This window comes from Pogona vitticeps, chromosome 2 (assembly GCF_051106095.1).
Source record: "Pogona vitticeps strain Pit_001003342236 chromosome 2, PviZW2.1, whole genome shotgun sequence".
NCBI lineage: Eukaryota > Metazoa > Chordata > Lepidosauria > Squamata > Agamidae > Pogona > Pogona vitticeps.
Window position 1 is genome coordinate 167,184,721 of NC_135784.1, and position 105,460 is coordinate 167,290,180.

Below are 105,460 nucleotides of genomic sequence, written 5' to 3' on the forward strand. Positions count from 1 at the left end.
GGTGATCCATCTGGATTTTTTCTCTGCTGCATAGTTGGAGGTTTGTTTTTTAAACCAGTAATTTTCCACATACTCTGCCCAATAATATGAATATTGGTTTCCCTCCTGCCTTGCTTTGTAGTGCCATTTTGCGTTTCAGCAGCATATTTGTGTTGGTTGGGGAATGGAGGGGCTCATGTGATGTATGTACAGTCCTGCCTTGGAGCAGAGAGTTGTACTTGATGGCTGCCAGCTGTCATGGTTGTTGTTTTAACCTTGGGCTGGCTAGAGCCTGGGACGAAAGTTGCAAAATTTCTCAGGTCTTAGAGACCAAGGTGAATGCAGCAGCTGCCTCCCAGAATCTACATTAGGATGCAACCCCCGGCTTGTGTTGAATGACTCTCACTCCATCTTAGCTGAAAGGAACAAGAAGGAATCCTGGAACAGATTCCAAGGCTTGCCCTTGACTCCCCAAGGATCTGGAAGCTGATGGAAAAGCTCCAGCCCAATCCTGTCTGTGGGAAATAACATTAAGCTTAGGCCTATCTTTTTGGAGATACACAAATAGCAGCAATATCTGCCAAATGGACATGAATGCCTTTTTAGAAAAGCAGCTAATTTGAAAAGCATAGGGGAAAATCCTACTGACATTTTCTGCATGCTTAAGAGCACACACTGAAACAATTTTTTCCATATCCCAGGCTGGTCAGGATGTGCCCACTTGTCCAAAATAATGCAAAAGAACAAGGGTGTTATGGCTCTGAACAGCTACAGTAGTTCCCTTTCCATGGTTGCTATGGGAACAAATTCTGGTCATAATGTTCGTGACTGCAAAAGATAGGCAGTATGTTAGTTCTATTATGTTGCAAAGTTTCTGGTAAAGTTTTCCTTTTTCTACACAGTAGAAATAAAAAGATCTACAGAAGACAATAGCTGCAAGTTCCCCAGAGTCCTTTCTCATTAATTGGCACTTCAAGTCTCAGTAACTCACTCAGCCATTTATAGGAGAAGGAATAAAAAATGTTTCTGTACTTACAGTTGCTTGAAATTATAGACTTCTGTATACTGCTTTCTTTCTGCACACATACTAGCAACCAACTGAACAGATCAGCAGCAAAAACAGCTGCCACCAACCGATGAAAGAGTGGGATAGAACAAACAGCAAAGAGGGGGGACCTCTTTGAATTCGAAGGCTGGCATGAAGAATTGGTTAGTGCTGAACAGATAATCACCTCAGCCCAGAAAAATCTTTCCCAGTCACTCAAACTACAGACAACATGTGAGATTGTAAATAAAGCTTCAACCTGTTAATCATTTATAAAGTTGTTCATTGTTATATGAGGCATTTAACCTAACTGGTTATCACTTTATTATTTTCTTTCTTTGATATAGACATTATTTTCTTTCTTGTATTTGAAGTGCAAGTACTTACAGAACTTGAAAGAAACAGTACCAATTTAGAGAATGTGCTCTCTCTTCTTTGGCCCATTGGGGGAAATGCTTTTAAAATTGTTTGTAAAAATGTTGGAATTAGGTATGAGCAATCAAATACGCTGTCAGTGACACCACCATTATTCAGGACAAGATGGTCATGATGAAAACAAATAGGGAAAAGCTACGGAAGTCTCTCTCAAAATTGGGTGAATGTACAGTATGTTAACATTCAAAACACAGGTGATGCATCCTGGAGCAAAATGTAATGAGTTCCCACATTTGCTAATGGGACCTGAGACTGTGACGAGATGAGTGACCCCAGTAGGACTTTGTGGTTGTGTGGCTGCTTTTAAAAAGGTGCAATCCAGGTTGGAGTTCCTTAGAAAAATAGTGCCCTATAGAAATCTGTGGTGCAACCTACACTGTACAGCAACCGTAGTATGTACAGTCTTGATCAGTACATCTTAAGAAGTTATGGTAGAGCTGGAAATGATACACAACAAGGCAACCTTTTCTGGATCAAGGGGCTTGAAGCCACTCTTCATGAGGACAGTTATATATTATGTTAGGCATCCTTCAGTCTCAAGGGACTATGGTAATGTGCTCTGTATGGAGGACTTGGAACAGCATCTAGTGTGGCTGAGAAGGCCAATTCGAGAGTGGCAATCCCTTTCCGGTTGTTTCGACACTGTATGTGAAGCTGGCGTGTCCTCTCCAGAGGACGAAGCCTGGGTAAAATAATATGGAGGATAGGCTGTTACCTAAGCAGCAAATTCCCTCCTCTCCACGTCACTGAAATAGTCCAATGGAAAGGCAAGAGCCAATACAACTGGTTCCAGCAACGTCGCAGGAGTTGACAGAACAACACGAACTACTGCTGGGACTCTGGCTCCGGATTTTGCCTCAAGGTTAACTCCTAAAGCCTTTTCCATCAGTGGATATAGCCACAAGGCAGTGGAGGTTTAAAACTGGAGTTTTCCTTCTCCTAGATGGGCTGCCTTCCAAGGCTCACAAGCCCCACCTACCCAGCCTGCTCCCTAAGAGTGTGGAAGTACAGTATGATCCAACCCCTAAAACTTTCCTGATCCCCAGGTGTATGCAATGCTATTTGCCCTTCCTGCTTACCAGATTAAAGTAAAAAATAGAATCAGAGAATTTCATTTAGTGCTTCTGCTCACACTCATTTAAAGCCAAACCTCCGTCCCCCTTTGACCATGTGGTCAGGGAGAGCAAAGGTCTGCCTAGAAAAATATAATTCCCCCCCCCCCAAAAAAATGTGCTCCCAAGAGAGCTCACCTTCTGCCTCAGTTTCCTTCTCAGGGAAAGGTGACAGTTATAATGTTGTGGCTTTTTAGATTAAAGGAGCATAACATGAAGAACCAAATGACAAGATATTAAAATTATGCATGGCATACATGTAGCAAGTGGCACTATGCAGGTTTCTAGAGAACTCGGGTGGATGTGAGCTAATCTGTTGTGCTCGTGCATTGTTGCTGAGCTTCCAAGAGGCACCTGGTCATCTGTTATGGAAGCAAAACACTGGGCTAGATAGATAGGCTTTTGGTTTGATCCAGGAGAGCCCTTCTCACAGTCTTATTGCACACAGATGGAAAGGCTTCTGGGTGAACCTGAGTCTGTTGCTGTGTGATTTTTCTTCTTCTTAAAACATGTTTTTTTGGGACTTGTGCAAATGTTGGCTACTTTAACTTTTTATTATAATCATCTATCTGAGTCCAGGTTGAGGTAAGGTGTGCAACGCCTGTGAGATGACAGGACGTAGACATGCATGCTGTCATTTCCCTATTGGTATTGCTACAACTCCTGCCTTCCCTCCTTCCAGATGTGCTGCTCCGAAGGGGTCCATCCTCAGAACAAAGCACTGTGGGTGGGGTGGCCCACCAGCACCCTGCTTGGGAGAGTCAAGCTAGTTGTTTTCACACCCTAACCTTTGTTACAGCTAGAGAATGGCTGGCGGCATTCTGTAGTGGAGCAACAAGGGGTGACTTGTTACACACAGCTTACAGGAGAGTCAGACATTAAAAGTTGTGTGTGTGTGTATATATACATACATACACAAAACTTATAATGTCTGACTCTCCTGTAAGTTGTGTGTAACAAGTACTGTATATATATCTTTCCACGAGGGAGGGTGAGCTAGATAGCTTCAGGTGGGAAATTCAGTGTGCTGCACTGTTAAAGAGAGGCAAGTGGTCAATTATTTCATTCAATATTCTGACTTTACTACCATCAGGAGCACCATTTGGACTTTGTGCCTCAAGCAAAGAAATATCTTGGACCATCTCCATATTGTATTTCTGTAGCACATGGCAAGAAATAAAGCAGAATTATTTGAGTCAGAGAAGATCTGATATCCCATCTAACATAAACTCTTAGAGAATTTTTTTAAAAAAAGAAAAAAGTGCGGGGGGCATAAACTCCTACAAAGCCAAAGTTATAAGCTAGTCAGAGTTAAACACCTTCAGATCCCATGGAGCTTAATAGGAAAGTTACACTGTATTCAGATGCATGTGGAAATTCTGCTATATCAGTGGTGCTTTCTCCCAGTTAAGTATGCATAGAATTGCAATCTGGCAATGCAATCATAGACAGACAGACAGACAGACAGACAGACAGACAGACAGACAGACAGACAGACAGACAGACAGACAGACAGACAGACAGACAGACAGAAGCAAATCTCATTGAATTGAATGATGCTTACTCCCGAACAGGTGCATACAAGGTAGCAGCCCTAACTTTTCCCATTTCCAACTCCATTCTGTGCGTAATCTATTACTCTTTCTGAACTTCGGCTGATACCATAAACATTCAGTATGGTCCATCTCTTGCTTGAATTCGAGGGTCTAGATATTTTTTTATGGAACTTTGGTTTGACACTGAGCTTGCAGTATTTTCAGGTTTGTGGCCTTGTGAAACATTCCTTTAACAACGTGTTGCTGTTAAGCATGTGTCGCAGGTTGGCAGTAATACAGACGGCTGTACTGAAGCACTCACAAGTTGGCAAATGTCATGTTCAAATCCACTCTAGGTCAGTCACGTGTGGGCCGGCAAAGGCGGGCTTGTTTATGCAACTTGAACTGGAACTGTTGCTTGTTGTTTCCAGAAAGACTGAGCAGACGTTCCAGTTCAATTAACGTCTGAATTTCAGCAAGAACACATTTGATTTTTTTTTAAAGGGCTGGATTCTTTTTGCATTTTGCTTTCCCACAATCTCCTTCTGCACCTCAGTTTATTTGGTGTGTTGTTGGTGATAGCAGCCTTGTAACGTGAATCCTTTCTTGATCTATACATTGAACTCTCTATGACATAGGCATCCCGCAAAGAGGCCAGCTCACAATGATTCAGGAACACAATCACACACAAGACCTTCTAAAATTAATAATAATAATTGTAATCTGTCCAGGGATTTTTTGCTACCACTGCTTATATAAAAACAGACAGAAGAAGCACTCTTTCTTTGGCTAGAAACAGATGTCAGAAAGCTCTTAATTAGAGTTGAAGTCATGGTAACATTACAGAGAGCTGATGGAGGCAGTCTTTTTTATTTTTTGTCAAACCAGACTTCAAAGGAATCCCATGCTTAAATCTTAGAGACCCATCACTAAACAAAGCCCTGCTTATTTGCATAATCTAGGTGGCAAGAGAAGCTCCTGACACTCAGATGCTTACATTAGCTAAGGATGTTATTGATTGATTGATTTAAAATATTTTTACCCCACCTTTCTCCTTAGAAAAGGACCCAAGGTGGCTTACAGCATTTAAAAACAATATTTAAGAACAAAACAATGAGTGTACAAAGGTGGCACACATCACCAGAAGTCAATATTTAAAGCTAATAACACTAAGTGGAGAAATATTAAAAAGAAACAACAAAATGCCACTCTTAGAAATGGGAAACACAAGCAATGCTAAAGATACAGTCAAACCAATGATGCATAACAATCTGACTAAAAAGATCACACTCAGGCAGCCAGTCATTGAGAGAAAGCGTGCCTGAAGAAAAAGGTCTTGACCTGCTTGTGGAAGGACAGCAAAGATGGGGCCAGCCTGGCCTCCTGTGGGAGGGAGTTCCAAAGTCTTGGAGCGACATCAAGGGCGCTTGTGAAGGTGGAGGGATCGAGAAAAAGGCCTCCCCTGATGATCTTAGTGCCCGAGCAGGTTCAGAATGGGAGACAGAGTCTTTGCGGTAGCTTGGGCCCAAGCTGCTTAGGGCTTTATAGGTTAGAACCAGTACTACAAACTGAATTTTCATTCACCAAATCCCGAGTTTGACCTCTAGTCTTTCCTGCCAAAGAGCAAAACAAAGCACCCAACACTTCAAGGAATAAGTGTCCCACTTCAAGGGATGGCACATGCAGTTCTATCACCCAAGTCAGGCAGACAAGTGCCACTGCCCTTCCACCCACCCACCCCACTACTCTTGCAGAGCAGAGTGAGAAGACATAAGTGGCACTGGATGATGGCAAAGGGTGGCTGCTTCTTGCCTGTCTATTTGAAGGATGCCTCATCTGGCTGCATGAATTTTTTTAATGGCCAGTTGTAGTCTACATGGCCATCCCTCTGTTGGTGTGGTTAATGAGCAAAGTTGATGGAGGGCCATAGGTTATCCAACCTTGCATGACTTCTCATTCCTTCTCATAAGGCATGTAGGAGACTGTCCTTTACCAAGTCAGGCTGACGGCACCACTGGGTGGAGGTCCAAACTTTGGTCAGACCTCACCTGGAGTATTGTGTCCGGTTCTGGGCACCTCAATTCAAGAAGGATGTTGACAACCTGGAACGTGTCCAGAGGAGGGCGACCAAAATGGTCAAAGCCATGTCCTATGAGGAGCGGCATTGGGGGCTGGGAATGTTTAGCATTACGAAAAGAAGGTTAAGAGGGGACCTGATAGCCGTGTTTAAATATTTGAAGGGATGTCTTGTTGAGGAAGAGAGAGGTTTGCTTTCCACGGCTCCAGAGACTAGGACAAGGAGCAATGGCTTCAAACTACAGGAAAAGAGATTCCACCTGAATCTCAGGAAGAAGAACATCCTGACAGTCAGAGCCGGTCGGCAGTGGCATAGGCTGCCTCAGAGTGTGGTGGAGTCTCCTTCTTTGGAGGCTTTTAAGCAGAGGCTGGATGGCCATCTGTTGGGAGTGATTTGATAGAGTTCCTCCATGGCAGGGGGTTGGACTCGATGGCCCCTGTGGTCTCTTCCAACCCTGTGATTCTATGAGTCTAATCTGATTTCATTCAGGCCTTCATCTGTTACATCGTATAGTTTCCCTTTAACTTTTCTTTTAGCAGGGGGAAAAATACTGGTCCCCACTGGGACTCAAACCAGCAAGAGTGCAGGGCCAAGTCACTGAACTGGGATGCAGTGCAGTGACGGATTGGGTTAGTCTGGTTCCTCTGTTCTTTTCTCAGATGGGAAATCCAGGGCTGTGTTTGGGGTTACAAAGTGAAGTTCAGCTGCCAGTTACCTCCCATCTGAGTAGGGGACGTCCTTGAGCTGCGGCATGCCTTGAAGCCTGTTGATTATTATTCTGGTAGCAAATCTGGAGAGAGAGAGAATGAGAGAGAGAGAGAGAGAGAGAGAGAGAGGAAACAGGGCCAGGGTTGTACAAGGGAAGGAGCCAACTCAGCTTTCTCTCCTCCAGATTTTTCTTTTCTCTCTCGCCAGCCCCCTCTTTTCCAATTCCCCTTTTCTAAGACTGCACATGAAGATGAAATTACCAGGTTAGAAGGAATGGAAACAGCTTGAGGAGGGGGGGGGGGAGAGAAGCGAATACAACAAAGCAGAAAAGATTTATGGAGGAATCTCTCAGGATGCCAGCGCTAGGGAGGAAAAACATCCCTTCGCCCCTGTAACGTTGGCCCAGGCGACTCGGTGGAGCCAGGGGCCTGAGATGATGGGGTGGAGGGGCAGCTAGCGGTCCAGGAATGTGCCTTTGTCCTCCTTCAATTTATGGGCTGCTTGGATTAGATTGCAGCAGGAGGTGCTGCCCGGGCGGGGAGGGGGAGAGTCTACAGCACAAATGTGCGTGAGAAAATGTGCATAGGTGTAGGTAGGTAGGTAGGTAGGTAGGCAGGCAGGCAGGCAGGCAGGCAGGCAGGCATAAGTTAATACATACCTGTGAATGGATTCCCCTTTCATATATGCTCATGTACTTTCCTTACGTCTGAAAAGAAGGGGATGGGATCTGTATGTAATACCAACAAAATTGAAAAACAGCTCTTATGGTTTGGGATCAAGGTTTTTTAGGGGAATGCACAGAACTGATGGGCAATTTCTAAAGGGATAGCAACGTGTGGGAAAGTTCCTTTTTGGGGTTGCGAATCACAGAAGACCTGGTCATGATGGGAGTTATGGTCTTACAGAGTACAGTGGGGTCTCGACTTACGAACGGCTCGACATACGAACGTTTCGACTTATGAACCGCTCTCATAGGAATATATGGACTCGACTTACGAACTTAGATTTGAGTTACGAACTCTTTTTTTTCCTTTTTTAAAAAGCTAAGTCATTTTAGGTTAAAAGGAAAAAAGAAAAAATATCCCCCTCTAGTGGCAGAAGGCGGAATAGCAGCTTCCCATTCGTTTCTATGGACGAAAAGAGCAGATACGGATTAAATGGATTTCAATGCATTCCTATGGGAAATGCAGATTCGACTTAAGAACTTTTCGACCTGAGAACTGCCTTCCAATACAGATTAAGTTCGTAAGTCAAGACCCCACTGTATCATTTCCAGGCTTCATGAAAGAGGAGCAGCTTGCAGAAATTGTTTGCCATAACAGTAAAGTGGAAACCCCATATCAGGGGCAGTATACCCAAAATGCTGGTGACAAGAAACAAAAACAACAACAACCAAGAGGTAGCTGTTGCCCCATTACCTCCTTGTCGGCATCAGGCAGATGTCTGGTTAACCAGTGTAGGAGACAATGTACAAGACTTAGATACTGTACATCTCTCAGCTGATAAAGAAGAGCTTGTCTTATACACTGGGTTTAAGTCTAGAAATCACAGGCTCTGCCCTGGAATGACAGCTTTCTTCATTCTAGTAAGGAAATGTGCTTCTCTGCAGCTGGGGAAGGTCTTTTTCTCCAAATGTGCTCAAAGACCCTCTATTCTTTGTTCACATGTTTCACAGAGGTCAATCTCCGGCAGGATGCAGCCCTGAATCCTGTGGAGATGTACCTCAAATTGCCTCGATCCTCCCTGTAGCTTTTTAAAAAAAAATTGGCTTTCATCAACCTGATGAGGAGAATGGTGCAGCTGAAAAGTCTGCTATCTTGCCTATTCTGAATGCATTTTCTGAACAAAACCTCTTTGAAAATGATATTTTGCTGTATCAAGCAAAGTTGCATTTGTCTGATTTTCAGATTTGTAGTAAACACAAAAGAGAGCTACAGTATTTAGTGGTGGACCGAGCAGCACTGAAAGAAATCCCTGAGTTGTATCTCCCCTATGCCGTGTAGTCTCGCTCTCACACCTGAACTCCAATCCTGGGACAATACTGGCCTTCTTTGATAGGGTTGCTGTTTAAAGATAATATTTTTGGGGTGCTGTAGTTTAGACATCCTGAAGCACAGCAACCAGTATCCTGTTCCATAGCTCTTCTGGCACAGCAGGAATGACTTCACCAGCAAGGGCAGATGAATGCTAATTAAAGAGTTCCTGCTTTGATTTTGGAGTGTGCATGACTTTGTCTAATGATGCAGGAGTCTGTGGAGGGACTGTTTCGTCCATGGCAATCTGCTGCTGCCAGAGAGATCATTCCGCAAAACCAGCAGAGCTGCAGAATACAACAGTGGCTTAGAAATGCAAAATATTATTAACTGTTCTTTTAAAGCTGTTTAGTGTTGTCATAGATGATCTTGTATCATTTGTTCAACTCAAGACTGATCTGAAATATCCCTTAGTTAGTTAGTTAGTTAGTTAGTTAGTTAGTTAGTTAGTTAGTTAGTTAGTTAGTTAGTTAGTTAGTTAGTTAGTTAGTTAGTTAGTTAGTTAGTTAGTAAGGAAGGTTGGTTGGTTGGTTGGTTGGTTGGTTGGTTGGTTGGTTGGTTGGTTGGTTGGTTGGTTGGTTGGTTGGTTGGTTGGTTGGTTGGTTGGTTGGTTGGTTGGTTGGTTGGTTGGTTGGTTGGTTGGTTGGTTGGTTGGTTGGTTGGTTGGTTGGTGGGTGGGTGGGTGGGTGGGTTGGTGGGTTGGTGGGTTGGTGGGTTGGTGGGTTTAGTTTCTTTCTTTCTTTCTTTCTGAACATTTCCAGCAGCACCTACTACGGTAACATGTTTTTTCTAGTTTGTTGTTGCTTTTGTTTGGATCAAATGTTATAAAAATATGTATTGTTTGGCTTGCCCACACTTGTCCTCCTTAGTTGTCAGCAATAAGACCACAAAATCGAACATAACAGTCTGAGTAGTGCTGCTTGTCCCACTACATCACTCATCCTTCTTTTCAGATTGTGTACAAGAAGTCCTTATTATTCATTATGTGAATCTTGGTGGGAACCTGTGTGACGAATCCATAGCAGCAGTGTGGGCAGAGTAAGGCTGGTATCAGTGTGGCTGGAGCGACACCAGTTTTGCTTAAAGGATCTGCCATAGAAAGCCAAATTCCAGAAAAGGCACATGCGATACAAAGGTTCATATTTCATACCACTGATTTCCATGCTTTTCAAGTAAGGAATGTGGAATTTAGAGATCGTTGTGGGAATGGATGAGAGAAGGTTATGTCAGTTAAAATGAAGTAGGCTGTTAGGACAAGAGACAAGGAATAGTAGGTTTGGAGATGGGGGACAAACCCTTCATGTGGTGCTAAAACCCCACCCACACTGCCTTCTCTTCGAATTGTCTCTGTAGCTTTGGGAGTTTTACCAGGTACAGACCAACAACATCCTTAAATGTTTATCCAAGGCCTTAAGAATCAGACATGTGCTCTTAAATGCAATGAAACACAACAACTGCATGAGAGGACTCTTCCCAGATAATCAGGTTGCAGTGCAAAAATAAACAGAAGTAAAACACTGTTCACTCGTTTGATGGAATTTAAATGGCTGTATCCATTTCCAAGTGCTTTTCAACGGCTGCCTGGCCTTGCTGACTGTAGTATCCTTGGAAATGTAGTCTGGAAGAGCAGCAACAAGAACAACAACATCTCCCCATGTCTGATTCTTAGGAAGCTACATTTTTCCCAGTGCAAAAATTGCTTGGTAAATTGTGTTGTTCAAGTTAAAAATGCAGCTATTCCTCCAGACAGCAAGGAGACCATGATTACTTATTGTCATGCCCGGGGCTTCAGTGTCGACAAATGCTTTTTTATCAAATAATCTTTCTCCCTGTCCTCTCTCCCTTTAAGATCCACACTGATGAGGAGTTGTGATGAATTCAAAACATTGGTTGCTCTTTTGTGACATTTGGTGTGGTCCTAATAAAGGTATTGCCCAATCATGAATTTTGGATGGTCCAATGTAGCTGCTTTCATTCTCTCTCTCTCTCTCTCTCCACTCTCTATATAAAATACACTTCTCCCTTAGTGCCCTGGCACCCAGACCACAATGTATACACTTGCTTGTTTCTTAGGATATTCATTAGCCACTGTTCAGATAAAAACAACCTTAGAGTGCTGTACCAGTATAAATATTTAAAAAGAAAGTCACACACTTAAAAAAAAAAATCTAAAAATCATACATAATGTTCAGGATAAAGACATTGGTTTGTGTTCCATATACCTGTACATAGCATTCCATGCAAAGTGTGTGTGTGAACTAAAATTAGTGAGTCTAATTACAACAGTCCAGCAAAGCACATTTGTTCATTTTTGTATCCCTTGGTTGGATAGCTCAGTGAGTTGGGTACCTGGTTGTGGAGCCAAATATTGGGAGTTCAGTTCCTCACAGTGTTTCTTGTGAGTACAGCCAGCCTGTGTAGCTTTGTGCAAGCTGCACAGTCCCATGGTTTGTGATGTCATAGGAGCTGGCCAATCGGTAGTGTCCACAGTGCACACATAACCAGCTTGAGTAGCAGCAAAAGGTTGGGAACAGTTCAGATGCAGTGACCTTGTGCCAAGCAAGGGGCAAATGAGAGGAAGATGCTGAGATGCATCAGGTGATAACAGAGTTTTGGTGCTATTCACAATGTGGGGAGGTGACTGATCCCTTTCTCACTTCTCAGGGGATAAGCCACTGGGTAAAGCCAAATATATTTGCCTTTCAGCCTTCTAAATACATCCCCTAGTAGGGGTTACACTGCAAGCCTATGCAAGCCTGTTCAGATGTAAGCCCTATTGAGTTCAGTGTTAATGACTCTCGTGGCAGAGTATATGCCACCATCCTCTTGAAACTAGACCTTCCGGATGTTTTGGACTAAAAGTCTCATCATCCCCAGTCAAGTGGCCAAGGATAGGAAACTTGTCTTCAGAACATTTGGAGAACCCCAGCTGAAGGAATGCTGTTATGTAAAATTAAAATTTCAGTGCCTAAGTGGGGCTTCAGATGGACCTCTTCTTTGGGTGAAACTGACAAATGAATTTTCCAAGGTCATTTAAAGTCTATCCTTTGCATAGCTGCTTCGGATGGGATGGGACATTGTTCAATTCCCACTAGCCCTGAGGATGGGAATTGTGATCAAGCTCCATCCTCAGAGGCCACACATTGCCCATCTCTGTCTACAGGACTAACGGACCTGCAGAGTTATCCTTGAAAGGGTAAAGCATGATATCTTGAACAGATCACCTGGATGTGTTCCAAGATTCTGAATTCTACCCAGGTGCACTAAATTCTCAGGTGTTCAGAATATGCTGGATTCTTTCATCTGTCACTCCTGTGATATGGGCACCATATGACTCCCAGAAAAACTGAACACAAATCTTTAGGCTAAGTGTTACCTTAAAAGCAAAGGAGCTTCCAGCCAAAAAGAAGTTCTTCATTTAAGTATGGAAACTGATCCCTTCCTAATCCTTATATAAATTGCATTAAATGACCTAGTGAACAGATTCAAATAACCTATCAATTTTTTTCCTGTTTTTCCAACTGGACACAAATCAGTTTCTAACTGCACCTTTTGTGTCCAGCCACAGCCCCTCTCCAAAAATAAAACACACCCCACACTGGGAGAGTGGCATCAGGCACGTTGCCTAACCATGTTTCCAAGTGAGTGCACTCACAGAGCCATGTCGAAATGGGGCATAGTTATCCACCATGAACATCCATGCTTGCACAGATGCTGGCATGAGAGCCAGTTCCCTGTGTGCTTGGCTCCAGATGCTGTCTATGTGAACTACAGTTGTGTAGACAGAGTGTTGGAGAGTAAAGGCAACAGCAGTACAGGAGTGGCTTTAATGTATGGATTCAGCCCTCTTGAGATTCAAAATGATTAGCTGAGCGCACTTCTCCCCTTGGTAAAGGGATCTCATCCATGCTTCTTTCTAGGAAAATAAGAAAAATTATATTTATTGTGGTGCAATGGTTAAACTGCAGTGAAGATTCTGCTCAAAATCTGAGTTTGATCCGGATGGCTCAAGGAGGACTCAGCCTTCCATCCTTCTGAGGTTGGTGAATTGAGTACCCAGCTTGCTGGGAGCCTGTGTGCAATATGTAGCCTGCATAATTATAAACTGCCCAGAGAGAGCTTTCAGCACTATGGGCTGTTTAGCAACATGTTTTGCTTTTTTGTTTTGTTTTTTATATTTATTAGAGAAATACACTTATGATAGAAAAGATGGTAGAAGGCCTCATTCTAGCAAACTAAGGGGTTGGCTAGATCGCTGGTTCTTAACCTTGGGTTACTCAGGAGTTTTGGACTGCAGCTCCCAGAAGCCTTCACCACCAACTGTGCTGGCTGGGGTTTCTGGGAGTTGCAGTTCAAAAACATCCGAGTAACAAAGGTTAAGAACCACTGGGCTAGATGGCTAAAGTGGAGCAGTCTTGCATACGTGACTCAGGTGATTCTATTTGGCCCACCTCCATGGAAAGAAAAGAAAGAAAATGACTACAACAATGAACCCCTCATTGCCCCCCCTCCTGGTTCTTCCTTTATCCCAGAGGAAGCTTTCAATTTCCCCCCCTAAAAGATACAATGCATCCTCCCTCTCCCCCCTTCCTGGAGAAGTAGAGAAAGTTTTTAATTTCTCAATATTGTGAATTTGCTAAGCTTTGCTTTGGCTTGATCCCAGCAATGGCATGCACTGGAACCCAAGCAAAGCAGAGTGATCCTACTCACTCCTAAAAATTAGTAGCTCCTGAACAGGCAGCCAAAAAGGTGTCGGTAGAACACTCTGGGGATGGGCTGGTTTGCACTGGCATTTACACTGTGTACATGGAAAAAAGAATGGGCCAGCCCATTCCCAGGAAATGAGTACAGTTTAGTGGCCAGCAAGAGTGTCCAGAGGAGTTTTCCAGAGGAGAGGCTGTATTGTGGTATGTTGGCTTAATCCACCACTACAATATTGTGAGTCCATAGACTTTAAAATAATGAATAAAGTGATCATTCTTGGGACAGGGGTCTCTTAAACCCCGCCATGGTAATCAGAGTAAGATCCCTGCTATTTGGCCTAGAGGGACCATTAGGATGACAAAATAAAGTTTCGGGTAGGTGTGTTGGAGGCACTTCAGGTATTCACTTGGTTCATATTTCTAAGCCAACCAACAAGATCCCCATCTGCTGCACTGATGTGTTAATGGAAACACATTTAGCCTTCAGTTTTCTTATTTTTCTCAATCTGGCCATGCATCCACTGCTTGGCTCAAAAAAGCACCAAAATGTGTATGAAAGTGTGTATTTGTGGATAAACTATCTTGAGAACCGTGTGTAATTTGAGAGAAAGTACACTTTGAAATGTTTATTTCTTTTGAGAGAGACAAAGAACCTTCAAAAATGCATATTTCAATGCAAACTTTAGTGACTTCTATTGAAATAGGATGGAATAAATAGAACACTGACACTGATCAGAAATGGACCAGTTTATTCATATTATCTGTATGTCTGTGTGTGTATATATATATAAGAGAGAGAGAGAGAGAGAGAGAGAGAGGATAAAAAAACCAGAAAAGGCTTTGGATGGTCTGAACCCCATTGATTTTAATGAGTTTAAGAACATCTTGTTTCGATATTTTGTTGTGTTCTGTTTCTCAGTAGGATGGCTATTAATGCCATACTGTAGTGCTACACTGTTTAAATGTCCAGGTTTTGGAAAACTTTGAAGGGATCCTGGGGGATTTTTCAAAGGACTGCAATCAGGATCAGACTGGCTGATGTGTGGAAAGTGTGGGCATAATTCACTTACTGGTAAAATAAGATAAAATAAAATAAAATTAGAGGTGGGCATGAACTTTCTGATCAAAACCATGTACAGAGAGAATTGAACCCTTTTCTCCTGTGCCACAATATAAGCTGACTCTCCCCAAGCTGATAACGATTCTCAGAAGAAAGCAGACACCAGTACCAACGAAAACTGCCCTCCCTGGGTTTGGGGATGACCTTTATCAGGAATACAACACCGTAAGGGTTAACCCCGAAACGTTTGCCCCCTTCTCCAGTAGTTGTTTGAATATACCTGACATATAGCATCGTTCACACATTCTATGTTACCAGGATCTAGGCTGACTTGTGCGGACTCTTGTGATGTCAGAGGGGCAGAGCAGGCAAGGGTTGGAAGGCAGTTTGACTTCCCTTTTGTAGTTTGCTAAACAGGCCAGGCAGTTTCTCATAGGAAGCTAGGGAATGGGGAGAGGTTTAGTCCAACAAAGTAACTGCCTGGAGCTCTGCTATGTAAATCAGCACATGTAAATGTTTTGCAAACACACCAGCCCAGATTGCTGACTGGGGTTGGGCAAAGGGATCCCATAATTCCTCTGTTACAGCAGCATCACCGGCTGCCGATCTGTTTATCGGCACAATTCAAAGTGCTGTTTCTAATTTATAAAGCCCTAAATGGCTTGGGTCCAAACTTTCTCTCCCTTTATGGTGCTGCTTAAGATCATCTGGAGGGTTCTTTCTCTCGATCACCTTCACAGGTGCATCAGATGGGGACCTATGAGAGGGCCTTCTCTGTGGCTGCTCCCAAACTCTGGAACTCCTTCCCATGGGAAGACCAGAGTCTTTGCCCCATCTTTGCTGTCCTTCCACAAGCAGGGAAAGGCTTTTCTCTTCAGACAGGCCTTCCCTTAGTGAATGGGTGTCTGAGCGGTGTTTTTAAATTGAATGTTTTGCCTTACTATTTTGAATATATTTTTGGTATTGCTTTACTTTACCGTTTCTTAGAGTCGTGTTTGTTTGATCGTTTTTTAGTATTTGTACATTTACTGTTTTTAGCTTTAATTATTGTCTTTCAATCATGTAAGCTGCCTCGTGTCCTTTTTAAGGAGAAAGACATGGTAAAATATTTCAAATAAATAATACATTTTGTTGTTGTTCTCTGTTCTCTCTGAAAATGGTGCTGAAAAAGTGGGCACTTTAAGGTTACTTCTCTTTAAATATTAAGTTTTTTTAGCATTGCTCCTTGGCAGAAAAGAAATGCACGATGTTGATCATGGACACTTCATTCTAAGCATGCTACCTTAGGTCATCATTTTCAAAACCATTTTTAAACGGCCTCCTGAAAGAGCCTTTAAACCCCTACTACACATATTTTTATTTACTTCTATGAGGCCAAATAAGTTCATTAGTTTTAAAGCAATAAATGAACGTGTTACTTAGAAACTGAAGTGTTAAGGTGCTAGACATTAAAATACTTACCATAATGACACTGGCCCTTATGGCCAAAATAGCAGCACCACCATCATCAACAAGAGAGTATTCGCTTTACTTTCAAAGCTTGTACCCGAGCACTGGAAACTCTTGAAACTGTGCAAAGAAAACAGGAAGAAGTTTTGTGAAGCAGTCTGAGAATGTCTATAGTTTAATAGGTGTGGTCATGTGCCATCAAATCACCCCCTGACTTATGATGACCCTAGGAAGGAGTGCTCTCCAAAATGACCTGTCCTCAACTGACCTGCTCAGCTCTTGTAAACTCAACTCTGTGGCATCTTTTAGGGAGTCAGTCCATCTCACATTTGGTCTTCCTCTTTTCCAGTTGTCTTCAACCTTTCCCAGTATTTTTGTCTTTTCCAGAGAACCCTGCCTTCTCATGATGGGTCCAAAGCAGAACAGCTACAGTTTCAGCATTTTTGCCTCCAGAGGTAGTTCAGACTTGATTTGATCTTGGCCCCACTTGTTTCTTTCTGTCCAGGATATCAGCAAAACTCTCCAGCATCCCATTTCAAACAAATTATTTTTTTTCCCCTGCCATCTTTCTTTACTGTTCAGTTTTCACGCCCATACATAGTGATCAGAAATACAAGAGTGTGGATGATCTTGGTTTTGGTCTCCACCGGCGATTAAATATGGTGTAATATTAGCATACTAGTCGTACCCATCCTACTGTACTGGTCAATAGTCCCACTTTTAGTATTGTTGCTTCTAGTAGAAGGAGCAGCTGCGCAAGCAAGAGCCATAGATAAATAATATGATAAGTGGATGATAAATAATCTGTCCCCCCAAAAACACAATAGCTGTACAAAAGAAAAAATAAATAAATACAATAAAATAAAATACAATGCAATAATAAAAAAGCAACATGCTTGAGAGCCCAATCAATTCTGCTGGAGCAAATTGACCCCCGAAAGGGCTGGTGAACAGTGCCCACTAGATTTAGTTAGTGTTTAGAGTCTCAGATGAATAGCAGCCACAGCCAGAAAGCCCACCATAAAAGCAGGATTACTTTGATAGAGTATTGATTTTCCTCCATGTGCCCATAAACCAGCTGCACATTGGATGTCGGGGAAAAGGGAAAATATTTCTCTATATAAAACTAATTCGGAGATCAAAGCCTTGGGCATCAGGTTTGGCTCTCTCCACCCTCTGCCCAGCCACAAAGTTCATCTGTGTGACAGGAGGATGATGGAAACCAGATGATCTAAGGAGGGAGGCTAGGAGACAGTGTGGGTTGGAAGCGCAGCTCCTTACCAAACTTCCTCTCCCCTTCCTGGTTAGAAGTGAGTGAGGAAACTCTGAAACTAGCTTGGAGGTATATCATTGGCACAGGAGGCTTTTCATTCAACCCATGTAGGGTTGCCAGGTCAGCAGCATGCCATCCCCCAAGATCTCAGGCCCTTGTGATGTCACAGAGCAGGCCCATGTGATCCCAGGGGTGGGTCACAGGTGTGGACTCTTGTGATGTCAGAAGGATGGAGCAGGCAAGGTTTGGGAGGGAGAACGAAACAGTTTCTGGACAACTGATTAAGGAAAGGACCACCGGTATGGGTGGGATCCTGGGGGAAAGGGTTCAGAACCTGGGAAAAACTCTGCCAGCTAAGCAATTACGGTTGCCAGATACATGGGTACCAAAAAGGAGGACAAAGGAGGACATATTGAATGTTTCATTTGAATCGTTCCAGATTAAACCCACAATCAATACAATTTTATTACAATAGCTGCCAATAAATGTCTCTTGGTGAACCGACGAAGAAACAGTCATGTTAAAAATTAAAAATAAATTCAATGGAGGCTTATTTTCAAAATACCGGGGGTGGGCGGGCAAGTGGGGGCGTGGAAAGCCAGGGGGAAGGGGGTCCTTCCACCTCTTCCCCTCCCATCCAAAATTATAACATAAAATATACAAAAGCCTGACATTTTAAAGGTTTTTATCTTTGCCTGCCTGACGGAGGACATTAGGCTAAAAAGGAGGACATGTCCTCCTTTTGCCTGACATCTGGCAACCCTATAAGCAATAGGCCTTGCCCACAGAGAGGTATTCTTTTCCCCAGGCCTTGCTCTGCTGTTGCCATGTTTTGTGCAAGAACAGATTTCAGCAGTGTTTGTGGCCTTGCTCCAAAGGGCATGATGGACCTAAGTACATGCACTCAATCACCCTTGACGTTTGGAGGCACCAGTGTTGAACAAATACAGCAGACATGCAAGGATCTTCATGCTCAGCCAGAGAGTCCCGGGTGCAAGGTGGGAATAGATAGAGGTGGGCACCCAGGCTTTACAACCACATCACACACAAATAAATCAGTCGTTCTCCTCCTTTAATGCCATTTGCCTAGAGATTTGTCTCTCCTTCTGGAGAACTGAAAAAGTACAACAGCTCCCTGAGAATCCAGCTGGCACCCCTAAGATCTGGCAACCTTAGACACATGGTTCTTAGCTAGAGATAGGCACAACCTGCCAGTTTGGTGGTTCGCACCAGTTCATTTATCAACTGAATAGGTTTTGCCGCTTAACAGCCCTGCCCCCTGCAGTGGGCATCCATTTGGAGGAAGTGGCTGGAAGAAGTGGGGCAGGGAAGCCAGGGTACTGCCTCTGAGTGGGTGCCCATGGGAGGAGGTGGGACTAGGAAGCCCCGGACACCTGTTTGGCCTATAAACAAACTGACACAAACCAGCAGTTTGTGCCCAACTCTAGTCTTAGTTTAGGAGACTGCAAACTAAACAGGACTCCACAGTTGTAAGGCTGTAGCAAAAATGGTGAACTCAGTACTAGGCTGCAGCAATAGGAGTACAGTGTCCAGATCTATGGAAGCGATAGTACCACCCCATTCGACTTTGATATGTCCTCAGCTGCAATAGTGTGTCCAGTTCTGGGCGCCAAGAAGACCAACAAACTGGAAAGTATCTACAGAAGGGTGAGCCTGGATGGGAAAAGGTCTGAAAACCAAACTTTGTGAAGAATGGCTCAGAGAACTGGATATGTCTAGCCTGGAGAAGAGAAGAATGTGAGAGGCAGTATGATAGCCATCTCCTATGCTTCTGTGATTCTAAAATCGGAATACCATTCAGATTTGGTCTTAGACCCTAGTGACATATTATTATCATAAAGATCTTTTCTGGTTCCTTTATAGCTGCCCTTCTACATCTTATTTTTTGTCCATCCTCTCCATTTGGATTGACAATTGAATCAAGGTACAGAAAATCTTCAACAGCTTCTATTTCTTTATTGATTTGCAACATTAAGGTTATATAAAGCTTCAGTAGTCATTATTTTCATCTTTTTCATGCAATCCTACTTTTCCACTTTCTTCTTTAACCTTTTTCATTATCTTTGCTGCTGTTTATGTTGATGTTCTTTGAGTTCACAGAGGGGAGACTTCTGTTGACTAAGATGGAGGACAAAAAAGGGCTGCTTTTTTGGTTCCTAATGAGACTCTGGACTTTATTGGATGATATCTATCACTATTATCATTTAAAGGGGCCAAGCTCTTTGTTTCTAGCAACCCTATGGCATTACTTCCTGTAACAGCTTGCAGAGAACAAGGACTTAATATCTTGCCGTCTCTGCTTCTCCCCTTCTACTCCCCCACCCCACACAGTGCTTGCTTTTTACATCCACCTGAAGGAAGTTCTTTCTAACATGTGCACAGTCTGTGCTTCTCCACAGTTTTCTTTGCACCTTTTTTTGTTGTCTGAGTAAAGGTATCACTTTAGTAAGCATTTTGGAATGTGTTTCAAAAGGATCTTATATAGTGGCCAATCTGTGTGTTAAGTCTAGGTGAGTGGTTTTCTGCTGCAGCAAACGGACATCACACCAGAGCTTGGGCATTAATAGTTGTAAATGACTCATTTTGGTAAATAGTTCCTTTTTTCCAATTGTGAAAGTGTCATTACATTATATTATATTATGAGAGTAATTTAATGAGAGTACAGTAGTGTCTTTTCTGGGAACCCATTGGGAATCCAGTGTGGTATAGTGGATAGAGTGACAGACTAGGACTTTGGAGAATAGGGTTTGAATCCACACTTAGTCATAGAAACTCAATGGGATGGTGGTGGAACTAGTAAAAATATTCCTTAAATATATGTAATTTACCCTGAAAACCCTGTTAGAGTTGTCATAAGTTGGTATTTTCTGGTGTAACTGGTATTATAGTTGTTTTTATATGAGGTACAGCTTCACCAAGACTGTGACTATATAGTGAGGGAAATGCACATTCACTCACTGTGAAGTTGCACCAGGGAGTCTGAGTCTGTTCTACTTAAGTAACCGCATTTAAACTGAACCTCTTCCAGTTTTACTTACAGCCATTTAGGTGGTTGTAGTTAGAGTACACAAGTCACAACTCCCATAATCAGAGCTTGGGATGTTACATTATTGCATTGTCATTATAATTGCTCTGATCACACAGGTAATTCAGTGTGTTGTGGATTATTAGTGCATTGCAGGGTAATGCTCTCTGGTTCCATCTAGTGGCCAATTCTGTTATTGCACATTGCAAATATTTATAAAAGTGCAAGCAATAAAAACAAAGAATACTTCCCTTGAAACTTAGCATTGGTGAAAGAATGGCAAAATTACTTTCCTGTTAAACTGCCTCTAGAAATGCATGTTATGCACTTTAAAATTAATTTTTGAAAGTATGTGCATGCTCCTTGTTGTATCTAAGTAATTTAGGAGTTACTTGTTACAAGTAAAAATTAACTATAGTTCCTATCTGTTACCAAAAAGTGAAAAGTTACATGTAATGGTTACTTGTCATCATTTACTTTCAAGCTGTGCCCCTACCTGTGGCAGAATCTTTTTGTGACTGCTCAAAATTTACTTTTTTTATGTGTGTTTACTTTTTTTTAGAGCCAGTGTGGTCTAGTGCAGGAGTCTCCAACCCCCAGTCCGCAACCTGGCAGTGGTCTGTGGCCTAGGCAGGACCGGGTCGCAGACACTGATCTCCTGCCCCCCTGTGAGCGCCCCCGTGTGAGAGTGCCATGCCCCTGCATGCACAGACACTCCCCCCAACTGGTCCATGGTTGAGGGCCACGGATATAGTGGACAAAGTTTTGGACTAGGACTCAGGAGACCTGGGTTCAAATCCCTGCTCAGCCATGGAAACTCTCTGAGGGTGGTACTGGTAGGACATCCCAGACTGAAGGACACATAATAATGGGCTCAAGCTACAGGATGCCAGATTTAGGCTGAATATCAGGATAAACATCTTAACTGTTACCACTGTACAACTATAGAACCAATTACCTCAGGACGTGGTCGACTAAAACCCAAATCTCTCAAGCAAGTGTAGCAGCTTCTTCTGATTCCAGCCAGAGACGACAGAGACCCTTTTTAGCTTCTTTCCACCTTTCCTCCATTCATCTTAGAAAGATAAAGCTAGTTCTTGAGAGGCAGTGTAGACTCCCTCTGCACTACAGGAAAACTCAACTTCCCATTTTCAGTTTCACCACTAAGGGGAATCTAGGCAGGGCATAAAACTCTTTTTACAACACTGATTGTTACTGGTCTTTGCAGTCAGCTTTCCAGCCATCACAATGACGCACTGCCATGGTCCGATTCTCCCAGGCCTGCTCCTGTGCGTGTCACAGAAGCTTAATAAATAGTAGCACTTAGCAGAAGGGAGTAGGGAGCTTTACAAATCCGGGTGAAAGCCTGAAGATTGGCTAATATTGTCTTATCTAAATGTTGTTCAAGTTATAACTGCAATGATTCCGAAAAGCTGGTCTCCTTTTTCCTTTCAAAATATCAAGAAAACAAATCCACACAACACAGTTCCCCAGTAAGATGACCTGCCCTTTTACTTCTCCAGCTCCTATGTCTTTAAAAGCACCTGAGTGATGAAACACAGCAACTGAAGCTTCCTCCCTTCATTTCATCCTCCCTGCAGGGAAAGCGTCGTATTCTTCATTCTTGTTCTGCCCACGGCTGCTAAAGGCATGGGAGTGGAGCCAGTTAAAAAACAGACAACCGTCACGATCTCTTTCTTTCCTTTCCCTTTCCCTGGCCTATCAAAACTCCCCTGCATATGAAATATGCAGCAATGATATATTACCCCACTAACCCTAGAGTTTGATCCTAAATCTAGTGTTGCTGCTATCACATTTGGAACGCTGGTTGGCAACTTGTGGCCCTCCAGCTCTTGTCCGACCATCAAACCTAGTCAACCTAACAGATGATAAAGGACGACGGGAGTCGCCATCCAGCCACCTGTGGAGGGCTACAAGCTGTCGTGTTCACCATTGGTTGGGAACCAATTTGAAGATTCCTCTCTTATCATCTGGAGAGGCCCCAAGGCTCCCTGGCAGTAGCAAAAGATCTGTGGAAAGGTATGCACACACGTTTGAGACTTAAAACCTCTGACCCCGAGTTCCCCTTTCCTTTGTGGGGCTTAATATGTGGATCTTGGATGGATTTATTGCAGGGTGGTAAGAAAACACAGGAAAATATTATAGCCTTGCTGAAACATTGTTGGCAGCTGTGTCAGGCTTTGGCACCCATACATTCTGTGAAACGGATGTTGGAAAAATCTGAAGTGCACGTAGGGAGGCGTCCGAAGGATGATTTGAGGGCTTGGAAAAGCCATACAGAGATGGGGCCTCAGGATTGCAATCCTTTCAGCTTGTCAAAAGGGATGATATGATTGCAGGGTATAATTTACTTTTATAGGGAGACCAGACGGGGTGCCAAAAACCTTTATAGTAGAGCAAAAAGATCCATACTTCTCAACACGTTGATTTTGAAGCTAGGCAAACTAATCTTTCTAACTACTGGAGAGGGTATGTGTGTTTGGTGAAACACTGTTGCAGATTTCTGTGGATGTGGGGGGTCAGCATTCTTCATTTTCCGCACGCTTTGTTCATGGAGAAAAATGCAAGCCTATTTATATGCTAATACAAAAGAAAACAATATAAAATTGCATTTCTTAATTACCCATTTTGATGTCTCATCTGGTGTAGCAGGACCCAGCTTTGAAACCTGTCTGGCACTTGTGTTGTTTGCAACTTGGACTTTGGACTCGCTCAGTGTTAGCCCTCCCTTGCGTTCCAGACAAGTTTTGTGTTGAGCACCCCATGTTTTATGTCTTTCTGTCTGTTCTTCACTTTTGCAACAACAATAATAGTAATCACAAACTCTTCACAAAACAATTGTAAAATTGCTCTAGGGAATTAAAGAAAAATTTGTTGATGGGGTCATGGACACTGACCAGTCCCCTCCTTCCCCAGGGTTGTGGCTTTTTTTCAACATACTTGTGACTTACATGATTATTATTATTTGTTTTTTTTCCCAGGGACATAAAAATATATGTGTTTTTTAAGGGCAAAAGGACATACAAACCACTTTTGCTCACAGCTTGGAAACATTACAGCCAATTCATTATTATTGATTAAGAATTTCATTCATTAATATTAATCATTTTAGCAAACCTTTTCAAATGTTTGTGGCATTAATAGTTAATAACGCATCATGAACATGTTATTTTGCATGTTGAACAAGCTGTGAGAGTGAACAAAAATGGCCAAAAAAAGAGTAAGGAGCATCCTAATTCAACTACCCAAAATAGCAGTTTGAAATAACATGAAACATTAAATCTCAACTTAAACAGTGGCTTTCAAATCTGTTAAAATTGTCAGCCAATATGAAGTTAATCAGTTAATGTTTAACAAATAATTTCCAAGCTCTGCTTCCCCTGTGCTTAAAACACTGGTGCTGTTTTCTCTTCCTGAGAAATAACCATGTGGCTTGATAGAAGCTAGTACATGTGTCACATAGGCTAGTGATTTTCCAGCTGGAGCTTGGGAAAGTCTAGCAGTTGCATGCCAAAAAATTAACTTTTCTGAACTCTTATGGCTCCAGTGACTGACTAGCCAAGGAGCACACAAGTAATTTAGCCTGTTAGGTGTTTTTTGTTAGTCTGTGTTTTTTTTAAACATTCCTGTCCAATCCATCCACCTGAGGGGAAAGCAAGGCAGCACATATGCTTCCTTTCCTGTCTTCCCAACAACAAAGCAGTGACAGAAGTAACTAGCTTATTGGGCTTCATCACTGATTGAGGATTTGAACCTGGGTCTCCCTAGACCAACACACTAACTGTCCCCCTGTACTGAATCTCTCATGGCATCTGAACAGAAGAACAGAGCAAATATTTGCCCCTTCTAGAAAGGAAGACACTCTTCCCTGTGATCTCACCCACAGGCACCATAGAGAACCACCTCAGCTGCTTCTGAATGTTGACGTCAACTACTGTGTTGGTTACTGGGTTTCAGGAGCAGCAGTGTAGCTCACAGTGGGGGTGTTCAGGGGGTCCTGGGCAACACCCAGTCCTGGGAAGTTGCCCACCCCATTCTAACCACATAAACAGAGGGAGGCAGTGCACTTTTAACCCTGTCCTGCACCTCCCAAACACACATTAGCCTGTTCGAGGATATTGTCCTATTGTCACGGTACAAATAAGAGCTGTTGAAGTAATAGTTGTTCTCCACCACATAGTAGCAGTTTTGTGTCATGGCTGCATCCTATGGCATCCTGGGATTTGCAGTTCAGAGGCGGACTTAAGATTCTCTTCCGGAGGGTTCTTGTGCTCTCCCTTGAACGACAGCCCAGAATTCTAACCATGGCACCAAACTTCAAATCACAGAATTCCATAGGAGGAAGCCCAGTTTGTTAAAGGGAAACCGAACAGGTATAACTACACTCTCCAATTTACTTGTTTGTTTCAGTTTTGCACAAGACAAAGGCAAGTATTTTGTTCTTCACCTCAAGCAAGAGAACTTCTCAGGCCTGTTGGGTTTCAAAGTGGGCTAACTATTTCACCACTTTCAGTGGATAAGGTAATGGTAGCAGGTAGCCATATTAGTCTGTTGCAGCAATTTATCGCAGAAATAGTGAGGTGGCACCTAGAAGACTAATCTTCATAAGCTCCAGATGAATGGAGTGGTTGTGTCGGTTCACATTGTTTCATTCATCTGAAGAAGCATGCTTAGACACATGAAAGCTTATGAAAAAGAGAAACAAAAACTAGTTAGTCATACTGTATATACGTCAGTGAACGCCTCACTGAACTGCTGAAAGGGAGCAGAAAACCAAAATCCCTTACACCACTATGAAACCTGCACCCCTGAATTTTCCATTCTTTTTGGCAATAATGCAGCACTTGTACACCATTTGATTTTTGCACTGTGGCACTTTGAAAACAGTGGGTGAGGGGGAAGGAAAAAATAAAAAATAGGTGGCATCAGTGACAGCAATGGCTGTGCAAAGAGAAATGTCAAGAGCTGGTGGTAGGGCAGGGGATCAGGAAGGCCGGGCAGGAAAGGAGGTGCTAAGACGTTTCAGCGCTGGCCACTCTCAGCAGTGCAGGTAAAGAGGTCAAGTGGTAGAGGCACAGGGATAAAGGGGCAAGGAGGGATATAGCACAACACAAGGCCCAGTAATCACTGGTAAAAAATAAAAATAAAACCAGAAGATAATAGTGATCGGAAGAAATGTCCCTGTTGGAGCAGCCTTCAAACAAACAAACAAAATCTGCCCAAGGTAGCCCCTGGGATTCAGAGTCCTTAGCAAGAAGTAGAGGCCTGTGAGCCAGGAACTGGAAGATGAGAAAGAGAGAGGACAGAGTAACATGCTTGCAATAGAGCTTCTTCCTCCCCTCCCGGTCATGGATGTGAGAGATGGCTCCTCTTTTAGATACAGAAGGTGATTCCTGATCTGGTGGGAGGCCTGTAGCTAAGAGAGTGGCTTGATTTACAAAGTGGCAGCCGAGGCTGTTATCATGACGGATTCACCGTGTCGCTGCCCTCTGGGCCATGCTCAGCGTCAGCCACTTAGTGAGACGTTTCCATTAACATCCATCCCCATCAGGATGACTCTTTAATCTTCTTACATCAGCACTTCCTTATCCTGGGTGGCTTTTAAAGAGACAGAGACCTTTAAGGGGCCTCCCAGTGATGGCTGGTCTGGTCTGAATTGTCCTAGCCCCACCTGAGGCCAGTTTTCCAATCTCAGACTGGATGGCCATACGTGGAAAGCACACAATTGAAACAGAAATGTTGAATGGCTATCACAAGGCATTTACATAACATGTTGTTAAATGTATGAAAAAGAAAGGCATATAAGGGGACGGGGTGAAAAAGTAGGTGATGCTCCCCACCCAGGAGACAGTGTGGATGAGCACAGAGGCTTTGTTGGCCATGATTTATCATCATAGGGACACAATCCAGACCAAGCTTAGCCATTTCAAATATAATTCATTTACACACAACAGGATGATAAGCACAGACTTCGGAATCAAGGCAGTGGTAAGTGGTAGCTCCAGGCCTAGTCAACCTCAGTGGTGTGACTGAAACGTTACAAACACAGACCTTATGAAAAAGATCTTTCATAAAACTGCATTTATTAGGTAGAGGACACCTTGGATTCCTTCAGATTAATGGTGGATGTTTATGTCTCAGAACTATAATGCCTAGAATTCCCTTAGGCAGCTGTGTTGCCTGGAGAACCTTGGGAATTATAGTTCCAAACCAGAATTATGCAAAATGTTATTCCAGATAAATTTGAACTACAACTCCCATCATCCCTATCATTGGCTGTGTGGGATAAGGATAATGGGAGCTGTATTCCCCCCAACTCCATTTGGGTGGGCAACCATTCTCTATGTATTAGAGTCTTCCAAGGCAAATGTACTTTATTTTTATTGCTCAGTTGGTAAATGTGCCATTATTACTCCATAGGAACCTGAAATGTTACTTATTTTCCCATGACTTCCCTCTTGAGCCTCTAGACACACTATTTGGTGAACGGATTGATCCCTCTCTCTCATCAACCCCATTGCATTTCAGTCTCATGTCTAATATGGCTACAAAAGGGACTCAAGCATTTACTGGCTCATTCTTACATTCAGAAAATGGTTAAATCTACAGACTATCACATAGTCTAGGTGTGTGTGCCTCTCTCCAATATTGTTGTGCCAAAATACAACCCCAAGAAAAGGTTGCTTTCGTAAAAATCACGTGTGTCTAATAACATCCCTAAGTTTATTCGGGGCATCACTGAAGATTAAAATGCACTGAGCCTTTTTTTTTTTTTTAAAGCAGAGTCATATCCTGTGGAGGCCAAAGGATCCTGCCCTTGCCCTCCTCTGAGCGCAAGCCAAGATGTGAGGACGAACAAAAACTGCAATCTCTCTCACACACACACCCCGGAGCACTTATGAAATCATGTCACATAACATCAGCATCCAGCATATTTCCTTGTCCACTACTCTGACAGCAGCCAATAATGCGAAACAAAGGGAAGACGCGACATAATCCAGTGTCATCCTGGGCATTTCAAGTAAAGTGCTTTACACGGGGAGGAGGGGGGAACTCTGCACAAAATTGCCTCCTTCCCCCACTTTTATTTGGAGGGGGGCTTTTTATAATTTTATAATAGCTCCATGCTCATCTCCATATCTAGCTGCAACATGAACATTAAGAAGACAGAGAGATATTGGACACTTTATTCAGAAAGCTGAGGAAAGCTAGCACTGGGTTCTAAACCTAACTCTTCTTGCTTGCTGCTGTTAGGCACTTAATAATGAAAACACAATGATGCAGAATAAAAACAAACAGGGTGGTACCCAGTAAGGAAAAAAAAACACTAAAGGAGTTGGCCCAAACGTCCACTTGTTTCCATAACATTCAGGAACCAGTTATATTTTGGGGAAAATATGGCTGACTGAATGGGCCCTGAATCACTCTTTCTAACAGTGAACTGAAAAAGAATGAGGTCTGTGTCTATGCTGGTGAATCCCAAGTCACCTAAAATATGACTTGGAACGGGGAATGGACATCCCCCGCTCATGGCCCAATGAAGAAGGGACATGCTCAAGGGCCACAGAATGTGTTGCAGAGTTCTGATTTTCTGGTAAAAGTCCTTTTCAGAGTGATCCACAGAAGATAAGAGCTACAAGTTTCCCAGAATCCATCCCTTTCTCATTAACTGACACTTAAGATCTCAGTAACTCACTCTGAGATACTTGTAGGAGACAGAATTAAAAAAAAACCCATTCCTTTACTTACAATTGCTTGAAACTGCAGACTTGTATATGCTGCTTTTTAACTTCACATATATGTGCCAATCAAACTACAACTCCTGATATCAACCAACTAAAAACAGACGGGAAAGATACTCGGCAGAGAGGTGGAGCTTTTTTTGAAAACGAAAGCTGGAAGGAATTGCCCATGGGGTCACGAAGAGTCGGACACGACTAAAGGATTAAGCAACAACAAAGACAGACCTTCGCCCTAGCCCAGAAAAATTCATCCCAGTCTCTCAAACCACAGAGAGCATGTGAGGTTGCAAATAAAACTCCAACAGAATGTTCATTGTATGTTGAGGAATGGCAGAAGAATGGGGGCAGGGGAAACCGAGTATCATCCACGGAGAAGGTGCCAATTGGCGGGAATGCTGAGCAGCGGCACTTTGAATGACAACATCTGTAACACACAGTATAGCTTTGTAGATCAATAGGGAGAGCCCCAGACTATGGGGCCAGGGAAGCAATATTTTTTCTCAAAATATGAGAAGCCATGTCATAAAAGCATTACTACCTCCTAAACATGTTTTGAAGTATTTGGTGTATGTAAACAAACAAAGAAACAAACCGAAAACCTGGCAAACCAAAGTAACCATACAATACCGACAACAATCAGAGATGGCCTGGAAAAAACTGTTTGAGCATGGCATGGACAATGTGGCCATAACTACAGTACCTACCAATTTAACATCCATACAAGAGTTACGAGGGACGTGGTGGCACTGCGGGCTAAACCACAGAAGCCTGTGCTGCAGGGTCAGAAGACCAGCAGTCGTAAGATCGAATCCACGCGATGGAGTGAGCGCCCGTCACTTGTCCCGGCTCCCACCAACCTAGCGGTTCGAAAGCATGCAAATGCGAGTAGATAAATAGGGACTACCTCGGTGGGAAGGTAACAGCGTTCCGTGTCTAAGTCGCATTGGCCATGTGACCACGGAAGATTGTCTTCGGACAAAACGCTGACTCTATGGCTTGGAAACGGGAATGAGCACCACCCGCTAGAGTCGAACACGACTGGACAAAAATTGTCAAGGGGAACCTTTACCTTTATTATTATTATTATTATTTATTGTATTTATACCCCGCCTATCTAGTCATTTCGACCACTCTAGGTGGCTTTACCTTACAAGAGTTACCATCTTCTTCTGTGGAAGGACTTGGGTTCAGAGTGTCAATAATGGATGGACATTCCAGTGTTTCAGATACTGTACTGAGTTAATCATCCGTCTTGCCCCACCATTCACAAGGCTTCAGGAGGACCATCTGGTTCCCTCTCCTACAGATAATTGATTAGTTAGTTTGACTGGTTAACATCAGAAAGTAAGTGAAGCTTTGATCTGCTGATGGGTCTCCTCTGCATATACAGAACAGCTACCGTCTGTCTGGAAACCGCTGGGAAGGGCTGGGCTGTTGGAGTTTAAAAATGAATATTGCCAAGACTTTATTGGACAATAAATCAGGATGGCAGAAACTTAGTACCGTGAAGAGGACCCTAACAAGGCAAAACCTCATGCCTTTGGTTTCTCCATCCCTACAAGTTTGAAAACTCTTGTGCATTCACACAAAACTGTCTCTCTGAAATCCTGTTGAGTGGTTTGTGCCATGGGTCATCAGCGTGTGCAATTGCTCGCTGTTCATGTGCAGGGCTAAAAGGGGCAGGGGGCACATATGAACCTGCCTCAAATGCCATTGCTCACACAGCAACATTACACACTTGGACATGTGGAGCACAAAGTTCTGTGGCACTGTTGGGTGTATGCTTATATCGAGTGGCTGTGCCCTTGTGCATGCCCACATCCACATGTGTGCACACCCACATTTCCATTTTAGTGCCAGAGATGAGAAGGTGAACGGAGGCCAACACTGCATGTTTGTGTGCAGTACATATCATGGTACAAAGCTGACAGATATTTAACATACATTCTGGACTGGTGCAGGTTGAAGATTACTTTGGATCCTGGTGGATCTCCAAAGTGATCTGCACTAGATCTGCAAAGATTTCCAACTCCCAGTTGCCTGCTATACCATACAATAATGGAGAAGTCACACCATCACCTACTCCCCAGATAAGGTTGCTGAAGAAGGCACTGTAAGGGGAAAATCAAGACTGGATGTTTGTGTGGAAGGACACATATGATAGGTATTTGTGCAAATTCCAGGGCTGAGCATATCCTCACCCCCATCACTGATTTTGAAGCATCTGCCTGCCTTCCTGAACCCCAGCTTCCTGTCTGCCCCTTGTTGGTGGACCTCAAGCCTTGGGTAAAAACAAATGCAACCCTTACAAGCCTGAAGTCTGCCTGTCCTTGTTGTAAACTACAGTGGGGTCTCTACTTAAGAACAATCCAACTTAAGAACAGCTCCATTTGCTAAATTTTGCTTCTACTTGAGAACAGAAATCCAAGATAAGAACAGGAAAAAAAACCTTTCCTGCTCTTTTTTTAACCTTAGGTCATCTAAGGTTAAAAAAAAATTCTCTCCCTAGTGGTAGAGTACGTATTAACCAGCTTTGCATTAGTTCCTATGGGAACTAATGCTTCAATGTACGAACGCACCTCTACATAACAAAAAAACAGCCAGAACGGATTAATTGGTTTTCAGTCCATTCCTATGGGAAATTTTGCTTCAACTTAAGAATGTTTCAACTTAAGAACACCATTCCAAAACGGATTAAGTTCTTAAGTAGAGGTTCCACTGTAGTTTCTATGGATGGAAAAGAGCAGATACAGATTAAATGGTTTTCAATGCATTCCTATGGGAAATGCAGATTCAACATAAGAACTTTTCAACTTGAGAACCACCTTCCAATACGGATTAAGTTCTTAAGTAGAGACCCCACTGTATAAAGAGATTTGTGAAATCATGTTGACAGGTAGTTGGATGAAAACTCAATCCCTTCCTCCTTGCAAAAGCAATGCTATTGTGTGTGGGGTTGGGTGGGTAGGGATTCATATCCTGACCCTTCTAGCAATTGCATTTTATTGTAAAATTCTCTGATGTGAAAGGTCATTACCTCCAGCAATGAAATGCTTAAGCAGGACTCAGCCCCAGCACATCCCCATTTGGTCATTCATTCATTCCTATGGGGCTTGAGCCAGAGAATATCCTGGTGAAGTTAACTCCAAACACATTGCTTGTCCCACAGCGGAGTCCTCCCTATAGATGCCACTCCCCATAGCATCTACATCTCCAGTCCACCTCCCGTTTCACAGCACGTTCAAGAATCTGTCTGATGTAATGGTTCCGTTTACTTGTAGCCCCCTCACCCCCGACCATATATGAGATCCAGTCGCCTTTGGCTATAGTGAGAAGCGGCTTTGGGAGGAAGAAAGTGAGAGACAGGTTACGGAAATACAGGCACTTAACTGTTTTCCATGTTGGCTGTTTTTTCACCCTAAAACTCATCTTCAGGTTTTCTTTTGTTTTGGTCTCTTGTAGAGTTCCAGAGATCGAAGTACCCCTGCCAACAACTTTGGGGTGAGGGATGCGGCTTGGAAGCACTTGCTCCTTATATATCAGTGGTTCCCAACCTTGGATTCCCCAGACATTCTTGAACTGCAACTCCCAGAAGCCTTGACCATTAGCTGTGCCAGCAAGGGCTTCTGGGAGCTGCAGACCAAGAACATCTGGGGACCCAAGGTTGGGAACCACTGTTTATATATGGGTGGATAGCATCTGGATGCTTTGCACGTGGCTGAAATGGCAAGATGTCCTTGAGTCCTCTCAAACCGGCTTACAAGAGCAGTCACAACTGGAACGTGGTTTGCAAACAGGATTAAGTCCCGGCAGGACCATGAAAACCCATGATTAATCAAGTACTCATCCTGATTCTTTTTTCTTGTTGTGCTTGTAGAGAGAGAGAAAAAAATCTGACTTTCCCTCAGCCAGCACCTTGCAGATGTCTTTGAGTACAATGATCCTCAGCCACAACCAACACAACCAATAACTAGGGATGATGGGAATGGTAGTCTAAAACCTCTTGCTTTGGGACTGTTGCAAAAGCTGCAAGGTCTGCTTGTATTTGCCTTAAAAAAGAATGACTGGTCAGCTTTGTAGATTCACTGTGCTGGCGTTTCTGAACAGTTGCTTTTAATTTGCCCCTCACCGCTGGCTTGCCCACGAGGGATCCACTCCAGATGTCTCTCCGCAAGGCAGAACTTCTGCTGAAATTCGGATTCAAGAATCAATATTCAAGAATCAATGTTGCAACATAAACAGAGGGGTTGGAAAGGAGAAATAGAAAGGCCTGGCAATATTTCTGTAATGCGGTGTGTGTTTTTAACAAGACAATAAAACTGAGCCTATGTACATATAAATAACTCACAGGATATTGAAAAACTGAACAGTGAACTCCCATGTTTTAGGAGTCAAGCTTTGCAGCATGAAAGCAATTTTGAAGTGACTAAGGATAGCAGAGGGGCTATGCAGGAAAGGCAGCCTTTTCCAGTCTGGTGCCAGTTTTGAAGTTATGATCCCACACGCTGGGATCAAGTCAAATGGTCCCAGTTTGAAACAGTGTCTCAGATGCACACCTTTAAGCAATCTCTAGAATCTTTTGGAGTGTGCAGTCAAATATGGTGACAGTTCTGTGACTAGATAAGACGAAAGAAACTAGATAGCCTATGGAGAAGGAAAACTTAATCCAAAGTTGATGAAAGCATGTTCTGCCGAATGATGCTGGACCACAACTCCCATGATTCATCACCATTGACTCTACTGGCTAATGCTGATGGGAGTTACATTTCTACAATATCTGGTGAGTCAAATACTGCCCATCCTGGCATATTTTAATCCCTTGCACCATTTTTATCCAAATGAAGTTTCATCCTTCCCTGAAGCTACTCTTTGCCTCATGAAGGAAGACTGAAAGGTAACTCAGTCTAAGGCACCCACTTCACAGCATTGTAAGATTTAAGGAGACAATGGGCTACATTCAATTGTTAGTCCTAATCAGAGGAGATACACTGAATCAAATTAGATTCCATAACTGCTGGTTTAACAAATCCAGTCGATTCAATGGGACTGTTCAGTTAACAGCTGTATTGAACTGTTGCATGTGTATGTATGTGAAACACAGGAAATGTGCTTTATAAATGGCACCAAGGTGTGTGAGATAGCTAACAAATGTTTTTACTATTTACACACACACACACACACACACACACACACAGAGAGAGAGAGAGAGAGAGAGAGAGAGAGTTTCATGATGGAATAAACATTTGAACCCATGTCTCCGGAGTCCTAGTCCATCATGCAATACCACAGTATACTGGCTCTCAGTAAGCATATCAATACCCTGCAAAATCTAAGAACTGCCATTTAACAGTAATTGTATAAAATAAGCAGGACTGTGAAAATGGTTAAGTAAAGGGGGGGATTATCTGTCTTGTAACAGATTTATTAAATTTAAATACATTTGCCTATTACCCAAGCCTTCTTTTTCATGCTAATTTGCAGATGCTGAAGGAAGTGGGATCACTGGTCATTTGATGCTACTACTCTTTACTGGAGAGAGACTTTCTCCATCATTCTTTGTTGCTATAATATGCACAGTAGAGACAAAACTGCCTCTTAAGAATAACCACTTGCACTTTTAAATTGCAACAGCATCAATGATTAAAAAACTCTCCCCAAGATTAATATTGAGCCCCACCAACCAGTGAGCTAATCACTGAGTTGATTAATCTACCAATTGCATTGACTAAAATGTGCAGGGTTGCAGGCAACGATATAGTCAAGATACCAAGTAACATTAAGAATCTCCCCCCCCCCCTTGGCCGTGTCTTTCTGCATTTAATGCAGCCAGTGCAACTTGGGAACCAAGCCTTTTAGCTGAGCCTTTTAACAGCCAATTCATCTGCAACAATAAGTAGGTGATCCCATTTATCTCCATGCCAGTAAAGTGCTTTAACAGATAATTGTTACTTATCAAAGCTGTCATTAAAAGCTGCAAAAATTGGCTACCCTAAGTGCAAAAGAGGAGGAGGCGGGGGGAGGAGGAGAGATGACTGTTTTGTATTTCCTTTGGTATAGAAAACTTGGTAAGAAATATTCAGTAAAATAAAAACTTGACCATCATTACGAGTGGTAGGTCACTTATAGGCACATATTGGATAGCAAGTATAGCATAACTGGTAACATACAAAGTCCTTCCTCCTCCCTTCCAGTAACATGGTTTTGTCTCTTTAATTCAGGGAGAGAAAAGGTGTAGTCTTCCAGATGTTGTTGGACTGCAACTCCCATAATTTTTCAGCATTGACTATGTTGCTCCAGAAAACTTTGGAACAGAGTTACAGAAATGTAGCCTTCCAATTATTATCAGAATCCAACTTCCAATCAGCACAACCAAACACATCCAGAGTGAAAACAATGGAATCTTGTGGGACACCCTTCAATACTAAGAAGTTTTCTTTGGCATAAACTTTATGTTCCAAAGCGTTTTTCTTCAGACGCACACATCTGGCTGTGGCCATAAGCAAAGACAAACCATGCAGCCAGTCCCCCATCCATGCTTTATAGTCTAGATTAGTGGTTCCCAACCTTGGGTCTCCAGATGTTCTTGGACTAAAACTCCCAGAAGCCTTCACCACTAGCCGTGCTGGCCAGGATTTCTGGGAGTTACAGTCCAAGAACATCTGGGGACCCAGGGTTGGGAACCACTGATCTAGATGATAAGAGTTGCTAAAGCACTCATTTAAAACTGAATTCTTCTGCATGTTTCTTTAGATGTGTTCAACTGATATCCCACGCTCAAAGACGGTGTATTCATTAAGTAAGAGTCCAAATGATTTTTATTTATTTATTTCTATGCAGTTCCTCCTGACCAGAACTTCCTGAGGCCTCAGGGGGCCAGATGAAGATTACCTACTGTTGCTTTTGGGGGGAAAAATAATAATTTTATGCATCTCTACATGGGAAATCTTTCCACTGTAGTGATTTTGATTTAACAGATCCCCAGCCTGCTTCAACTTCTGTAATATTCTCAGCGAAGGAAGAACACTGAAATGGAAGTAGCAGTACGGATTCCACAATGGGAAGACAAGCTATTTGGACGAGTCATGGACCATTTTTTTTCATCTAAACCTTCCCAAAGGAGAATGTAAGCTATTTGGCTAGTTAAACACCAGTCCCTCCGCAGCTTCTTTATTGGGCGGGTGGACTGGTAGTAGATCTGACATTATTAATACATACTTTGTCTGGGCAAGATGGCTCCCATCCTCAATTACAAAGATTGTTCCCCTCTGTCCAGGGCAGCTTCATTTTCCCACTGATCCTCCCCCCCCCCCGCTCCGCTGCCCCCCTTGCCTCAGCCTGGCCCCTGAGCTTTGTCAGGTTTTCCCTCCCCTGCTGGCTGCCCAGCCACTTCCCAGGGGAGTATGAACTCCAGTCCCTGGCAGCCTGGCCAGACAGAGGCCCATAAATGGGACGGATTTATGACGGGGATGAAGGACAGAGGGCTGGAGGGGTCGCGGCGCTGGCTGGGGAAGCAGTTTGTGGAGGCTTTTGGTTAAATGAGTTGGAAGCTCCCCAGCCCTCCTTCGTCCCCCCTCCCACCCTTTCCCCTCTGGCCTTTTGTAAAGTGATTTTTCCTTGGTCTTGGGGAATGGAAGCTGAACCATCTGGAACAGAGATGCTGGCGTAAGAGGTCTAGAGAGTTGAGATGAGTGTCCTTCTTTCCCTAGCCCAAAGGAAAAGCCACCACCCCTATTCCTGCTCTCTCACAGCAGGGTAGGAATTTATGCATGCATACACCTCCAGTTCAGACCTATGTGTCTGAACTTACTGAGGCTGATGCACAAGCCCAGCCAGTGTGACCTGCTCTCAGACCAGTACTCCCAGCATTGCAGGCATTCAGGGTGATGGGGTTGTGCTTGTGATAACACATTGTGGTCCAAGGCTGTGCAGCTGTTTGCAGTGCAGTATTGTCAATAAACATGCAACCTTTAATGGTGTGAAACAAGGCAGCTGTCCCATTTTGACCCACGACAGAATTCTATCCCAGTCTACACGGCCTCCTTGCTACCTGCAGGCTAGGCTCTAAAGAACAGGGTGGTGGGGAAAATGCCTTGTAAATGTGGCCTAATTACTCTGCCTGGGGTTGAGGCAGACGTTTGATGGGAAATCATCCCTCAGCAGGACCAGCCCTAGAAATCATGCTGCCTGAGACAAAAGACTGGCATTCCATGCCTATCCATGTACAGAAGCCAACTGGACGGGAAATTGTATATTATATCAGCACTGGCAATAGGATGGTATCCATCAACATGCACAGGGGCACCAAGTAAGGCACGTTGCATGGCACCCAGTTCCTGGGACTTTGCCACCACTCCCAGCATCTCACACCAGAGGCAGCTTCCTCATTGCCCAAGGCATGGGTGAGGACCGTGTGGCTCAAGAGGTGTTCTTGGACTGCAACTCCTAGCTAGCATACCTAATGATGAGGGGTTATGGGAGTTATAGTCCAACAACATCTGGAGGGCCACATGATCTCCAGTTGTCTAATAGTAGGACTGGCCTTACTCAAGTTCTTCATTGCTGAGCTGCATGAAAGAAAAGGAAAAAAAGGCAGTTCCTGGACAATTCTTTTGACAGTAAGCTTACTAATTTCTTAGGACATCATATGAGCAAAGAAGATCATGGCTGGTAAAGCAGGGTAGTCGGTGGAAGGAAGGCCAAAGTCAACACTGTATACTATTAAAAATGTATCTTCTTAGTATTAATTGTGTTAACGCATATGGAACATGGACTTGGCTGCAAAATTAGCATCAGGGCATTGTTCTCTAAAAGCCAATGAAGGTTTTTCACCATTTTTAGTCCCCACATGGTGTGTGTGTATGTGTATCTGAATTTTCAAATGAAAAGTGAGTGGAGGGAAAGGTTTTTACTCCCCCCCAGTTGTTCCCAGGAATCCTGCTCTAGAGAGTGGGATTTTATGCACATATGTGAATGTAAAAACCACCAACAACAACAGAGAGAGAGAGAGAGAGAGATTTCAAACTGCCTGCGTGGGCCTGCATCCAATGGGTAGTCTAGAGTAGTCAGTGGGGTTGACATAAAAGCTGACTCACCACTCAGCAATTGATGTAACAGGTTTATTTTAGCTGGGACTAGTAACTGAATTTAGGGTGATGTATTTTACAGTGTATAGTTTATCCCTGAGTAGGGAATGGTGGGTGGAACACCCCCCCACTCGAAGTTGAATATTTGGAAAAAGCAGCATCGGAATAAGGCAATTTGGATCTAGAAAGAGCTGAGCGTTACTTTGCTCTTGCTTTTCCACTGAATCTCTCTCCTTGAGCTGGTTCTGGCTGTCTCACCCATCTTGCTAGCCATTGGGACTATACAGGGAGAAAAAGCACATCAGACAGCACGGCAGTGGAAAATGGGCACACGAGCAAGTCCCTTCCAAGGAGCATAAAAGCTGCAGGGCAAACGGCTGTCCCTCAAAGTTGCTTTGTCTTACGAAATAAAATCCTTCTAGGTCTTTCAGGATTTTGGAGTGCTTTTTTTGATGTTGCTTAACTTGAATATTTCATATTGGTTTAGGTATCTGTCTGTTGAGCCAGAGGCTGGAAGTTCGATACTCCTTGACAGGGGCTGGACTCCATGATCCATAGGGTCCCTTCCAGCTCCACAGTAATAAGATAATGATGGTGGTGGTGGTGGTAATTAGTATCCCATCTATTCTATACAGTATGTGTAAACAAACCCCTTTTTGCAAAGTGTGTGGGTGGCTAACCCATCTTCATAAGCCTAACAGGAAAACTCTGTAGAAGTCTGCACTTCTATGTGGAAAGCTGGGAGGTATGAAAGGGAGGAAGGCCTTCTTTTTTGATACCTGCTTCCTCGTGACTGAAAAGGCAATCCAGATTGCTTCGGATCATTTCCTGTCTAGTCCAAAGAACTCAATGTTTTACCTTTTCACTCCTGAGATCCCAGCAATGGCAAATGAGAAACCTATTGGTGTTACTGGGGTGAAAAATAACCTTCCCAGTTCCCCTGGCTGTTCTCCCAGAACAGACTTGCAGCTTCCCTAGGCATGTGCTAATGAGTGTCTTTCAGCAATATTGCCGATGAAAATGGAAATATAAGGAAAGCAGAAGGAGAGTGAGCGAGCGAAGGAGCAAGAGAGTGAGAGCGACGTACACCATCACAAATGTGGTGTGGTTTACAGCATGCTCTGGGGTGTTTCCTTTACTACCTCTTTTATGGGATGGCAAGCCCTGCAGCTTGTATCCTGTATTGTAGAAATTAATGGTACACTGCTAAAATGCCTGGGGGATGCCGACAATGAAGTTAATGGTCTTGCCGGTGGGCAAGTTGGCAGTTTTTGCAATCACCTGGCTACTCCGGTTATAAAAACTTAGGGTCTCCATTTCCTTGCCAGGAGAAGGAAATAAAGGATGATTTGTGTCCTTTCACAGAGGCAAAGCCAGGGTTGTGAATACATGTGTTTATAATGCGTGTGTGCAAGCAAGAAAGCAGACACACATTCAGTGAAGGCAGGGCCAGATTTTATTCCAGAACTCAATTCTGGAGACATGAAGGGCAATAATCAATGAGAATGGGAGGGAGAGAGAGAAAGAGAGTTGTGAGCAACAGCAGAGTGTGGTATCCCTTAGGCTTGAGTGTGAATACAAAATTCCTGAATGCTCTGATAGCAGGAAGCAGGGCTTCCATGCCAGAGACAAGAATGTGATTTTCAGACAAGCCTCTACTTTAAAAAAAAACTTGCATCTGTCAATTCTACACCAAGGAAACTGGAAGTTTGTGCCTGACTAAAGCATGGGGGAAAGAACATGTGTCTGAGAGGTAAAGCTCATTAAAGTGGAGTATTTGTTCTGCTGTCTTTAATGATACCAATATTTTCCCCACTGTTCATATAGTACAGTACATGGCTGAAACTGGTATCAATAGTGCCAAAGCAGGACTGATTATTTTGATATATTCTCTGATGATCAGATGTTGGTATTGCTAATCCTGTGTTGATCAAGTCTGGTCCATTTTGTTTAGCCCTCAGTACTCCTTTGTTGTTACTGTTGTTAATCTTCCATTAACTCAGAACTGTATCGTGTGAACGATTGCCACTCCCCTCCCCCCAGTCTGTCCAGAACGTCTGCTGGATGTTTAATGAGAAAGTGGACACTTTCGCCTCTTTCTTCACCCTGGTTCACACTGCCACTAAGAGAAAAATAACATATCCTTACCTTTAAAAACATAATAATAATCTACCACCATTCGAGTGCACAGTCTGTTGACAACTAAACCATCAACTAATCATTTCAGCATTTACTGTATTTGGGTTGTTAGCTATGTGCAGTGGTGGTGTGAAGTACATGTACTGCTACAGCAGTTAAAAAGTTGGGGAAACCATGTTTTGGAGAACTGTAGGTGTTAAGTAATATGACTGCAACATTCATAACTTTAAAAAGTGTTTTGCATTACATGGATATACTGTAATTTTATGAGAGGCCCCATCTATAGATACTAATGGGTGGCAAGACTACCCTTCCCAGGGAACACTGGGGGCATTTCTGTCCTCTTCAAAGCCAAAACCCCTGAAATGCAGCATATGTAGAGGGAGAGATACCTCTGTTTTCCCACCTTCTTTTTCTCCCCCATGCCAGAATTCAGGCTGGGTGAATTCTGCCTCAGCCTATCTTTCCCAACCCCCTCCCAGACCACACAAGACACAGAAATAAAGCCAAAAGTGGCTGGAAGTGCCATTATAATTTAGAAAAATCATCATTAGAGGGTGCTAAATGGGGCATGGGGGTCCTGTAACCATGGGTAATTATTGGGGAAAAGAGGGAGGGCACTTGCCCCCTCCTTGGTATTTCTTAAATGCAAAGAGGTGAAAACGGCAGTCAGTTCAATCATCTATAGGTGCCATTATACTCTGGAATTCTTTCTGTGGACACCCTTGTCTGTGACCTTTTTTAAAAAAGGGAATCATTGCTTCTCTAGCTTTTCGTGGGTGGCAGTTCCCCTCCTTTCTGCTGAGATTTCAGGGTAAGGCTGAGGGCCTCCAAAATTCGTAGTCTTTTAAAAAAAGCGGGGAGGCTCCTACAGAAACTGATGAAGTTCTTTATCCCCCTTGTCAATTTCACTGGAGACTAGAAAAGAATGAGAGAATGAAGAAAAAGGTCCTGCCCCTGATACCCAAGAGTCAGGGAAAAGTATAAGGTCGGGTGTGAGGGAGATGTACCCTGGCTGTTAATACCAGCCAAGGAGATGATCCCCATACAGAGAGAAAAGCCTAAAATGAAAACCATTCTCCTGTGTGTAATGTTTTGGTGGGGGAGGAATGAATGGTCAGTAGAGGACTAAATAGTTAGGTCCTTTGGACAAAATGAATCTATTGGGATGGGCTATTTTCAAGGACTAGGGGAGGGGGGCTTGCATTGGAGCTTCAGGAACTCTTTAATTATTATTATTTTTCCTCTTTTTTGAGGGCTGGTGGCTGCCGGCAGCAGCACTGTTGATTTTGGCACTGTGGTTTTGGCAGTAGCTGGAAATGGGGCCAGTGGGGAAAAGCACAAGAATGCCCAAGCTCCCCCATCTCTGGCTTATGATGATCCATTCTCCTCTCCGAAAGCATTCAGGATGAAATGTGATTATAAATCAAACTACCCTCATGACCATTTAATGTACGGAGGTGGGGAGACACACACACACATACCAAAAAACCCCAGTACAAAGGCATTTAAAACTGTCTTTCATGCACACTTTAGTATGAGGTTTAAAGAAGCTTTAAGCATCATGTGTGGAAACGTGTAGAGTTCTTTTTGGGGGAGTGTGGACAGGCTTTCTCTTTGTCATTAGTGATTAATGAATGAATGTTTGAAAAATCTGAGCAGCAGTCACAGGTGTGTGGAGGATCTGTGGAGGGAGGGGTAAATGATGCTAAAGAAGCAAATCATTGAATCCTTATTCACATTGTAATGAGCAAGATCTTGAAAAAACTATTTTATAAGTATCTATTTCAACATGCACAAACATGCAGGCAGATGACTTTAGGTAGCCATGCTGGTTGATTGGAAGGGGATGGTGGAATCAAAATAAACCAGTAAGCAGAACATCATAAAATAAAGAGCAAGAGTGTGTAGTAGTTAAAGGGTTGGACTATGACCCATAAGACCTGAGTTCAATCCCAACTCAGCCATGGAATTCACTGGGTGCCCAGTGACAGTCTCCTAAACTGAACTACCACAGGCTTGTTATGAGGATAAAATGGGGGTGAGGAGAGCCCAGTGTACTGCCTTGGCCTCATTAGAGGAAGCATGAGATATAACTGCAATTAGTCAATCAGTCAGTAAATCAGTCAATGATAACAATAAATGATACCAGGAAATCTTCCAAGCAAAATGTTAAACAATAGGGTGCAACTTCTGTGAGATGGGTAAATTCCAGCAAATGTGCTCTAACGCTCTTTTATGGGCTCAATTGACAAAACCCTGAAACTGAAAGTGACCAGAAAGCAAGTTTGTGGCTTTCCTAAAACAAGGTTGTTGTGGTGGGCGGGTGAGATACGTCTTGTTTTAAGGAGAAATAATGCTTCCTGGAAGTTTCCAAGAGTATGATTCCACATTATTCAGTGAAATAGTTTTTTGATCAGGGGTGTGTACTGGGAATTCTGGCACCACAAAAATTGGTGGGACCAATTGCATTTCTCATCAGCCTTCATGTTGCCCACCCAGAACTAGATGGCAAACCAGATGGTAGGGGAAGAGACTGGCTCAGGCTGAAACCCCAGAGTCTGAAGTTAGCTATAGTGACCAGGTCACACCAGGTTGTTCTTTCTACGAATAGCCTTGCATACAACCTGAAACCATCACGACACTTGAACTTGTTGTAAATTTGGGAATGAATGATAGTATAGGAGCAAACATTCTTTTTTGTATACACACACTATTTTGCAGCTCTTTATTTCCTTAAGAAATAAGATGTCCTTAAAAATAGGGAGACCCTTTTATTTCTTGTTTGCAATGGTGTAGCTAGGTAATTTTAAAAAGCTGGGATTAGTGGTCTTTGAGGGGGGTCCTCTGAACAGCCATGGGTATCATTCCAGTACACAGCCTTCATTTCATCCCCTCCTTTTCACTGCCATTCAGCAATTTACTGCTTCTTCCACATTCTTGATATATTAGAGATATCCCTCCTCTCCAACTTTTAAATTCATTTACATTTTACTACCATGATGGCTGCCAACAATAACATGGAGTTTCTTTCTGCTAACAGGGTGCTAAGCATATCAGTCTAAAATCTAATTGTGAGGTCAGACCCTATAAATCAAAGGCAAATAAGTGTTGATTGACCAAGACCTGAGTTCAGTCCCAACTTCATTCGAGGGTTCCATTCTGGTTGGAACTAACTCAGGGGCTTGGCTCTAAGGACTTTTTATTTTAGAAAAGGATGGTATCAAATTTTTTTTAAAAAAAAGCTGATAATATTAAGCCCCATAATGATACACGCACCTGGTCACTTTCCTCTGACAGTGACACTTTCATTTAAAATATGAAAGAGAGGACGCTGCAGCCCAGCTGTTGGATACTACCATATTCATGTTGGCTTCCCTGATCCTGATGCCAGGCCTGTCTGCCTTTGCCCTATTCTCTGTTGTTCAGTAAGTAGTCATTGTTCAGTGAGTACAGGCTCAACATCTAAGGCTTTTCACATCTGCCTCTGAGGTCCAGTTGCAACAATATCATTATCAGTCCACATCAGATTCATGTGTGTTCATTTTGTAACAATCTACTATTAAAAACAAAACAAAACAAAAAACCACCAAGTGAAAATTTGTACAGTACAGTATTTAAATCTGTATCTGTGTATATATTTTTATATAAAATACTGTACAGGTTGAAATCCTTTTCATGTAAGTTACACCATGTCAAGCGGATGATACCATCAGCCAGGACAATTTTTCAAAAATGAAACATTTCCTACTTTGTTCAGAGGGACTCATGGTTTCCATGTAATCAGTTTCATCATTGGGAACCTGTGGGAGCTGCAGGACTAGAGGTGGAAGTCTTTAATTATGAAAAAAAATGCAACTGCTAGGATATTTTACTGGCAGAGGAGATTTTCAGCAAGGGCTTGCTCTTCCCACTTCACAGCTTCCATGGGTTCCAGCCAATGAATGGGATTACATGGGAGTCTCACAAGCTTCAGGACAGAAGTCAGAAATGTTTAATTCTGAAACAGTACCGACTGTGCTGACCTCATCGACCTTATGCAGGATAAGCAACAAAATATCTTGGGCATCCCATGCCTAGGTGTTCAAATATGACTTTAAAATAAGCTACAGTAAAGACAGATTTGCTCAACTAGTGCTATGAGCAACTTAATCTTGGACATCTTGATCTTTTTAAAATCTGTCACATGGATTTCAGTTAAAAGTGGCTAAAAAGATATCAGACCCATTTGATGTTCAAAGTGAGCTAATTAACCTTAACATTAACCCAGCACATTGGAAAGTGTTACTTCAGGTTGCCTCATGGGAGTGCAACTATATTGACAAATAAGGCAGGAAATGCTCTGAGACCAGGACAGCCTGCTTTACATAATTTGCAGTTCGTCAATGTGAATCAGCCTGGAGTTTTCTCCCTCTAATTAGTACTTTTCCCCTCTGCTGCTGGGAATTCTCTTAAAAAAATTAAATGCCTTCACATTAGTTCACACGGTGTGAACACTTGAGCTGATCTAGAAGGGTTTGTAAACTATTCCATTTGAAACTATTCCAGCCAGCTACAGCAGAGAGGTATTAAGACCTTCATTGCTATACTGCATATGACGCAGTAGGATACCATCCATGAAAGCTTATGACAATTGTCAGTCTTGAAGATGCCGCAAGGGTCTTTGTTGATCCTTGTTGAGAAGATATATTGGAGTGTTTCTTTGGATTCTGTCCTGAACTCCGAAATGTTACATGTTTTTGTTTGCAAAAACAACCTGCACTATATATCTCGCAATATGTTTGGATTCCCCTGCTTCTGCCCCCTTTTTATACGACCTGATTAAGAGTTCTGGGAAACTCAAAAGCTTACACATTCTTGCAGTATTTTACAGCCCCACCCTCAATGTTTCACTTTCTTCTGCATTTTTTTTAAAAATGTGGTCCCCTTGAAGATTTGATTTTGTGTTTATTGTGTTTTGCTCTGGAGATTATGACACAACGCCACCACAATCAGCACAGCTCCCTTTCTAAGCTTTGGGACGACTTGGAGGTTCACCCTGCCCAGCCAACCCATCACCATAGATGTTGCAACTGCTGCAGCCAAGAATCCTTTATTTCCTTGTCCTTATTTTTTATAAAGAAGAAATTTAAGGGGAATTTGACAAAGGCTCCCAACAGGGCAGCTGGAGGGCAAGTGGGATGGCATGGATGAAGCTCTTCTCCCGTTGCCCCAACCTTGTGGTGGCGTCCGGGCGAGTGGATTGTACACAAAGGCAGCTGAGGAATTTGCCTCCTGCAAAGCATTTGGGGTGGCGGGGGGGGGGGAGAGGAGATTTGTGCTGAGAGAGGGATGAATGATGGATTTAACTGAGCTTGGGAGCTTTCGCTTGCTTCACCACAGACATTTTCTGGGCCTGGGATGTGTGTTTGGGCCCGGTCTCCTAGTTAATGACAAAGTGAAACGAGAGGGAAGCAAATGAGAGTGACACTGAGTTTGGAGGAGTGGGGGGGGGAGGCTGATGGACAAGGAACCCTCAATAGCCCTCCACCCCTGTTGCCTCCTTCTTCCTCCATTTTCTGGGGAAGAGAGAAAAGGTGTACTCCCCAAAGAATCACACTCTTCATTAAGACCTGTGGGCCCTGCTGGGCTAGAGGAGGAGGAGGAGGAGGAACGGAAAATGGCAGGGATGGGGGGAGAGAGAGAAGGCTTGGCTGCCACGCCAGGATTTATAGGGCAGCCTTTAATTAAGCCATAAAACGGGAGAGGGGCTGGTGGGAGAGGGAAATGGCGCATCGGCGATTCTGTCCTCAGGGTGCACGTTTTCTCCCTGAGCTCCATAAACTACTTTATTTATAAGCCCCTCTTATCCCTCCCACCCCCTCAAAGCCAAGAAGCCCCTCCCTTCTCAGGTGGCTTTTCTTTCTTTCTTTCTTTCTTTTTTGAAAAACCTAACCTGAGGGCAGGCAAGAGGGCCACCTTTCACAGTCACACACCCCTTAGACTGCATAAAAGGGTGGTGGGCTCAAAATGTCTGTCTGGTGGCTGAGAGATCCTACTGGGGCCAGTCATGAACAGAGTTCCTGGCTTCTTATTCTGTGGCTTAGTGTGAGAAGGCAAGGAAAAGGTGTGAAAAAAAGTTAATATTCTGTGCCCTGCACCTCATTCTGCCCGATGTTGTAGGACTCAAATACAACTGCCTGTTTCTCAAGGGGGGAAAAAAAAGGGGGGGGGAAGGATATGCCAGACTCTGGCCTGATATGAAACTATGTCCATTTAGAAACTTGGGAAACTGCTCTTTTTTTTAGCTCTTCTATTCTGGGGCATTAACTGCTGGTTTGGAGAGCCAGAGGTACTCTGCACATGCTGAGAACCTCATGTCGATGAGGTTGACAGTGTGCTTCTCTTCCTTCTCCACTTCCTTCTTTTTTATTTAGAAACATAGAATTGTAGGAAGATTCCTTATATTGAGTCAGACCACTGGTACAATTAGGTCAGGGTCATCACCAGCACTGAGCAGGAGCAGCTTTCCAGATTTTCAAGCAGGGCTCTGTTGTAGACATCTTTGGAGATCCTTGGTGGTTTCCAGCAGTCTTCGATCCAAATAGAAGTCAAGCTTGACCCTGCTTAGCTTCCAAAACCTGTCAAGATTGGTGTGTCCAGGGTGGTAACGTGATGGTTTATTTATATTCTATAGTGTTTATTATTTAGTTACACGGCTGCTGCCAGTATTGGCATTGGTGTTGACTTTGCTTTTGTTACTACTGCCGGCTCTCAGGTTCCAGAGCTGAACCCTAGCAAGCCCTGGTTAAAGTGGAAGACCAGAACAAATGGAGGGTGAGGACTCATCCGATGAGATGCATGAGCTAAGGATCCAGTGTTCTCCAGGGAATGACATCACCGTGGATCTTCCCTTTGCTCTCGTGCTGGGGAGGAAGGTGGAGTGGATGGCTTGTGTGTGTATGGGGGAGCCAGGCTCCTTGTAGTCTCACTGCCAGGGGAAGGTGAGAAAGGAGCGGTGCAAAGGTTGCATGACTGCACCCTCTGCCCAGTTCCTGGGAGAACTAAGACATTTGCCCTCCTCTTCAGCTACCCACCCTGGCCCCTGCCACTTAACCGGACACTTCTTGACCTCCTTGGTCCTATTTTCCCCACCCTCCCTAAGAACAGCAGGTATATATATATTTTTTTTTCCTCATAGGTTTGGAGAGGGAGGAAGAAGAGGTCCACAGCCTACAATGACTTCTACAGGGGCTTGGCTCCTGGAGGAAGGGTGGAGAAGGGGACGACACCCGCCCACTGATCTGTGGGTCCCAGGATCTGTGGATGTTGAAGCACTGGATTCTTGTTGTGCTGAAAAGCTGTTGCCGTTGATTTTAAGGGCAGAGGGAACAGAATTCAAGGGCAGACCTGCAAAACTGAATGTTTGGAGGTAGAAGATAGGTTGTGAAGAGTAGAGCTGTGATCTGAACAAGAGGGGCCATTTCCCACTCACCCCCCTTCTTCTATACTGTACGTGGACAGTGCTGTGATTGGAACCACGCTTGGTATGTTCTTGCCGAGGGAAAGGAGGTGTTCCTCAACACATCATTCTGTATAGAGAAGCCAGACGGACTGGCAGTCAAGTCTATCTTTACTGCAGGCAATGAGGCAGTGTGTTCCACTTTGCCCAAGGGCCATGACCTGTTTGAGGAAGTGTGGTGCAAGAAACATTAGGCATTCACAGCTCTATAAACAGGGCATATACAGCTATAGATTGATTGAATGAACGAGTGAATATTTATACTTTGCATTCCCCCTTATGACCCAATTTCCTCTCTTATCTGGCAAAGGAAGCTTGTCACTAGGGGAGCATCTCACTACAAGAGCTAATCAATATCTTAGTCACGGGCTCTAAGAGTGACCCACTCCACGACCAGTTGGCTACACTTGCCAACCAGTGTACCAGCCAGATGAAGTAATTCATATTAATTCATATGAATACAGTATCAGATGGTGTTACAGGATAACATTTATTTGCTATTTACTGTAACATTATGACCAAAACCTCATTTTAAAGTAATACATATTTTTCTTTTCTACTCATCACCAGTTTAAAATAATATTCATCTTTTTCTACTTTTATAATATTATGCAAAATTTTCTATTGTACTATATATATATTATTTTCATTTGCCTAACACAGTTATCCATGTATATTTTGTGGTATCTCTTCATTAATTATAAGCAAAACACAATATAAGCATCATTTTAAAATGCGCACCATTTCCCCCCTTTTCTCTGTTCACATTACATCATTGTTTACACTTTCTCATGTAAACTGGCACACAATGAATGAATTAATTACTAGTCTGCTATCTTATCAGCAACTCTGTTCCAAAAACAAGCCAGTTGTTTTGGTAAGTGGCAGAACTGCTTTGAAAACAATAAATCAACCCATAGCTATGCCTTACTTTCACTTTAATGCATTTTAAAATAATTTATTTCCTGAAACTTCTTTAATCCTTCCAGCACCCATAAACTCTTTTTTGAAAAAGATTGGCAATATGGCTTTCTGGAATTTATGAACTACTGGAATTGTGGGAAAATGCCAGGATGTGTTGGGAACCTGAGCTTTTATCACAAAAGGCTAGTGGTTTTATTGCAGTCCTTACCCAGAAGCAAGCCCTATTGTACTGTAGTGGGATTTACTCCCAAGTAAATGATGTGTAGGGCTGCAGCCTTAGGCTTGTTTCTAAGGAAGAATGAACCATATTTCAATGGTGGGGAATCTGTGGGCCTCTAGGTGTTGTTTGACTCAAATGCCCATCAGTCTCAGCCACATTGCCCAGTGATCAGCAATAATGGACGTTGTCCAGAAGATTCTGAAGAAGGTCATAGGTTATCCCCTCTGCCTTATCTCATTACTGAAGTATGCATTTTGTTTGAGAATCATGATATATCAATCACAGGTGGCCCATGTTCTTGGGGGGGGGGAGGCACACTCCAAAAAGTCAGGTTGAGGCTACCTACTCAACTTGGAACATAACCTGCCCTTGACACCTACCATGAAAGGCTCCTTCATCACAGGGATGGCAGGGACAATTCATGGCTCTAGAATAGAGCTTTTAAATCAGGATAGACACATCATAATAGATCACTCTTTTGTCTTAGAATAAGGAATCTCCTGTTAGCCAAGATGGAGAGGCTGCTGAATTCTCAGAGATATACTCTGCTGGATTTGTACTTGTCAATACTTCATTGGAGGGTAGAATGCAGGTGTGCTGCTACATCCATGCTCATCCCTCAACCATGGCAACACTGAGAACTGACTTGTATGTGCATCAGTCTCTAATCGCATTACTTTTTCTATGATTACAATTCAACCAAGAATTGTCAGGAGTTATTTGTTGCTGAGCGATGCCTGCGCATGTTACATATGAACCTACTGTGAAGGAGTAACGAGGAGTGCGCCGTCCTCCGAGGAAAGACGTACAGTAGAAGAGGCGGAATGCGCCGTAGGGGTGTTAATTGACATTGAGCAATCAGAAGTGGTAACTGAGAGGCCAACGGAGGTGTGTCTTGTAGAGGAAGGAGGGGAGGAGTTAGATTTGATAGTCTGGGAAGATATAAAAGAGGGGGGAAATACGCGGGCTTTTAGAATTTGTACCGACTTGAATCCAGAAAGAAGTAAGAGCCGAGGGGTTCAGACGGAACCCATGCTTGGGTTCGAGACTCCAGTCAGAGCTGCGGCGGGCTTCCCTAATCTGACTACCGGAGGGGGACTACTACCAGACCCTAACTTCCCCAGAGGACCAGGGAAGTTTTACGAACCCCTAGAATGGACGGTAACGGTGCATCCGCGAAACTACCCTGGTGGGAGGAGGGTAATACGCCCTGGACCCGAGTTTCAGAAGAAACCTCCAGAGGGAGATTGGGCGAGGCACCCTTGTTGCGGAACGGTCTGTGCCGTCCGGAGTGCCCCCCTTCGTCCAATGACCGATCGCGAGAAATTCGGACCGGCCCCTTACTAGGTGACCAAGAAATGCCTCCGGTTATGCGTTCAAAGAGATACCATTTGTTAGACGATTGTAGTTGAATGCTGTAAACAATAAAACCACTAATGTTGGATTTTACGACGAGCCTCCATGCCTTTTTCCCGCCTTCACCACCAGTGCCCCCCCCCGGCTAGAGAAGAACTTCCTTACACCTACCCAGCAATTAAGATCTAGCCAGGGGGCTCTCCTGTAAGAGCCATCCCTCAAGGAGCTAAGACAAAGGGCCTTTTTGGCAGCTGCCCCCCAGACTATGGAACGCCCTCCCGAGTCAGATTCGTCTGGCATCGACACTGATGACGTTTCGGTATCAGGTCAAAACCTTCCTGTTCCAGAAGGTTTTTAATTGAAATAATATCAATTGTGGGTCCTGATGTCAATTTTTAGAACACTGTATTTTAATTTATATAAATATATATATATTTACTGTATTAAAATTGTTGTAAGCCGCACAGAGGCTGCTACCTTTGAGTAGTATGGATGGCATATAAGTTAAATAAATAAATAAATAAATAAATAAATAAATAGATGATGATGATGATGATGATGATGATGATGATGATGATGATGATGATGATGATGATGATGATGATGATGATGATGTTCAAACCAGCCCCATGGAACGAACTAGATGGAGAACACAGATCTGCTGCACCAGTGTAAAGTCTGATGGAAAGGGGAGATTTGAAGTGAAGGAGTGGTAATCAGGAACAGTGTAGCCAATGTGATGTAGTAGACCAGGCTTGTCCAACCTGCGGCCCGAGGGCCACATGCGGCCCAGGTTGGCTCATAATGCGGCCCAGTGCAATTTTTTATTTTTAAAGAAATTCCAAAGTTTCAAGTTACACTGCCGGCGCTTGTGGCCGGAATGCGGGTGGGGCACATCACAACGGGGGGGGGGGGAGAGGGAAGGAAGGAAGGAGTGGGAGGGGAGAGGGGGCTGTGTGACTGCATTGCGCCATCCCCGTCAATAGGTGGACCCCCTCCTGGCCCCATAAAGCCACCGGAGTTGAAGCTGGCAGCCTCTGCTGTCTGAGATCGCAGCTTGGAGCGGGGCTGTAGAGGACGGCTAGGGCTGCCCCCCCCCCAAAGCAGCCCAAACCAAATTTATGTGCGGCCCAAACCAAATTTTCATCTTCTCATGTGGCCCAGGGAAGATGAAAGGTTGGACACCCCTGTAGTAGACAGAGAACTCAGGAGGTCTGGTTTCAGATGTGCCCTTCATCATGGGAACTCACGGGTGAGTAGCAATAGCAAACAGTCCAACCCTTGAACATCTCATGTAGTTTGAGAACTTTACTGAGGTCACCATAAGTAGAAACTATTTGGTTACCCCTAACAGTCAAGCAGTGATCAGGAGTTTGGGTTCAAATTCTTCTCATGGTGCTTGTTTTGCAAGCCCTTTTGTCCTAACCATGGTTTCGTTTTTCCAGATAAATTCAGAGAACGGAAGTAAAGCCTTGGTGGGAAGGATCCGTCCCTTGGGAGGCAAAGGCCCATGGATTACTAATTTGGGTAGGCTTTTGCAAATTAACTGCCTCAGACTATAAGATTTCACCTGACATGCTGGTTCTCTTTGAAAGATAAACCAGTGTTGATATTTTTAAGCAAATATTTTAAACGGTTGCAATTTTAATTGTATATTATAATGAACTGAATCTCCTTTTAATGCTTATGATTCTATAGTATTTTAATTTCATATTTTTAAAACTTCCGTAAGCCACTTTGAGATCATATTCTGGGAGACACACGGCATAGAAGTACAATAAATAAATACAATACATCAATCAATCAATAAAGCTGCTAAAGGGTGGGAGAAGAAAGACGAGATTCACCATCACCCATAATGCAACGTTTTTTGCCCTTAACTCAACTCCAACCCTGTTTGCTTCAGTGCTATTTCGTTCCACCTCTACTTGCTAGGAGCTGATCAGCTGCCTTGCTCCATGTTGTGATGTTGCCTTCTCCCATTCTGGTTTTGAGCCAAAACGACACCACTGCAATTAACCAAGGAAACAGTACCAGCTGCTCTGAATTAGCTTTAAGCAGGCATGGCTTTGCTTACAACACACGGCCAAGTTCTAATGCTTTTTCTTCTCCATTTTAAACTGACATATTGATAGATGTGGTGGGAGAGGCTGTGATATGGGTGGATCACCCTGGGGTGTCAGAGGCTGGGCATGATATTCCATGACAGGGATGCCATGCCATGTAGCCACACCCCCTTTCCATAGACATGAATCTCTCTGGGTGAGCAATTTTAAATACAGGTTTTTTAAAAAAACACAAATGGGTGTTCCACAAGCGCAAATGGAGGTGCAAATGAAGGGAAAAAAAGAAGACAGGATGACAGGGATGGATATATAGGGAGACTGAGGGAGGAGCAAGGGGGGAGTGAATGGGCCGTGGGAAAGGGGGGGTGTCAGACAACAGGCGAGAGGGGAAAGGGATGGTCCAGCGCTTTCAGAAACTGTAGTCTATTCAAAAAGAAATCCAATAAACCAGACCAGTAAAGAGCCAGATTGGGTGCTATTTGATCAGCTGACACTTTGTGTGACAGCAGGAGTCACTGCAGATTTGATCAGGTTTTTTTTAAAGGGAGTGTTGTTTCAGCCTTGATCTTCTACTAACTCTTCCCACTCATCCTTAAATCAAACAATGGAAAGATGGAAGTTGTTCCAGAGTTTTTTGTGTGTGTGTGTGTGTGTGTGTGTGTGTGTGTGTGTGTGTGTGTGTGTGTGTGTGTGTGTGTGTGTGTGTGTGTGTGTGTGTGTGTGATTCAACCAAAACATGCATGGCAGGCAGTTAGTGGGAACAAGGCGGTCCCAAGACATTTTACCATCTGAGGCAAAGGAAAAAGATGATGCCTTCTCCCATACCAGGTACAGAAATAAGAAGGACTTGGAGTTTGATTTTTCCTCCAGCATGGATGATGGGACAATATCCTCCATCACAACTGAAGGCAGCAGGCTTGTTTCAAGAGCAGAAGACAGGCCTCATGACACACACACATCTCTGGCCTTCAAGACCAAGCAGGACATCTCAAGAGGAGCAGTGAGCCTGGGTGATGTTGCTGCAGGCTACAGCATCCGTTGCCTTTATCTACAGAACTGGCAGGAGGGACGGGTGGAGACAAGTTGGCTGGGACAGAAGACAGGAAGTAGGAATGGAGAGGGTGGAAACTGTGAACCGGAAAAGCTTCAGGAAGAGTGATGGGCAGCGAGAGCATACAGGGCTCCTGTACCTTGAGGAAGGTATTTCAACAAGGTGTCGCTTTTCCCATAACTCCCATGATGGCGTGATCATTTGGAGCTCCCAGAATTTCATTAGTAGAATGGACAGGAATGATTTATTCTGGATGCTGCTTGAGGAGCCAAGACAGTCGGTAGGGGAGAATCAGTGCATCATTTACCTTTCTCACAGCAATCCACATTTCAAGCTTTTTGGTAAAGGGGGCACAGAATGCATCCACCCAGAAGCAGCCTGTCAGCCGATTTAAAAAAAATGCTGCACAGATACTTCCAAACAGTTTTCAGACATGGAAATGAGCCCTTTTAGGATGATGGCTTTAACCCTTTCTTTGCTAACATAAAAATAATATGGGGATTTAGGAGAGCACTTGCAACAGGCAGCCTGAGGGGCGAGGTGGGTTTATTTAACCTCTCCTTCACATGCTGAGAATGGCTTTTCAGTGCCGTTCACCCTCAGGTGGACTTGCTTCCTGTTCCAAAGTCGGAGGGGGACAGTGAAGAGGGATTGAAAATGCTCAGCAGGGAGCACTAGCAAGAAGAAAGACCTTCTTTCTTCCTTGCATTGTTAAGCAACATGGATTTAGGAAACCTGCCTATTCCTGGTAATGTTTATGTCAGTTCCAAAGTGACGTCCACCCCTGAAAAGTGGGACACACGGCCACCCTAGTCCAACCTCAGCAGAAGAACAATTGGACCTAGACTATACTGTCTGAAAGTCCTTTTATGATCCTTTATAAACATGGGTGAGCTGATATGGCTTTGTGGGTTGGAGTACCCGACAGCTCGTATATATAGTGTTTCTATGCCAGCACTTTTCGGCATCCACGGGGGTGGGGTGGGGGGATGGGGGCTTGGAAGCATGCCCTGCAGATACCACAGTCTTGCCGTATGACAGCCAGACCTAGACATTTAACAGCAATACACCAATTAATTAAGGTGCAAGGCCTTAAAAGCTGGCATTTGGTGTTAAATTCACCAGTCTTCTGCGCACCATTCAGACTGCAGGCCTTTGTCCTCAAGCCTCGACCAGTCCTGAACCCACCAGCAACTTCTGAAAAGAAAAAAGTCAGCATCCAAATCCTCTCAAGCCCATCCTTCCCTCTCTGGAAACTCTCGTGATGAGGATTGACTTTGATAATAACTCATTAATATGAGGCTGACGCTTTCCACATACATTCTCTGTTCTGCAGCAAGGACAGAGGCATGAAAGGAACCAGTGTCCACAAGTACGGCACGTGGGTGATTCGTGGCACCCAAGGGGGAGCTTCTGAAAAAGCTTCGTCCAGCCCTGATTGAGATTGAGTCTCCCTCTTCTACCAAGGCCCCCTTTCTTGCTTAGCTTGTGCTGCCTGACAAGGTCTGATGGATCTTCTCTGTGGCCCCACCCAGATGTGCTCCACAGCTGTAACGTGCCTGGTAATTGCTCCCCTGGCTGTAAATCAGCTCTCCAATTCAATGTAAATATGACTCATGTGAAAATCCATTTCTGCTCTTAGCAAGTGATTTACAGCGGCACCTGCCTGCCTGCCTGCCTACGTCAGGGGCCAGCCCCCTCCTCCTTGGAGGGACTGACAGCTGGGCTGATGCTGAGCAGCAAAAATGGCAAAGATGTGATGATACCAAAGCAAATCCTGCCACAGTGTGGAAACATGGGGCAAATTCACCAGCTCTAGCAGCAGAAAAAGGATGCTACTGTCAGCTCAGGAGGGCAAGAATCGGCCCAGCTGCCAGTTTATCAAAGGTCAACCCAGCTATCTTTTACCTGTCTGTGTTGCCCTGAATAACCATCCCTGAATTCAGCTTCAGCCACTGATTTGTGGGACGGGCTGAGAGGCTCACCTTCCTGTTCTGCCAGGTTTTCTAATTACATTCCCTTGACCTTGACTAGGAATCACATGAAGATATTTCTACTAGCAGTTTGACATAACTTATTCATTTATTTACTACATTTATACCCTGCCCATCTAGTGGTAAGCCACTACTCTAGGCAGCTGGGCAGCTAACAATAAATAAGCAAATAAACCACCCATGTACCCAGCCATCAACAGAAAAGACCCAGGTCATAACGGTAAGAAAAAAGAAAACTCCCAAAGGCAACAGCAAACTAAATTAAAATGTGATCACATGGGACAGCGAGAACATCATAGGGAGAGGATATTTCTGAATGCCTCCTTAAAAAGCTCAGATTTTATGCATTTTATGAAGGTCAAGAGAGAGGGCACAGATACTTAGATTCTTAGATATTTGTATTCAAATACTCTTTGTTATAACAAAGGCATAACTAAAGACAATAACAGAAAAGATAGGGAGGTTCACGATTAGAAGCAATCTGCCTTGCACTAAAAAGATGTGTGGCTATCCTTTAATACTGTATTTTGACACCTTTTCAAATTGTACAATGGCTCACTTTTATAAGATGATTGGTTATTAGAATAAAGCAACAGGCTTTATTCACATGTGAACATAGCATCTTTAATAACATGTCTCTGGAAGGATCGCATGCTCCTGTCTCTTAACTGTGAAGCTGCCCCTCTTTGGTATGTTTGTTTGTTTTTGGCCCTATGTAGTAGTACATTTGTAACTTAACTATAGGTAAACTCACTCCTCTTGCACTGTAACTGTAATTTTTAAAGTTACTTTTGAAATAAAACATGGGGGAGGAATATTCCGTGGTTCAAGAGTTTGCCCAGGCCCTTTTGTGGGTTTTGAGGTAATTATGATACGAACAGAAGAAGAGTATGCTTTGTACTCAATGTATCTCAAAGTCTTTCCGGGCCACAGCAGGTTTTTCTTGCAGAATTGAGGGGTCTCCATGGGTCCCTTTACCACTTTCTGAAAGGAGGTCTCGCTGCAGTCTGGGCTGAGCGGGGTAGTCCATAACTAGGCAGAATTGTGTAGGTTCACACTCTTATCTTTGAGACCACCCTTCTGTAAGGAGCCCAACCACCTGCTAAGATTAATTTTGAGGGCTTTGCTCTGGATTCTTTTGATAACCACAATAACACTTCCAGCAAAGCAAAGGGCTTTTCCTTTCCTAACAAGACTGCAAACACCAACAAATGCATCATAGATAAACAGGGAGACAAATTCAGGACATATCATATAGAAGCAAGATGTTACAGAAACACATGTGAACAACAATTACTGATCTGATAAACAAGGTGTTCTGGCTTCTGCTACACTTTGCCTAGGAAATGCCCGGGATCAGTATCATTTTAAAAGGCATTCTTCGCGAATTTTGCACAGCTTTCTCCATTCTCACTCCCCAACCCCTGTTTTCTGCCAGCTGCCACCCGAAGGGGCTGCCTCATCCTGGCTAATGGGAGGACCAACCCTGCCTTCCACAGTGGATGCTCTCCTTAAAAACAAAAACAAAGCAAAAGCCAAGTATTTGGACCTTTTCAATTATCTATTTGCATGTCATGTTTAGTTCAGTCTATAAGCCATTATTTTTGTAGCCACTGCTTTCCTTCAAACAGCATGACATGATCTGTGTGACAAAAGTCCTCATCCTTTTACTCTGTGTTTAAAGGCACAGGAAACTCTTGTTGTGCTTAGTCTTCAGCCATCTTCCTTGTACTTCCATCCTGCCTTTAAAAAAATTTTTTTTAAAGCTAGCTCTGTGAAGGGCCCATCTGTTTAGGAGAGCCTTGGGCACAGAGAACTGCTATCAATCCTCCATGGCTTCTTATTGTTGTGATTATGGATGGATGGGAGTTTTTATGTTGCTGCTGCATTAATATATCTATGGAGGACAACCACAGCCACCCCATTTTAAAGACTTCCTGATATAAACTACCCTGAATATTTTTGAAAGCTGGCATATAATATGTTTAAATTTTTTTTTTAAAAAAATATCAGCTTTCCCAATTTTATTGGGAATAAAATAGATGCTTAATTTAACCCTAACCCTGAAACATTATTTTGGAAAATACAGATGTTACATGATTGTCACCCCACTTCCAGGACTGCTAGCCCTTTTCTCCAGGTCAGCAAGAAGCTGACGAAGGAGCATACCTCTGAGCCTGTGCAAAGCGCAGGCTGTAGAGTTTAAAAGAAACCGCGACAAAGGGTCCTGCTTAAATACCACCCCATAATGCTTAGAGCTCTCTCTGGGCAGTTTACCATTTAATTATGCAGGCTACACATTGCATATAAACCATAAATATGGTGAAGAAGTTGAAAGATAAGTAGTAAGAAGCATTGTGAATCCCCCTCTGGCAGATTCATATTTTCTCTATTTTCCCATTTTCCCAATTTAAGCACTGGTTTTAAAAAAAAACCAACAACAACCCAACACTGAAGTGTCTTTTTTTCCAACTGCATCTTCATTTCTGGGTTTCATAGGAGTCAAGAAGTCCCCACAGATGGTAATTCTGCTATACAAAGATGGGGAGAAATGAACAAAGAAACGCCAGCCAAGCGTCTCACTCTGGTCTGTGGCAGACATGTGAATTAAAACCAGGTGGACAGAACCCACCCATCTTCCCACACACACACACACACATCATCTGCCAGAACTGCTGGTTTGGGCTCAACATCTTTGTTCATTCTCGTTTCTAAGGCAACTTTTAAAAAAACTCTCTTTCTTTAAATGAATCTTTCATCGGATCTTTGATCAGCACAATTTCTCTTCATAGTAATTCCACCTCCCTTTTCTCTTTTCCTCTTCTTGTTTTCTGCCCAGTAAAAAAAGGTAAAGGTTCCCCTTGACATTTAGTCCAGTTGTGTCTGACTCTAGGGCGCAGTGCTCATCCCCATTTCCAAGCCGTAGAGCCAGCATTTGTCCGAAGACTGTTTCCATGGTCATGTGCCCAGTGCGACTAGACACAGAATGCCGTTACCTTCCCACCGAGGTGGTACCTGTTTATCTCCTCGCATTTTTTATGTGCTTTTGAACTGCTAGGTTGGCAGGAGCTGGGACAAGCAATGGGAGCTCACTCCGACACATGGATTCAAAGTGCTCATCTTTCGACCTTGCAGCACAGAAGCTTCTGTGGTTTAACTTGCAGTGCCACCACGTCCCTGCTTTCTGTCCAGTACAGCCTCCCTGTTCTATCATCTCCACTTCATCCTCAAAGCCTGCTGACCTGGAGAAAAGCAAGCTTTTTACCCTGGCAACAAGGGCCACAGTGTGCCAGCCTGAATCTCTCCAATTGGCTGAAGCATCTGGTACAACTGGACTTTGTCTATGTATAGGTAGGGGTAAGTGGGTGGGTCCATTTAAAGAAGGGACTGAGGGATGAGGAAACTGGGAGTTTCTCCTTTTTTATTTTTTTAATTGCTCGTTGGCTTTCTCTCACTTCCAATTTATTTTTTTAAACTCAATTTCTTTCTGTCCCAAGTGAGTGATCTGCAGTGCCAAACAAACTGAAATAAAATTCTTCTCCATCTGTACTGATCAAATTTAATAGGTACAGCTGTTTCTCACACTGAAATAACTGTGTTGTAGAACTTCTTATGTATATGTTAAAATGAAGCACTTCTCAAAAGGAAAAGGAGACCAAAAGAAGAAGTCACTATTCTAACTCACTACTAACAAGATTAAATATATAGCAGTTCAGAGAGATAAAGACGACAGGAAGGGGAATCTCATGCAAGTTCCAGAAACGTCAAGAAGGCTTGCCAGGTTAGGATCTGGTTTAAAGGAGAAGGAACATAGGTTGCCAAGGGATCTCTGCTGTTGTTCACCTCTAGACCTTGGAGGCCAGACTTGTCCCCTTGACCTATGCTCTGAGTGCATGCAGACAGGCTTCCCTTTACAAGGCCTTCAGAGGAGTTGTGAGCACATCCTTGGCTGAAAGCATCACATTGATACTTTATGCATCTCTGCTATGCCATCTCTAACTGTATTTCTTTGCAGCACAGACACACCTGGAGCAAAGAAATACTCCCAACAAAAGACAGAAAGTGAGGGTGGGGGGGGGGGAGAGAGGGAATTAAAGAAGGCCAAAGAAACAGTGGTGCTGCTCAGTTATTTTAAGACCTTCCACCCCATGGTCTTGCAGTGTGTCCTTCTCTCAGTGCAGATGTGTGAAATATTTTGATGTATTTTATTTGTCACATTTACTGTATGTTTCAACTTTCTTTCAGTGAGCGCAAGGCAGTGGGTATGGTTTTCCTCCCCACCTTCATTTTCTTCTTAAAAAACCTTGCAAAGTTGGTCAGGCTAAGAGAGTGGAAGTAGCCCAAGGCAACCCATTTAACTTTGTGATTGAACAGAGAGAGCTCTTGATTCCTAATCCAATACTGTACTATAACCACTACACCAAGCATATAGTTTACATTTGTCCCCCACAACAACATATCCCTGCTTTACAACTGATCCTGCACACCTGATGTGTGTGTGTTTTTAGGGTTGTTTGACACCTGTTTGTAAGCCCTAGAAAGAGAGAGAAAATACTCTTGAGTATATTCAGTTTCACATTTTAAATTTAGTTAAATCATGCCATTCTTATGATGACTGCAGGAATAAAATCGAGTTTGCTGCTGTTGCTTTAATGCTAAACATATTGCCTGAAATCTTGTTGCTTTACAATCATAATAAGTCACAGCTACAGTAGGCCCATTGAATCAATGGAACCTATGGAGGAGTTGACTCACCAATATCCACTGATTCAATAGCATGCTCTTGTTGTGATTCACTGTGCTAAGCAATAGGATTTTAGCCACTGACTTGACAAGGGTGCTAGAAAGGACAGATACTGTAACATTTAAAGAAAAAGTCAGGGTTTTTCCAAAATTCTTATCTAGGACTCAAATGCCTCCAGAAGCTATGTAAGTGGAACAGCTAATGTCAGAAGGGTGGACGACTAACAGAGATAGGTGAGGTTGCCTGCAAGAGATATGACAAAGCAGATCATCATGCCAGAAGTTGGGTGGGTGGGAATGATGCTGTCTCAGCTCTACAAGTCTCAAAGGATTGTGCTACATTTTCTAAATAAGTGTTGCATCAGATTGCTCAAATCTTGTTTGCTTCCACACCTGTCATTTTCTGGAATTGACATCATTTATTTATGATGGAGAATCCAGTCCATTTTGCTGCCATACAAAGGGCTGCATTTCAGTGTCCTCTGTTCTCCTTTCATCTTCTTTAAAAATCTGGTTTGTAGTTATTTCCCCCCCTAACCCCCCCCACTGTAAATATAATTCCATAACCAGCCTGACCAGTGTAGCCTGTGCAGCCTGTGTGAGAAGGGTCTGAAGGATGTTGCATGTCATCAAGTCTACAGTCCAATGACATCTAAACTCTAGTTTGGTTAAACTAAATGCTCATTGGTTGAGATTCTGAAGAGGGTTGTCCTCATACTGAGAACAGTAGGAATCCATGTGTGTTTCTTCCTAGATATCTTTCAAATATCCACTACCTGTTTAGATTTTTTTCTCTCTCCTTGGATCTATTTGGAATTTTCAAAGTGGGAATTCTTGTCCTGGGTCCCATTCCCTGCCTCCCCCCACATACCTCCTCCTTACTTTTGGACTGCCAAGGTTTTTGTTCTCCTGCCAATGGCACAAACCCTTCTTCAGTTTGCCAAAAGGAATCAAAGGCCCAGTATTTTTTTTTCTAGTTTTCAACATGTGCTAGGCTTTTTACTGGTGCTGCAGTCTTGATTTGTGGCTCTATAAGGAATTATGGTCTGTGCTGTGCCAGTTTATTCTGCAAGATTCCCTCCCCACCACCTCCAAACGACAACAACAACATATTCAGTGAGAAACTCTTTCGCTTCAATGACAGGCAAGATAAAAACAGAAAAATACAGAGTTGGAAAGAAGCCCAATAGAAATAAAATGTAACCTTGTGCACTGGTGCTGCCCACAGCGGCTCTCAATAAGTCTTGGGCCTGTACCTTTAAGAGCAGCTACCACCTACAAACATGGAAGGAGCAAAGCGTTTCCCAAACCTTCATCTCCTGCTGCTAAATTTCTGGCTGCCTAGGTACAGTCAAGACAAAAAAGGAAGACGAATTCTCAATAGTACTATTGTACTTCAGAGTGTTCAAGGCACAAGGTACACATGATCTTTGTAAATCCATATTAACAATCCTGTGAGGTAGGGTTCTTATTATTTCCCCCTTCTTTGCAAATAAGTGGGTGGGTAAATGAGGCTTCAGCTTTCCCAAGGCTGGGTCTTCAGTTCAGGGCATAGGTCGGGTCTCATCTGAGATTTTGGGGATCCAAACTCAAGACCTGTGAAGCAGTGAAAGTCACCGGATGATCTTGCATCGGTCATTATTACCATTTTCATTCTGAGTCACAGCAGTGAAGCCTGACAACACTGATTTGGTTCTGGGGTTTAATCTGAACTTTACACAAACTCTCTATGGTTCTGAACCCTGTCTTTAAAGTAAACTCAGCACCCTGGATAGCTCCTGTAACATTCAGCCCAAACCTCTGTGTGGATACATGGCCCAGGCAAAATTTGACTCGCCAGTCTACATTGCCTCACAGTAATGTTGTGAAGATAATCTGGCCAGAGCTAACTGGGGGAAAGGTGGAATATAAAAGTTAGAAACAAATGTGGTACACTGCTCCTGTAAAGTATGTATACGCTGATTACCTCTACTGGATTGTATATGCCTGACTCCATTCCATGTTCCAGTCAGGCTGGTGCTGCATCTCTTTGTCTTCAGAAGGCCATCACCAAAGTGATATGTTTTAACATTGCACATGTAGCAATTGCCAACTTGATTTACACATGATGGAGGTCCTACTTTCTACAAACACACAATGCCAGCTAGAACATTTAAATCAGTTGTGATGCCTCTTAGCCGCTGCACTGCAGTGAGTCTCCTTGCAACTCTGGTGAATATTTCATGGAATCAGTTTTCCTCCATGAAAAATTGGCATGCATAGCAATGTTGCGGCTGCTGGGCTTTCGGTCTCATACTCTCTATGTAAGCTAGCAAGAGATATTTCACTTGTAGTCAGTTCCACACACCTTGGGTAGTTTTCTTCATTGATCTCTCTCCACATCTGTTTCTGAAATATTTTTGGCCAGATGTCTGGAATTGGGCCAGGGCACTGCCAGGTTACAAAGGTTACACTTGCTCGCTAACAGAACATAATCTTGTAAGATCTAACATGGCCTTGAGCGGATCTTTGAAATACACAGATTGACAGTGTTGGCAAGAGTAGTCTTCTCAGCCAGCATTTAGTGCCAAAGAGACAAGAAGAGGGAAAAGCAGACACAGGCTGTGTTCTTTTGAATGTTTTGACTCCATTTACATCACAGTATTTGATGCAACTTCTGGTGCCTACAACAGATTGCTTTGGATGCCTGAAGACGCCTGGATCAATCACTGGGACCTCCAGGTATGGCTGAGAAAGATTTGGAAGCTCAGGAAAGTCATTTCCAGGCAATGGTGCAAGCAGTACTAAGTGAATCAATCTAAGAGCATGATTACATGATGGAATCGTTCCCTGCTTATGCCTAAATTAGATCACAGCTTAATTTTGCAGTCACATGACACACAGTCATTAGTGATTCATTTTACTGGCAGTGTAACTGTAATTCAATTCCCACTTACCAGGAGGTTTCTGGTTTTTTGTTCTGATGGCATTTCAATATATTCCTTAGCAGTATGGCTTGTGTATATGATCCCATTGATGGCTTTTTGAAGCAACTTCACCAGGGAAGGCGGCCGCCATCTGTGCTGCATGGGTGCTGTTCTATATATTTTTTCTTTTTTCCAGTGTGTCAATGTGTTGATAAATTTGTGTCAAAACCTTTAAAGGCATTGGTAGGTCTTGCATTACTCCATGTACTGTCTGGCAAGTTACACAGTCCTGGATGGGGTGCTGTGTCCATTGAGTGCAATGCATTGCTTCCCAGAGGCGCCAGCACAACAGAGGAAACTCTACCCATCAGGAAACACTACCCGGCATATTGATGTATTTTTTTTTTAAAAAAATTGTTACAAAAAATTAAAGTTAAGAGGGCTGCAGTGCCCCATAAAACAAGAGAGAAAATAAATTGGTAACACAGTGTAGCTGGCCATAATGAAAATGAATTGGTAATGTTAAAACACATTGGAACGTTCATCCAGGTATATATGCCACGTGACTGTGATGCATTACAACAAAGGTATGGAAAGTATCATTTCCCTGGTGTGTCTGTTGTCTAAGTCAGGGCTGGGAATCATGCAGCTCATGTGTGATACACACCTCAGCAAAACCTCTTTTTTGGACCTCAGAGCCTCTGTTACTAAAAACAAAATGGCAAAAATGTGGAGAATAAATGGCCAGAAGGCCCACATGGGACGCAATTTTATTACTACATAATATCTTCCCAATTTTCACTCCTAAATAGATTTTTTTAATGTCTTTCTTTTTTTTTTTTTTAAGATGGAGGGGAACCACACATGACCTTTCCAGTTTTCCGAAATTCTCCATCTCTGGTCCTCAGATGATATAAGGTAGTTTTTTCTCACAGTCCTGGGAGAGGGGCCAGCCGAGATTACCTGGAGCATGTGGGGCTGATCAGGATATGTGCTCTCCCACCTATGTAGCCTTGGGCAAGCTGCGCAGCCTCTGGGAACTGCTGGAAGGAGGGATAGTTAGAACTACTTCTGAGTACTTTTTACTTAGAAAACCCAGTGAGGATCACTGTAAGTTGGAAACAACTTGACAGTCCATCATCGTCATCATTGTAGCTGTCCTTTCTTCTTTCCTCACTGAAAGCACCGTTCAAGACCAGGAGTGAGTAGATTTCAGAGTTGCAGGATATACTGTGTGTATCTTCCCCCTTAATAAGAAGCTGACGGCATATACCAAGATCCGGGTCTATACAGTCTGTGTCCTGAGCACACTCCTGTGCTGCAGTGAGCACTGGACCCTTTGTGCATAGCAGGAGAGGAAGTTGAACACGTTCCATATGCGTTGTCTCCGACGCATTTTTTGTATCACCTGGCCGGACAAAGTTCCAAATAGAGTAGTCCTAGAACAAGCTGGAATTTTTAGCATGTGTATATTACTGAAGCAGTGACATGTATGTTGGCTCGGACATGTTGTGAGAATGGCTGATGGTTGGATTCCAAAAGATCTCCTGTATGGAGAATTAATGCAGGGAAATCGCCCCAGAGGGAGACCACAGCTGCAATACAAGGATATCTGCAAGCGGGATCTGAAGGCCTTAGGAATGGACCTCAACATATGGGAAACCCTGACATCTGAGCGTTCAGTCTGGAGGCAGGAGGTGCATTATGGCCTCTCCCAATTTGAAGAGACCCTTGTCCAGCAGGCTCAGGCAAAGAGGAAGTCCTGAAACCAGCTGGACAGGGGACGGACTGTATTTGTCTTCAGTGTGGAAGAGATTGTCACTCTCGCATTGGCCTTCTCAGCCACACTAGACGCTGTTCCAAGACCTCCATTCAGAGCACGTTACCACAGTCTCTCAAGACTGAAGGATGCCTGCACAATCTCCCCCCCATTGAACCCCAAAATAATCTGCCATTTACAACATAGTGCAAAAGGGGGGCCTCTTTAAAACAAAGGAAATCTGAGCATTGGCGTCTGAGTACCAGGACTCGCTATCAGGCTTTCAGGACAAAAATCCACTCCTGCTTATTCCAAGCTTTCTTCATCCCAGTCGTATCGTTTAGGGATTGTGGGCGATCATTTAGTTGCCACTGTTGTTAAATAACGGGGAGGTGACTCCTTGTCAAACCATAGAGATACCTAATTTCTGCCAAATCCTGCTGATGTGCACTTTTAAAAATTAAGACCATCCCAGCCCGATAACAACAGCTGTTCAACAGCAATTAAGCCAGTATATCTGAAATGTTTTAACTCCTCCCACCCACTCCTGCTGTTCTGTAAGGCACCAACCAACCTTCCAACTAGCCTTTCCACGAATATTTTCAAGACAGTGGAGGCTAGAGAGGTACAGATTCTGGAGCTGTAGTAAAGAAACACAGATATGCACACCTCAGGGAAAGCTTGGGTGCAACACATTTCTCTGACTGCTTTTGCTTTGTTTATCTTTTGCTTTCGTTTGCTTATTTTTTACACAATCTTAAGCCTTCTTAAAATCTGTGTTGGGCAGCTGTGGAACAGTGAGTCAAAAAGATGTCTCCTCCTTTCAAACCCAGAAGTTTTCCTGTGTCAAACAAGGATAAAATATGTGCATGGTGAACATTTTTGTAATTCTTTCATTTTGGATTCTTTAATGGATGCTCCTTTTGTTTTTTGCACTTTTCGTTTACTGATCCTTTCAGGTTATTCATTTCATGTTTCCTCATTCATGTTTTCTGATACACCAAAAGCTGTAAATAACAATTAAAAACTACTCCAAAAAAGCAAAGCAACAGAGTATCAATCTACTCCAAAAGTTGACTACAGTACATGGGGGGGGGAATAATCATAAGACCTATGCAGGATGAAAAATTTCTTAGGCAGATTAATACACAAATACTGAAAGGTTCCATGAAAGAAGGAGGAAACATAGAACATGTGGATATCCCTGATTTATAAAGATGAATCATTTGTATTTTAGATGTGTGTGTAGAAGGGGTAGACATGTTAGTCTGAGCAAGCATTATAGGTGAAAACAACATAAAAAGTTTTTAAAAGAGACAAAAACATGATGGAATCTTAAAGATTAATATTTATATATTTTAATGTAAGCTTTCATGGACAAGTCCACTTCATCAGACATAAGAGTAGGTCTTATGTCTGATGAAGCAGACTTTTCCATGAAAACTCACATTAAAAAATATAGACGTTAGTCTGGTCTCTTTTTTTTTTTTTACTTTTTTTAAATTTTATTTTTACCTATAATGATTGCATTTAAGAAAATCTCTTATGGCAATCAATCAAAGAACATGAAGTAGCCAAAAAGAGATCTTCTTCTGTGTTTTGGGCCTTTTGTTACCTGATTTATCTGAGATATTATTTATATGTTACAAATAGCTGTCATTAGAAGATGGAATTTCTTAAAAGCTAACAATATCTGATCATCATAGATACATTGGATCTCCCTTGATTTGAAAATTAGCTTGCTTTGTTTTGCGATTTTATTGGGAGATAAGCACAGACTTTATTTGCAAGTATAATTATTCAGTCATGGTGATCTGTTAGAATGACACCTCTGGAACATCCCATAAGCTTGTATTCACCTCTTAGCTAAGTATTGATTTTTCACCACCACCATCCATGAAGTGGGTAATGAGAACCAGACTTGCTGTGCTGATATGGAGCCCTCTGTTTTCCAATTTAAAGTCAAGAGTAGTCAGGGATGATGTGCATGTTTACCCTGGAAAAGGAAATGCAGAGAGTCTATAATCTACAAAAATGTTTGGTTGCTACTCTAGGATGAATTTGTAGATATACTGGCACTCAACACTCCATTTTCCCACAATCCCCACTTCTAAAATGGCCTTGTGAACTGTGACAGTGAGTGGCATTGATCCCCCTTCTATGGAACATTCAAAAATCCCACAAGTCAGCCCTCGGTCTTGAGGTTTTTCATGGCCCCCAAACCTCACTGATAAATGTCAGAGACTCCACTTCTCAAATTGCTTCGATGACCCAGAATCACTGTTTTTGTATGGGTTTTAGCTGTCTTGCACAAAAGCCTTGACTTCCTGCCCAGGAGTCTGGGGGGAGTTACAGAATTTCTCTGCTTTCAAAGCCTTGGATTCAGCCTGTCTGTTCTTCTTTGGCTGTAAATAGCTTAATAGCTTAAAATTTTTGAGAGTGTGGAAAGTTTAGCCCTGACTGCGAGAGATGGGTTTAATAACTTCTGAAAATGAGTATGAGGGAGGGAGACATGAACAGATAGAAAGAGAAGCATGGTACTGTACAGAAATGCTCGTCCTGAGCTGAACAAAGAGTTTAATTGCCCTTTTGTCTTGCATGGATGTGAGGCAGACTTTTTTCATTTTAATTAACACTAACACTAATACTAATAGTAATAGTAATCATCATCATGATACTGCACCCACTTCTTTGCTTTGTAGAAGGAAAAATACATGTAAAAAGTAGTCTTAGAGCAGGGGTCCCTGAACTTTTCAGCATGAGGGCCATATCATATATTTCACATATTTTTGAGGGCCGAAGGAACGCACACACGTATGCATGCATGGCTGAAGGGAACAGACCTGAGTCTGCGGACCTGAGCCTGTGACATTTGCCAGGCTGGATAAAAAGGCAAGGCGGGCTGGATGTGGCCCATGGGCCGTTATTTGGAGACCCTGAGATCATTCTTCCTCCCTAGAAACTTAGGGAAGCATAACGGCTCCCTGAGATTTCAGCCACCACCCTGACACTTAAAGGCCCTAGCTGCCTGCACCGCCTCCCTCACTCTCCCTAATGATAGGACTGGCCTTGCACTTTCAGAGCAGTATCCTTCATTGCATCTGATAGTACCAGGCTAGCAGTGTCCTCCAACATCTTCCCACCTCTTCCCATCCTTCAGCAACTTGCTGCCTGAGGCGGCTGCCTCACTCTGGCTCATAAAAGGGCCAACCATTTTAAGACCCTGCAAAGAAACCACTGGCCAGATGAGACAACTGGATGGCATGTAGCCTGACATGAGACAGGACATCTTCCTCTACTCCTCAATTTCAGTTCCATCTCAAAGAGGGTTCCAGGCAGGTGGTTTGTTTTCCCCTGTCTTGTGGTGACAAACTTGGTGTAGACCTGATCTAAGCGAATGCTGTTCACACTCCAGCAAGCTCCCATGCCAGCTTAACTCTGCTTTCGCCCTTCCATCTTCTGATCCCCTCTTATTTCTTTCCTCTAATAACTGTAAACATCTTTTGTGACTGGAGCAGCTGGGGCATAGCTGAGAAAAATTCCCGGGAAGCAAGTTTCCAATGTCACAATCATGTAAATGCGTGTTTTCAAAGTCGTTACCCCAAGGAAGCAGAAACACAACAACAACATGATTGGCGCATCCAGGAGCGGCGGCGAACGTCTGTCCCAAGTAATGCGCAGCCCATGGGTAGGTGATAAGCAGTCAACCAATTGGCAGAGACTTTACTTATAACTCCAGTTTTACAACCATCTGGAAGACTTTGAAATGATGCGCTCGTATTCATCTCTATTACACATCTGTAACCCTCTCAGGAGCACCCATGAATCATTCCATTCCCCACTGCAAGGGTTTATCGATGCACACCCACCTGGAAATCAAAACAAAAATACCGCTTTGTACCACTGGCATAATGGGCTGTGTTTAGAAAATTGCAGATGCCGAGCAAAAGAAATGGAGGAGGGGTGTTTGGCTTTGCTTGGGTTTGATTCTGCAGCTGACGGGGGCTGGAGAGAAGAGTTCCTGGAAATGCTGTACTCACACAAGCAGTACAGTATAGTGCTGTAACAGCCTTATCCTCCAAGCTTTGAAAAGTTGTTGTTCTGGGCTGTGGTTTCCAGCATTCCCCAGCCACTCGTGGCTTGGGTATTCTAGTCCAAAAAGGCCATTTTTTCCAAGTTCCATGTCAGATTATACAAATCTCGTTATCTTCAGTCAGGCATCAACGTTAGTTTCCTCAGTGGCTATTCTTATCTCCCCAGCTCTCTCTTGGCTGACGTGCTACAGGGCAAGTGCTACAGGTCCGTTCTATTGCTGCCAGCTCTGTTCAGGAAGAAAACCCAGCCAGTTCTCAAAGATGGGAAGAGATCTGTACCATGTGACACTCCCTTGGCAAAGGTGGGAATTCAGCAAAGTGGCCGAGACCAGGGATGACTAAAGCTTCTTGTTTGCTTTATTTCATTAGGTGGCTTATATCACTGTTACCGATGGTAGTGTAATGTTTGGGCTGATTCCAATAATCTTTAAACATTAGGATTCTCTGTATATCCCTTATCCCTAGTTCATCAAATGTCTGATGAGGTAACAGACATGTCTTGAAGAACTGGTTTTATGACTTCCATTGTAAAAGGTTAACCGCTTAGCAGTTTTGACCACTCCAAGACACAGAACTTTAAATTCAGCTGGCCTTCAAGTTCCAGTATGTGTCTGTTTTTGTGAGGCCACTCAAACCTTCAGAAACTATCCAGTGCTGCATTAAAGTATATATACGTGTTATATATATGATGGGGGGGGGGGGTCTGCATTGACTGACAACTGAGCTGGAAGGGACACTGGGTCCAGCCCCAGTCAAGGAAGCACAATCGGGAATCAAACTCCCATCCAAATACCTAAACAATTGAGTTATCCAGCAGTTCTGGACTTTGTTTCCTCTCCATCAAAGGACTCTTTCCCCAGATCCCAATTCTAAATGTGTATATCAAATGACACCCCATCACATCTATATCGTCTGTCTTGGCCAAGACAGTACTGTACTAAGTTGTCAGTCAGTGCAGACCCCCCCCCCCCCAAATCAGGCCTAGAAAGGAAGAAAATCTTCCTTCAGATATTGCTCAGGCTTTGAGAGGCTCCCACCTCAGAACTAGCAAAGAGAGTGGTAGGTCAAACTGAAAGAAAGTGTGACAGGCTCAAGACAGCTGATTGACTTCCATGGCCCAGTGAGAACTTGAACTTGAATTCTCCAATTGTCGGTCCAAGACACTAAACACTACCTCACGTTGGTCTGTTTTTGCTGGACATTTTGGCCATAAATGGAGTTATCTTGGTCTCTTGCTGTTCAAAAAATACTTGCCATTGTTTACATAATAATGATCTCATTGTGGAGGAGGCTGGTTTGCAGGTGCGTCATTCACCATTTCGTTCTCCCCTCTCATCGTGCAAGGTTGATATCTTGCAGTGTCAGTGAATTCCCTGAATTTGTGAGGAGGGGTTTCTTGGGGTGGTTGGGCAATGCTGAAAGGGAAAAAGGGATGTCTACGGCAGTGTCATTCGCTCCCAGCTTGTGATGATGGAGAGCAGCGCATCTGCACGATTCATGGCCTGCAGGGTGCTCGGCACAACCATTCCGACACTGCCAGTGAAATATGCGCTTGCCGTGCATTGCTAATGCGAGCCAAGCAGATGGCACTGCAGCCATTAAAGGAATAAATAATGGCCACGGTGTTCTGCCTGGCATGGGGAGTGGGTGCTCGCTTTCTCGTTTGCTTTCTCTCTTTTCCCGCTTTCTCTCTCTTTTTCTGCCACCACCTGGGCAGATCTTAGCAGGGAAACAGAGACATCTAATGGTCACCCAAGACCACACAGAGATGGAAGCAACAGCCTCCTCTTCTACGTTCATTCCATTATTTCCCCTCCTCTTCTTTCTCTCTTTCCAATTTTTAGTCTAACATCCTGACTCCCTCCCATTTCTTTCTTTCTTTCTTTCTTTCTTTCTTTCTTTCTTTCTTTCTTTCTTTCTTTCTTTCTACTGCAGTTTGGGTACCAATAATCTTGACATAGATGGTTGGGAATGTCATTTGCTGTACCACCTCAGGCAACATAATATTTTTGGGCCAGCTCTGGGAATAATTGAAATCAACCTTCCACCACAATGTGAAAAGATGCAACAGCAGATCATGCATTTAATAATGTCTGTTAACAAAGGTTAACAATATTGTGAACACAATCTGGTGGTTGCTTAGGGCCAGATCCCTCCTTTATGAACTCTTCCAAATGGCTTGGGACAAATGCTTCAGCCTCAGAAAGAATGGCTGCACAGCACATTATGAAGAAGAGTTGTGAATATTTGCACAGTCATGTCATATTTTTAATACCTTTTTCAAAATAAGTTTGTGTTAACACTTCTGGGGAACTTGCAGAATTCAGATTTAATTGCTCTCTTGACAGCGGTGACTTCTGTTTTGTAGTAAGCCAGTTCCTGCCAAAAGCAGGAATAAGTGCAGCTCTAATAATGCTTTTCAGGTCAAAAACATTCATCAGACTTGGTTTCCATAGGATTATGATTTAAATAAGTGAATTACAAATAATTCAAAAAATAATTCAAAAATAATTTGAAGATTCAATTCAGAGAGGAGCAGCAAATGACTCAGTGAATCAATCTAATTTGTGTCTCAAATCTGTTGTCAGTTGGGGTTACGGACAGCAAATGCAGATGAAAAGATTTCTCCTTTCTTTCTTTCTTTCTTTCTTTCTTTCTTTCTTTCTTTCTTTCTTTCTTTCTTTCTTTCTTTCTTTCTTTCTTTCTTTCTTTCTTTCTTTCTTTCTTTCTTTCTCATAATTTTATAAATATTTGCTGTGGTCCTCTTTCAGTTGTCATCTTTCTGGTTGGCAAAGCCAAAACTGGAAAAAAGAAACAATAGTGACTAGTCCTGGGTGGTATCTCTACTTCTTGAAGGATATCATTATCTCATTTTTAATTTCCCAGAGGGAGACCATTTCTGGATTCTGCCCTGCCACCTAGTACAACTTGGAAAGGTAATGGGAATATACGGGTATTTCATAATACAACATTGCTTGCCCCCCACCCCAGAATTCCTTCTACTCAGGCCTTAGGGTTACATGATCGCCATGGCAACAGTGTTACCTCAGCAGCTGCCTTGGTATTTAGGTGAGGCATAAATCCCATCTGCCTGGCGCAGAGGGGAGGACTGGCATTGTCCTACTGGCCTGGAAGCCAAGACATATTCAGGGCTGAACTGTCAGAACCCACTGTGTGGTACCTTCTCAGGGCCCAAAATATGGCTGCCAAAGGTGCCTTCTGCTTCTGGCAAGGAAGGAAACATGCCCCATCTATCTGGTGGGGAATAAAAAAAGCTAAGTCCTCAAACTGATAGATTCCCCCCTTTCTCCCTGACACCTTTCTTGGCAGTCTTAAAGGTTTGCTTCAGTATTTTCTGCTTTGTGTCTTTTAAGAGATCTAAGTCCTCTTGATCATCTGCTATCTTCCAGGCCTGAGAGGGTAGGCAGGTGTCCTCTTTTAGGATGGGCAGGTCTCCGGTTGAAGGCTGTCCAGTCCAAGTCTGATTTAAAGCTATAAAGGAGGGAAATCAAGAAGCTCAGTCACAGGCTGCTGAGAGCAGCAGTCTCAACAGGCACACAGGTCACCTGGTCGCTGTCTTCCAGTCAATTAACGTGCATTGCAATTATGTTTAAATTATACACATCAGTTCTAATTTTGTTCCTCTGCATACAAATTGGTATCAATATTATGCAAATCAGTGTCAATTTCCATTCTCAAACTGGTGGTATATAAGTGGCCGCACTGACCTAGCAATCTTTCTTACCCAAAACAAGGATCTCCTAAGGCCACTTTTTTACTTTCTAAAAGGGTTACATTTAGACTAGAACAGGGAAAGTATGGTCTTCCAGATGAGGATTGATTGTGACTTCATCAACCCTCACCAGCAAAGGTCGTAATATGCCACCAGAGCACCTTCATCCTCCCTCAGCACGTTACATTTTCCCTCATTTTAAGATTTACCCAAGCAGGTGACATCTAAATTTCATTACCAGTGAAGAAAGAAGACTTCATTTTAAGATGAGTCTGATAGTGGTGCCAGATGGGGGGGATGGCCCTGTGCTTCCCCCAACAAGTAGCTCTCCTATCTTGCTTATTTTGCTTCCCCCCCCCCCAATTCCCCAGTTATGGGAAATACTGTACACTTTTCATATACTCAGAGCTCTTCCTTTATTTCAGAGAAATGTATTGTGCATACATAACAAGGCATCCTACCCCTGATGCCTTTTCTAGTTCTCACCCCCACTGTGTTTTTTTCCAATGACATCACTGATTGAGCCAGTCTCAACACATCATCCCTCAAGTCCTTACTCTGATGTTTCCCAAACTTGTGAACTGTTCACTTCTTAGCTAAATTACAGAGGTGCAGTATGGGTAATGCAGAACTTATAGCTGAGTGACATGTTGGAATGTTTAAGTGTGCAACCCAGCATGAATACAATGATGTTTGAGTAGTGTAATTTATGTATTGGAACTAAAGCAACCCATCGGATTCTGTCTGGTTTTAATCAATAGATGTTAAGTGGGTTAACTGCCAGGTAGAAAAGAAGTGACAGTGATTTTTGTTAGAAACAGTCTGTTAGGTGTTGTCTGTTTGGAGTCTGCTTGCACTGCTAGTCTGATAACTTTTCAGTTACTATGTTCAATAAGAATATGTTATGGAACAGTTATTAGTCTGTCAAGCACACATGTCTATATCAAGTACTGTACAATTGTTTTTAAGCATTCTGAGGCCCTGGTCACACAAGGAAAATGTTCTCTAGTTATCCCTCAGTTAGATAGTTGTTTTCCCCTCACAATCACAAGATGCACAGTCAAGATGGAAACATTTTCCCAGCCAGAGGTGTAACTACAGTGTATTTTCCCCTTCCTGGGAAGATTGTGTTATTTTGTACTTCTGTTGTATCGGTGATTCCTTACAGGAACTGCCTGTGTGCATGACCTGCCCTGCTTCTTTTCAGAATCGAAGCCAGGAAGGTGACTGCCAACACTGTGGTCTGCATATTTCAATGTTTTTTGCGGCCAGTACATCAATATGTTGGTAAAAATATGTCACAGAGCAATTTGAGCCATTGCTGCTGTACTGGCATTTCAACATGCTGCTTTTTGACAGTACAACAGAGGACACATTCCCAAACAGAAAACCCTTCTTGATATATTGATGTGGTTTTTATACTATGCTTGAACCTCTGTGTACAAACTCTCAGTACATTCAACATGACAAAGCACATGCTTGGCATGCAGAGGCCCTGGGCCAAAACAGACCCTTGGCTGTGACCTTGTCAATTCCATCACTATCCTCTGTGGGTAATGTTGGCCCAGATGGACCAATGATTCAGTTTTGTATTATGCATCTTCCCATATTCAAAGACAATGAACAGACTGCTCCATAGGGATGGAATTTTGGGCCCACCAGAGCCTTAAATTTATGTGAGGTTTTTTATTGCCCTTTTCATTGCACTCTCTGGAACAAATTTCAGGGAAGAAGGGTCTCTCTCCCTCTCTCTCTCTCTCTCCTCCTAAAAGTATTTTTTTCTAGGCTTCAATCTGCACACACTTTGGAAATTATTCCATTGCTCAGTGGCAAAGCAGAGGCTGTGCATGCAGGGTTAGTCTCAGTTAAAAGGTCTGATGGTAAGTGCTCTCTGGGTTACACCTGGAAAAGACATTGCTACCCTCAGTGGCCTCAGTCCTCTCCTGCTCTGACATCATATAAAACACCTCCCTGTGACTGAAAACCTGCTTTGCTCTCAGATGAGGAGGATGTCTTTCAGCTGAAGTGAAAGGCATTGTGTCTGTTCCCAAATGACCTCCCGCTGACAGGTGAAAGAAAGCTTGGGGACTCTGGCCATGCCCAGAGAACTCTAATCTCCAAACAGGTTCAGAGAAACCGTGTGCACAAGCAAAGTTCAAGCTAACCAAACCTTGCTTATCTCTGATATAGGAAAGAAAAGCACCAGGTGCATTCCAGATCCTGTTGCATATTTCTCCATCTATTCCAGATTGTAGAAGAACCCTTCTTTAGTAGAGGGAAGACCCCTTGCCAAAGTCAGATTTACTGTCTTGTGTTCTTGGCCTGCATCCCAGGCACTGAAAGCTGATCACATAAGTAAATTCTGGTGGGCTGCAGCTGAACCAGGGAGAAATCCAATGCACTTTTAATCCACCACCAGCCAGGAAACACACATAACCCTCCAGCTCCCAGTCTCCTCCTTGGCTATTTCAGAGGCTTTTTCTGTCAGTGCAAAGGTTGCCATCTAGTGGCATTTTTGAGCAAAAGCCCGATGCCTAATCTGAAGCCTCGGAGGACCAAACAAAAACCGACGAACTGGAATCCTGAGTTTTGAAAAACTGAACCTTTTAAAGACCTTAAACAACTAGTAATTTGTTAAACAGGATTAAAAGAGCTCTCTGGGTACATTACATATTGTTCAGTCCTATTGTTTTTCAAGGGGAAATTAGGAATGGCCTTCAGTGAATCCAGTAGAGATGAATGGCATCTCTACTGGATACTTCCGTTTAGTTGGGTGGTGTTCTAAACCTAAACTGACACTTTCCATCTCCTGACAGTACTATGGATAATGGTTTATGTGGTCTAATATGCAATCTGGAAGATGTCAGGTTGTGAAAGCTTGCTCGTGGTCATCGTCTTTATCTTCTTCTTCTTCAATGTCCTTTATCAATAAGCACTGGATAGGGGGAAACCAAGTAAAGAATACATAAACTTCAACACACATTTTGCAAGTCTGGGTGTCTTGATATGTTTGTTTTGCATTCTGCCCAGGAAGAAGAAGGAGAGGGAGAGGCAGCGGCAGAGCAAAGAACAAGACGTTCCTCTCCCCCCCCCCCCTTTGCTCCCAGGTCATCCTTCCTCACTGAGAAGGAGAGCCAAGTGGGAAAGCACTTGCCAGGTCAGAAAGCATGTGTAGGCTTCCATTGGACCTGCATTACTGTAGGCACTGCTTTGGCATGCTCTGTTGTTGCCAATAAATTCCAGTGGGGAGGTATATTTGCATAGGGGTGGCTCATTCCCAAAATTGGACTGCCCCACTGCAGTCCAAAGCTGCCTATGTATTTGGATGGACATCTGAGAACCTGAATTCTACAGAATGCAGTGCAGAATGCACATCTGTATTTACCCCATATCATCCTTTAGCCATTTCTCTACTTTAAACTATCCTATGGGCAACTTTAACTGGCTGAATAGGCTCAGTGGTTTAGGTATCTGACTATGGAACCAGAGGTTGGGAGTTCAATTCCCCCACTGTGCCTCCTAGGAGAAGAGGCAGCCTACATAGCCATGGCCAAGTTGCACAGTCCCGGGATGCCCTCAAGAAACCACTTCTGAGTCCTCTCTACCTACTCTCTGAAAAGTGTCACCTTAAGTTGGAATTGACTTGACAGCATGCATGCACAGGCACACCCATGTGGGAGAAGTCAGGCCAAAAGGACAGGCACATGGGGTTGCACCATCACCCCACTGTGATCCCTTAACCTTTGAAGGATCAATTATTCTCAGAAGCAGTAATGGACAGCCCTACAGTGGTAAGTGCAGATGCTCAAGGCAACAGTCCCCATAGACACATCTCCAAGAGGAATTAAAGAATGCTGGCAGCTGTCACCATCTGTATCACCACCTTGCTGCTAGCAGGAGCTGTCATAGATGCACCCAAGTTAGTGAGATAGGCTGCAATCCAGTACTTAGGGAGCAAATATTCTGAAGCTCAGTGGGGCTTGTTGTACAAGAGGGAGCAGTTCATTTTCAAGGCAGTCCTCGGTACTTAACAAAAGAAAGAGATGTTTGATGTTCTCACCCCAGAGGCCTCTTCGAAGAGTTTCTGTTTGGAGAGCCATTTCTGGAGAGCTTGAAGAAGAACACAAAGATTTATGGCCCTTAAGTGTGGGCTGGTGGTGATATATCCAATCTGCTGCTGGGGATGATCGTTCAAGAGCTAATGTCTGAACAGGAAATCCCAAGGTCTGCACTGGGGAGATAAGAACTTCAAATACAGCTAGAACTGGCTACTGCTTTGGCTTTTACAAAATGCAGATTTGCCTAAAACAGAGTTGGGGGAGGGGAGCTAAGAACAGCATTCAAGGCAATTTGCCCCCGAAGCTTTCATGCTGAGGGACTAAAAGTTTCTATATTGTATTCTCAAAGTCTCTATATTGCCAGAGTCAAGGCTCTAAATCCCAACAAAATGGGAAGAGGTGTGTTGCGTATCAAAACTGGCCATGAGCCCATTGGCTATACTCCTGTAATGATTTGTTAACTTGCTGTGATGTCACAAAATGCCTACCAATGGTCTTTTGAAATCTGTCATTCCTGAATGTTTAGCTGGATTTTTGTTTGTTTAAGATATACTTAAAAACTAAATATTAATAAACCAATGAGGGAGAGTGACATAATGCCGAGCGTCATCACAGCAGCTATGGTGGGAGATTATTTTGGCAGGACAAAACTGAGAGAGTGCAGTCACATGAGCCAAAAGAACCCAAATTAAATTAATTCTGCCATTATTTGGATAGTTTTATAAATTTCCATTCACATGATGCATGGGTACCATTGATTCATTTGGCCATCCAATTGGATTTTTTCCACATCACCGGCATGGCTTTTTAAAAATGATCAAATCCCTGTATTGCTTCAATCCTTTTGAATGTTACTATCAATTTATTTGCAAATGGGTCAGTGTTTTGGGCATCATGGCCACTGATGGCCACTGTGCTTATATCCCCCCACCTTTTTTGAATTTTTTTCTAAAAAATGCTTAGTGGTGAATTGCTTACTTTTTCTTTTATATATTTTTTCCTCCAGAATAGTTTTCTGATGTATCACTTAACTAATGTCTTCCCTATTGTAACCCTAGTCCCCGTTTTTGTGTGGCTTATAGTTAATTTTCTCTTCTAGTTTGAGTTACACTGAAGAACACTGTAAAAGTGAAATCAAATTCGAATATTGCCTTGTGCAGTTTTACATAGCTATACATGAATTTACATGCTACTTTAGTGATGTATTGCATTATTATTATTATTATTATTATTATTATTATTATTATTATTATTATTATTATTATTATTATTATTATTATTATTATTATTATTATTATTAAATTTTAGGGTAGGAATGACCCAGAAACAGGATGGAAAAATGAATTTGATTGAGTGATTGAGTGAGTGATTTTCATACTGCCCATCTGGCTGCCAAGGCCACTCTGGGAGGTTTACAAAATAGAATAAAACTGTAGCATAACAGTAAGGATAATCAACAATGACAAAATGCTCTCTAGCCTTCTCCTATTTCACTTCAATGCCAGCAGCTGCTGGTTATACCCGGAGTGATTAGACCTGGAGACTGGTAGAGGCTTATTGAAGTAAAACTGCATTGCACAAGATCTCAGAAAGCAAACATCTTGAGAAGTAGTATAACTGAATATTGAGAGCTGATGAGGTACAAGGTCAATTATACAGCATAGAAAAGGAGAAAATTTCTCACACAAAACTTAGAAACGGAAGAAACAGTGGTGATTGTTAGTGAGAAGCAATACAGAGAGAGGTGGCTGAATTTCACTCAAAGATTTAATAGCTACCAAAATGTCTGAATGTCAACTTGAGATGTATTTGTAAGTTACAATCATTCATAGGGAGAAAACTGTAGGGAATGCCTGCTTCTTCTAACTGAGAGATGAGGGGCATGGCAGGGAGCTGGCAGGAAATGAGGCTGCACCTTTGATTTTCCAGGCCAAAATTGACAGTTAGGAGCTGAAAGGATATTGCCCTCTCTGACTCATTAGGCAGGCTTTAATTTATTATATTAGTTTCATGTATACCTTGTCTTTCCTCTAATGAGCGAAAGACAGCATACAAAAATTTCCCCCCTCTCCATCCTATTTGCACAGCATTCCTGTGAGGCAGGACAAATGGAGAGAGAGTGCCTGGCCCTTGAGTTTCAGAGCTGCGAGGCAGGGCTTTGCAAATATTAGGTAATCAGATGACAATTTATCTTGTGTTTTAGACCACTTTTGGCACATACAGGTTTAATATATTTTGGGGGGATTACATGACATATAGGCAATTGTGAATGAGCCCAAGCATCTCCCATGTCTGTCTGCACCTTTTTGAACTGTTAGGAAGGGGCTACTATTTTTTTTTTAAGTGCGGGTAGAATTGCTCTGTTCAACTTTGATTTCCAGCATGTGCAATTCCCAGTATTGAACTACAGTCACACTTTAGCAATATGCCACTGTATCAACATTCTTTTAAAACTGCTTTTCCTTGATCGTTTGCAGAGGGGGAAACGGGAGAGGACACAAGCCTGGAGGGGGAAAAGGAGGAACAGCCTAAATAGGGTCACTTTGAGAGGCAGCTGCTCTTGTCCTTAAACTACCTGATCCTTGTGTGTATCTGGCCTTAATATGGTAAATAGGAAAGCCAATTAGATTTGCATAAGCCGGGGAGTCAGGAAAGTTTTAAGGATCAGATCATACTTTTGCACTATTAAAGAGCAGGCCGGGTAGGTGGGGCTCGTCAGCCATGGAAGGCAGCCCATCTAGGAGAAGGAAAACTCCGATTTCAAACCTCCACTGCCTTGTGGCTATATCCACTCATGGAAAAGGCTTCAGGAGTTAACCTCGAGGCAAAATCCGGAGCTGGAGTCCCGAAGGCAGCATGTGTCGTTCTGCCAACTCCTGCGACATTGCTGGAACCAGTTGTATTGGCTCTTGCCTTTCCATTGGATCATTTCAGCAATGTGGAGAGGGGGGATCTGCTGCTTGGGTAACAGCCTATCCTCCATATTACCTTACCCGGGCTTCATGCTCTGGAGAGGACACTCCTCGATTCAGAGCATGTTACCATAGTCTCTTGAGACTGAAGGATGCCTATACCTTGTGTGTGAATGCAAGGAATACTCTAAAGGTCAGATAGCACTTTGAAGCAACCTTATTTAGCCCAATCCCGGCTGGGGCAAAGTGACTGTCTATTTGCCCCCTTAGTATCTATTTACCCCCCAGAATCCTATTGGTGCTCAAACAATGTTTGTGTATCCTGCTGCAGTTAGTTGTTGCTAATTGACAAGATAGGGGGATGGGGTTGTGTGTAGCTGGGCATGTGGCCAGGCATGCAATTGCGAATCACCTCAGCATCTCATCAATAGGCCAAAATTAGCTGTTGCACATGACACAAACCTTACATGAACACCAACAGGATTTTGAACAATGTTGAGTTGGTACAGAGAATTACTTCATTGAAACTGAACCATCAAGGAAATCATATACAGTTCATTCATGAAGTAATCCATTCGTTTGTTAACCTGTTAAAGAACAAAATCACTGGCAATTACTAAAAATGAATTGTAATGGAATAAATTAGCAAGATTTGTAATTGGTATGTGTAAGAAATAGAAACAGAGGGTGGGTCATCCACTTCACAAGAGGAAAAGGAACTGTTAACGGATGAAAGGGACAAAAAACTGGGAAGCGTCTTTTTAAATAGAATGCGAGTGGAAAACCTGGGAAAGGAATGGCCAGTAGGGAGCACTGTTTTGGCAGGAAATGAGGGTGGTATAAAGGGAGGAGAACAACTGAGGTGTGTGGCAGATGAGGAGGAGAAAGAGAAAGGAAAAGATGAATGGATAGAGATAGTAAAAGAAGATCTCTGGACAGGGGAATGGATGCCATTAAAGGTTACCTAGGGAGGTGGCTGAAAGAGAGTTGAGGGAAAGACAAGTTCCCTCAAACCTCCGTATTTGGGAGAGACAGCTGAAAGGGAGGCACAAAAGAGAAAGATTTCAAAGAGAAGCAAACAACAGAGAGGCTAGAAAGCACCTCAACTCCCCTGGGAGCCATTGTGGAATAACCCAGTTCCCATCCAAAGCCCAGAAAGATAAGAGGAAGAAGGTATGGGTGCTTCACTCTTAAACTCATATGAGCTTGAGAATGACCTCTCTACCCCTCTAGTTAGTCATATGTTGTTACCAGTTAGTTGTCTGGTTGAACCTTCAGTTAAAGATAAAAAGAATGTGGAAAGAGACTTATGGAATGCTAAAAATGACGTATCGGACTTGAAGTTTGTTTAAAGGAGTTACCTGTTGATGAAAAAGAAGAATCCAGTTAAAAAAAAAAAGACAGCAGGAGTTGGTGTGAACCTTACAGTATGCAAAATAATGTTGCTGGTGTCTGATGATTAAATAACACATTTTAAAATTGCTGTTGCAAGTGTTAAGAAGTTAAGGGTAACAATTTCATTTTTAATAAATTATTTCCAAGCTGTACAAAATGCAGAATGGAACGCCGATCTTTGAAATCTCAATCAGTATGCTGTGATGTGAAACCAATTAAGGCTTCTGTCTTTCTTCCCCAAGCTTTGCTCCACTTTCTGTCTTGTAACCCATGTTGGGTGGGGGAATTTAGCTTTTAGAGTTTTGAAGCCAGCTTTCAAAATATATGGGTTTTATATTAGTTTTTTAAAAAACTGTATGCAGTTGTGTGGCACTTTTTAAGATACATGTGTTTTCTCTATATTTTTTTCCTCATTGCATAAAGGCTTTTTGTGCAGGTTTTTCCAAAACAGACACACCTCAAGAGACACACATGCTGTTTCAAATGTATGTATTCAAATGCACACATCCAAATGTATTCCTGTTGGTGTGCTTTATGCGAACTGCACTGCAAAATTCAGAAAAGTCTAGATTTTTGAGGTATAAGTGCAGCTGAACTGTGAAGAGGTTAGTGAAGTGCAGAATTGGGGATATGAATATGGAAATGTGGACCAAATGAATTTTTCTCACATTGCTATGTAGAGGCAATGATGCAATGTGGAGGGTGGGGGGAGAATTGGAATAGGACTCATTTATTTCAAAATGTTTTTTAAAAAAGCATTTTTGAATTCTTCGCATTAATTGTTTTCCATCCTCTTTTTGATTTCAGTTTTTTTAAAATGTGCAATGGAGTTGTTGCCGCAGCAGATGAATATGGGTTTTGGGGAGTGCTTTGGGGTGACTGGGTGGGCCCCTTTATCTTCTCAGCCCTCTGCTGTGAACCCACAAGCTTGGAATTACTCCACCTACCTGTCTCCACTATCATTGACTTCCCATGCCTTTCTCTTGACTTCCTCTACCGTTGTCTCCACCTACTAGCATCACCAATGAGTCTGAGCTGCCACTGGAGGGACAAGTCCTTTGTAATATAACTGGCTTCAACTTTTCCAGTGAATCATGTTCTCTGATTATGTATCCAAAGTACCATAGCCTCAGTTGCACCAATTCTATTTCTACAGAGAGTTCAGGCTTGCTTTGCTCAAGAAACCACTTATGTGTCTTTATGGTAGTATCCATCCAGCTTCCAGATAAATCATTCCCCCCTATATCAGCTTTCTTCACTATCCAGCTTTCATGTCCATATATAATAATAGGAACTACCACATGGCTTTAGTATCCAGCAATACATTCTTACACCTGAGAATCTTTTCTATTTCCTTCACAGCTGCCTTTTCAAATCTCCATCCTCTACTGATTTCTTGGTGTCACGTTCCATTTTGTTTGATGGTTAAACAGACCAATTCCAATTTCTTCATTGTCAACATGAAAGTTATGTAATTTATCCACTGCTGTTCTTTCTGTCTTCTTAATGTTCAACTGTAATTTTGTTTGCACTTTCTTCTTTAACCTTCATATCTAGATTTTTCAAGTAATTGCTATTTTCTGCCAACATTTACCAGGCCAGTAAATGTTCCCTGGAGAGTTTCTGTATGTACTGGGCTGAAAAGGAATCTGTTTGGGGAGGTTTGGCCACCGCTCACACCTGGAACCTGGATCTGTAGAAAAACGTATTTTCTTTAAGATCAACCTACCATTCTTGGACTTCCTTGAAGGCCCCTTTAAGTGTGAGGGAATGGCACCCTCTGCTCACAGGACTAGGGACACCATACTTCAATCTTCTGCCTCTCCTTCTGCCTTTTTCCTTCTTCCAACTGCTCACTCACTCAACTATGCTATCCCTCTTGCTGCTGGGACAGATCCCACCCATCACAGGCTCTCTGCTGCTCCGTTCTGCCTGGCAGGGCTGCCCAGGGTATCTGCCCCCTCCCCAGGGCAACCTGTCCTCTGTTTTCTTCACTGCTGCTGGCCTTTCCTGTTGGCATTCCCACTGCTCGTGTACTGAATAACGTTGCTGCCACTTGCTAGTAAGGAGCAAGCCAAGCAAAGCTTATGACAGATACGCAGATGATGCCCTCTAATGTACATCCGAGGTATTCCAGGAAAGGTAAACGTGTTCAGGCCAAGTTGCTTTGCTTTGCAATTCAGCCGAGATGATTTGTTTCCGCTGTTGTGATCTGAGGGTTCAGCTGGAGTTCAGCTGGAAGCTGGACAGTGGTGAAAGGGAAAGCCCAGACCAGTACAGAGGACTTAGCATATGGTTTAGCAATTCTGTGGGAAGTAAATCAGAAACAATGATCTCGAAAAGATTTTTCCCCTTTAAAAAAATAACTGCTCCCAATTTCCCCAAGTCGGATTAGAGCAATATAGGTCTGGTGTATTGTGAATGAGAGAGAGAGAGAGAGAGAGAGAGAGAGAGCACAGTGGATATATATCAGATATTTATAACATTTGCTCTCTTTTCAAACAGGACCTATAAGCAACTTATAGTGCTGAGAATTCCCTCTTCTGGCCTCTGTTCATGATATTCCACTCCCCTCCATGATTTATAGCATAGTTTCCTCTCATCAACAATTAGTTAGCATTCCATGGCATACTTCTCTCTCTCTCTCTCTCTCTCTCTCTCTCTCTCTCTCTCTCTCTCTCACACACACACACACACACACACACACACACACACACACACACACACACACACACACACACACACACACACACACACACACACACACACACACACACACACACACACACACACACACACACACACCCCATGTTGGGAGAGGGCTTTTTTCTGAAAGGTTTTTCTGTCACCCCCTGGCATCTCCTATTTGAACTGACTACCTCCCTCTGTCGAATGGTAGGACCAGCCCTGGCGAGACAATGTGTATATGCTAAATAGAACACCGTTCTGCTCTGCACAGTGCTGCAAACCCCAAAAGAGCAGTACTTGAAAAGGATTTCTCTATGTATTACCTCACATTTCTGTACTGAATAATCAGTCTAGTTTTTAAAAAAAACAGATTTTTATGCCAAGTGGGGGAAGAGGCAAGGAATTACTGAATGCCGTGGTAAAAGGGTCAACAGAAGGCACAAGCGGGCACACGCATGTACATAGATTATGGCCAAAAGATATTTGTTTCCATGACTCGTTGCTTTAGCTGCACCCAGATGGTCAAGCAATCTGGATTACACAAAGTGGAGCAAATGGGAGAGGTGGGAAGAGGGATGGAATGAGGACTAGGAAAATCTGTCCATGTCATTTTTCATCCCACGCTCAAATGTTTTTGAACCACAAGTTCTTTCCATCCTCAATGTAGTGGTAGAATATACCAGATGGGCGGGATATAAATCGAACAAATAAAATTTTAAAAATAAATAAAAGAATTTAAACCTGAGCAAAACAAAATTCCCAAAATCTCTAGGAAGCTGGCAGCTGGATGAGCCATACCATTCTTCAAAAAAATTCAGAGGAGTCCCCAAAGATGCCAACTTCTCCCTAAGAATTTACATTCTTTCCCTAATTCATTGAGAACAGTTTCTCAAGCCCCCTCCTCTCATACCCCCTCTTCTCTGGACCACAGTGGATCAGGACTAGAAATGGACAAGAAATTTACAGTAACTGATGTTTTAAAACTGATTTATCCCATTTCTGCTCTGTGGGATCCATTAGGCTGATTATGAATGGAGCAAGGGTGGTGGCTCCTGAAATTTGGGGATAAGGTGCCCTCTCTTGCTCAGCACAGGAGCATCTTGTGGAGAGATTATGAATGTAAACAAAACTCACATCTTTTGTTTTCTGTTACTAGAAGGAAAGAAAAAAAGATCCCTTCCTTTTTTTTTTCAAATTATTTCTAAATAAATATGCATGACAAAAAATATGTGCCCCCTTTTAAAATGCTCACAAATACATTTTGATACTTTGGTGAATATAGGGACTTTGGTGAATGCAAAAAAAATTAAAATGTGTATATTAAGAACAGAGGATTTAAAAATGCATGTGTTAGGGAAAGCACATACCATAATATCCCTACTTTTTCATATGGGAATAAAAAACAAAGTATTGCAATTCAAGGTTATATATATTATTATGGTATGTGCTTAGATAGATAGATAGATAGATAGATAGATAGATAGATAGATAGATAGATAGATAGATAGATAGATAGATAGATAGATAGATAGATAGATAGATAGATAGATAGATAGATAGATAGATAGATAGATAGATAGAAGTACATAACATAATAACAACAACAACAACAATCATAGTTAACTGCAGAGCTGAAAACGACCTTATGGGTCATGAAGTCTGGTTTATGTCAAGGAAACACAGTGGGGAAGCACAGTGGGGAATTCAATCTCTGGGCTTGTAGTCAGATACCTAAAATGCTGGCTATCAAGCAGTTCATGGCAAAGCATTTCTTCTTGTGCTTGTACTGGTTTCAACCAGCTATGTGAAGTTATCAGTTATGCCTGTATCCACAATTACAGTACTTGTGCAAAAGAAGATGTTGTTTACACTGTGGACAAAATTCTGATAACAGACATGTCTCTCTTTTTAATGTGTTTTCACAATATTTTTCACCATAATGGTATGGGGTTTTTTTTTAATTAGCTCTTTGGGGGGTGATCTGAACTGGTTTTGCACATCTAATTGCATTATGAGCACTTTTACAGGAATGGTCAGACCCATTTGAGCCCCAGTCAAAAGAGACCCCACTTTTGGCAGCTAACTTAATTTCAGCACCAAGGACAGCACCAGCCAATTCATGCCATTGGTCAATTTAGGCAACAGATCCAATGAGGAGCAATACCAAGTTCTGTATACCTAAACATTTTTGGACTCACCTGAAAACAGCAACTCCCTCACTATGTGGCACATTGCTTTTGATAAACAAGAGACCTTTCAGCTGCAACATGTGGTAGGTATTTATCAACTCGCGTTCATATCCAAGATTCTTCCAAGGTACAACACAATTTCACAAGGTTATTTTTAAACACAGCTGTTTTGTATTTCTCTCTCATTTATTTGGATAATGCTTGTGACCTTCTCCTTGCCTTTAAAAAGAATAACAGACTTGAAGGCTGCATAACTGAGTCACTCCTCAAATATGCTGGAAAATATTAATGTCTAACACAGAGAAAGAAGAAGACACACACATGTTCTTTTCCAAGGAGGGCTGCAGAGGAGCAAAGACCTTCCATAAACACAGAATTTAAGGAGCTGTCCTTACTGTGATGAGGCAAGAGTGAGTCTCCTTTCTTATGATGTTCCAGAACTGGCCTTGCCATTGGACAGAATTATGTTGTCACTTCAGGTACCTGATTGGAGGTGGGGGCATCTAACTGTTGTTGGTTTCATATATTAATGTTCTATTTCTATTCCTAGGTACTAAGACTTGTAGGATTTCCTACCTTCTCTCCTCCCCGATAATCCTAAATGTATATATTTTATGGTACACAGACAAATACATGTTTTGTCACGACACGTCATATGGACACCAGTAGTGCCAACCTATCACAAAGCAGCTTAGGCCCCAACCCTGGAAAAAGTCCTGTGGACACTCTTATCTAAATGGCCCTTTTCAAAATTATTTCGACAGCTAGTGTAGAGATTTCAGTTCCAGTGGGGGTGGGAATCCACTCCGAATTTTAGTATGCACTTTACAGGAGATATGCTTAACTGTACCCTTTAAATAACTCCTGTAAAGTTCAGGGCTTGTAGCAGATTCATAACATAACTGAAATTTGAGTCATTGACCACCACTGGCTGAGGTCTAAATCTGTATTCTTTAAGTTGGAGTATGCCCACATCCTCATCCCTACCCCCTACATCCCTACCCCAAAAAATCACTTTACAGGTAAAGGGAAGCCAGGCTTTTCCCTTGTAGGTCTCTGGAACAGCCCCAAATCCTTTCTTTGAGGGCCAATGTGGACATGACCAGGAAGCTATGTTTGTACTATTAACCTTTAAGTAGAGATGGGCATAAACTGCGCTTTGGCGGTTTGGCCCAGTTTGGTGCGGCACCCACATAGGTATTCCATGGGCACCCCACACTTCCCTCCCCGACCTCCTTCATCCAGTTGCTCTCTCATGGGCGGCAGCACACTTCTCTCCTCGGCCTCCTCGAGTGGCCAGACACTCACTGGGAGCAGCGTGCGCTTCTCTCCTCTGCCTCCTCTGTTGGCTGCCCACACAGATAAGCAGGTGGGGCTCTGCCTTTGAGTGGGAAGGTGCCAAAGGAGGCGGAGGAGGGAAGCAAGTGCTGCTGCCAGTGAGTGGGCAAACACATGAAGGAGGCAGGGGAAGGAAGTGCGCGGCACCTGCAAAACACCTGTGCGGGTGCCATGCTGAATTGGGCAGAACCACTGAAGCCCAGTTCATGCCCATCTCCACAAGGTTTAGGGAACTCAAGAAGGTCAAGAGAATACAAGCCTGTCCCTTCTCCCATGACCTTCTGGTTTGCCTGAGCTGTGTTGTCAGATGTGAAGCAGGCCGAGGAAGAAAAAAAATGGAAGCTCTTGAGTGGATTTAAAAAAATCTAGAGGGTAAAGGTTAGCCAGGACTAGCCCTACCGTTAGGCTGACACCTCAATCCAAAAGTTTGGGGAGTCTTAAAATGTTAGGAAAGTGTTAGTTTTTTGCTTTGCTGTTATTGTAATTGTTTAGTTACTTTTTTTTAACGGCTAGGGGAGGTACATGTGTAATTTCATGGTTCACATTCCAAAATGGCACAGCGGACTTTAGGTGCTAGGGACTTAGATTGGGAAAGGATGAGAGCACAATTTGCTGCCCTACCTTAGGCAGCTACATTTCTTGGACCCTGGCTTGTTAGTTGGTGCTCACATCTGTGTACCTCATCTTAGAAGGGCAGAGCTGGAAGAGAGCTATAGATCATCAAGTTTATTCAGACAAACCCAGGACACCAGTTTTATAAGTGAATGGGGCAGACACATGCATGAAACATGCATAGCTGCTCTAACAAAGGAAGTTTGCATCTAAAAGAACGATCCAAACCAGAAGTCTTGGAAGGAGGACTTTTCTGGGTATTCCCAGTTTTAAAATTTTTTGCTTTGTGCCCATTTACTACTAATAATAATTGTGTGCTATGGAGTCACTTCTGACTTCATGGCAAAACTTTCCAGGGTTTTCAAGGTAGAGAGGACTCAGAAGTGGTCTCCCATTCCCTTCTTCTGGGGGCTCTCCTGGGATGCGCAGTGGGGAACGGAACTCGCAGTCTCTGGCTTCTTCACATTGAGGCTCATGTAAAGCAGTGAAACCCACTGTAAGAGAATAAAGGTCAGTGGCGTATACACAAGAAATAGGACCTTCATGATATGAATGAGTGATTCCAATAACTCTAAGAATCCAGGGATACAGGAAAAAATCAAATCCTGGCACGATTCCCCCACTCCTCACCCCAGCAGTAAAAGATCTCTCTCCCCTTTACAGAGCAGCCTTTCCCAGTCTAAAGTTGTAGTTGCATTATCTGGTTTAGCATGCTGACAAAAGTTAAAGGAGGAAAATGGAAAACAAGAAAAAAAGGGGGGCCAAAAATATTACAGCACCTGAAAACAGATTTATTTCTGTGTGAGCTTTTGTGGATCAAAATCTATTGGAGATCAAAATCTGTGCCTGAAGAGGATGGTTTTGATCCACAAAAACTCACACTGAAACAAATCTGTTATGTTTTTAAGGTACTGCCATATTTTGTCCTTGTTTTTTCCCTTTTCAACCCAATGTGCTCCAGATGTGCTGGATTATAACTTCTTTCCTCCTCCCTCTGGCACATCAACTGCAGTGCTAGTTCACTTTCCTCAGCCTGGATCCCTCTGGATGTATCAGATGACAGCCGCTGTCATTCTTACCCAGCATGTCCAATGTCTGTACTGCTTAAGGATTGTGGGTATTGTAGTCTAACATATCTCTGCTTGGGGAAGGCTGCAGTCTTAGTTGATGTGATAGAAAGTTTATTTGTTTCTTAAATTTATTTCTTATACCTACTATGGGCAACTGATTGGTTCAAAATTGGGAAAGGAGTACAACAAGGCTGTATAGTGTCCCCCATCTTATTTAACTTGCATACAGAATACATCATGCGTAAGGCTGGACCGGATGACTCTCAAGCCAGAATTAAGATTGCAGGAAGGAATATCAACAACCTCCGATATGCAGATGATACCACTCTGATGGCAGAAAGTGAAGAGGAATTAAAGAACCTCATAATGAGGGTGAAAGAGGAGAGTACAAAAAATGGTCTGAAACTCAACATCAAAAAAACTAAGATCAAGGCCACTGGTCCCATCACCTGGGAAACAGAAGGGGAAGATATGGAGGCAGTGACAGATTTTCCTTTCTTGGGCTCCATGATCACTGCAGATGGGGACAGCAGCCACAAAATTAAAAGACTCCTGCTTCTTGGGAGGAAAGCGATGACAAACCTTGACAGCATCTTAAAAAGTAGAGACATCACCTTGCCAACAAAAATCTGAATAGTCAAAGCTATGGTTGTTCCTGTCGTGATGTATGGAAGTGAGAGCTGGACCATAAAGAAAGCTGACCACCGAAGAATTGATGCCTTTGAATTGTGGTGCTGGAGGAGAGTCTTGAGAGTCCCCTGGACTGCAAGGAGAACAAACCTATCCATTCTAAAGGAAATCAAACCTGAGTGCTCACTGGAAGGACAGACCCTGAAGCTGAAGCTCCAGTACTTTGGCCATCTCATGAGAAGGGAAGACTCTCTGGAAAAGACCTTGATGTTGGGAAAGTGTGACGGCAAGAGGAGAAGGGGACGACAGAGGACGAGATGGTTGGACAGTGTCATCGAAGCAATCAACATGAATTTGACATAACTCTGGGAGGCAGTGGAAGATAGGAGAGCCTGGCGTGCTCTGGTCCATGGGGTCATGAAGAGTTGGATATAACTAAATGACTAAACGACGACGAAAATGATACATATAAATAAAAATGAAACTCATAACAGTTAATCAACACGTCAAGAGATGGAAATATCAAAATAAAAAGCAACATGAGATTTGTACTACATGCTGAGACCCGGGAGAAATACAATTATTTATACAATACAGTATCGATTATCTGTCTAGAACATACATGTACATTCTTACCCACATGTTCTGCTAATGGCAACTGAATGTGAAGCTTCACACCCAGTGGAAATGTTTTGAAGGATGTACATTTCTCATCCTATGTCATTGCAACAGCTGGTTAGTCAGAAGAAGAGAATGAGGGACAGAGATATAAAATAATCATCCTGACCCTACAGGACTCGTTATGAACCTGTGAAGACTTGAGAACAGGTGCCCATGCCCTTTCACTTGTATTGGCTGAAATCCTATTACACTGCTATGCAAAAGGCTTAACTTTAGGAGGCAAATGGCTCAGATTAAGACATTACTGTAGACATTTTCTGTTGCATGACTCAATACACAGCAGATGTCTATGGAGATTTCTTAACCTATGGCAAATTGCGTCCAGATTTTATACCTTTTGTGTAGCAGTACAAAAGGATTTCAGCCACTGTGTAAACTGGGGGTTGGGATAAACCAGCAGAAGCATCCCATGAGAAAATTATGGTTCAGACTACTTTCTGATGGGCCACTGAGCATCTGTTTACAGCTTTGATTCTTAATCAGTGTGCTAAACTGGATGTTTTTTCTTCTGATCCTGGATCTCACTGGCCTACAGTCTCTTCCTCAAGAAAGTAGATTTTACCCATGGTGTATATTATCTTCGACCAGCCATGCTAGTTGTGGGATTTGAGGGGCAGCAGTTCAAAAAAGTAACTTTTCACAACAGCACATCCAGGATCATGTCAGCGTGATACATTCTGTTCCAGCTGTCCATCACCATTTCTATATTGGCGAGAGCCATCTTAATCTGTACACATGAGAACTATTGTCACAATATTATGCTGCAACAGGAGTGGGATGCATGCCAGAGAATGAAGCATCTCACATGTTTCCCACTCCCAGGCTGTGAGTGTTGCCAAGCAGCAGATAGTTAAATCAGTCCTGCTGTCACAATCCAGTTTGACAGGCAGGAGCCACAAGGCCCTCCCTCTGTGCTGTTGCTGCTGCCTTTCCTGATCTGATCTGATCTGGGGGAGGGAGGGCTACTACACCTTGACCTATAACCCACAGCTGCCTTATTGGATGGTGGAGGACCCTCTGAGGGGCAAGGTGTGCCAGCTAAACCAGGGAGAGGCAACTGGGTCCTCTCCAGATATTTTGAACCATCTGAGATCATTGGTGAGGCTGGCCAGAAATGGGGAAAGTTACTTTTTTTGTTTATTTTTATTTACAGCTACTCGAATCAAAGAGTTAGCCGGCTACTGTCTTGCTGGCAGTGGGATTCTGGGAGGAAATTTTCCTATCTCCGATGCTTGTTGGGAGGATTTATGAGAATTATAATCTAAAATCATGGGGATTGTGTGGCATTTTACCATGTAGCCTATCCCTGGACTAAATCAATCCTGTGAGCTCTGACGTGGTGGTTAAAAGCATGAATTAGGAGCTGGGAGCCAGCTGTTCTCAAGACAGCTTTCCTAGGAATTCACAGAGTGGCCGGAGGTAAGCTATGATTTTCTCAGCCGCACCTTCTCTCTGTCCTCTGGGAATAACTGGGCCACCCTGCAGGCTTGCTGGAAGTATTACTGAGGCAATGCAGGCGAAGCATCTTTGTTTTAAAAAAAAGGAAGGGGAGCACAATGCGAGTAATACACATGAGAAGCGTGCAGGCTTTCACGTGGCAACACTGAGTTCCACATGGAGTCTGTGGCCCAGTGAGTGGGCAACATGTGCTGCTGGCGGCACCACTGGCTGTTTATGCTGAAACCACCACTACTACCGCCATCCCAAAATCAGGTGAGGCGGCTGTTAGGGGAACATTTATCGCAGCTGCCCACAGCCCTGTCCTTTCAGGGGACTTTTCCTTTGCAGCCGAGCTGAAGAGAGTGGCCTCTGAGGATCCGGACTCTAGCGTGCGCCTCCTGAAGCCCAGCGTGACCTCTCCCATGGGCGCCCACTGCAGACCCAGGCTGCTCAGAAACAAAGAGTGGCCCATGGAGGCTCCAAGGCATGATGGATGGGTCAAAGCTGACCTGAGCAGGAGTGGGGGCTTTCTTCAATGCTAACAGTGGTTTACCCTTCTCCACCTAAGGAGAGCAAAGCAATTTAAGACAGCCAGGTGGCTGGGTCCTCTAGCACCTCACTGCTCATCTCTTAGGTCTGCTGCCTGAAGCAGCCACCTCCTAATGTCTACTGGTAGGGCTCCAGTCTTTGCCACAGGAAGGCTCTTATCTCTGATTTCTGTTGGGCAAGTTCCCTTGCAGCCCATATATATGCACAGGCCCTCTTGGCCACTGAGGGTTTGGGGGGTGGGTGGGCTAAAGTGGTGGGGGCAGAACTTGTAAATATTAATTTAAAGCATGGTTGGAAGAATTTGGTCTTCCTGATACTGGACTGTTATCTCCCATAACTGGCCGTTCTGATTACGGCTAATGGAAACTGCAGTTTGACAACATCTGGAAGGCCACACTCAGCTTTAAAATGTTTTCACTTTAGTGTTACTACATTGTAAAGACATTTGTTGTTATTACATTAGTCATTATTGGGAAAAAGAATCCCCTTTACATTATTCATTAATAAGACAATACTACCATTTTGCTTTTAAATTATTAAGCAGAATCCTGTTGGCGATTTACATGGGTGTAAGTTAAACTGTGTAGCTCACCTTGGGAAACTGCTGGCAGTCAGGGGTTTTATGTTATGAGGTGATGAGTTGATTGTGCAATGTGTGGGCGCCTGCTCGTGTGCCCAGTTCCTCATTCATGAGTGGTAGCTCAGTGAAGTGAGTTAGGGAATTTAATGTATGCACATGTAAATCACCAAGAGGATTCCAGCTGTTTTTTAATTAAAACAAAAATATGTTTTTTTTAAAAAAACACCTAATTTGAAGTTATAATAAACATTACTAACTACACACAAAAAATCACAACTGTTGTTGACATCAAAACAATTAACAGTAACAGTGATGCCCCCTGTTGTGCCACAGAATTAACAAGTCACATCATCACACTGAGCACATGAGTTCAACATCCTATATTGATGGAACTGTTTTAACCCCTGCATTATTATTATTATTATTATTATTATTATTATTATTATTATTATTATTATTATTATTATTATTATTATTATTATTATTATTATTATTATTATTATTATTATTATTATTATTATTATTATTATTATAATTATAATTATAATTATAATTATTATTATAATTATTATTATTATTATTATTATCATCATCATCATCATCATCATCATCATCATCATCATCATTATTATTATTATTATTATTATTATTATTATTATTATTATTATTATTATTATTATTATTATTATTATTATTTTACAAGAGTAGGAGACCTTTTCACCCAACTCCCTATGCTTGGGCTCCCAAATGGCATATTCACTTTGCAAGTAACATCATCGTGATGATGTGCTTTAGAATGTACCCTTTTCAGGGTTTTCGAGCTAGAAAATACTCAGAAGTGAGTTACCCTTCCTCTCTTCTACAAGCACTTTTGGGGCTGTGCAGCTTGGCCAAGGTCACACAAGGTGACTCTTCTCCCTAGATGCATAGTGGGGACATTGAACTCCCGATACCAAAACCACTGAGCTATCCAGCCAGTGGGGCGATTAAACTGTCTGGGTAAAAAGTAGAGCAATCATAAATGTGCCATGCTGGTGAAGTAATAAGGTTAGTGGTGACATTTTTGCTTTTCCAACAAATTCCACAATATTATTTTCCTTTGAATAAATTTTAAAAATAGACCTTACCTCTTGCTAATGAAAACGAGTATGTTTTGATCAGGGACTTGTATTAGGATTATGTTACCTTAGCCTTTTTATTTCAACAAGGGGTCTAGATAGGCAAGCAAACTTTGTTCTTTGCCTATTTATTCTGATGTGGAACCACTATCTTCAGGAGTGGTTACTTCTGAATAAATGGGCATTACTGCCAGGTTTGTTGCAAAGACTATTGTAGTCCTAGTCCTTCACTCTATGCTGCATATTGGAAACTCCATTTTTTTTTAGCATGAGGGCTTGCTTTGTTGGTCATTCTTCAAGGACTCCATACTTCCTGAAGCACTAGCCACCTACTGCTGGTTTTCAGGGAGACGTGATTGCAGAACTGTGTACTTAATGTGTGAAAAGGTTGGGCAATGGGGCCTTCTGCGACTTCACCTTGGGCAGCAAAGTGGCAGACAGTGGACTACCGTGTTTCTCCGAAAATAAGACAGGGTCTTACTGTATATTAATTTTTGCTCCAAAAACATGCCAAGCCTTATTTTCAGGGGATGTTTGATTTTACAGTCATGTCATCTTCTGGTTGCTGCACAATAGTGGAGGGCGGGATTTCACTCAAGTAGGGCTTATTTTTGGGGTAGGGATATTACGAGCATCCTGAAAAGTCATACTAGGGCTTATTTTCAGGTTAGGTCTTATTTTTGGGGAAACAGGGGTGAAGGTGTCCCATCATGAGTCATCTGTGATAGAAGCAACCTGTAGCTCCTCCTTCCTACCTCCACACTAGAAAGGAAGGTTGAGGTTCCTTGTATCGTCCTCATGGGAAACCCCTCTGGAGATGGCAGCATATACAGTGGTGCCTCGCATAACGATTTTAATTGGTTCCAAAAAAAAACGTTATGTGAAACATCGTTATGCGAAACACCATTTTCCATAGGAATGCATTGGAAACCGGTTAATCCGTTCCAATAGGCACGGATTGCCATCCTTAAGCGAAAAAACCCATAGGAAACATCGTTAAACGATACAATGTATCCTCCATTGGAATGTATTGTAGCTGACTCAATACATTTCAATGGCTTTGCGAAGTCAATTTTTGCAAAATTAAGTGTGTCATAAAAGGGTCAAAAATGGTTTTAAATGCTTGGATTAGCTTCTGCACCCTCTAAAACGGATGCAAAAGTTAATTTGGCTTTGATCTGATTTTTCGTTAATTAATGGTGAATTTTTTCCCCCCAACTTTTGACAGCTGTCAAAATCTGACAGCTCCATTATTTCCTATGGGGGAAGAAAAAATTCACAAAAAATTAATGAAGACTCAGCAACTGTTCTAAATTCTTGGGTTCGTTAGAGGACCCCCTAAGTTGTGTGCAAACCTGATTTGGCTTTGATCTGAACTTTCGTTAATTTTTTGTAAATTGTTTTCTCCCCCATAGGAAAGCATGGAGCTGTCAGATTTTGACAGGTCCATTGGTTCCTATGGGCCAAAAAAAAAAAATTCACAAAAAAAATTAACGAAAAGTCAGATCAAAGCCAAATCAGGTTTGCACATGACTTAAGGGGTCCTCTAACGAATCCAAGCATTTAGAACCGTTTTGGACCCTTCTAAGACACTTTTTTAATTGAAAAAAAAACATCGTTAAGTGAAGCAGGGGACCTAAAATCGCATTCGTTATGCGAAGCATGGTCCCAAACTTCGCTAAGCGAAAATCGCCCATAGGAAACATCGTTATACGGTGCATATTATTTTCTAAAAAAACACATCGTTATGCGAATTCATCGCTAAACGAGGCAATCATTAAGCGAGGCACCACTGTACAGGAATCTCTGGTAGCTTCCACCAAATAGCTAGGAAAGAATAGAATAATCATGTGGCAGGGGAGGAGGAGTGGTGTGGTACCAATCTGAAAGTTGTCAGAGTTATAACTCAGTACCTGGTTAGATCTCTTAAGCAAAGCAATTCTTTCCAGTGAAGGTTGTCTCTGCGGCCATCAGAGGAACACATTTCACATGAAGACAGAGATGCCATTTGACGCCAGTGAAACTAAATCGCATCAACACAAATCCCTTCCCAAGCTGCTGGAGAGGCTGTCAGGTCAGCGGTAGTTTATTCCTTGCTTGATGGGCCTATAAATACTTGCAAGTATTTTAGACTGCCATTTCCAATGACATCTCTCAAATAACAAAACAAACAACCTATGTCACCTCATTAGGGGCTGTTTCTTATTTTTAATGACGGATGCAAACAGTTGTTACATAGCCTAATTTTCTTATTATTGGCAACAGCTGATCTCCTCAACAATAGAGATGTAAACTGTTTTTGGACAAATATGTAAAAACCAAACCACAGATGATCATAGAATCATAGAATAATGAAGCTGGAAGGGGCCTACAAGGCCATCAAGTCCAGCCCCCTTGCTCAGTGCAGGAAAACAAAGGATATCTGCCAGATGGTTGTCTAAGTTTCTCTTGAATGCCTCCAGTGATATTTATGTCTCTGAGACAACCATGAGACAACAATAATAATATTAGAATAATAATCTTTAAAATGTAGAACTAGAAGGGACCCTATGGATTATTAAGTCCAGCCCCTATCAAGGAAGCACAGTGGGGAATCAAACTCCCCACCTCTGGCTCCACAGCCAGATACTTAAAACCACAGAGCTATCCAGCAGTAAGAGCCTAAATGAATTAATGAGGTGGAGGGCACACCCTCAGATCCCTTGTGTTAAATTAAACAGTCCATTGTGGTTGTTAGAAATATATAAAAAGAAAAACTCAGGAAGATGAAGGAGATTATGTTCTCCATCTTCCTACTGCAAAGTCACTGATTCAGTCATTAAAGTCTTGAGGCAGCAGAATCATTAATTTGAGATCCATGTGTGAAAAAAGTAAGAATTTAGAGTGTATGAGATATGAAATTGAGTTTCTGGAACCTGCTATGCCTCTCTGAGCTTGGGAAGCAAAGGTTAGAATGGAAACAGAGAGTTCATACCTTCATCTAATCTCCTGCTATTGAACACTTCAAAGGAAGGACTGAGTTCAGGAGCAGATACCTCAGTGCTTATCTTTATCAGAGGACATATCAAAGTGGCTCTCAAAGGAACACTAATGCTATATCTGTAACTCAGACTTGAAAGAACTCAGCACGTTTTTTCTCAGGGAGTAGTGTGGATCTGGCAATGGGAATAGCATTACATCAGAAAGTTGCCCTTCATCCTGTCAGAACAGGAAAGGGACTGAAGAGGGATTGGCAATAGGTGCTTAACAGCTCATTCAACTTGTATAAAAGGGAGTAGATAAATTAGTTTATCAGCCTAGTATACCTCTGAGGAGAATCATGCTTTGCTTTGCTGCTACCTGAGAGGACTCAGTCTGATTTGCAAGTAGACTCAGAGTCAATTTGCCATCTTAAGAAGCTGTATTGGGAGTCTGCACTCTGTGCATGCCCAGAAATACACTGTCTTTCCATTCAGGTGTGAGTATAGATAGGGCGGGTTAGTTTTTATTGTCTTCCTGTGTTTTCTTCCTGAATGCTGTAGCTGTATATCCACAGTTATTCCTAACTTTTGAAAAACTGGTTCTTGTAACTGTTCAGAACATTTACCCTTTTATTCTTTTGAATTGTTTTCCTTTCCTTTCCTTTTTCAATAGACTGCAGAAATCCTTCCAAACAAGTTGTTTCATTTTGACTCAGAGGGTTGAAGCTACTAACACCACTCCTAGCCTTGCCCAGGTAGGTACCTCACAGGATTGGTGCTCTTGTTCTCAATGCCTAGCTTTAGGAATTTCCTTTTTATATGAAACTGTCCAGAACATCTTGGAATCGGGACACGAAACAGATTTTGGGGGAGTGGGATGGTTTTAGCAAACTTCCACCACATCTGACTTCCCCCAGGTGCTCACACCCCAAGAAAAGCGAGAGTAGTGCAGCTGAGTGACTGTAAGGAGGGTGGGGGGAGACCACGACATCAGGGAATACCAAGGCTGGGGCCACAGACTCCCTTGGGCTGCCTTTTAAAGAAAGGAATTGAAGATGACTATGCCCATTGCCCTTTTGAAGTCCTCACTCAGTCCTTTCCCAGGGACTGCCTTAGAAAGTTGATGGGGGCTTTCTCTTGGCAGAAGAAACAAAAGGAAGAAATTAAAATGAAGTGCTAAAAATAAAATGGAATATGCAGCTCTGCAGACTGCACTGGTGCCCTTCTGTTTTGTTCAGACTTGCAGCCTGTGTTGCCTCATTCACAGGAATGGGGTCTTCATAGAAAACCAGATCTGTAGCAATCCTATCAAGGATTTGGCCAGAGCGTCACCAAAGTAACCTGGGCAGGTTAACCCCAATCTTTGTGCCTTTTATTCTGGTGTGTACTGGGTTGAGGCGGCTTCTATACATCCCTGCTTGGTATCGTCAGTGCTACCAATTTATCGGAATTTAGGAAGTAACTAGTTACAGATAATGCAGCTGTATGTAACTAGTTGCTTTTAGGGGACTGCGGGTGTTACTAAGTTACATCCAAAAGCAATGTGATCAGTACTGACAATGTTAGCTCTGGAGTAACAGCTGTAAACGTTATTAAAGTTTATGCAGCAACTGTAACAAGCTGATTGGATGGATGGATGCCAGAGAAGAGCCAATCAAGATTTGCCAGGAGGACCTATATATTTAAAAAAAGAAGAATTGACCACATGAGGGGTTAGAGAGAAGAGCGGTTTAAAAAAGAGCAGTTGAGAGCGTATCTGAGAGTGAAAGAAATGTTTCTACATTTAGAAAGATTACTAAAGAACTGAGAGAAATCATTAGATTGTAACTATAGATGAAGATGAGATGAAGGTTCCAGGAAGATGCAGAATGTAATAGTTAGGTATCAAAGAAAGATCAAAGTCTAGCCTGGGCAGGCTTACTTTGACTATCTGTAACTTTAAATTTAAAAATGTGCCGTGCAACCATTAATTAATTAATTAATTAATTAATTAATTAATTAATTAATTAATTAATTAATTTTATATCCCGCCTATCTAGTCCACTCTAAGCTTTTTAAAGAAAGAAATCATTTTTCTTGTTTTGCTTTAGCTCAAATAATTGCACTTAAGGTTAGCCCAGGGAAAAGAAGAGGCAAGTCAGAAAGTGACTAGCTGGGCTGGTCTGGTCACAACACTGAACACATTACTTTCGAGTGTTTCCTGTTAATATTTTGAAGAATTTCTAGAAGGATTTTGACCAGAATTTTTAAAGTGTTTAACCCTTATCTACCCTATGTGGCAAATTATTATTTTGTCTCATCTTTTGCATTTCCACAAGCATTTTCAAGATGCTTCGTTAGAATTGTCTTCTCAAGAGAACCAGAGAGTAATCCACTGTATTTTTCCTTCTATGCTGGTGAGAACAAAGCAGATCTAATGCAGTTTGGAACTGCTTCCAGTAAGGGCAGTCTGGCTGTTCATAACATAAGTAATGCATAAACTCTTTTTGAAAAGTTGCTATACCAAGCTCTGTAATGTACAAGGTGTGTCAGGAGAGATTTATTTGCAAACAGTAAATCTGGGCCTCCATCACTGGATCTAATCCAGGTATGAACATTCTTCCAGTAACTACATCAATACATACATGCCCTGGTGTAGAATTTCTTACTGTTATATTATACGAAGGCTAGCACCAAATGGCTGAGTTCAGTTACAATCTTTCCTCACCTACAAAGTAGCCAAGCAGGAAGATGTAATTTGAACTTCTGCTTATAAACAGGCCTGCTCTGGGGAGAAAACTGCAAGCAGCCCAGTGCCACCGGAGGTGAGGAATGTTATTGCTTCGGATTATGATGCCCAGGGCTGTAGACTGGAATGATTATGTGGTGTTATTACACACAAAAAATGGTCTTCTCATTCGTCCAACATCTGAGTTTGGGAAATACCATTAATGGGTCACAGAATTACAAACAAGGTGAGCTTTTGAGTTTTCCAGCACTCTTCATCAGGCAAAGATGGTATAAAACTTGAGATTAAGGCGAGTTGTTCAATAAAATTGGGCCAGATATAGTACACTTAGCTCATGAAGTCACATTGCTGACAAAGCAAAATGAAGGCTATATTCCGTTCTTTCCATATTGATAGAGAACTTAAATATGTACTTTATTTGTAACATCTTAAAGTCCAATAAAGGTGTTGCTAACCACAGGCTCTTTGGATTCCACTCATATCAGTCTCTGGGGAGGCAATTCTAGGGGGGTCTCTTTGGGGTATAAACTAATATGAAACCTGAGTACATGACAGTAGCATTTCACGGCAGCCTTAGAACAAGAGGACTTCCTGCTCCCATCCTATGGCCTCCATGGGCAGACATGACTGTCTGAACAGCTTCTAAGATGTCTATTCTCTCCTGCCATTAATAGTAGCTGACAATTCAGTGGTATAGAGAACATTGTGAACAAATCTGTGTTAAATGGGTTAAGAAAAATAACCAACCCACTTGTCTATTTTTTTGTTTCCCTAATCAACAGACCCAGGCATAGAAGCCAAACCACACAAAACAGGTGGGTGATCGTGATTAGAACGTTATTTCCCGGCGTTGCAGCCATATATTGACATGGGGACAAGGAGGAGGGCTTAATCGCAATATCTTCCCCTACCCCATCCCCTTTCCCCCTGCCCACCAAAAATCCCCTTCCTCTTCGTTTGGCAGCTGTTTCCTCCACCAGTGAAGTTTCCAGAGCACCAAAGGGATTTATTGCGTCAGACTCCCAAAGCATCATCACAACTCCTTTGCGTCTCTGAGGCTATTCTGCCACTAGATGGCACCATCTGCTCACTATTTGTTTCCAGACATTTCTCTGTGACACTTCCCTCCCTCCTCCCCCCAATATTTTTGTATTTCAAACTAGAATTGCTGGTAGCTTATCAGAATTTGAGGCATGCATTGGATCTCAAGATCGTCTTCTGCTTACTGGGTGACCATTAAAAGCTGAAGAGGAGAGTTTGGAGTCTGAAACATGCTCTCTAGCCAATGTTTCACAGGCTGCATGGCAAACAACTTTAATCAAGAATATGTTTCTCAAGAGGTTGTCAAGCAGCAGATTCTGAAACAGCAACACCATTGCCAATGAGTGTGTGTATGTGGGGAGGGAGGAGGGAGGGAGAGGGGTGGTGGTGGAAATGGATGCTGGAAGAGGAGGAGGAGGAGGAGAGTGACTCTCCCTTTGAACAGCTGGATAGCTATGTGGTTGAACTATCTGGCTGCAGACACAGAGGCTGGGAGTTCAATTCCCCTCTGGGCCTTCTTGACAAGAGCTGAACTTGATGATCCATGGGGTCCCTTCTAGCACTGCAGTTCTACTATTATTGTAGATTACAGAAGAATTGTCAAGTACTCTTTAATATCTTATGGGTCAGGTTTGGGGTCTGAGCCCTACTAGAAAGCCACACCTTCTGACCCGGAGTCCCATGTAGTCTAATTTGGGCTACAGAGAATGAGATGGGTGGGGGAGGGGGGTCAGTCACAACCAGGGCTAGCCTATGGCAGTTTGTTCCCTGAGGTAAAAGACCTGATGGCATCTCCCTCCATTCCATGTACAGAAGCTGGCAGCCTGGCAGTTGAAACCTCCTTTAATACTCGCAACAGGATGGGTCCCTCCCTCATACTTAAGGGCAGCAGCCTTGTTGAAAGATGCTGGCCTAATTTCATGGCACATTGAACTCTATCCTGAACAGGAAGGAACTGCCATGGTAAGGAATGCCTTTTCTGTCCCCCAGCACCTGCCAGCTGAGACAGTAAGGTTGTCCTCCTGTCTAACAGTGAGGTTGTCTCCAGCCACAGCTACTGTCTGGGGCAGGAAAGTCACTCCCCATTTGCTTATTGTGATGTTTACCCCATGGGCCCTGCTTGTTTCACCAAACCCAGAGCTCATGAAGGTATCCCAACACGCCCCTTGACACGCTGCCACCAGCTGATCTCTTTTTTTATCAACTTATTTTTATTATGAAAGACTAAGGTCCATCCAGGACTGACTTTTTAACAGAAACAGGTTTATTGATTACATGTGGTTTCAGGAATAATTCTTAAGCACATTCTTAAAGTTACACAAAGCTTCAATATTTCACTTTAATCTCTTCTTTCTTAATCAATACAGGTCACACTCTGACTAATCACTGCCTAATCACTCCTTAAACACTCTCTGCCTCAAAACCCCAAACTATCCTGTTCTCTAGCTCTCTCTAACTCCCCCTCAAGTTCTCTCCCAGGCTCCACCTCTCAGCACCTCTCATGGTTCTGCCTCACAACCATATTAACATATAACATGAATAATGCATATCACTTAGGGTGAATGCCACACATCTTACACCACAGAGCTGACCTTCAGCATTTTTGTTAGAAGAGGGTCTGGTCCTGAGCCCCAATGAAGCCTCATTCCTACTAAACCCCAGTGTCAAGAAGGCTATGACACAATATGGTATCTGCAGGCTAGGGGGACTTCAAATACATTCACAAATAGAAATGGACATAAACCTGGAAAATGGTGGTGCGTGATGGTTCATCGTTGGCCATAAACCACAAACCAACCAGGAAATTGAAACACAAACTGGTTCGGTTTTCAGTTCATGCCCAGTGTGTGTGTGTGTGGGGGGGGGCTTAGCTTCTCCAGTTATGCCAGCGCCATCACTGTGCTGCCACTGATACATTGGTGTGGCCTTCAAGAAGCCTGGATGCTGCCTCTACATATGTGCCAATGCTCCAGCTGTTTAGGGTGTTAATTTTTGTTGTTGTTGTTGTTTCAATAGATTATCCCCAGGACTTATTATAACATTTGTTTATCTTTAAGTGCAAGTTAGTTAAAGTAGCACAAGTTAGCTCTAACATTGTAACTATTGAGTTTGTTGTTATTATGTATTACAGTGTTGCAAAAGGAATTCACTGTGTTCCTTGCTTCTCCCTTTCTTCCCCTTAATTAAAAAAATACTGTATCTCAGTCACAAGAAACCATTGCTTCTTTCAGCGCTAGTGCAACTTTGTTCTCACTTGTTATTACTTTTAGGATATGACTTCATGGTGTCTTCAAGGATGGTGAAAAAAAACATATTAAGGTAACTACTGAAATATTTGTGCCTCATTATTTCCGTGGTCTGAAGGGGCATGACTGGCTGAGGTTGACTTCAGTGGCAACTCTTGATATTTAAACTCTGGGGATTCCTGGGTGTCTCACCCATCCAGCCCTCACCACTCCCATGTCCACACCACACAATAGCCCAACTGTTGCAATTTCCCTAACGAGGCGCCTCTCTGCTTCCTATTTGATGAGATGTCACATGTTGCCCCCGCTGCTGTTTCCTGCCTGCTATTTGGAGAAGCTGGAAGAGACTGGTTCCTTTCCTGGCATCACTGGAACTTCCAGGGGAAGTAAAATTTGTGTAATCAGAGAATAAAGGAATATATCTCTTCAGTCAAGAGTCCCTCTCTCTGGCTTTTGTCAAATGCAAGGCCAGGCCAGTGTTTTGCTGCTTGAGGCAAAGTAACAAATGGTAACCCCTGTCCAATGATACTGGAGGAATCACATTTGAGTCTATAGGGCCTGCATGCCATTTTGCAGACTACATGTTTCCTACTCCTATTCATGAATAACTAAGTATCTGACCTCTGGGATTGAGATGAGTCTGTGTTAGGATAGGCAGCTGGGGGGGGGGAGCTATGCACACATCCCCCACCCAACCATCTTCTTGAGCAACATTTGCTACCCTAACTCACCTGCCAAAAATATTTTCACCTGCAGACAGACAGGCAGAAAGCCATATGACCCTAGGCATTTGTAAGAGAACAGATTCACCCTTAAAATGGGTATCGGCATCCTTTACCATGAAAAAAACAACCAGGTATCAATATCTAAATGGATACCTGCCTTCTTTTCTGGCATTTTTATTGAGCTATATGGTTCACAGAAGACACCAGGTGACTGAAAACTGGCCCCGGAGCTGCCCACTTTGGTCTATGCATTACCTATGGTACACAGGATCTTTTCTTTAAAAATAAAACAAAACCCATCTTGAAAATATTGCTTTCTATTCTGAGGTGAAAAAAAGTAATCATGTGTCCCTTTAAATATCCTTAATTACATTTATAGCCCACCCTTCCTCTGCCAAATCCAAGACAACATGTAGTAGCTTTCCTGGACAGCCTGGTGAGGAAGGCTTGTCTGAAAGACACGGCAACGGACTGTTCTAGGAACACGGAGTGAGATTTGCAGGTGTCAGTCATGGCAGGGAAGATATACCTGGAGGGTGTGGGTGGGAAAGAAGATGGCATTCGGCTGCTGAAACCCTCAACAAATTGTAGAGGGGACCTGAGGTGGGGAGGAACAAACAATAAAGGTTATATGTGTTTTGAACCTGGCCCTTGCGCTGTAGATAAACATTTCAGGAAGAAGGAAATGAACAATTGTAGGGAAATATTTTCTCTCTCCTCCCCCCCCCCCCCGCCACCTTGTTAGCTATGAAGTACTCATGCTGGCCCAGCACCACAGATTACATAAACCAGTTGAAAATCTGACAGCCAGAAGACTTCATGATCCTGAGTCAGCAACCAGCCACAAGCTTTCCTACTCACCCTAGGAAAGTTCCTTTCACTCACTTCCTGCCCATACCCTGCCTGTGCCTTTCTTACACAGCATATTAGCCCAGTAAATGTATTGCCCAAGAGACAACAGCCGGCTGCCCAGCAGCCTTCCGCTCACAACCGCGAGAGGGATTTCCCCATGTTCTGCACTTCTTCTTCAGAAGAGGACAGAGTGTCCAAAGCCTGCTCTGTGCCCTAAGTGGGCAGTGGAAGGCGGGGGGCTGAATCTCTTGTTTGCCAAATTTATTTCTGCTGATCAAAACTTAAAAGATGAAAGTTTAACCTTGTGCTTCCCACTAAAGTTCAACTGCTAGACAGCATTGCAACAGGTGCAAGAAGGGATACCCCTGCTGAATTTCTGGCTGTCCTTTTACTGCTAATGGCACAGCATGGCAGCCTAAAACAAAAGGTATGGCAGAGTGCCATGGCAAGCAGTTTTGGGGAGGAGAGAGGGTCAGAGAGTAACGAACAGTGGCAGGAAAGTTTGGGAAGAGAACACAGAGATCTGGAAAAGAAAAGGATACATAATTTTTTAAGCAGCCCAAGTACCTGTCTCTTCAACCCAGCATGATCTACAGCAGTGGTTCTTAACCTTTGTTACTCAGATGTTTTTGAACTGCAACTCCCAGAAACCCCAGTCAGCACAGCTGGTGGGGAGGCTTCTGGGAGTTGCAGTCCAAAAACACCTGAGTAACCCAAGGTTAAGAACCAGTGATCTACAGTAAATCACTGGTGTTCTCCTTAATCTCCATTTCATGGGAAAAAAATTGATTTCTGTAGCAACACCTCCCCCTTTAAAGGCTTAAAATCAAGGCAGCTAAGTTGATGGTTTTGTTTGTTTGTTTGTTTGTTTGTTTAATAATAAATAAATAAGTAGTAGTAGTAGTAGTAGTAGTAGTAGTAGTAGTAGTAGTAGTAGTAGTAGTAGTAGTAGTAGTAGTAGTAGTTTTTCACTTCTTACGGGGGGGGGGGCAGAGCAGGGTTTTTGGTTTGTTTGCTTTTATCTGTCAAGTTGGCATCTCCATCCCCTTTGTGGGCCATTAAAAACAAAACAGACATTTGTGCATCCATGGTAATGTTTCAGTCCAGCAGAGGGCTGATCTTATTTGGTAAGCTATAAATCAGAAATCACAAGTATTAAAGATGCACAACTCCAGTCCTCTTTTCCACTTCACCATCCTAACTCCAGACCCCAAATCATTCCAGCTAACTGGCTGTACTGCTTTAATTTCCTACAATAAACCACACTGACATTAGTGCAGGGGCATGGTGGGAAACTGACTGACACTCCTGTGAGCACTATTGTTGATGCCCACTGCCAAGCCATCCCAGTAGGCCCATTAAGGGAGACTTTGCCCAGCTTCCCCCAATAACAACCTTGTCTGTAACATTTCCTGGAGTGAGATAGACAGTGGGATACATTTCACCCATCATGCTGCTGTTCCAGGCAGAAGAGCCAGGCTGGAAATAGTAAATTGGAGGTTTCAAGATGTCCAAGCTGTAGGCCTGCCGGGTCAACAGCATTTCCCCTAACATGAAATCTGAGATTAGGGGTGGGCCCTTATGATGATGATGTCACAGAGGCAGGGCAGGCAAGACTTCAAAGGGAGATGGAATTGTTTTTGTTTATTTGGTTTATGTTCTCATTATTACTCTTCCTCTCAAAGGGACTCAGGGTCCTGTACATGGTTTCCTCCTTCCACTTCTACCTCTACAACATCCCTATGAAGATGGCGTGATTGGCCAAGAGTCACTCAGTGAACTTTGGGTGAACCTAGTTGACCCCAATCCTATAAATCTGGTATACGAAGCACCATATCAAGCTTGCACAGAAAAGCTATAG

The 105,460-nt window shown here is 42.9% G+C and overlaps 1 long non-coding RNA gene across 2 annotated transcripts; it reads left to right on the forward strand.

The window, feature by feature from the left end:
- The first annotated feature begins 18,953 nt into the window (after positions 1 to 18,953).
- Positions 18,954 to 103,130, forward strand: LOC110074446 (uncharacterized). 2 transcript variants are annotated; one of them, XR_012084036.2, is made up of 4 exons: positions 18,954 to 22,495; positions 96,681 to 96,762; positions 99,518 to 99,550; positions 102,047 to 103,130. It is a non-coding gene; the product is annotated as an uncharacterized LOC110074446 (long non-coding RNA). The 2 variants fall into 2 exon arrangements; XR_012084035.2 differs by lacking the exon at positions 18,954 to 22,495 and adding an exon at positions 94,916 to 95,121.
- Positions 103,131 to 105,460: the final 2,330 nt, after the last annotated feature.